This window comes from Pithys albifrons, chromosome 5, assembly GCF_047495875.1.
Source record: "Pithys albifrons albifrons isolate INPA30051 chromosome 5, PitAlb_v1, whole genome shotgun sequence".
NCBI classification, from domain to species: domain Eukaryota; kingdom Metazoa; phylum Chordata; class Aves; order Passeriformes; family Thamnophilidae; genus Pithys; species Pithys albifrons.
This window is the reverse complement of record NC_092462.1, coordinates 59,586,157-59,710,233: the sequence shown is the minus strand read 5'-3', so window position 1 is coordinate 59,710,233 and position 124,077 is coordinate 59,586,157. Positions and strand designations below refer to the sequence as shown.

The 124,077-nt window shown below is 38.3% G+C and overlaps 2 protein-coding genes across 13 annotated transcripts; one reads left to right on the top strand and one right to left on the bottom strand.

The window, feature by feature from the left end:
* Window positions 1–2,677: 2,677 nt before the first annotated feature.
* Window positions 2,678–29,760, top strand: NCAPG (non-SMC condensin I complex subunit G). Of its 2 annotated transcripts, none has more exons than XM_071555216.1 (21): window positions 2,678–2,821; window positions 3,346–3,555; window positions 4,417–4,645; window positions 4,920–5,065; window positions 5,974–6,058; window positions 9,033–9,225; window positions 11,543–11,692; window positions 14,048–14,188; window positions 15,068–15,191; window positions 15,600–15,689; window positions 15,843–16,022; window positions 16,482–16,592; window positions 18,620–18,739; window positions 20,269–20,505; window positions 21,199–21,380; window positions 24,056–24,230; window positions 24,659–24,820; window positions 25,664–25,835; window positions 27,693–27,779; window positions 28,210–28,288; window positions 29,081–29,760. In XM_071555216.1, exons 1-21 carry the CDS (start codon window positions 2,711–2,713, stop codon window positions 29,205–29,207), a joined length of 3,111 nt encoding a protein of 1,036 aa, XP_071411317.1. In that variant the 5' UTR covers window positions 2,678–2,710; the 3' UTR covers window positions 29,208–29,760. The 2 variants fall into 2 exon arrangements, with proteins under 2 accessions (XP_071411317.1, XP_071411318.1); XM_071555217.1 differs by lacking the exon at window positions 2,678–2,821 and adding an exon at window positions 3,041–3,129 and having other exon boundaries at window positions 29,081–29,759.
* A 2,666-nt stretch (window positions 29,761–32,426) lies between these two features.
* LCORL (ligand dependent nuclear receptor corepressor like) lies at window positions 32,427–116,448 on the bottom strand. Of its 11 annotated transcripts, none has more exons than XM_071556728.1 (8): window positions 116,256–116,448; window positions 87,952–88,017; window positions 81,535–81,614; window positions 81,211–81,340; window positions 71,954–72,208; window positions 63,199–63,289; window positions 49,056–53,932; window positions 32,427–32,746 (listed from the first exon to the last, which is right to left on the bottom strand). In XM_071556728.1, the coding sequence occupies exons 1-8, from the start codon at window positions 116,401–116,403 to the stop codon at window positions 32,703–32,705; spliced, it is 5,691 nt and encodes a 1,896-aa protein (XP_071412829.1). In that variant the 5' UTR covers window positions 116,404–116,448; the 3' UTR covers window positions 32,427–32,702. The 11 variants fall into 11 exon arrangements, with proteins under 11 accessions (XP_071412829.1, XP_071412836.1, XP_071412835.1 ...); XM_071556735.1 differs by lacking the exon at window positions 49,056–53,932 and adding an exon at window positions 33,169–33,308; XM_071556726.1 differs by lacking the exon at window positions 32,427–32,746 and adding an exon at window positions 33,163–33,308 and having other exon boundaries at window positions 49,060–53,932.
* Window positions 116,449–124,077: the final 7,629 nt, after the last annotated feature.

The following is a 124,077-nucleotide window of genomic DNA, read 5'->3' as shown; positions in this document are numbered from 1 at the left end:
TAATACTACAAGAATCACAAAGTTTTATCTGGTTTTGTCTTCCTGTTTCCATCTTTTTCTCCTCAAACAGAGTTCTACCAGAGAAAAAATCTAGATGAAGTTAATTGTCCAGTAAAACTACATTTTATAGAAAGACTGGTGCATACTGTATTTCCCTAGAAAATATAACCTTAAAAAACACACCAACTTATTGAGGATTTGCTGTTGATTACCGTGGTTTTGTAGAGTGATTACTTCTCGAAGATAAAATGAAAACTTTTAGAAAAACGTGTAAGATTCTATGTTACTATTGCAGTTGTGCACATAGAATCTCTTTCCCACACTCCAGGAGCAGAAGGGGTCTAGCCAGATCTGTATGTTTTAGAAGTCAATACAAAATACAAAAGATTCACCTTTAAAAGGGATGTATTTCTCTTAAACATACATAAATGTAGAGTAGTATCTTATGTCAGGAAAGAAACTTCTGCCACATTTTAAATTATTTTAAAATTTATATTTATCCATAAAATAGAATACATTGTCTCCTGCTGCTGCCCTGCATTCTTCACGTACACCTCTTATATACCATAATCCTTGACACCATTGTAAGAAGAAAATAATTCCATTATTGGGTACATAAAAATCTGCCTCTTGAAGAAAACACCGGAAACACTCAGATCTGAAACAATACTGACCCCTAGTGTTTTTCTATTTTATTTTTTTTCCTTGGAGAAAACCGACCCGCATTCAGGATGGGATCCTGCCTATTAGACCTGTCGTCATTTGATATTGTTACCTGTCCTTACTAAATAGCGTTCACTGATTGAGGTAATCAGACACCTTATTTTTTCAAGGCCAAGCACATATGCATGTCAAACACCTTAAGTTCATACTCTCCACAGCTTATTTCTGTTCACATTTTTGAATGCTGTCTGTATCTCTGTAATTACATATGCTCACAACGTTTTCCCTCAGCCACTCCCCCGTGTCCTTGTTTCTCATTAAAGTGTCATTAAATGCTCACTGTACATTCCGTGACCAGTAACACAGCCCTGGAGTCTCAGCTCAGTTATCTTTCTTGGTTTTAATGAGATACAGAATTTATTACTAGTCTCAAGATAAAGGACTTCTGGGGAAAAAATAAAATATGTTCACAACACATCCTTGAAAATGTTGAAAAAATTTCCTCTAGTAAGGACGTCAATCTGGAAGGACTCAAATAGGCATTCCAAGTCATAGAATCATAGAATCATTTGGGTTGGAAAAGACCTCTGAGATCACTGAGTCCAACCCTTGGTCCAACTCTAGTCCATTTACTAGATCACGGCACTCAATGCCACGTCCAATCTCAGTTTAAAAATCTCCAGGGATGGTGAATCCACCACCTCTCTGGGCAGCCCATTCCAATGCCTGATTACTCTCTCTGGAAAGAATTTTTTTCTGATATCCAACTTAAATTTCCCCTGGCAGAGCTTAAGCCCGTGCCTCCTTGTCCTATGGCTGAGTGCCTGGGAGAAGAGACCAGCCCCCACCTGGCTAGAACTTCCCTTCAGGTAGTTCTAGACAGTGATGAGGTCACCTCTGAGCCTCCTCTTCTCCAGGCTAAACAACCCCAGCTCCCTCAGCCTCTCCCCATAGGGCTTGTGCTCCAGTCCCTTCACCAGCCTTGTTGCTCTTCTCTGGACTCACTCCAGCACCTCAATACCCTTTCTGCACTGAGGGACCCAGAACTGAACACAGTACTCAAGGTGTGGCCTCACCAATGCAGAGTACAGGGGAAGGATCACTTTCCTGGTCCTGCTGGCCACGCTATTTTTGATACAGGCCACGATCCCATTGGCCTTCTTGGCCACCTGGGCACACTGTTGGCTCATGTTGAGCTTCCTGTCAATTAGTACTCCAAGGTCCCTTTCTGCCTGGCTGCTCTCCATCATCTATCTGTACTATCCATCTCCTCAGCCACCCTCAAAGTGGACACAAGCAGAAGGGTGTTTCAATGGGCTTTTGTGACTGTTTGATTACTTTTTCATGCCGACACAGGCTAAGGTTTCTGGGGTCGGTGCCGCATATGCTGCAGTGTCGGGCTCCTGACTACCAGATGTGAGTACACTAATTTTCAGAGATGCTCCGGTCAGAGAGGGCTTTGGCAGAGGGGCTGAGGGCAGAGCCACGGCTGGTCAGGCTTATTTTGCTGGGGCGAGTACAGGGAAGGGCAGCGAGGCTGGGGAAGGGTCTGGAGCACAAGTCAGTGAAAGAGCAGCTGAGGGTATTCAGCTCGAAGGAGGCTCAGGGTGGACCTTATTGCTCTCTACAACCCCGTGAAAGGAGGTGGTATCCAAATGGGGGGTAGGCTCTTCTCTCAGGTAACAGGAGACAAGAGGACAGTCTTAAGCTGCTTTGGACATGGGGCAGAACTTCTTCACAGGATGGGTGATTAGACATTGGAATGGACTGGCCAGGGAGGTGGTGCAGTCACTGTCCTTGGAGGTGTTTAAGGAGAGACTTCCGTGGCACTCCCTGCCATGGTTTAGCTGACAATGCTGATCTCTGGCCAGACCCCCCTCCTCACTGCCCCGCATCTATCCAAATATGGCGGCTCTGCCCCGGCTCCGCCCCCGCGGCCCCGCCCCCGGCGCACGCCCACGAGCTCTCGCGAGATCGGGCTCGGCTCGCGCGCGGAGTTTGAAGCGCCGGGGCCGTTGCGGGGGGCGGGAGGTGGAGGGGCCCGGCCATGGGCGCCAAGAGGAAACTGCTGCAGCTCCGGGACGCCTTTCAGCTCGCCCAGAAGCCTCAACAGAACCACGCCAAGCTCGTGGTGGCTCTGAAGAGCACCTATGCTCAGGTATGGCTTTCTCGGGGGGAGCTGGCGGCGCTCCGCGGGGGCGGGGCCTGCTCCGCTGCGCTCCCCTAAGGCGAGCGCTGAGGCCCCTGTGTCTGAGGAGAGCACCGCGACTTAAAAAAATCCCCGAACAGCAACAAAAAAACCAACCCCGCTGCTCAGCTGTTCATCACAGTTGCCTCCTGCGAAGGCGGCTGTGTCCGCAGCAGGTACAGATGGTGCTGCTGGAGGGTGTTCGCGTACGCGAGGTGTGTGTGTGACACAGGGCAGCCCTGAGAAGTGTCGATTGCCGTCCTGAAACCTGCCAGCAGGTAAATGTTAACTCCAGGGACGGTCCTGCTGTGCTGTTAAAGCAAAATACTCCGTGAGGAGTGCACGACAGAGGGTGTGCCCTGAGTGAAACCCTTTAAAAATTTAAATGGAAGCTGTCAATTATAAGCTCATTTATTTCATTTTTCTTTGATAACGGCTTTTGAAAGATGAACTGGGTGGTTATCTTTTCTTGTGTTTTGTTTTTTTTTCCTCAGTTGGATGATAAAGAAGACTTTCATGAAAAATTCATTCATTTCCTCAAGTATGCCATGATAATCTACAGGCGGGAGCCAGCAGTGGAACGAGTGATCGATTTTGCAGCTAAATTTGTTACTTCATTCTGTCAGAATGAGAAAGAAGATGATAGTGAGGAGGGAGAAGAAGATAATTTACTTTTGAATTATGTGTTTAAATTTCTGCTTGAGGTACAGTAATGCTAATTATTAAATCTTTAACATAACTAACTGAAACTTCCTGCAGTGGGGAAAACTTGCTGATGCTTGGATAATACAAACTAGAAATTAGAAAGTGAAGGCAAGGCAAAGGTAGTGCCTTATGAGTAAAACCATTCCCCACTTCCCCAACCCCCCAAAACGCACCCCACCCCACAAAATAACCCAACAACTGGGTTGCAAAAGTTAGGCTTTTGAGAAAATGTGAACTGTTCTCATGTCAGATGTGTCACTGCAGGCTTTACTATAGGTACATTTGTAAGCATGACACTGGAAGTTTGTGGAAATGAATCTGTACTTTTTGATGATAACAAAAATACTGAAATATTGAACTTCCATACAAGTGGTGAGACATATGTATTACTCCTTTCTGCTTATTGGTGGGAGTGTTACATGGAAAGAACAACAGTTCCTGTAGCATGAACACGCAAATAGAATTATATATTCTTAAACTAGTGTTTTACTATGGAAAGATTATTGATCAGGACGACATCACTGGTCATCGTTGCTAATGTCTTTCTTTTCTTCTAAGGTTTTGAGGCGGCAGAGCAGTAAATTGGCTCATGCCCTGAAGGCTGCAAGGAGTGCTGCTTCCTCTGAAGGCATTGCTGATTTGCTGAGGAGCCACCAATACAGGCCATGGGCCATAACTGTCTTCCAGTTCTATGGCTTTTTAGTCTTATTAAAAATAAATAGGAAAACCTTTTGAAACATAGAAGTGCAAATATCATTTACTCCATAAAATATTAGCTACTTACATGTGTGCATTAAGAGCTTTATGTTGAAAATGAGAAAAGTGTGATCATAACTATACATTTTTTTCCTTTTCCCAAGTCTCACAAGGCAAACAGCCACGCAGTTCGGTTTCGAACATGCCAGCTTGTTAACAAGATCTTGGGAAGCATGCCAGAGAATGCCCAGATTGATGATGACCTATTTGATAAAATTAATGATGCTATGCTGATTAGACTTAAAGATAAATTTTCTAATGTGAGAATTCAAGCTGTCTTGGCCCTGTCGAGGCTTCAAGATCCTAAGGATGAAAACTGTCCTGTTGTTAATAGTAAGTAGTAGTGATCTTTTTCTTCTGTCTAAGAACATTTGTTGATTTACATTACTTGAAAGCACTTTTAAGCTTTTTTTTTTAAAGCATTGAGTAAATAGATGAATGTTAGACGATATTCTTGTAATAATTAATAAACTGTGGCATTCTTTCCCAGAGGAGGTTTGCAAGAGCTGAGTTTGTGTGTGGTTTTTCTTGTTTTGTCAGTATTTTCTGTTTTTCTACAATGTTTCAAACTTTTATGAAAATATTATTATGACTATTTTATTTTTAGTTTACAACACTTTGCTTGAAAATGATTCAAACTCAGAGGTGAGACGGGCAGTGCTGTCGTGCATCGCTCCGTCCGCAAGGACTTTGCCAGTAATTGTGGGCCGCACTAAGGACGTCAAGGAAGCTGTCAGGAAGCTGGCATATGAGGTAAATTGGATCACTTAACATTCATTTCAAAGGCTGACTTAATAAATGATTTAAAGCTTTCTTCCTGTATTTCACTGGTTAAACAGAACAGTTTTTCATTTAGATTTTGAGGGGGAGCAATTTAATACCAGTTTTCTGCTTAAAACCCCTGAACTTGACTGCAGAACTTGCTTGACAGAAATTACTTTTGTGATAGGATTTATCTCTTGAGGATCAGATAGTAAAAGTATAAATTATGGACATAATCTGTTGGGTTTTATGTATGCATTTTGTGATGTTTGTGAAGCAAATTTCCTTCTTTGTTATTACATGATATATATTAAGTAAAGATGGGACCACACCAGTAGTAAAAAATTGTATATTTTTGGTATTCCGCTTTTGAGAAGTATCAACACTTACTTATGTTTACATGTAGAGTAAGGAAGGTGTGCTAACACATCTGTTTCTTTTGCAGGCATCTTAGGCAAGGTCTTGAAACAAAATATTCAGTTTTTTCATACAGAACCATCTTCTGCTCTTTGTTAACTTGGGTTAAGTTATGTTTTTTAACTGCATCTCTGTGTTATTAGGCTGTAAGAAAAGTCCATACTTCAGTAGTTTATTGCAGGTATTGCTCTTGATGCTTTAAAGAGAGAAGAATAATTTTCATATGCAGGTGTTGTATTCAAGCAGAGCTGATGAGCTTCTCAGCTGTGTTGACTTTCTTGCTTATTTTATTTTACATTTTCTTCTATGCACAAGGATCTGTTGTTAATGTACTGTACAGTGCCAATGGTACAGGTGTTACAGCCCTTATTGATTTAGGATTTCTGTGGGTAGATAAAACTGAGAGTATAAAACAACAGGTAGTTAATGGATTCAGTTGTTATCATTCGTATAAATGCATTTTTTTCTGAATTCTTTTTAAGGTTTTGGCAGAAAAAGTTCACATGAGAGCTCTGTCCATAGCACAGAGAGTAAAATTGTTGCAACAGGGACTTAATGACAGATCTGGTAAGAGATGATGTTTTTCACTATCTCAATACCAATGTTTGAGAGTGTATGGAGGCAATTTATGTGGAAGCTCTAATGGCAATACTAAGAGCTCAAAGGCAATAATGAGGGACCAGGAAATGTTTAAGCGTTGAAATCTGCTTGTTGCTTTGGTTTTCCAGTCCCCTTATAGTGGACAAACCAGAAAGGGATTTCTTCTACCTCACTTGAATTTTATTTTAATGAATCTCCGTTTGACCCTTGTGCATTTCATTATGAAGCAGCTTTATTATTTTTAATGTCTTCTGTATCACTGTATATAAAGAGCCATTCAGAATGTACCTGTAATTGTGTGTGGTGTCATTGCCATCAAAGGTGTCATACATCTGAGGGAGACCATTTTGGTTTGCCTACACAGAACATGTTGCAATAGCAGTAATTACATACATGAATTTCACAACAAAAGCTGCCAGTTTTACTAAATACTGATGTGTAATCCATACACTTTGTTTGGAAACTCTCTACTAAGCTCTGTTGAATTTTACTCTGAGAATTTTACTTGCTGAGTGATGTCCTGCTTGGGAATTGTGAGAATTATGATCTCTGTGGGTATTCACCTAGAAAATGAAACTAAAGTACTGTGTTCATTTGTAAATCAAGCTCTTCAAGGTGTGTCATGCATGCAGTGTTTTTATTGATCTACTTTTCTTTTTGACTAGTTGGAGATCATGTTAATGTGTTGTTGTCTGGAAGGGGAGAGAGAATCAGCTTAGTGCTTTCCTATCCTGTATAGACCTGCACTTAGAAAGAAGCCCTCAATCTGTATGAGTTAGCACTTTGCCACACCTACCCTAAACTTTTCTTTAATAGTCTTATGAGGTTTGTCAAGTTCTGTTTTTGAAGTCCAGCACTGAAAAACCCTTGTTCTGACTTGCTATTTCTTATCAATATATTAGTTTGCTGTTTGACTTAACCAGTTGCTGCTTGTCTGCTGGTTGCCAATCCCCCAGTATTGCTTGGTCTTTGCAGATCCTTCTTTTTCTTAGGGTGAATATGTTTCTGTTTTTTAGTAATCTTTCCAAACTGGGGAGGTGTTTCTGCAGGGCTGGAATCCCTACAGGGAGGAAGCTACCTTTCCTAATTTTTCCTGTGATCCTTCATTTGTCAGGAACAAGGGTTTGTTATATTTCCTTAAAGAGAAAATACAGCCTTTCTACATGGCCCGTTTTTCAGCAACATTGAGGTGTTCAACATGAAAAAGTACCTTCTTTTATGATCAAGGACAGATGCTTTCTCTGTTAGTGTCAATCTCTTCCTTAGGAGGATTCTGCCTCCCAGCTCTTGAGGACTTGCTCTTTTTGTTGGCACCTGGAATCACAGGGGAAGACATCTACCAGGATATGTAGGTTGACTGATGTGATGGATATCATGTGCTCTTTGCTGGGTAAAATGGGTTTATGTTTCAAACTGGCTATTCTGTATTACAAATATTGCAAATTCTATAGCCTTGAATATGTAGATCTTCACTGAATTTGCTCATCTGAGTAACTCTCCAGCTGAGAAGTGAGGAACGTGCTCATAGGAAGTTCCTACGTGGAAGTTTTCCATATTGACTTCAGAACAAGGGTTTTTAATGAAATAAGATCTAGAATATATACTCTAGATTCTGCTTAGTTTTGCTTTTCAGGATGCATTCAGCTGGCAATTCTCCCCTCTGGTTCTGCTAGTTTATGCGCTTTTCACCTTCTTGTAGAGGTTTCTCATTCTTAGGACCTTAATTTAGCTCTTTCAAGACCGTTTTGCCTTTTGAACTCCTGACTATATTGAAGTGCTGTATTTATTACCATCAGTTACATATAAGGGGAAAGATTAGTCTTGTCTCAGTGTGTATGGACTTTATTTGCCTTATATTGGGTATTGTTTTCTAAAAGATGCTTAGACCATATTTGTATTGCTCCCAAGTTCTATTTTCACTCCCACCAGGCTATTGGCCTTTTGACTTCCCTGCTTAAGTCTGTGAGTGCATTAGTGATGTGTGTATTCCAGATGCTCCATAAATACTTTTTGCCTTGATTAAATAGTACTGTATAGATCCAGGAACTACTTGTTCCTTGTGACAGTGGAGAGAGGCAGTTAAAGTATCACTACATAAATTCCATAATCCAGCTGCATAATTGAATTAGCACAAGAATTCTGTGTATCAATTCAATTTGTATCCTGCCTCTAAAAGTGGCCAATTCCTGAAACAGAGCAGGCAGATAACAACACTTACCCAGCATATTTGGGATTGGATCATCTCTCCTGCAAGGACAGGCTGAGGGAGCTGGTGCTGTTGAGCCTTGGAAGTGATGACTGAGAGCAATGTCCGTCAGTGTCTGAAGGGAGGGTGCCAAGGGAATGGAGCCAGGCTCTTTTCAGTGGTGCTGAGCAGTAGGAGAAGGGGCAGTGGGCAGAAACCAAAGCACAGGAGTTCCAGCTGAATATGAGGCAGAACTTTACTGTGTGGGTGACTGTGCACTGAACAGTTTACACAGAGAGGTTGGGGAGTTTCTCCCTGGAAATAATTCAAGTACTATCTGCATGCAATCCTGTGCACCCTGTATGAGCAGGGAGGTTGGACCAGATGACCCACTGGTGGTCCCTTCTAACCTTACCCATTTGACAGGTCTGATTCTGTGAATATTTCCTTGTTCTACAAGAATTTGTAGGTTTCCTGGGTTGTGGTGCTGCCGCCTTTAGAGATGTAAAAGTTTTTTTAATAGAGTTTTTTTTAGTTCCCTGTGAGGGGAAAAATGATATTGCCTCAAAAATGTGGTACACCACAGTTATTCTTGTTAATCTGTTGGCTTTTTTCTTTTTTAAGGTAAGGTTAACAGTAACTGTACAATTTCTTTGCAAAAAGACTTCTGTAGAAAATTCTTTTGTGAAATTATGTTGAAAACCTGGTATTTTTGGACCTTTGTGTTTTAAACCATTGTAATTCCTATATTATTAGATGTTGTTAAGGAGGTAATGAAGAAGAAGCTCCTTCAAGCCTGGTTACAATTCACTGAAGGGGATGTTTTAGAATTGCTTCATCGACTGGATGTAGAAAACTGCCCAGAAGTGGCCATCCCAGTACTAAATGCTATGTTTTCATTATCTCCACTTCAAGATGTTGTTCAGGAGTGTAAAAACCTTGACAGCAGGTATGCAGAGCATTTTTCATTTCCAGCAGATGGATATTTTACATAACAATATAAAGGGTTATATCTAAACAGGGAGTAATTAGTGCCTGTGATAAAAGACTGATACTGTGATGTCTCCCTGGTGTTTGTGTGCTTAAGTGTTTTAGATATACCTTTTTTGTTTTAAAAAAGTCCTATGGTCACTGGCTGAAAATGATTGTGCCCAGATAAACAAGAGGAAAAAAATGTATTTGACTTCTTGTTTCAAGAATACCCCAAAAATCACACTCTTAAATTCTAAAAGTAGGCAGTATATTAATCAGTTATACAAACTTTTATATGAGTAATAGCTTAAGATTCTAATTGGTTTTATTTTCTGTACCTCATACCATAAAGGCAGTGCTCTAGTTTGCACCCACAACTCTGATTTCCTCTTCCTTTAGTGTGGGATACCGAAAAGCTTCTTTTTTTTTCATTTCTTTCTCCCTCTCAGTAATGCTTCTGGTCTTTGTCACACATTTCCTACTCCTCTTTGATTCCCCTCCATGCTTTTTGCTGAGCTCAGAGGCAACACAGTCTGGGGCTGCTTCAGTTATCCAGGGACCGTTTGGAGAATCAGAGTGGAATTACTGAGCTTGTGTCAGTCACATTTTGGAGGTCATTTACTTAATTTAAGAGCTGGACAGAATTTGATGTCTTAGTCTTCTTTCCCTGTGTCAGTGTTTGGTAGCATTTGACTGAGTTTCCTAAATCTTGAAGAAGATAATGTGATGACCATTAAGATCCATAAAGCAAAAACGAAGAGGGGAAGAAAACTACAAATTGAAGTTGTAGGAAATTGCTAAGGGAGGCAAAAAGGTGTGAGAAGAAATGGCTTGAGTTAATTGAGGAAATGAGAGTCGAATGAACAGTGGTAGGGGTCTTGTGTCAGATGATAAAATTAAATGATAAATTGTCACTGATTATAAAATGAAAACAAAATCTTACTCTGTGTTTTGGAAGTAAATGCATAATATCATCATATGAAATCCTTGCATTCTTGTAGTAGCATGACAGATGTTTTGAACTCAGCAGGTACTGCGTGCATTGCCCTCCAAAGCTATAGATAAGGGCTTGTTTGGCTTTAAAAGGATCAATAATGGTGAAATAACTTTCTTACAGCCCCTGGAAATGTGCTAATATTTTAAGAGGTTCAAAAGAGAACTTTCATATAGTTATATGGACATCTCGGTCTGATTTCGATCCTGTACAAAATGAGCCTTCCATTCTGAAAAACTGGGCTGTCTGGGAATTTTTTTCAAGTAGTAGATCTGTTAGACTAAAGACAATTTGAGAAGTAAGTTAAATTATTAGCTCACAATGAGCTCATTATTTAATTTATGGAAACTATTAGGGTTGTTTTTGTATGAGGTTTCTGACTACAAGCCTGAGTGATGCAGTATCAGTATGATAAATGGTTAGATTTTTTTAAGAGTTCTGGGATTTCTGTTTGTTAAATTTACTTCTAGATAAAGACCTATCAGATTAACAAGAAGCCAGTATATGATCAGTTTTCATCTACGTGTTGCATGGGGTTTTTTTTGGCTGGTTTGTTTGTTTTGTATGTGAGGGAGCTAAAACAAAACAAAGATTGTTGATAGTTTGCATGTAAGATGCAATTCAAGGGAATGAAAAGCACCACTGCAGTGATACTGTCTTTTCTGTTTTGAGGTAGAATTAATGCAGAATTTAATGTTCTGCTTCTGAAGACAAAAACTGATTGCTCTGCTTGTCATGGGAAAGAGTAATGAGTCTAACAGGGAGTGGTGATGGAAGATGAGCTTATGGAGATGCTGAGAAGCAGCGGAGTTACTTTTTGCATTTGGCACACTACAATTGTTACTCAGATATTGTGTGAAGGTCTTGTTTTGGGAGTGGAGAAACAATTCAGAGACAGAAGCTGAGGAGTATTTTGATGTGGTAGTTACATTGCTGCAGATTAATTTAGTTTTCCAGACTTGTACAGTGATAACAATGTTTCCTGTAGTTAAAGTCCCTGGGTGGTTACTCTGGGAGGTCTGAAGGGTTGAGCAGAATCTTTCTACAAACTGAGAGACACAGCCTTGAGCTAAAACTCTGAGAAGAACGATGGAGTGAAAGGTTTAGGGAGCTCTGCATCCTTGAGAGAGGAAGTTTTTGGTCAATCTATGACTGTTTCTGTGGGGAATATCTTTGACAGGGTTTTATTTTCATCTTAGGAGGTGATCTTGATTTCTAATTTTCTAGTATTTCTGGGCATTTTTTGTCTTTGACCCTGTTTTATTTCTCTCTTTGTATTTGTTTGGTTATTTTTGTTTAGAAAACTGATTCCACTGGAAGACCTAACACCTGAGAATGTGTTACATTGGAGATGTCTTTGTGAATACGTAAAATCAAAAGGAGAAGAAGGTGAAGACCTACTAGAGCAGCTGTTGCCAGAACCAGCTATATATGCAGATTATTTGTTAAGGTATGTTGTATTTAAGAATAAATATCTTGCCACTAAAATAGATTTCATTTTTTTTAAGGAGAGAGTATTTCTTTTATTCAAACTGTTCACTACTTCAAAGTTGTGCATGATCAATGATTTAGTGATTTTAAGTTTTCTTCCCTTTTTTTAAAAAGACTTGAGAGCACTTAATTCTTTTAAATAAAACCTGTAAACAGTGATTTTATAGCCTAAAAACAATGTTTGGAATTGCCTTTCTCATGAATTATCAGCAACATGGACTGTTAGATCAATAGCATAGAAGTATTATTTAAGATAATAAAGTCATTATTGTGTAATATGCAGCTATTCTTTGTGTACCTGTTGTTATCAGGGTCACTGTGTGTTTGCTAAGAGTTTTCAGAAAGATTTTTAGAGCTTGCAGAAACAGATGCTTGTTTCAGTGTTATAATTTGTGTGAATAAAGTAAAATTTGGGTGCTGTCCCCAAGTGAATTAGTTTTGAAACTGAAACCTCCTTTTTTGCCTGCTCGGGCAGGCAGAGTTCTGAAAACCTTCTGTTTGAAAACAGTGACAGAGCTGCTAAATGAGCCAGTTACAGAACATTTATTTCCTTGGGCCATGCAGGAGGATGGAAATGAATGTTTTGTTAAGTCAATCTTTTTACCAAAGTAAAGAATGATAAATTTCTTTTTTTTTTTTTAATTTTTGTCTTGGTAGGATTGTTTAGTCTTAACAAATTTTGAATGGGATTTATGTATATAAACATGGAGAATGCTGAGAAGTCTTAACTGAGGTATTGTGCTTGTGAAACATAGAGTGAAGCTTCCTGAAATTATTATAAATCACATCTGCTGAGAAATAATTGTATTGATAGATGTTTCCAATTAAAAATACGCATATTTTCTCACTTCACTGGGTGTAGTTTACTAGCAGTACTTACAGAAATAATTGCTACTTTTCAGTGGGGAACATGTTAACATGTTTCATAAACATTTAATAAATGAAGCATCTGTGCTTCCTTAATTTTGAAATGTGTATCCAGTCTGGTGAATGTAAATTTATTCATTCATAATTAATTTACCAGACTGTAAAATATTTATTCTCCAAAAAATTTGTTCTTCAATTGAACATTTATTCTGTTTCCATCCAATCTCACTCAAAATGGCTTCAAGTTGCCTTCCTGTTCAGGGTGAAGCTGAGTGTGGTTAATTAGGTGTGCTAGAACTTGTTTGTGGTATCAGCTGATAAACCCTTCATTGTTGAGCTGTGCCCCCAGTTGTCTGAGGTAAGATTTGCAATTCTACAATCCTCTGGTGTGCAGTGTACAATTGTGCAGGGCACTGAGAGCAGCAGAAGCAGCAGAAAAATGCAAGTCACTGGTACTTAGGAAAATATGCAGGATTGCAAGCTGGGGTTGGTTATTTCACTGTGATCTGGTGTGGGTGACGTTACTGTTAAGGGATCAGAAACACATTTTCATTTCAGATGTCCTAACTTTGAAGAAATTTTAAAATTTGCTAAAATAACAAGCTGTTGCTGAAAAGTATCTGCAAAGCTGTGTAGAAAAAGCTTCTTTTTCACAGCTCTTATCAATTTGAATTATATTTTGTTACATTCTTTTGTTACAATACAGTATTGAATTTCATATATGTTTCACTCCAGATTTTCTGAATGTGCACAACTCTCATTGATAGATACATTTTTAATAAAAGAACAGTGATTCTAGAAAAATAAAGAAATGAAACAAACTGATTACACTTTCCATGCTGTTTGACTGAGCATATATGATAACAGGTTGCTCTTCTGGGGTGATGACAGACTTCATCATGTCCGCTTGCATGATTGTTTTGTATGTTGTCTTGCAGGCAATATAACACTTAGTAGCCTAATATGCAGAAAAATAATAAGAAAAATGGTACATCTATGCATTTATTCCTAAATGCTGCCTTTATTGAATCAGTTGGGTGGGAAGAGACCTCTGAGATCATCAAGTCCAACCCTTATGTGTTGGTACAGAACTGAAATCACACATACAAGTATAACTTGTCATTTTATTTCTTACTGTGTAATGTTCACAAAAGGAATGGGTTTTTTAATAAATTGCATTATTTTTAAACTGTAAATTATTTGGTATAAATAATTTTCTGAAAATATTAATCTAGGAAAAGAACATAAACCTTAATTTTTAAGGTTCATAAGTAATGTAACCACTTGTTTATTCAGGACAAGAAGATGGTAGGATTTTTTGATGGGGGGGAAGGGAGTGCCTTTAGGTACTTGGTTCTGATTTGTTTGAGGTGGTTTGGTTTGGTTTGTTTTTTTACTGTCCAACAGTGATTCTGAATGTAAGTATATCTGTTCTGTTTGGATTCAGTTATCTTCAAAATATACCAGTTCTTACTGAAGAACAAAAGGAAGACTTTAATAGTTTTGAAAACATGATGACAAAAGAATTTATAGGCCAGCAACTGATTCTTATCATCGGCTGCATGGACACCATGGAAGAGGGAGGAAGGTAAACTTAAATTGAATCTGTGCTATTAGTTCTAATGCTTGCTGGAAAAAAAGCAGTCTCTGTAATGGAATTGGTTCTAAAAGTGTGCCAAATACTGTCTGCTTACCTACAGAAAAGGAGGTTTTAATGCAGATTTAACATTGTTTGTGGAGAACAAATTCCGTTGTTCTCATAAGGTATTCTTGAGATTATGAAGTTGCAAGACTGTTTATTTGGAGCAGAGTATATACAGCATAAAAGGAGAAAAATGGGTTACTTTGCAGCACATGACTTGTAGCAAGTAGCCTGTTTGTTCCATCTGTTTTTAAGCCGTATTCTGCTAAGGCCTAAAAGGTCTTGGATGCCAACCTAAATTGGACTGTGTTAACTGAATCATTCCTATAATTTGAATGGCCTTTTGGTGTGAAGTAAGAAGACTGAATAAGTTTGGAAATTCATACTATCACAGGCATTTTGTGAAAAATTGTACTTATGATAATACAAACAGAGCAACAATTTCAAACTCTCAGTGGAATGTGTGTATGTGTGCCAGACTGGCAGGGTAGTTTAACTTGTAATTTTTTTTAGTTGTCAGCCAGATAATTTCTATGAAAGCATTCTACAGTATTGATTCTGTTTTCTTCTGGTGTGACTTTTCTTTGGGTAGTAGTGACACCTAATAAAAAAATCCAGCATTTTATAATCAAGAAAAATCAGGTAAAATTGGGAAAAGACAAACATTGCTAAGAAAGAAAATATATTTAGCAGTAGCTATGGAGAAGTTTCTCTCGTAATTGTATTATAAAGTTTTCATCACAGTAGCTCAAAGATGGTGAGATTAACTCTTAGGTGTTCCATTTTCTTGAATGAGCAAACATTGTGTTTTTTCCTCTAATGCAGACAGCACCTGTTAGTTATTTTACAAAAGATCCTCATTCTACCTGCAACTTCAGCAGCACTTACACCTCTGCTTGTTGAAAGATTACTCAGTATTGTTAAAGATGATGACAAAAGGATTCAAATGGTAAGTAAATCTAAAAGCTTATTTTCTAGGCTTTGCCTTCCCATGTATCTAGCAGCTTTTATGAAGCATTTTAACAGAAATAGCTGGATTTAAAGTATTTTTGTTACCAGTAATTGTTTTTAAAGGATGTGTTCAGATCTAGAGGAGAGAGAGAATACCAGGGACCTGTTGGAGTAGGAACAGCTGAACTTAATGGATAATGTGGTCTTTGCTTTCCCAGCTTAGTGGGAGAAAACACTGGACTTAGGGTCATACTGTCAAATTGAGGGTTTATTTGCAGGGAATTTGAGCTGTTGAGAGAAACTGCACAGATTTTTTCTATATAGTCTTTTAAGTTTGGAAAAGTTAGATGCTTATATGACATCTGAGCTGAAATTAATGGCACTAATACACTGTTTGTAACAACAGATTGCAGAAATTATTTCAGAGGTTCGGGAGCCAATTGTTGCAGTTGACCAGCCTGTTGATGCTGCTGAAATAAGAAAGAGGGAGCTTAAGGTAAGCTCATTAACAAGAACAATATTTCTTTAAGCTAGATGGGTACATCTAGAGTTTTATGTAGTGGGGTATTATTGGCCAGTCTCAGTGGTTTATTGTTGGCCAATACCATGAAGGGTATTATATTAATTTTCTTCTTACTTTGTTTTTTAGTTGGCTGAAATAAAAGTGAAACTTTTTGAAGCAAAACAAGCTTTGGAGGAATGCATTACTCTGCAGGATTTTAATAGAGCATCAGTATTAAAAGAGCAAATAACTGAGTTGGAACACACAAAAAACGAGCTGATTAAAGCAGCAGAGCAACCTGAAATTAAAGAAATGCGTGTGGAGAAGGTCTGTTCTCTTCTTGTATTTCTAAGTGCTGGTTATGATTTAACATTTATTCTTAGTTTTAAAAGAAAGTGTAGCTTGGCCTTGTCTCATCTACATTTTTAGAATTGAAAACAAACACACAGAGTATTAGTATTCTCCTTCAGGTATAGAAGCTGATTGTCTGCTCTAGCAAAAAATGAATTGCAGTTAAACTGTTTTTTTGTCCTTGAGTAGCTAAAGTATTCTAAAAGGGTCTTGTCCTTACTCCTTTTACTCTTAACAAGCTGAAAACATGAAAAGGAATCTGTGCTCATAATAGTTTGTAGACAGATGATGATTAATATTCTTCCACAACAAATGTGTAGTGAACAGGAAATGTTTATTTGGGCAGGGACAAATTATGATTAATGACCCCATTCTTGTTATTACACCTCCATTTTTACTGATAATGTTTTTCTCTTTTCCCTGATCCACTTGAAGAGTGATCCTGAAACACTGTTGAAGTGTCTGATGATGTGTTATGAGCTTCTGAAGGTCATGTCCCTTTCTAAAGGAATCGGTCCAACCATGAATGAAATCATTCAGTCTCTGGTATGTAGGAATAAGAAGTACTGTTCCCATTGTAATGAAAATGGATGCATCGGAGCTGGCCCTTGGATTCTGGCAGGATGGGTTGTGATTATTTCACTATCACTTTGTATCTGTAGTGCAGTGCTTGGTGCTTTTAAGCCCTCTGAGAACCCAGTCAGTGTCTTGGAGGTGAGTGCAGATAATGCTGTTCTGAGCATCTGTGCCAGAACTGGCTGTGGCAGAGAGGAACTAAACTACAGCAGGAATATGATAAATATTGGACTCTTGCGTGACAGTGCTGGACAGGTCTAAGTTGTACTGTGCCAAGTGGGGTGCTTAGATGCCTGCTTACTGCTCTTAATTATTTAGATTTTCTGTAAGCGAAAGTTATAAGAGCTCTAACAGAGAACTGTAATATTTTTGTTTGCTTTGGCTTTATTTTGTTTGTTTATAGTCATAAGCTTTTTATCTCAGAAAGACTGGAACTCATATAGACCTTTCTTTCAATCCATGTACAAGGAAAGATTCCCCCCTCACCCCACTCTGTTTTCTTAGCACTTTTGAAGAGCAAAATATTTTAATGGGAAAATAAGGCAGTGGCATTTTGGCCTCTTGTAGTTTACAAGATATACTTCCTAGTTTCCATTGTGCATACTATGGATTTTAAGATAAACATTCCTGAATATCCCAGGCTCTAAACTGTTACTGAGCATGCCAGCAAAAATGGAAAAAGGTGCCATTGTATGAATGGTGCACCCACATTGGAAAACTCTGCAATTTTGATCTATTTAGAAAATTTATAATTGAAGTTTATATTGGGAGTAGTCAAGAGAAAGGCAGCAAGGAAAAGTATGGAATGGCTTTTACTGCAGAATGTCTAAATAGGTTACCTCTTTGTAACCTGGAGAGGACTTAAGGCTGGGGCTTGAGAGAGGGTGGAAGTGATGAGACATTAGAGAAAGTGTGTAAGGATTGGTTGATCACCCCATAAACCTGTCCATTAGCAAGCTCAAAACAAATGAGTTGCTTCTTCACCTAATACATAATCTGTGCAATTCCTTGTCACGGTGTGTGCATGGTGAATACTTGGACAAATTTCAAGGAAGATTGAGCAAGTTCAAGAATAAATATTCTGAAATGATTAGGTACATAGGAACAGCATTTTAGTGCTGGTGTCTCTCAAGACAAGGGTTTTTAGGATTCTGTTTATATAATTTTTCACAGGAATTTGATCTTTTGATAAGGAGAAAATGGACTGGATGACCTTAGAATGGGAATTCTTAGAATTCAGCTTGCAAAGAAAATTCCTTAAATGTAGTGCAACCCCACCTGATTTGTTGCAGATGTATAGAAGTATTCTTAGAAATACTAATTAGTGTTGTGTATCCCAGAAAGCTTTTTTTTTGGTCTTTCTTTAATTTTCACATGTGTTGTTTATTCCATGTTTATTCCACTTTCCTGTGTCCAGGATCCTGTTTTTGTATTGATGTTCCTGCTGAATTTTTGTGTATGAAGTGATTCGGGATACTCACTTGTGTTTCTTTTTAAACTTGAACTCCTTAGTAAGTGCAAAAATACAAAAAGATGCCATTGTAGTGTTCACACTGTATTTAGCCTGGCTGTTCTATTGTGTGGATTTTTACATTTGTCTTCTCGAAACTATTCCAAGTACATCAAAGTGACATCTGTATTTGGTAACTTGAGTATTGTTTCTCTGTGTCAGTGCTAAATGAAGAAATGTGTAGGTTTGCTGTTGTGTGTTGGTATTTTATTTCAAGGAGTAATCCACTCCATTTTGTTTGAAAAGAAATATTTATTAAATACAACCACAAAAGAAAATAGCCATGTGATTTTTGCTATTATTTTTTGCTGATTTCAAACAGCATACTCAATCTGCTTCTGTTTATATCTAGATAGACAGAGTATTTGGTAGTTGCCCCTTTCCAAACCTGTGTCAAACCAGATTATTTTTAGGGTAAGCACATTTTAGTCAGTTTTATATTGTCAGTTTGTGTTTCAACTCTAAATTCTAATATGATTGTTTTCAGATACTTCCTGGCATAACTAATGTCCATCCAGCTGTGAGAGATATGGCAGTTCTGTGTTTGGGTTGCTGTACCCTTCAGAACAAAGAATTTGCCCAGCAACAGCTTCCATTGCTGTTACAGGTAAAATGTCTGATCAGAAATGGAATGATAGTCTGTGACTTAGTAAATAAAACTAGTCTTGTATCTGTATAGGCTGTTATACATAGTGATGCTGTTTGAGAACCAGCAATTCCTGATTTCCTGAACATCTGGAGAGTGTGGTTTCATGTACATTTTTTGGATGTCTAATGATATTCAAGCTTATATTTTATCTTGGTAGTACCATGCCTTTCCTTTGGAAGGTTGCCTGTTGTCTTGAAAGTTTCTAGGAATTCCTTATCTGTAAGGTCTCACTTTCTCTTCCAAATCTGGTTGAAATCAGTCATGTATTTATGTTACTTAATATAGGAAAGAGAAGCTACAGGATTCTGTAAGACTTCCTTGGGAAACCAAACTAACAGTGTGACTGTGAATGTTTTCACATTTCTGTTGCCTACTCACCTGTGATCTTGGGTGTCTGATGTAATTTCTGAATTACTAATTTTTTTATGGATTAAGAAGGAATTAAGTAGATGATAAAGCAATATTAAAACCAACAAGCAATGCCACAGCCAAACATCTGTGGATATGGAACATGTTGGATGCATCTCCCATCATCTCCCACATCTCCCACCCTTGTGGTAAATGTTCTGATACCAAGCTAATGATATCAAAGATAACACTTGTTAACTTTTTTGACTCTGGAGAGTTGTGTAGGTGGCCATTGTGCTTTATTAAGGGTGTGTTTATGTAGACACTTGAGAAATGACAGCAGATGTTGAGCTGAGATGCTCAGCTAAGACAAGATGGTAGAGCTGTCAGTCACTGTAGTAGGAGAACTTTGGATTCCTAAAAAGTTAGCATATAATATTGGTTTTAATTTACCTTTCAGTATGTCTTATTTAAAAAAAATTGTTTATGGAGGATTTCAGTTGTTTTAGTAACTTAGATTTTAGACTTAGGTAATTATTCCATAGATACTAGACCCCCCAGCCTTTGTTAGGCTGCTATCAGAAGCAGGGTGTTGGACTAAACAGATCTGGAATCTCAAGGCTGACCCACCCACAATGTATGGTTTTACTCAAATGCTAATTTGAACTATAATACATATAGTAATCTATGCAACTGTGACTTCTATTGCTATCTTGCTCCCTGTTGTCTTTTTAAATATTGCTGATTTTCATTAAGCTGTACTTTTTCTAAGCTATATTTCTATAGTACCTGACACTCTGGAACTACCACAGGCAAACAGACTTTGTGTTTGTCCAGTGTCTCTTTGCAAGTTGAACAATGAAATTACATCTCACACATACATGCTCACTCCAATGAGTGAAATTCAATTGATTTCATGTAATGCAAATTGCATAGATAACTTGATAAATTATTTCCCAAACTGTATTATAAATTCAGGTTTAAACTTGTATCACATCTTCCTAAAGACTGAAAGTTGTCTCAAGCATTATAAAAAGTTTCCCAAATTAATAATCTTAAAGCAAAACCAATCTTATGCTGAAGTTTAGCATTGGTGGTCTATTGGAAAATGATGTATGTGTTTTCCTCATTAAATGTAGGTTTTACAAATCGATAATATAAAAGTAAAGCTCAGTGCTTTAAAGGCAATCTTTGATCAACTAATGCTGTTTGGAATTGAGCCTTTTAAAACCAGAAGAGGTAATGACTCTCAAAGTGAAAGTGCACACATTGGAACTGAAAATGGTGAGGATGAAAGTAGAACAACAGAGGAGGAAGAGGAGACTGCCACAATTCACAGCCTTCTGAAGCTGCTTTCTGGTTTCTTAGACAGTGAGGTAAGGATTGCTGTAAAATTTGCCTTAGTTCTGTTTTAAAATTGTTTTTGTGGATGGCTTACCATCCGTATGTGAATATTATGTGATGTGTAATTAAAATTGGCGGTCCCGTGGTGTAAAGGAGAGCACTCCGGACTCTGAATCCCAAGGACCCGAGTTTGAGTCTCAGTGGTGACCATCCCCTGGCAGTTCAATGCCTCCCTGCCATCCCATCCCGTCAGATCTCGGATGCTCAGCAGGGTCAGCCCCGGTTAGTACCGGGTGCTGTGACAGTCCCAAGGACTTCACTGTCACTGTCCAAGCTCGCTCGGCTGTGGCAAATGGACCTCAGGACTTAAACGGTGGGGCCAGTTCTGCACACGCTGAGCCTCACCTAAAACATCCACTGCGCAGGCTGGAAGGGCACACCCACGTGGGGAGAGCCCTTCCCAAATCTGCGTTAGTGAACTCTGGCCATACACACGTAATTAAAATTAAAGGTCTGATGTTAAAATACTTGTCCTAGAAAATAACTACAAGATTGTCACTGATACAGACTAAAAATACTCTTGAGATGACTTTGAAATCTGTGCAGGTGCAAATATATGCATGTAAAGAATTGATCGGCAAGACAGGATGTAGACTGTTACTAGAAAGTATTAGTGAAAAACACTGTGGTTGGCGTGTTGTGTTTGTGATGAGTTCTGTCTCCAGATTTCAGAACTTAGGACAGAAGCCGCAGAAGGCATCGCCAAACTGATGTTCTCTGGGAGGCTGATCAGTGCCAAGTTCCTTTCCCGCCTTGTTTTGTTGTGGTATAATCCTGTGACTGAAGAGGATACTCGGCTTCGACACTGTCTGGGAGTTTTCTTCCCTTTGTTTGCTTATGCAAATAGGTAATGGCCTTTGTAATTTTTTATGTGACAATATACGTTGATCTGGGAGCTTTAGGAACCTTTTTGGTGTTGCACAAGTAGAAATTGCGCAAATACAAATTAGACCTAGAGGTCTAATTCAGCCTCCTATGCCTTTCTTTTGAGAGTACATAATCTCAACCTGTGACTATTCTGAAGACTTCTCGTTAATTCCCTTTTACCCCTGTGGCCTTCCACTTTTTTTTTCTTTCCTAAGCCTGTAATTGAAACTGTTCTCCAAGATACTGAATGAAATATTAATTTAAAAATATGTGCTTTACTTATTTATGCTGTTGAGCACTACAGGTAGGCTTTGAAGTGTCACTAAAAAGCATCTAGCAGGAATGCTTCAAAAGAAAATAATCATTGCCCGGCAGATATCAAAGCAGCCAGCTGGTAGGTTGTGGTTTGGGGTTTGTTTTGGTTTTGAACTAAAGAATTTAAATTCAGAGCAGATTCAAAATCTCCTGTTTATTTTGGTAGTGGACAAAGGAGGTAGAGGGTTTATGTAAGGGAATAGGACCTTAAACAGCAATTCTCACCTGCTGAATGAAAAAAGTGTTTAACCTGCTTTTCAGTTGCTCTTAGTGGTTTTAGTGAGTTAAACAAACTGAGTATGTATTTGCTTTTTATGGTTAAGTTTTAATTTAGGTGTATTATATGCTACCTTATCTATTTTTCAAACCAAATTGAATTAAATTTTTGTGGCCTGTACGTTGCCTCATTAAGAGTAGTAGTTCAAATGGGAGTTGTTTGGAGAGGCAAAAAACCCTAACAAGTGTATTGTGGCTGTTGTCAGGAAAAAAAAAAAGAAAAATACAGAATCTCTTCCAGAATGGGGTTTTCCCTACTTAAGTTCTTTTGAAAATAAGTGGCAGGAAAGCTAATTTCAAATGGTTCCAGTATTCTTGTATGAGGTAATGAATTTTAGCTTTAAACATTGATAATATTTTACTTGTGAATGTTGTCTTCTGATGCTGGGAATTTCTCTTCTTCAAATTTTTTTAATGACTATTCAAATGATTGCCCACCTGAATAATTCTGTGTATTTCCAAGTTATTTGCAAATGAGGCAACTTCTGGCACCTCATAGATCTTTGTCTTGAAAGAATAATATGTATATGTTTTAAGCAAAAATCAGAAAAATCAGTGGAGAAAAAAATTCTTAGTCTGGATTTCTGATTGGGAATCTCTTTAGTTAGGAAATCTCATTTATTTTCAGTTTCAAAACATTATCTGTGTCCTGGATCACAAATGGTCCATTTTAAGATGAATAATTTAGTGTTTTCAGTTACCAATACTGTTTCTTAAGAGATAATTATTAAATACCACATGTAACTGAAACTGTCTGCAAAGTTGCCATTCAGAAAAGGAGAACTGGGGTAATAAATAAGATTTGGCTGAGGTTCATATCTAATTTTTGTACTATCTCTTACTGAATTTTAAGTTTCCTTTTGTTTTCTGGGTGTTGCTCTGTTAACCTGTTAACCCTCTGATCACAGATATAATCAAGAGGCTTACTTTTTGAAATTAAATATTTGAATTCTGAGGAAAAAGTGTTGATGCTGACTTTTTAAAATAATGTCTTGTCAGGACAGTGGCATAGCAGGGACAAGATCTGTAACCACTGAACAGTTCTTCTTTATGGATTTTTTTCTAAAGAGTATTAAACTCTCTGGCAGCCTAAGAGGAGAAAATTCTGCCTGGTGCTTTTATGTTACTAGACTTTTTTTTTTTTACTTCACTTTTAATTTACAGGAAATAATCTGAATGATACTTCAGTTATTCTTGAGCCAATCTAAAGCCTTAAAGCTGCTGGTGAAAGGGAGAGTTCTTGCTTGTGTTGTTTTTTGTAGTGCTCTAAAGGTCTTCTGAATCAGCTGGTTTGGCTCAGTAATCCAGCAGCAAACAATCTGCTATTTTGAAACTATTTGCTTTTTTAGTTTTTTTCCTGTGGTTATTTTGGGTTCAAATAGGAATTTAATAGATACATATCAGAAACAGCAAAGGCTTCACTTCAACTAGTACCTTGTACTTTTCAACACCTTACCTTTTAAATTGTTTTGACAAATCTTGTGGAGCTACACTTTCAGACAACTTCCTGCAGAATCAAGTGCAACATGATTTTTAGGCTTGCTTGGGAGGAGTTACAAACTCTACTGAGAAAAACAGCATGAGTATTTCTTCCAAAAATTTTGTTAGCCACTGTATTTTTTTTTGCCAGACTTCATTGCTTTCTTACACAATGAAAGCTACCCCTAAAGAAAAATGCTAGCAGGAAGGAGGAATGAACAGAAGACAAGAATAACCTAAAAAAAAGATTTAGAGAAATGTATATGTGTACACGTATTCTCTGGTCTCTTAAGAGCAGATATGTCTGTATATATCAGTGAGGTTTTCAGCATTAAGGATGAATGTTCAGACTTTTCAGAGGAAGGAAGTGTTACCTAAAACTTGCTAGCAATACCATGTGCTAAAATTTTCATTTGGTCTGTGAAGCAGTTTTGATATCTTGATCTTTGCTGGCTGTTGCTGTTAAGGTTGGTGGCTCCCACTTGACTTTGACTGATGTATTGTAATGGGTTGGTGAACTTTCATCATGGAAGAGAAAACAGTTTTGTTTTGTTATGCCACTAATATTTGATTCCATTGAAACAGGTCTAACCAGGAATGCTTTGAAGAAGCTTATCTTCCAACTCTGCAAACACTGTTAAATGCTCCTGCAACGTCACCTTTGGCTGAAGTAGACCCCAGTAACGTTTCTGAACTGTTTGTGGACCTGATGAGACCAAGTGCACTGAAACTTCGGGCTAAAAAGTCTCAGGACTATCAGGTACAGGATGTTAAACTGTAGGAAATTAGTACTTGTGTCTAGAGATTAAGGAGTGACCGCCACCCCCTTGCTGAGTTCCACCTGTCTGGGTCTGAGATGCTCAGTGCCAGCAGCTGCATTAAATGAGCACCTGGTCAGGCAGTGAAATCTTTTAGCTTGACACTCGCCCTCCCACCTCACCCCCCCTGCAATCTCCCCACCCTCTTACAGTTAGAAAATGCTAACAGGGCCTTGCATCATGGATAATTGTCTGTACTGGGAAAAGTTTATAGAAATCATTTGGTGTAGTACTGAAAATGGCTGCATTTTAGGACAATGGTTACTCTGTAAATGAGTCAATTAACTGCTTAGATCAGAATGTTCTTACTGCTGTCTCTTGTAAATCATTCCCAACAAAACAGCTGATATCCAATCTCTTTCCTTTGCAGGAGTTTACAGTGCACGATAGTTTAGCCATGAAGATTTGCAATGAAATCCTGACGGACCCCACAGCACCAGAAGTCCGTATTTATGCAAAAGCTTTGAATTCACTGGAACTCAGTAATTCCTCCACAGAGAATCTTCTCATGTTGCTCGATGAGCTTCTAGAGGTAGTACATAAAAAAATGGTTCTTACTTTTTCATTCATTAGCAATCTAATATTCTGATACACTTAAGAATTAAGTGCCTTTTGTTTACTATGATGATGTGACTAGAATTTCTCTTCTAACCCATCTCTGAAAATGAATTTTTGAGTGATTTTACAAAATTCGCTGATAATCACATGATAACCATAGATAGACAGTATAAACAGGGTGGAACAGTGTGCCCAATTGGACACATTGCAGTACAGTAAGATCTTTTGATAACTGTGATGTAGTTAATTTTTTTAAGTTAAAATAAAATTCAGTATTAAGTCTTTTGCAGTTTGAATGGCTTACCTTTAGTTAATTATTAACAGCTGAAATTTTACACCTAAACTTATGATGTAATTGGAAGATCATTAGGCAGCATGAAAAGGGTGCTTGATCTAAGCTTGATTTAAGTGGGAAGGGATTGATTACAAGAGTTTTACTTTAGTGCTTTGATTAATATGGAAAAAAATAAAATTTGGGAGTGTGACAAATGAACACTATGGTATATAAAAGTGTTGAAAAGAATGCTGAATCCACTGTGGATATATCATGCAAAGGTAGCTAGACTCTAAGTCCAGTTGCTTTAATGTTTTTTATGTTTCCTTTAAAAAATCATTAAAAATTAAAAAATTAGGGATTTCAGTAGCTGGTGTTGATGGAGAAAGTGTTTATACTTTCAGCTTGACTGACCATTTTCATGTCACACATTTTATCCTATGTGCAGTAAATTTAACTAATCCTACTAGTAGGTAAATTTCATGGATAAAATGAATAGTTATAAAATTAAGTAGCATTTAACATTAAATATCTCTTCTCCAGAAAGTGAAAGATAAACTCTGTCAAAGAGCTATTGAGAAGATCAAGATGAGCTTGACCAAGGGCCAGAATGTGGGCAAAAACCGCTCTGGAAACACAGAGGAAACAGATCTCTCTGCAAGGACACAGGACACTGACATCACACTGCCTGAAAATACTGTTCACAATGAGGAAGGTAATTTAGGAGGGGTGTTCAGTAGCAGGTGTACAATTCAGTGAATTGTTCAGATGTTGCAAAAATGAGTTTTAGTTTTTCTTGACCGAATGAATACTTTTTGAAAAAAACAGGAAAAGGTAACATAGAGTCAATATGCACAACAATTTAAAATATTTTTAACTTACGTGTTTTCCATTTTGTGTTGCTTTTTGCCCAGATTCTGTCATATCACTCCGGTATGAATAGTGCTGTATTCTGCATCTTAAGCTCTGTTCTGCATCACCTTCTTTTTACCAAAACCAGAACTAAAATGTCCTGTATTGTTTTAAATGTTTGGCACATTCCTCTGCCTGCTAAATACTGATGCTGAGTAACTCATCCTTGGAATGTGACTCGCTAACTTGGAGGAAGAAAGAAGTGCTGGGTGGGTTCCTAGACTTTGCAGTTACCATGCCTGTGGTCCTGCAGGCTGAGTTACAGCAGGACAGAGGCGATACCTTCACTGCTGACACCAGTCTGTCCTTTTTCCAACTCATCTGTTGGAAACACAGTTGTTTCTATTGCTGTTTAAGAGTTTGAAGTAGAAGTAGCTGGAAGGCTTTGCATACACCTCAGCAGTGTACATTGTGCTGGGGGCTCAGAGTTGAATATTTTATTCAACAGAAAAGCAATTGGATGAAACTTACTAGGTTTACTTGCAGCAGCAAAGGAAAAGTATTGACATGGAGTTGTTTTAAGCAGATCATGTGCTATTTTAACATTTTGTTTAATTATTTATATTTTTAGTAAGTTATTTAAAGGCTTTAATCTCTTTTTTTTTCTGGAAGTGTCAATTAGTTTCATTTCTTCTGTCTTCTTTGTTTATGTCTTCAGATATTTCTTGGATGGGAAGTTGGAAGTATGCTTTTGAGCAAATAGTTGCAATGTTTTTGGCTAATATTAATATCTTTCGGTATGAATTTGTCATGAAGAAGGATTTTTTAGCACTTTTGAAAAGCAAGAGGAAAGCATTGTTCCCTTTTCTTCTCTGACCCTTCCCTCAATACATTTGGGATCATTAAAAATTAAGCAGCATTTACTGCTTCAGACTTGTGGGATTTCAGATTTTCAAAGGCTCTGGAACATAAGTCCTGGGAGGAGCAGCTCAGGGAGTTGGGCTGTTGAGTCTGGAGAAAAGGAGGGTCAGAGGGGACCTTACTAATCTCTACAGCTGCCTCAAAGGCGAGGTGGGGATTGGCCTCTTCTCCCACAAAACTAGCAACAGGACAAGGGGAAATGGCCTCAAGTAGTCCTGGGGAGGTTCAGGTTGGGTATTAGGAAAAATTTCTTCACTGGAAGTGATTAAGCATTGGAACAGGCTGCTCAGGGAAGTAGTGGAGTCACCATCCCTGGAAGTGTTCAAAAAACAAGTGGATGTGGCACTTTGTGATATGGCTTAGTTGACAAGGTGGTGTTCAGTCAAAGGTTGGACTTGATGATCTTGCAGGTCTTTTTCAACCCTAAGGCTGCAGTGATTCTGCCCAGTACGATCTTCTCTGTATTTGCAGAAGCTGAGGTTAAACTAACAGGTCTGTAGATCCTGGGTCCTCCCTTGTGCCTTTCTTGTCAGTTGGAATGACACTGGGTAGCTTCCAGTCAGCAGGGACCTCCCCAGACCCCCAGGACTTTCAGGAGAGGATTGAGAAGGGGTCTTGCTATAACATCCACAAGCTGAGTGACATTTAAGGCTTCCTGCCAGCCTTAATATCTAGTTTCTGCTTTAAAGAAAAAGTGGGGTTAGATTATGTGGCTTTTTTATGTAACAGCCAAAATTTAAAATACGGGTACTTAAAATAATTAATTTATGACTTTTGCATGTGCTATTCTGTTTAACAGAAAATAACAAAGATGCTCCTCACACTCCAGTTAATGAAGTTAAAGAAACTGCAAAATTAAAATCCACAAGAGACAAAACTGGCAAAGGTATGCTTGCTCCAGTATTAATTACTTTTAATAAAATAATTTCATACTAACTTTTTATGAATGTCTAGATATAAAAGCCATGTTATAATTTTTACAATTTATTTGTTAAAAGATTAAAGTAATCTGTTCTGTGGAAATTTTTGTGCTGTTAGCCTCACCTAAGTAACACCTGATAAAAAAAAAAAAAAAAAGACCAGCTACAGGATTTCCAGATAATGTGGCCACAGCCATTGGCAGTAACAAACAGGTGTTTCTGGGAGAAGTGGTAAATCGTGGGGGTTTGTTGGTGCTTTTGTTTTGTGACCACATTCTCTCTGTGCTGACTGCGTATTTCTGTGTTTCAATGCAATATCAGTCACTGAAGAAAGACACAAAACTAGTTTAAGAAAAGAAATGGGTTCATGATATGAAAAGACACTTTTGCTTGTAGGACAGCGGAAAGCGGCAGCAGAGGGGAGGTCTGTGAGCAGAAGAAAAACTGGCACAAGTGTAAAATCCGGTCACAAAAGGTAAATCCTTGTTCTCCACCATCAAATGTTTTGCTTTCCCAAACTTGTACCTTTGATATCCTGTGTTCCTAAAACACAGATAAATACTTAGGAAGAAAAAAATTTCTTTGAACTGGTACTTTTTAAACATTGGCAGGATTTGTCAAAGAGCCAGTAGCATTTTTTTAGCATACATTTGGTGTGTTGAGTCAACATATATTCTAGCTGACAAAAGGTAAATTTTTGGTTTACATTATTGCTTTTCTTCCAAGCACTTTTTCTGCTTTTTTTTCTGTTCTATGGAGGAGTAAATTGTTTTTAATTTAAATCCTTTTTCCCCCTCCACAGTCTGTTGGTTGTTTTCCAACATGTAGTTGATAAAAGAAATGACTTCTAGAAATGACTGAGAGTGAATATAGACAATAGATTTCTTCCCTCATGATCTTGTAGGATATAAGCATTAAAACATCATCTTTGTCATTTTTAGCTCTGCTCATTTTTTCTCAAGCAAGTAATCCATGGACTTCAGGGTGACAAGGATTAGTCCACTCCCTTTGCCTATTTGTATTTACTTTGATTTCACCTAATTTTTGGAAGTTATTCTTACTTTGTAACTGCTTTTCACTTGGTTATCTTTACTGACACTGCTCTATCACCTGGAAAACACTTAACATGTTATTCTCGAAAACAAAATAGATATAATTGGTAAAAAGTACTTTTGCTCTTTAAGACCATGTTTCAAGTTTGATAATATGAAAGCTCTTCAGTTTGCTTAGTATTTTTGGCTTTACTTTTAAATATTCTGCATTTCAGTAGTGATAAAGTCCCAGAATTGGTCCCACCGTCAAGTTCAAGGCCTCCAAGACGAGCGAAAACATTGGCACTTGAAAAAACCAGAATGAATCTTTCAAGACTTTTGAATGAGGAAGTGGAGAATTGAAGGCAAAAGGAGAGTGAGTGCCTTTGTCAGTGCTGGTAGTTAACATCAGACTTGAAAAATAAGATATGTTTTTTTTTCCTGTTAGTCATATTTAACTCCTTTTATAATTCTAGATTAGTTTTCTAAAAATAATGCTTTTAATTAATTTCCCAGTATGAAGTTCATCATTCATGTATTAAAAACATATTAAAATATTACCTGAACAAAACTTGGATTTTTTTCTTTTACTTTATAGAGAATGCTGCTTCTTATCTGCAGAGAAAGATTGCTGTTTGTGCAAAGTAGTCCATAGTTAAAGCTGTTTTAATATTTAACATTAGCAGAGGGTTTGACCTGTAGTGGTTGCTTGTGATGGCAGCAATTTTGAATGTACCTTCCCCTATGACACCCACTTTCTTCATTTTATTATAAGGTTTTATAGCAGTAAAACCTTGTCAGCAGACGCACATATTTACTGTTCATGTTAATGTAAAACTGAGTTGATCTCAGTTCTGCTTTCTGCAGTTATGTGTCCAGTCTTACTAAAAAATGTCAAAGTGGTAAAACTGAGTAACTTATTTTATGAACTGAACTCTGGAATTTTCCCACTGTTCTTGACCTTGTTATATAAAATCAGTGATGTGCTTTTAGAAAAGCATAAAAATATTTGTGGTACAAAATAAGATCTGGTAATGAAATGAATATTTAAGTACAGAAAAGAAAAAAATAAATATTCTAGAGTCTGTTCTGTCTTTTTTAAGACATCCAATTGTGATTTTGTTTTAGTTTCAAAGTTCGAAACCTTTTTCTAATGATGTATCTAGGAATGGTCATGAATTCTACAGGGCAATAGAAGATTAAACTGCATGTAGTAGTCACTGGTGGCTTAGCAGATTCACTCTGGAGACAGAAACATCAGTCAGTCATGTCTGTCTGTGTTCCATTATGGATAACTTTGGAGGCATTTGGAGAAATCTCATGTTGATTGCTTGGTGCACATCTCAAATGGTGCCAAATGCAGCTTTCTATGGAACTTGCATTTAAAATAGGTAAATATACTAGAAATGATCCTTATTAATTCTCAGAAATGACTTAGGGACACAAATGAAACAAGGGAATAGTAATGCTCCCAAAGTGTAATGCCCAAACTATTATGCTGTTTCCAAGCCTGCATATAGGAACAGACAGGATTGTGTTGCTTTTCCTCCTTTGCAGTTTTTGTTGGAAACTTGTCAAACTGCAAAATGCCATGACACACTTTTCTGCTGATTCTTACTCAGAAGCTTCTGTAGCTGTGATTATTTATATTCGTCATTTTAAAGAATTTTGAGGTCCTGAACTCCCTCTTCTCAAATCCTCGAATTGGTTTGTAGGGTGAGTGTGCATGTACATGCAAGCACTTGAGATCAGAGATTCTCTGTCCCCTTGAATGCTGCCTGAACACAGTTAAATGGGCAAAGTATACAGTTCAGTTTTTCTCAGCTGATTGTCAGTCAGAGCTTCCCTGGGGTTTTAAAAAGTGTGGGTTGTTCATTTTGTTTGTTTATTTGTTTGTTTTAATTTCAGTTACAAGTTCTCTCTCATCCTCCCTCTCCTGAGTGGTTTGCTCTTCAACCACTAATACACTTTCAACAACTGGTGCCTGAATGAACTGTAGGTGCTCTGCTCTGGATGTGGCTTCACTGGTGTGTGTTAATAGAAGACAAGACTTTGCCCAAATGGAGATGCCCTGGCTGGTGTGAGGCTGTAGTACTTGCCCTGTGGAGAGAGGCTGAGGGAGCTGGGCTTGTTCAGGCTGCAGGTTTGGGAAGATCCTCAGCTACTTGCAAGAGGTCTTCTGAAGAGATGGAATTGGGCTCTTTATTGCATATGATGGTGGGAGGCTAAAAAACAACACGTATAAATTGAAACTTGGACCAGAATATAAGGTGAAAAAGGCAGTGGAATAGGATTAACTGCTGGAACAGTTGCCTGGAGAGGCTGTGTAGGCTCTGTCCTTGTTTCAGATGTGACTGGGTGAAGTCCTCACAACTGTCTGCCTTTTAGCAGGATGTACAGCTGTGGATCTTCCTGATGCTCTTCTACGTCTGTACTACCCTGTGATCCCTTCAGGCTCGAAACCTGACCAGCAACTGGCACTAAATCCAGCCCCTCTGGGCAATGTGCTTGCCCAGCTCCATGTAAAGGGAAGGGCTTCCTGTGCAACAGAAGCCTTTGGCTGGTCACACTCTCAAGCTGAAGGGTGAGTGCTGCACCCAGAACGTTTTTTTTATAGTGGTGGTTTTTGTCTGACTTACAGCAGGGGCTGGTGAGCTTGGGTTGTGCAGCAACTGACTCCATCTGCCCAACTGAAACTCAGTGTGATTCAAAGAACAATAATTGTTAAAACAAAAGCAGGCTGCTGCATGGAACTGAGGGAGACATGTCCAAAACTGCAAAGTTCTGCTATTTACTGGGTCTTTGAAATGAGAAAATCCACATGGCATCTCCTCTTGTGGGCACATGAACAAGGTACCAGCTGCACTGGCTCCAGTGCTTATAAGACTGATGTCCCTCCCCACTCCTCACTGTTCCTTGTCCTTTGGTGGACTCCACTGAAGTCTAATTCTCCTTTCGGCTTTTTTGACACAGAATCCACATGCATTAAACAGTTGAGGTACACAGAAACCCTCTAGATGGTGCAGTGTGATGATGAATGTTTATTCTTGTAATCATGTTCTGCTCTGTGTGATTCTTCAGTGCCTCAATATCCTGTTAGGATCTTGGAAGACTTACCAGAATTTGTAACAACCTTTTTATTTCATTTGCTGGATTGCACCTGCAAACCAAGAAACCTTTGTAAAGAGGAATTGCATCTTCACCTTAAGGTGAATCCTTACAACCTTTGTTTCATAAAATACAATGTCTTCCAAGGAAATTTCCTTCTGGAAGATCAGTTCTTGGCAAGTAAAGGACAGACAACTTATTATGAAGTTGAATTAAGAAACCTCTACTCTAGCTATTGAATGTATGACTCCAGAAAAGAGAAATATATCATATGGTTTTATTCTAACACTTTTGTTATAGCTCTATTAATAATAAAGTTTTGATGAATGAAGTACATGAACCTTGCTAAAGATATCTAAGCATGGAATGTCTACAATGTAGTCAGCTACAACCATTTACTACTTCTTTGAGTAGAGTTTAAAATTTTGATTTTACATTGCATTTCCAAAGTACACAGAAAAAATGAAATAGGAAGAGCATTTACATCCATTTTAATTGGTGGCAGGCATGAATTCATAAAAACAAATGGGGAAGAAAGACCATTTAGCAGAAACCTCAAAAAGTGCAGATACAGATTTGTTGATTGACAATCCTTCACGAGATTCTCCAGCAGGCTTGGTCTTTCTTTTAGACATTACAGTCATTAAACACTGTCACACAGAAGTTCTCAGGATAAATGAAGATGAAAGCATACTGCAGAAACAAACCGGTGCTTCCATACATTTCAATCCATCGGTAAAGGAGATCTCCTCAGGTAATTTGCACTGCTTTGCTTCGAGGTAGTCGGTCTCCACCTGTTACAGATTTGTTTGAATTATTACCATAAACCTTTACATGGTGACCTATGCCACAACTTACATAATATATTAACTTTCGTGCACAAAAATAAAATTGGGAAATAATTAAATTTTAAGAACATAGAAAAATCACAATACTATTAAAGGGGAACATCCGATTCTGATGTAAATTTGTACTGCAAGAATTTCATAATGGTCAGATGTGAAACTTTGTATTTAAAAAAGAAAAAGTACATCAAACTGAATAATGCTAGTAGTATATAAAGCCAAATCACACAAGATCATTTCAAGATCAATGTAATAAATGCTTATTATTTAGCAGAAAAGAAAAATCAGGAACAATGTACAAAATAATAGTGCAAGAACAGCTGCAATCTATTTGTTCTCATCAGTTTTGAGATTTTGGTTAAAAACTTTACAGCTGGCGAGAGGTGCTGCTGAAAAACTCAGATTCCACTCAGTGGGCTGATTAAGGCACATCTTTATGGACTTCAAATGTTCATTTTCTGTGTTCATGTCTATTGAATTCTGCGGCTCCGAGACTTTCACTTGTAGCGTGCTGTGAGAAAAGAAGTGGGGGTAGAAGAGGGGGAAAAAATGAGAAAAAGTTTAGTACACTTTCCTCTTCCCCTGTGAACAAGCTGATAAGAGGCAAGATGAGGTGGTGGCAGATTGTGTATTCTGGTGGGGTTTTTTGTTGTTTTACTGCACTGTGTTCCAGAAACACTGAGGTTAGAACCTGACTGTGCTGTGCTCTGTGCTGTAAAGTAGATGGGGCTTGTGTTGGGATTGCTGAGGCCACGTCAGTTGGCAGAGCCCCTCCCAGCTCAGCCTCCTGCTCACACGGTTCTTTGCAGAGGTGCAGTAACTGTTCTGCAGGCTGAATCTGCTTAAATCATCTCCAGCTGGCACTGCAAAGGCACAGCCTGGGAAGCGTTTGGGGTTTGTTTTTTTGCTGACAGTGCTCATCTGGTTCAGCCATGAAAGACTAACACGTAGAAAGTATTTTGTTTCAAATCTAGGAAAACAAGTAATGTAAGAAGGCAAAGAAAGCCAGGCCTTTGCAGGGGTCACTCAGCAAACTGGGACAGATGCGTGGGTTGAATCATCAAATGGTTTGGGTTGGAAGGGACCTTTAAAGGCCATCTTATCCAACCCCCTGCAATGGGCAGGGATATCTTCAACTAGATCAGGATGCTCAGAGCCCTGTCCAACCTGGCCTTGAATATCCAAGGATGTGGCATCTACCACATCTCTGGGCAATCTGTTGCAGTGTTGCACCATCTTCATCATAAAGAATGTTATATAAAGCACACTCAGAAGACATTTTCAATCCTAATTTCAAACCCCTCCATCGCTACTTTTTTTTTTACACTATCTCCTGCAGTGATTTACCCCTTGTGTGCAATTCATTGTTTTTCACCATCCTTTTCAAAGATTTCAAGAATGATACAAAGTTGAAAATATTTCTAATTACTGAGATACTAAATATAATATTCTAAATACTCTAATTAGGGGTATGAGGTAATTACCATGCTAAAAACTACGTAAACACAGTTTCCTTTTAAAGGGGTGTTTAAGCAGATAAAATCTCTCTTAATGGCTTTTACTTGCTGCATTTCAGGAAACAGCTTCATCACAGGACTCTGCAAATTCTGAAGGATCGAATCTGCCGTCGTGTGGTGCTCACATGGGTGTGCAGAGTGGCTGAGGACAGTCAGTCAGTACAGGACTGTAACCTAAAACATACTGGCTTGCATTTCTCAAAGACCCTTGACTGATTAAAATTTTCCTATGTCATGGCAAGAGGGAAAGACGGTTTATGCACCAGCTAAAGTGACAATTCGCTGTTGTGTTTCACAGATGATCTGAAACACCATTTTAACTCCTTTTACACTTTAATGTGAGCTCTCTAGAGGGCTTGCGTGCCTTTCTGACATGGCAGTGAAACAGGCATTTCCCATTTACTAAACCTAGTTCTCAACCCTCTGTAACTGGTGTATGGCTCCTATTCCCACATTTACTTGTGTCATTTTCCAAACTCTGTCTTTTCTCATTTTTGTCTTGTACCCTTTTCCTCTGATCTTTTACCTCCTATAGAAAATGGAGTGCAAGCATAGTTGATGGAGAAGACTTCTGTCAGCAAGATTACTTTCTTGAACTTAGAACCTCTTCAGACTTGAATATGTGCCCTCAGAAACTCAAAATCCTTTCTTATGACCACGGGATTGAGTGTGTATGTGAGATGGTGTTAAGGTTGACATCCCAAGTTAGCAGCTTTGCTCACCCTTACTGATTTTGTGCTTTTCAGCCAGGTAGCAAAATATAAACTCCTAATACCTGGCCAATAGCTAATAGATAGGGCAGGAATGATGTTGTTTGGCTTTGGTTTTTGGGGGGGTTTGGGTGTTTTTTGTTGGTTTGGGGTTTTTTGTTTGATTAGTTTCTTGTGGTTTTTGTTATCTGAAAAGAACATAAATGCCTCCATAATCAAGAAATTGCAAACTGTGAAGTATTACACACCTGCAAAGTGCTTTAAAGAACAGTATTTCTACTGTCTTAAAGCAGTAGACAGATAAACCTTGTCAATGCTGCGAAAAGGCCAGGAAAAAACCCTAAAGGTTTGGGCTTCTCATATGATCTGGCATGTTATTTCTGTATATAAACCAGGAATTGTGCCAAGTTGGTATGGCCCATTCTCCAAACATCACTGCTGCTGGTAACCCAGCATATACCAGGATTTGGTGGAATTTGGACCACCATTCCTTCCCTTGAAAATGCTGAGTGCTGTAATAGTATTAAACAGCCATTTCTGACTAGACAGCTTTGTGAGGGACTGTCTTACTCATTATCTTTTAGGGTTTTTACAGGTTTCTGTACAAGGTGTAAAAGGCTGGACTGAATTTGGAAAAGTATGTGCTGGTAATTGCCATGCAGTGATTTATTTACCTTTCACAGAAGTAGTCTAGGAAACTCAAGACTTCCCTTTTGAAAAGAATGCATAAAAGCAGGAATAGGAAAGTGTTATTTTTTTCAGTTCCCCAGTATAGTATACAAAAAGCTTAAGTATTTTAGAAAATTTTACCTTGAGAAAAATAAAGTGGAAAATATGGTTAGCGATCTGCATTAAGGTATTTGTTAGCCAAGAGGAACCTAGTCTTTCATCTCACTTTTCATTCCTTTACATGTAGTAATTTATTTTCTAGTTGCTGATGTAACAAGGTAAGAAAATGGTGTATTTAAATAATATTTTTAAATCAGAGAATGTAATTAAAGGAATAAAGTTAACAGAAGCAGTTACATTTCTTGAGCCAAATCCACCAATAGATTCTACTCTAAGTTTTACTTTCCACTCTGCTTGAAAAAGCTTCACAGTGCATTAAGCATTCCTAGTAAAAGAGATGTTATACAGAGCAACCCTCCTCTCAGGAAGAACTGCAGGTTATAGCCTGATGCTACCAGAAGCCATGAAGCCTATTTCAGTAGAGCCTGGAATTCGGCTGTAGAGTATTCCTACTCTACATGTCCCTGGAGTTCTCTGTACAAACAGTTGCTCCAGTAAGAGGAAGGAGGTCTCTTTAACTTCCAGTAAAACAGGCATTTACTGACCCTACATAATGATCTCTAAAAATGTTAGAATTTCAAATCCTGAAGCCATCTGTTTACCATTCCAGCAATGATCATCTGTTTTGTTTTTATTTGCCTGGGACTGACTCAGTTAATTGGCTTCTGTGCATGTGATTTTTGGAAGTCAGCTACAGGTGCTTCTGTGATGTGGAACATAAACTCCAGCCATGGCATATCCAATAACTTTGTTTTCACTAGGGAATTTGAAGACAGGTCAACTGTGCTAAAAGCCCAGTCAAAAAGAAGACAACAGTCTCCATTTTTTCATAATTCTTTGTATGAAAAATTTTTGATGTTTCTTTAAAATGTTTTTTCCATCTTTAATTACACTACCCTCTACTAGCCCTTGTCTCTAGCTACTCTCAAAGTGCTAATACATACTTACTGCTTTATTTAAAAGATTGCACATGTATAATAATTGATCCTGATCATCCTTATCTTTTCTTAGAAAGGAAAGAGAAAAAAGAATATGTATGTGACTATACCTTTTGATCTGAAACAAGCAATCTGAAAAATGCAAGCTCTCCTCTGCCCTTGGCTCTCTTTGGATGCTGCTGCACACTGAACCAATGGGTCCAGAAAACTGTCAGGGAGGACTCCAGGTTTTTTGTGTGCTGCAACTCTCAGTTCCCACATCATCAGTACTGAAGTACCTCGAAATATACTATCTCTCAACAGCACTAAAGAAAGAGTTAATTGTCTGTGTTATTCTACCAAACCACAGCAGCCAGATCAGAGTGATGCCAGTGGACTCTGCAGTCCTGTGTGCTCTCCCTGGCTAACCAGACAGCCCTGTCTGTAGTTAAGTTTCCAGGATTCCCAGGGCCTAAAAGGATCATCTCTCCCCCCCAAAATGTCTTCCTATCATTAAAGCAACACAAATTAAATAGAAACATTTTTGAATTCAACCTTCTACTAAAGCAAGCAACAAGTGGCCTTCCCATGCTCTTTAAGTGCTAAAGAAAACCCTGGTCTTTTCTACACTTCTTGCTAAAAGTGCCTGAATGCAAATTTTTTTTATTTATTTATTTATTTTTTTTTTTGTTTTTCTCAAACCATCATGCTAATAGAAGTACTGATTTTTTATTGCAGGACAGCAGAGCAACACCAGAGAACCTGATAGACTTGCCAAGCACAAAATGAAAATAACTTTCTTTGAGTTGCATATTTTTTGTGCAGTTTGGAGCCACTTTCTTCAGGAAAATCAGGAATTGGACATGTGGTGTAAGAAAACGACAAAGCTTAAAAAGATCTGGCTAGCTCCAGGCCATACATTTGCTGAGTTAATCTGTGTCTGACGTGTCACGAGAAGTTGAAAAAAAGTAGGAAAAAGAAAAATAGGGAATAGGAAAAATGTCTCTTATTTGTTAGGTGATCCCTCGGCATTTCCCATCAGAGATTACCATCAATGCTGTCTCTCTGAATGCTGTAAAACAGCTGTCAAAGTATCATTTGTGCGGTTCTGTTTCTCTAAATCTTGTGCAACACTTAGACATAAAACGGTTTCCTTTGAGCCAGCTGAGAGCAAGGTCAGACTGGTTCTTATACCCTCCTGTCTGACAAAAATTCTGCAAATTGCCACCATCAGTGAGAGCATGGAAAGTGTAAAAGCACCTATGATACATAGCACTGATATGAGGCCTTTACAGGTTTTAAAAATAGTAAAACTTTAGCAGCATGAAAAGAATTTTCTCTGTACAAACTACTCATATATTTCCCCAAAAAAGGGAACAGTGGAATACATCAGGCTCAAATCTACAATGACTACAGTAGTCTCAGCATGATTTCCAACAGAGATTGATTTGACAACACAACATAGAGTGAAAAGAAAGTAAACCAAGTATGCTGAGTCTGATTGTCTAAAATTTAAGTTCATCTCTCCACAATGCCAAAATGCAACAAGAAGAAATCTACAATGAAAAATTTTAGTGTCTTATTTCCATTTAACAAATCGATTCTCATAAATGATATTTTTCAGCTGAGTGGAGGGAATCCCATTTGGGAATCTGAGACAGAAATGCCCTGGAAATCAATCAAAGCAAGCTGGGGAGATAAGGGCTGTTCAGGGCATCTTAAAAATCAGACACAGGAGCTGACCTTAACACAGCTGGAGTGCTAAGCCAAAGGAAACAGTACAGAGTACCAAGACAGGAGGTGAACTGAATGGAGACAAAAAGGGATGGAAGTCAGAGCCAGCCACAATCGCAGACTGAAATTTTGGTGGAAAGCTTATTTTGCATTTCAGACTAACTCAGAAGAGTCTTCTTGGTCTGAGGGGAAAAAAAAGGATGAGAAGAAAATAGGAATGAAATACAAAACATATGAGAAAGTGAGATAAAAGAGGCAAGTAGGAACTTGAGAGCACTTGTGGCACGTCAGTGAAAGAGGATTACTTACTGGGAGTTATGTCCTGAATCTAGATATTGAGATATCCACACACTGTTCAAGCTTCAACTTGCACAGAGACAAAACTATATAGCAGTACTAATTGCTAGTGCTTCATCTTCAAAGAACACAGCACAACAGTGAAACTACACAGCAGATGGTTGCATTTTCAGGTAAACCTTTGACAAGTGTAATGGATAGCAACAGGTTCAGAGTGCAGTTACAGAAATGACATGACCTTCTCCCCAAAACTAATCAGCCTCAGAAAATGTTCTCACTTCCTTACACATAACAGTTCATAGAAAACATAAAAGGTTTAAATTACAATTTCATTGCAGAAATCAGGAAATAAACTTTTTTAAAAGAGAAACTAATCAGATTTGTGCAGCCATGGAAGCACAGAGCTCCACGCAGACGGCTCCCCAAAACACAGGGCAGGTTGGAATACATGTTGGCAAGTTTCAGTACAGACAACATTCCTTCCCCCTTTTAAAGTTCTAGTTATTTAAAGCAGCCTAAGAAAGCTGTGTAGAACAGTGACCTTCTTGACAAGAATCACCATGTTTTGCAGTAATAGGGACAACTTAGCAGTACACTGAAGGCACAGAGTTCTTGAAGAACAAGAAAGAAAAATATTAATAACAACTGTCACTGAAGTGGGCATGGAGAAGTCCGAAAATTTTAGGGAATAATTTACTAGTAATGATAGTATATAATCTGTTAAAGAAAAAACAATCATATTATCTCAAATTGTTCATAGCACACTCTCTTAAAAGATCTTGGAAACAAAAAGCAGCTAAGAGTCTAACAGTTGTAAGGAAGCATCAATCACTGAGTGATAGACAGAATGAATTCTTAGCATCTACTGAAACAAAGTCTGCCTCTGATCATCAGTTCCACGAAAGAAAACTACCTAATTTCCAGTCATTACCAGAAGTTAGCAGCATGCAAATAAATAAATTAAAAACCCCCAAACACCTGTAGTGCAGATGAATACTGTTGTATTTGCATTAGAAACATACTAGAACCAAAAAAAGGGGTTTGCTATATTTATTCTACTTAATCATAACTAAAAATTGTTTTGAACAAGGCACGATAAGACAAAGGCTGGAGGTTCAGAACTACATATGCTGCTGGTTCAGGCTGTTCTCAGAGGAAGCAGAATGCCACCATCTCAGTGCTGTGATGAATGCAGCTATGGAAATCTTGTCATTTAAGCTCCAATCTTTAATTCATAATAGTTTTTTGACATTATAAATGAAATTATGTTATGGAAAGAGAGAGCATCTCAGAAACATGATGAGACAGTCCCTGTGTGGTTTATAACCCACCAGACTTCTGAATTAAGGAAGGTCAAACAGCAATTTGCAAATAAGTAATTTCCTTTTCTGAGATTTCTACTACTTAAATATAATTTAAAACCAGCTGTGAGTAGTAAACTGATAAATAGGAAATGTCAGCAATGAATACGATACACAAGAGAATTTCTTCAAACACATGTCTTTAGAACTTTAAACTAGAAAGACAGGTAGCAGCAACCACTATAATTTTAAGAATTGATAATTTACATTCTTAAATTTAAAAAATATTGTTACTGATTTTTTTGACATTTATGCTAAGTTCCCCAATAAAAACACTGAAATCTAATTTTAAGTACTTTTCCCCCCCTAACACTTACCCTCCATTCCAAATGGGAAACTTTACACATAGATAAGGGAGCACAATCAAAGTGAGAATAAGAACTTTTTTTAATTAAGAAAAATGTCATAAGGCATTCTTACAGATTCTAGACAAGAATTTTTTAGCTAGGCTTCCATTTCATGTACAGGGAAATAAACCATTGTTTGAACCAAGATTTCAACAGTTTGAAATAAGACAACTCTGAAGGCAGTAAAATATCAAATATAATCTCTGCATATTTGTGAAATCCACACCTTAGGTAACAGGAACCTGTGAAAGGTCCATCTGAAAACACTGACTTCTCTAAGCATCTTAATTTTCATGTATTGTATGTACTTTAATATGAAATGTGAAAGTCTAATTATTCTAATTCCTAGTAGGACTTCAATTTAGAAATATTCTACCCTGAGCTACAAAGTGAAACAAAGAATAAGAATACCTGCATAAGACCTGCTTGGAAAAACATGACTGTAGTCACACTACTCACTGATGGCTTGACAACTGACACAAAACATTGCAAACAGAGCAGAAATTCAGAGATTTATGCTTTTGAAAGGATTTTAAGTCCTAAGTTGATGTTAAGGCCATTTCTGCTGGTAGGCATGAAGGAAGAAAGGCAGGTGTAAAGTTGATCATTGAAGAAAGAGCTACAGCCAAGTTAAGATACCCACCCCACTCACAGAGAGAAGCACAGACTCTTGTATGGATGCTTATAAATAAAGACAGAGAGAAGCACGTGGCAGGAAGTGAAGGATGGAGAGCAGGGGAGCTGCCACAGCCACTGAAAGCAAAGTATGTGAGACTCTTGTCTACGTTTCTTTATGGTAAGGAACAAATAAAGCTGAATGCAGACATAAGACAGGTGAGTTTCTCCTGCTGAAAGAACAAATCAAACAGTAAAATCTGTCAGATTGACAAAAACAAACAAAAGAATACTGAAAAAAGCACCTTGTCTAGGTCTCCATAACTCAGAAAGTTTATCATAAAGGCTTACATTCTCTTGACACAGCAAGAGATACCCTTACAGGTACTCTAAAGAACTTTAAGAATAATCTAAGCAGCCTACCGATGTCTATATGCAAGAGTCCACATCAGAAAATGGTTATGAAAACCATTTTTCAGCTATGAAAAAATGCAAAGAAAAAAAATTGCTTGACCTGTTCTACAAGAACAGAATGCCATATGGGAATAGAAACAGTAGCTTGTCTAGAGTTATAAAGCATCCAGAGCTGCTGGCCCAAAAGCATGGAGCTAGGAAGACAAAATGTTTAAATATCCTGATCGTGGAAAAAAACATGTATCTTTACAGTGTAGGAAAAAAATTAAGTTACCTGGTCTTCAATAAGAAAAAATGGATTAAAAAGTAGGTATGGCTGCTTACAAAGGCTTTTCTACACCTGAGTTTGAAGAAATTTGTGACAAAGTCTCATTGACATCTCTCTCATGGTCTGATAAATCTCTTAGCAGGTGTAAGAGATAGTATGGACCAGCAGGAGTACACAGAAAAAACAAAACAGGAATAAAACTAGGCTGCACTCATTTTCTGCAGAGCATCCCTTGGCACTCACAAATTACAGCCTGGAATAAAAGGAAGGCTGATGTGTGATCTGAGTATCAATTCAAGGTTGGTACTAAGGCATCAAAGTATGAAGAGAGGATGCAGATGGATGTCGAACAAGCAGAGTGTAATGGTCTGACACCGTTTCAGACGTGGCTCTGAACAAACTAAATGAATAAAAGCAATGGTGTGGAATAAACAGCAGCTCAGCAGGGGCTGCAGTGCTGCACCAGTGCAGGTCAGGCACTTCTGCACCAGGGGCTGGGGCTGCTACTGAGGGTCACATGTGAAGCAGAAGTTAATGCTATACTGACATCCAAACAGGAGTGGGATAGCTGACATTGGAAGAGACAGCCAATGGCAATGGTGTAATTTTCAGTACAGGAGCTAAGCCAACATGAAGTGGCTTGACATCCTGTTTGGGCTCATCAGCCTTCATGAAAAGGTGTGCACACCTCCCATGCTTCTGTGAGACAGGAAAAAAGGTAGGAAACTGCAGGGACAACACAGATCATCTGACTTATTAGAATGAGCAATTAATAAAAAAAGTTCATGAAAAAACACACAACTGAGAATGAAAGATAAAGTGAGCATTTTGATGAGAAAACAAATCATTTAGCTGAAAGTTGGCAAAAATATTAACAGAGGAGATATGAAAACTGCAGCAATTCAACATGATACCTTATGCATTGAAATGAGAAGATGGAGAGAGATGTGTCTCAAGAACAGCAGTATTTTATCAAGGCACACTGCAGCCAGTCAAAAAATCGAGTCATAACCTGGTTAGGAGTAAAATCTGTGGAGTACATTTCAATTATTGCTCAGTTACACTAACTTTCAACTTTTATTTTACTAGCAGTGAAACAGTTAACATTTTCTTTTCGAGCTCTTTATAAAGCACTATTTAAAAAACTCTATGGATAACAAAGTAATTAAAAAATTCCAAATGATTTCTCAGCTGGGATCTCAATCTATTTGCAGTATTTCAAAGAAGTGATTTTCTCTTAAAATTGTACCTTAGAGAGGTTCACAGTTCATTGGTAGCTCATATCCCTTACAAATATATTCAGGTACAGGTCTATAAATCACATATTTGCATATAATTCTATTTGGTAAAACCCGTAACTTCAAACATTTGCTCTTCTGATTTATTTTGAAATATCTAATAAAATCTTTTAAATAACTACAAAGTAAACATTGTTAATGAGGATTCCACAAGCTTTCTTTGCTGGATGACACACGCAAGAACACCATCATATTTTATATTACATTGACAACACGAAGCACGACACGACCTCGATTCCCACCACGGGCGAATGCACCAAGCTGTGCTGTGTGTGTGGGGGGTGTGCACATGAATGCAAAATGCTGCTCTTAATATCTTGAGCTTTCCATAGAAAGCAATTTCCATTCGCATGCATCCATCTAATTAGTTGTTGATCACTGTAAAAATATCTGTCTTAATTAAAAACTGAAGGCTGTCAACACCTTTCAGAAACACTCATCCTTGGAAACACCCAAGATTCAAGGCCATTTTGGAGAGCCTTTCTCTTTCATGCTGACCACAGGAAACACCAGAGGAAACAAAAAAGGCTTATGATTAGAAAATGGTGTCCTTGAAATATGACAAAAATCTTACTTGTATTAAATTAATATCCAGTTACAAAATGAACACAAGGAAGAAGGAACATAAAAAATGAAATGTGATTTCTAGCAGCCACCAAATGTTAACCTACATTTGAAACAAAATTTCAGTTGAGTTAATAAGATTTAGCACCATTCTGTAAAGCACCTCAACAAATATTTAGGCTTTCTCCTAAAATACTTAAATAACAGAAACATTTCTGTTAGTCTCAAAGCTTATTTAAACCATACCCTTAAGTCACAATTGTGTAATTATAGCAAACTCAAAGGATGCTGCTAGCAAAATGATAAACAGTGAATAAGTATGTGGCATTATATTTGGCCAAGAAGATTATATTTGGAGAAGATTTCAAATCATCAAAGGTCAGACTAAAACTATCCTTTGTTGACTGAAAGAGGAATTAGAGAAGGAAAATCTATCCAAGAATTCTGCAAATGGCCCAGTCATTTAAATTTTCCCCCTCAATTCTGGACTCAGAATCTGCACTTTTTGAATGCAACTCACTGAAGATTCTAGTAACTTTACAAAGACTGGATGAAAGAAAAAACCCAGCACTAGCTTTAGTGTATAAACAATACAGGAATGCAAACTAAGGCACAGTACACAGGCCTTTATCAATTTAAAGCACCTTTCTTGAACAGGACTATTTTCCCAGAGCTCAACACCAAAATGTGGAATTGTCTCAGCATAATTAAGCTCCTCTGTGACTGCCAGGCTACATAAATACTTAATTTACAAGTTACATCTTCACAGGCTGTGACTGATCTCTATCTTTTCCTATCACACACCAACCGAAGCTCTGCTTTAAAGCTGTAAACTCCTAAAAGAAGAGAGGATTTTAAAAAGGATATGTACTTGTCAGACTTTCAGAAGTGCTGAGCAGGCCTTGGAAGATTGCGATTTTCTCTTCTAAGAGAAAGACGGAAGCAGATAGACAGAAGCTGGTCTACATTTATATAGTATTACCAGTTCCCTAAAGAAAGGTGAAAAATGTACCCATTTCCTCAGGACTGAGGACACATAGGAAAGCATGAGTATGAGTTTCTTGTTTTTTGAAGAGATAAAATTAAAAGAAGATAACAAAACAATATTGAATAAAGTGATAAAAAAAACCCCAACTTGGGTACAAACTACACAAAAAGTTAATGATCATGGGACTAAACTACAGACATTTCCTCGCAGGAAAAGGATATTAAAGATTTCAAAGTTGAATTATTTGAAAGAAATCCACTATTCAAAAAATCAAAAGTGAAAATCCTTAGCTCAGAACCCTCAAAAAAATATGAGGAGCAGCACACCCTAAGGCAATATGCAAATAACCACAGTTTAAAACAAAACAGCACCCAAAACTTACACACCGCACACGAGATCACATGACGTGAGAAAAAGAAAAGGGAAGAAAAGATTGTATGCAATTGCATTTGGCAAGTAGAATTCCAGAGTGTAAAACAAAATGGAGTATTAAACTGTGGTATTGGAGTTGCTGTTGTTGCATTTTGGGGAATGAGGCAGAGACTATTAAGGTCATTAAATGAGTCAGGATTTATTACACATATATAGTGAACTATATATCAAGTCTACCTTTCTGCTTTTGTACATATGCATTAAAAATGGCTCACTTATGAGAACAGTCATTCATTTCATACTCTTCCTACATCTCTATTAATGTTCTTATTTTGTTTAACGTCTGCCTGTGAAAAAGTAACTTGTCTGGCAACTACAGTTATGAAAATTTCTATCTGCTTACTCTGCATCACAGGCGAAACTTATTTTAGAGCCAAGTAACCCTCTGATGAAAAGCCTTTGTGAAAAGCGTTTTCTCAAGATTAACAGGTTTAATGACAGTATGTCTCTTTGCACTTTACCTAATAATTTAAATTTGTCCTTCATTGGGACTGTAGAACATGCTCCTTCATGAAAGAGAAAGCTGAACAGCCCTGCTAAAGACAATCATCTTTGTCACTAGATCATTGGTGTGAGACTCTTTCACAGTAGCAGGGAGGCAATTCCCATTTGTAGCATTATCACTACTGGATTGCACCACCATATGACAAATTAGCAACAATACTGGAATATTAAAGCCATACTAATACAGATGTGTAAAAAAGAGTTCACAAAATTTTCCTTCCCAATTTGAAGAAAATTTATGGTAACAGAAGTCAAGCTTAAGAAAAGTTTTGTCTGTACTATAAATATTGATGTTATTTTATATGCACAAGGAAGAGACCAGTCAGACTCACAAAGTTTCATAGTTAAGATTCTTAACTCTTGCAGTCAACTTTGAAATGACTAGAAAAATTAGCAAATTCTTATTTCAAGTATTGCACTAACTTGATTTCATTAAGAAAGCATTTAAAAACTGCATTCAAACATAATGAAAAAATAAAATGGAAAATTCACATTCTCTGCACCAACAAATCCAACAGATTTCTGTTCTAAAACTCCAGACTACTTGAAAAAAGCCAAAACATAAGGGAGAAAATGAAAAAGGTCATTTCAGATGAAGAAAAAAATCCTAACTTCAAGTGACTGGAATTGATTTTTAAAAGCTTTTCTGTGCAAACTCCCATCCTGATCTGAAGGGCAAGTGAACAGGTGGGTGATGTCAGCACAGCACACAGCACTGCTGTTGGACAGGGCCCACAGCCTTCTCTGCATCTGGGTTAAGTCCACACCCTCTGAAGCAGATTTTTAAACTATTCAGTACATTGTAAGATCCTAAAATGGAATATTTTAGTGTCCCAGTTTTATTGTTGTATAATAGTTTCTCTTGTTTTAGCTTGGCTTTCCTGAAGCCCTTAGGCCCAGTCCAAAGCACGTGAATGTGACCTTGAGCATTACAAGGAAACACAGTGAACCACTCTCATGAAAACATAAATGCTTTCCTAAAAACATCCTTATGTAATTTTCTTTGCCACCAGAGAATACTAGTGTTTCAGTGTTGCTAAAGAAATCAAAATGGCCAGAACAGATTTACAGTAAAAGGGAACTGCTCCTCAGCACATCAAACACGTTGTTGAAGCAACAGTTCAGAAGTCAAGTAGGAACAAACATCATCTGGACCAATATATTTACCAGCCACCTTATCTTGAACACAGCAGGCAATGTGAAAAAGTGATTAACTCTCTTCTGTTGCTACAAGGAGTACACGGTTCCTTGATACTACCTTGACCTCTAAGAACTCAATTACTTTATTCTCGCTCGCACATGACAATGAAAACTGAGGATACATAAAAATTTGGTAACAACGTTCTGCCTCTCTGCCACAATGCTGCACAATAAAATTAGCAACATCACAACCCCTCTCTTTCCAGAACATTCTGTAAGACCCCAAGATCAGTAAAACGTCAAGCAAAACTTCAAATATTGATCATAAATGTGTATATAACAACATTGCAAGCATGACAACAGAACAATGATATAGTTTATGGTAGCACATCAACAAAAATACAATCCAAAGAACATATGAACGAATAATGATGTTTTCATATGCATTAAACCTCCAGATGCAGGAATTATGTTTGAAGTCACATGCATGCATTGCTAGAAATCACATTCCTTCTTTTTGGGCAGTAGCTGTACTCTGGACTTAAAATGTTTGTATGATTTCCTTGGCTGGTGCGGAGAGTACACAATGTTGAATCAACATGCCAAAAGAGGACATCCTTTCTGTATCAGACAATCCCCTGATACTGCAACAGTACCCCTAAAAAAGATTTGGGGTTACAAGTGTGGAGATAATTCAAGAATTATCATTCTTTGTCTTCTAACATTTCCTTTATCAATGAACTATCATATCCTTTCTAAAGACAATGGTTGATATGAGAAACCATGAGCAAAAGGGAAAATAACAAAAACTGTAAATGAAATAATGTAAAATATCAAAATAGTTATCAGATTTCCTGAAGATCCGAAACTACAGGAGGAAAGTTATCAGGTAAATATAATTGTGTCCCAATTAAAACTAATATGAGACCAATCACAGTAACAGGTCTTACACTGCCATAGAAACAAAATGTTTACAAATAGATATAATTGGAATGCAACATTTTCTCAATGAGTTACAAGTATGAGAGAGCTCTTCATTTGCAAAACAGAAACAGATATATGCCACCCTTTCCTTTTCTAGTTCTGTTTTTTTACAGCAATGTTGTGTCAAGGTTTGAAATTCTGCAAAACAATTCATTTATGTTGAGCTTGGCCCCAAACCAATGAATTAAAATACAAACCAGTAGTCTAAAGATAAGAAATGCTGTTCTTCGGAAAAGCAAAGGTTACACCAAATGAGCTTAACATGAAGAACTCTGTATTACCACATGAAGTACAAAAGAAATAAAGCATACAAGAGCCATGATATTGTTTATGATACAACTTACATTAACTTTTCCATTTATTATCAGAGATCCTTTTCTACAATACAGAATATAAAGGGGAACCTAAGATTTACTCTGATATTTTGAATAGGGTTTTTTTGGGGGCAATATATCAGATTAGCTAATACAATATTGTTTCTACAAATGAAAACTTCTGCAGTAATTTAAATCACATTGCAGAAGTTTTAATTGGTGATTATTTCACGCCTTAGTTATTTTGTTGTGATGAGTTGGGACTTCTGTTTAAGGAGATCTCTTCACCTAACAGAAGAAATAAGAGTGCCCTCTTTCTGAGTAATACAATGGCCTTTCTGAGATCACGGTTATACTGAAATGTATAATAAATATTTACTTTAAAAATTGATTTAATTTCACACTAGCCTAAAAATATTCCAAGCCAAGGTATTCAGCATAGTAACAGTATATTGTACTTGTCAAGAATAATTTTGCATTTTAAACTGTACTGTAAGGATTCAATGTGCAAACCCCTTAGAGTCAGCAGATTTCATCTGGCATTAAATGCACACTAAAATGGATCTCTGAATGAATAATTCTCAAAGTACAAAGTACTATTTCTTACTGTATAATTATAAAATCATTACAGATTTATAACAGAAATCATTCAATGACAATTTAAAAAAACCCCACAGCTATATATGTTAACAACACTGAATTTATGCTTCATTTTATAATTTACCCTTTCTGACAATATGAGAAACTGCACAATGGAATGAAATTCTGTTTCTTTTGAAATCAATAGCTAGTTGTGACTGATTTCAGAATGTAAGAACTTGATTTCTTGTCTGTCTGAACTACATTAGTTAGCTTATTGGAGCTGAAAGAGTGGTATAAAATATTATATACATTTTAAAATTGCACTTTCTGCATTACTCTGTCATACAATGTTCACTTTCATGACTTCTCTGAAATTAAAATGAATGACATGCAGTTAAAAAAAAATCCAAAGTGCTTAGTTGTTTGACTTCTGCAATTCTTTAAGATTTCAATTTTAAGATGAAGGGGGGAACAGGAACTTACCTACTTGGTACTTTGGGTAATAAGGTGCCATTTGTCCACTACTGCATGATTGTCTCTTATGCCTTTTTCTTAAATTTGTATCAGTGGTCTCCCATTGTGGACTTTTTCTTTTGTTTATTCTGATAAGAACTTCAGAACTACCAGCAGGATTATCGTCCTGGTTTACAACACTACTGCAAAACTGGTCATCCAGCCTTTCAGTCATTTTAGAAGAATTAGGTCCTTTAGATGTTTCCATTTCATTCTCTTGTTTCTTTAACACATTTTTCTTAGTAGAATTGGACCTTAAAAGAGGATGCCTTTTTTCTTCCATATAGGCCTGAGTGCTTTTACTTTCTACAGCTTCAGGAGAATAAATGACATTATTTAACTTAAATGAATTGTGCTGCTCAATATGGTTGATTTTTCTCAGAAATATTCTACAGTCTTTAAAGGTTTTGGCTTTCCAAGTATTTTGAAACAGTTTATCTTGGCTTTGTTCTTTTCTAACATTTTGCTGGCAACAAATTGTTCCATTTGTCTCTGAATGTGACTTAAATATATTTGCTAAACCAGGATGTGGGTTGAAGTCAGAAGATCCCATCATCTGTTGAACAAATGCATCTCTGGCTTCATTTGCAGTTGGCAAGAGGTTATTCTGAGACTCTACCAAAGTCTGAGTGGGCTGGATTTCTACCATATTTTTTTCCTGGAGCTGGGGTGTTTCATCATTGGTTTCCCCACTTGTACTCTTAAACAATTGGCTTTGGCAAAATAACTGCAAATTTTTCTTTTTTGATTTCCAGCCTCCAGGAGCTGGATTATAGAGCTTTTTTGTTTGACCCCACTTATCACGCTGCAACTTCTTAAATTCATTTCTTTTTAATCTGGCTAATGTGAAATTACTTTTCATGCTTAAGACTGGAGACCTCACCATGTTATGTAATATTTGCAATTTCCCTGCTGGTTTTGAAGGGGAAGATAGTGCAAACTTTTTAAAGTGCTTTCTGAAAGGGCAAGTACTAAGATTAGCTTGTTTAGTTTCTGTCTTTATCTCTCTAGTACTAGCTACTTCTAAGGGATTGCGAGCATTTGCCTTTCTCACTAGAGAGAGAGACTGTGTTTCTGTAGTTTGCATAAACCAGGTGCAGAGTTCATTCATATCACACTTTTTCTGGAAAAGCATTTTTATGGGCGATGTTTCAAGTTCTACAAGGCAGGAGTCTAAAGGGTTTGACATTTCAGTATTACAGTCTTGTTCAATGGGATCCCTTTTTTCACATACACATTTATCAAACTCACTTCCCCCCACACGTAACCAGGTATTAGTTATCTGTTCAAATCTATTATTCAGTTCTTCCAACAAAGTGTCACTTGAAGTGGAAGTAAGCCACCACCTGAGAGAGGGATTCGATGAAAATATGGGATCTGATGATACTTCATTAATGGGCCCAAATTCACCATCCTTAAGATCCTTTTTAGCATTTCCTGAATTTCTCAGTTCTGAGGTATCTTTGGATGCTGTGCTTTGACTTGATTGCGCATGTTTTTCCTTTCGCTCTTTAGCTTTTTTCAAATGGAGTTTGTAAGATTTATGTAGTAAGGCACTTCTACACGTAAATGCACTAGAAGATGCTAACGAATGTAAAAAATGCAGTGAGGGTTTTCTGTCCCTAGCAGAATGTCTCGATGGAATGTCACGTTTTCTTGACACTGTTGTAGTAACACTGTGTGATCCTTCCTCTCTAGAATCCTTCTGCATGTTCTTTACTTGACCCATATTACTGCACAGTTGGTTTTTTCTCTCCTGTGCTATATTTTTTTCTAACACATTCTGCTGTTGTAAAGGAGGCAAACCATTGCTGATGCTCACTTTTCTTTCCTGAGGTGAAAGTCTACTAACAGTCACTAAAATGCCAGAAATTTTCACTTTTGCTGGCCTACCAGGCTTTCGAATGGTGGTTAATGGTTTCTTAATCTGCCGTATAATGTTGCTGCAAGGATGTGGTGATGCTGGGTTACTCTTGATAGGTCTGACATAGTCATAACCAGAGATCTCCTTTTCTGTAGAAGGGTTCTGTAGGGCTTTTACTATTTCAGACAAAGCATGTCCAGTTTCTGCATTGTGCCTCACTTTGCTGGGGTCATTGGCAAAATTAGAATCAATATGTTGTGTGGGCAGCATGCTGATTACATTTAGGTTACCTTCAGAAACATGTCTCTTAGTTCTTCTTGACCTTCCAAAAACAACTGTCACTGTAATGTTTTTGTTGCTGTTAGCTTCTTCCATTACTGCTGCATCAGACTTGATGCTTTTACCACCACTGCTAAGTTCAGGTCTAGGTTTTGTGCTTTCACTCATGTCAATTTTTGGTTTTGGAGGCCGTCCAATAGGTCTCTTAACCTGCTTAACTACTTGAGGACCTATTTTCTTTGGTCTACCAGGTTTTCTTTTTAAAACCGATTCACTGCTACTGCTTGGTTTCTCCACAACGTCATCATTTTTTTTCAAGTCATTTAAGTTAGTTTGACCAGCTGGACAAGAGCTTGTAATTGCTTCTGCATAAACACAACTTGGCCCCTCCTTGGTATCATTTTCACTGCAATCACAATCCTTCACACAGACTGCATGAGGAAGATCTCCTGTGGCCTGTTTGCCTAACAAAGTGTTTGCATGCCCTTGAAACAAACAAAGATCTGTGCTTTCTTTAGAAGATGCAGCTGCAGAAGTCAACGTGTATTTGACTCCTTCATGACTATTAACCTCTGAGACAAACATAAGCTTAATAGGACTAGTGTAGTTTAAGGGAGATGAGATCTCCCCAGCTTCAGATGTTGCATGCAAATCCTCACTATTGGAAGCTGAGCTAGATGAATTAAAGGTCAGAGATTTCAAAAGGCCATCATTAATTTCTTGATCTATAACCATTTCTTGTTTGTTTGTTGTGACACAAATTGCTTTGATTTCACTGCTGCTTGGCACATGTGAATGTGGAAGGAAGTTTTGTCCTGTGCATCCCATCTCACTCAGAGTGAAAGGTAAGCCACTTCTAGTAGCTGGGTTCATAACCTGTTCATAAGCATTATCTTTCAATTTTTGGCCTATTTTGTAACTATCCAACAATGAATTGTTAGCCTTTCTGGCTAGGTTTAATGTATCTTCCAAACGCTCCACAACAACTTGCAGATTTGTGTCTCTCATAATTTTGCTTATATTTATGTCACTGCATCTTTCAGCATGAACATCTTTATTTATTTTCATTTTTCCCAAATTTTCTAAAGACCTTTTTGCACTGGTTGACTTTCTAAACATGATATTGTTTGTTACATACACAGAGTACCATCCAGGAGGCACAATGTTACGTTTAGTTCTGCCCAAGATTTCATTACTCTCATCCTTTAGAGAAATCTGACCAGTCTCCTTTAAAGTTCCACCATCTCCTTGTGTATTTGGGAGTTTTGCCTGGCTGGCTGCAATAGAACTGTTTTCTGAAAGGACTAGAAAGCCAGAGCTGGTTTGAAAATTAGTAAGAGGTAGTTTGAAAGACTCTGTTTGGTGTACTGGAAAGCACATTGGTTTGGTTTGGCAGTTCACACATGGATTATTTTCAAGATGTTGCAAAGCCTCATCTTCTATCACAGTAAAACTATGTCTTTTATTTGGATGCATTTTATCAATTTTTTTTGTGTATTTCTTTGCATTTTTCTCAGAAATTGATCTTTTCCTTACAAGAGTTTCATCAAGGCTTGCAAGCTCCCTCTTGATTTGCAAAGACTGTCGTCGAATGACTGGTGAATCAGGAGAATTATATGTTGCAAATAAAGTTTCCTGACGCTTGCGAAATCTTGTCTGGATAATTTTATTTTCCATTTGTTTATCATGTTGGCGAAGTAATTCCATAAAGCTGTAATCACTTGCCTTGGCATTATGCAAAAGAGATGTTATGAAGTCTCCTAATTTGACATCGTTTTCTGGTGCTCTGTCACTGCTAGAAAGTTTTACAAGATTTGTTGCTATATCTGTAGTGTCTATTGATTTCAGCTTTTCATTAATGCGGTCCATTAAATCTTGAAAAATGGCAGAATGTTCACCTTGCTCAGACTTCTCAGAATTCATATAATCATCATTGCTTTCCTGGTCTGTTGAGATCCATGTTCCATCTGAACATTCAGTCTCTTTTCCTCTGCATGTTTTACCTCCATAGTGAAATTCTCCTTTGCTTCCTTCAGCTGGCAAGAGGGATGGAGGCTGGTTGATGGATATTTCAAGCTTGTTGTTGTCATCTAAAGTTGGAAAATCCATAACTGATCCTTCTGATGAGTCAAATTCTTTACTGTGTACAGGTGACAGTGGAGGTGGTGATGGGCTGCGAGATCTGTTTGAGTTTTTAATGCTGCTTAAGAGATCACAGTCTTTAGCTGAATATGTACAAGCTGCTGCTTTCACAGAATGTCTGTTATAATTTTGCAATTGGTCAGCACAATACTTAGGAGAACTACATGCTTTGTTCACCATTGTCTTAATACATCCAATTGCTACAGCTTGGCATGACAAAGAATGGAAATCTTTAATACAAACAGAGAGAGGTGGTAAACAAGGGTTTGGCCTTTGATTTTGTAAACAGCACCTTTTTGTCAGCACATGTCCATCGCAATTGCAAAATGAAACGTGAACATCCTCTTCAGTAAGGGAACTGGGAGTTTCAGAGTGGACCAAATGTGTTTGCTTGCAACTGCAAACAATAGGAACATTTTCATCTTGCATTAAGAATTTTAACATAGCCAAAGTCTGTTGCCAGTGATATGAACAAAAAGACTCCAAAACTTTGTTTAATGTTGATTTTCCTTTCTCCAAATTAGCTGTTTCCTCTGAATTTGCATCAGCTGTTGAGCTTGAACTGAAAATGAAAACAAATCAAAACAAAATATAAATTACAGTAAAACACCACATCTAATGTTTGTTATAATGGTTAAACTCAAGCCTAAAGCCCTGGAGTTTACGAAACAGTTCTGCTCTAATTGCACTCTTCGATCACACTTGCAAGTGTCACTAGCAGTGCTGTGCACCTTATCTTATCAGTGATAGCACTACCATTAAGACAAATAATCAGGAAGAAATGAGTGGCAAAAAGAACTTTCTGCTACCTATTTATATATATAATTTCAATAATGTTAACTTTCTGGTATTTCAAACTATCTAGCCATTATTGAAGGAACACCTCACCAAGAACCCGGCGAGCTTGGTATTACTCCCATTTCACTAACTGAGGCACAGAGAAGGTAAATGACTAAGGTCAAGGCTGTGGCAGAAGAATCAATCCACCTCTCCTGAATCCCACTCTTGGATATTTAAATATCCAAGTGTGTTGAGTGCTCTTCAGGACACACTGAAAGATATTTCTAAAGATATTTTTATTTTTATATTTATTTTTAAAGAATACCTAACAAGCTAACAGAAAATGGGGAAAACAGCCACCTGCTACTGTTACTTTTGAAGGTAAAAGTTTCCCCTCCAGTTTTCAAGTAAATTGCAGTGGTGCATCACAGGCTCTTCATTGCAATATATTACACACACACACACACACACACACACACACACACACACACACACACACACACTCCTTCATTCAACAGAAACAGAGATAATCACCACTGGAATAAAAAACTTCTGTGATAAAGGTTAATAATATCCTTTAAATCTCAAATAAAGGGTAGGCCTATGTCTAGATAAGACTTCTAAGCAGTTGTTCTCAAAGATATTAACTAAAAATAAAATTACTTATAAAATACTACCTTAACTATTTAATCAATTTCTTATAAATTATTAAAACTAATGTCACTACTTACCTAATCAATCATTTATATTGAAAAGATGAAAATTTTCCATGGCAGAAATTAATACAGGTATTTCTTCAATTAAATACAAAATCCTTATGCTGGATAGCAACTATCAACCGATAGTTACCACATAGTTCAAATGTTTTACTGAAACCAATTGCATGAGCAGAAAATGTTAGAAGAATTCTGTTTTAGAAAAGTATGTATTGTTTAAACATATCACCAAACTCTGAACATGACACTAACTTTTTTCCCTATTATCCCCTGTCACTTTTTTGCATTTAAGCCTATACTTTGAAGAAATTTCAGTTTGATTTGCTTTACAAATATATTGATCAGTGAACAAACATATTTAAAATTTAATGTGCTGTATTTATACAAAAGTTACCTATTCATTAATTAACACATCGCCCAAATTACTGTATCAATAATAACTTTTAGCTTCAAGTTTCTTACTGGAAGTTATTACATACAAATTTGTATTTTTATTGTCCGACACAGGTTTTAAAGTTTAGAGCTTAAAACCAGCCAACTCTCCATAATAATCTCTGTTGTTCCTTCTCCTGTAATACTCAGTATGAAGTGGTCTATAGTCAAAACCAAGCATCTAGATGATACTACCTCGTAAAAGCACAAGATAATTGTGACAGTATTAGTTGAAATTGCAATTATGTTTAAACTGAAATAATTGAGTCTTGAAACAAAAATCCTCTGTGCACCTGCCATCTAAAGTAAAACCAGCATTATTCAAGGGAATGTCATTGTCAGGACTGAACTGTTTTTGAAATACCAGTACTCTGAGAAGAGTCTGACTGTTACTCCAACAAACTCAGCAGTCACAAGGTGCTGAAATGTATCAATACTTGTGAAAACAAAGCTTATTCTAGTAATACAATAAAGGATAAAAGCTAACTGTCCTCCTCACCACCATGACTTCAATTAAACAATGCTCTGAAAAGCCAAATAGAAAAAAAAATAACGTATTATCAGGTCTTCATCTTCAATAATTTGTTTGTAAATCAGAGTAAATTTAAGTACTAATTTGCTAAAAGGATGGCTCTAGTACAGTCTTTTTTAGGCTGAATCTCTAAACAGATACCCTTCTGTCTGCCTAGACTTGCAAGGTATGTGTATGGTTTCACTGAAGAACTTTAATTGTAGAGGACCTGTATCCCTAACTGCTATTTAACGTCTGCCCAGTGGTGAAAGAAATTTGTGGAGCCCTACAATCTTCTCAAAGTCAGTAACCAAAATTCCCACAGGCCTCAAAACTGTTTTGAATTTGCTATGTGGAGATCATCTTGTTGTATAAAGTAATATCCTGGTTATCAGAGACATACCGGATATTCCTCCAAAAGAATTTTTTTCCTGGTTATCTACCCTTGTGTGACGTCCATAATTTGCTTTCCCTTAGCATCAGTTAGTTTCTAAAGCTGACAGACAACTTAACTTCACCTATTCTACTGCTGTAATACCACACTCCAAATGATCTTCCAAGTTTGTGAAAATACATCAAGCCCTTACTCGGTCACCATCTGGGAGCAGAGGTTACTACACAAATGAGTTCAAGCATTAAAGCAACACATTTTCCTTCAAGTGTCTTTCTGAAGAGATGTTAATATATTTAAACAAACTAATTTTTAGTAGCTTTTCAATAAAAATATGGGGAATTTTACTTCAGTTTCCTGTAATTCCTTCTTATAGCACTTTGTGTTGTCACACCGTACTTTAGACAATACTCAGGAACAAAGGCTTAAACAATAATTTCGTAGAAGGAAGAGCTATCACTTTCACAACTGCACACTTCCTCTGCAGCACTGCCTGACACACTCCCTCCAGATCACACACAAAAGGATGGCTGGAGAGAGTGGGCAGGACACAGAGGGGCTGTGGCCAGAGGATCGAGGGCACTGCTGCCCCAGCACCTTCTTGCAAGGCATCTCCGAAGACAAAGGCTAAGCAAGGAATGACACCATTTCCTTTCTGGAGGACAGGGACAGTCAGTAACACAGAGTGAGGACTGACTGGAGTCCAAAACCAGCACGAAGGCAGCAATGTGGCCAGGTTAACTACCCGCCTTTCAACGTATTAGCTGACGTATAAAAGAAGTAAAACTGCCTCCTCTACAAATAAACATGAGGAAAGAGCTCTAACAGAGCACTCCCAAAGAGGTCCTTCCCCAGCAGCCTGTCCTCTGTGGTCTCAGCCAGAGATAAGACAGATCAGTCTAGCAAGTTCTTTACAGATTGGGAACAGGAACAAAACTGGAACAGAACATACTTTCAAGTACTCATACAAACAGCATAAATTATTATGAAAATACATATCTGTCTTATAGAAATGTTTGTTTTCTGACTTTGCTAAGTAAATAAATTCCTCAAAAAAGCTCTATGTTATCTGTAATACATAATTTTTCGATGGAAACTAAAGGAGGTAACCGTTAAAAATTTTGTTCTCTGAATTTCTTCTCATTAATGAGCAATGAATCAATTCTGAGAAAAGAAACCATCCCTCCTTAAAGCTACTATTTCTGATTAAATTCTCATAGTAAGTTAGTCATTATGCTTAATTTGACCAGTTCTTGATCTTATGCCTCTGCTAATAAACTTGTGCCTCAGGAATAAGTCAAATAAGTCAGTGTACAGGTTTTTGTTTCTTTCTTTTTTTTACTGAATGAGCAAATCAATCACACATCAGTGTTGTAAATTTATGTGCAAAAGCATTGAAGTGCTTTACTACAAATTACAACGTAGAAACACGTTAACTAAACAATTAAATTCATACAATCAGATTTAGGAATATAACAACACAAAGAAGAAACAGAATTACAGTACATTTACAACACAAGACAAATACATGGAATTCATTAGAAAATATTGTAATAAATAATTCATGAATTATAGTGCAATTGATTTATGCATAAATATAACTAATTGCCTAAAAATCAGTTGTTAACAAAAATCTGTCAAAAAATCAAGGCAGCCACAGAGTTTTACTAAATTACTGCGACAATGGAAATACTGCAATTAAAAAACAAATACAAGTATTTGTACTGTAAACAACTAAAAAAATCAGTCTCACTAAAGTTAATATACAATTTAATATAAAATTGTCATTAGCTACCAGAAATGGTTTAAACAGCTTTACTGAGCAGTAGTTCTAAAAACAGAGGCACTGTTTTTTAATATAAAATACTTGAGAAACATTCAAATAAGTAGAAAGCATGTAGGGCTTGCTTTCGCCTTCATTTAAAATTCTGCTGAAACAGGAATTTTCAGAAATTGTCAATTACTAAGTAGTGACTGCTAACTGAATTTATAAAACAGTTCAAAATGTATAATTTAAATGACAATTAATGAAATACATAGGGGTTGGGGAAGGAGAATTTACACATTTCCCTGCCTTTCCATAGTTGTGTAATTAAAGGTTAGCCTAATAATTAGAAACAAATAATTCTGTTCCTTTAAACACTTACAGGTTGAGTATCATCTATAAACTATCAAAAAATATTTTAATTACTATTTCTGACCAAAAAATAAATACAAGTACTAAAATGTTGAAAATTAATTATAATATTACATACAAAACTACCGAGTACTGTTAAGTTAATAGTAAAATGATCCCTGATTTTATGAATCCTGTTAAATTTTTGGTCAGGTCATCTTTTAAATGATATAAAAAGAGCACTGTTACTTGCCTTCAATATAAAGTTCTGACCCAAATTTATAACATTGTCTGAGGAGTAGAAAACATCAGTACGGTACAAATATTAGGCAATGTATTGAAGCCCCAGGTTTTTGCAAATAAAATGGTATAAAGACAGGTGTTGAAACATTTAGGTCTTTTCAACTGCGTTTTTCAGTGGGGATATATTCACAAATTAATCCTTCCGGTCCTCACAAAATATGGCTTAATTCTTTTAAAATGAAAGATGACCCTGACATCTGCTCTTCCATGAAGTCCTGATCAGGTGCAGTCCTGCTAAAATCTTAGAATCATAGAATATGAGAGTTGGAAGGGACCCACCAGGATCAGAGTCCAACTCCCGGCCCTGTGCAGGACATCCCAAGAATCACACCATGTGCCTGAGAGATTCATTCTGTAAATGCAAGTAAACCTTAGCGACTGAAGGAGATTCAGTACAGATCTGAGAGACCAAAGAACTGAGACATTGGTTGTGCAGTTTCAAAGGATTATTCTGTTTTAAAATGGAAATTGTTAGTTTTTAGTAGCGTTAATGGTCTAGATTTTGCTATTAGTATTGCAGTATGCTCTCCACTGAATTCAATGGCAAGTTTATCTATAAATAAAATTACCTGATGTGGCCCATATGTATCTAATGTACCAATTCATTTATACAATTAACCCATACACATGCAAATTTAAGTAGGGAAAAAAATGTGCACGTGTACCACACATGTAAAAGTTGGAGATAAGTCTTTTTTTCTGCCAAATTAGATGCATACAGAAAAAATTACATGTTGAGAGGAAAAGGGCATTGATTTTCAGTAGTGAACGTATGAAGCAAGCCCCCATTTATATGTAGATGTATACTTTTGATATTATGTAAAAAAATGTAATGTAATAAAAAGTCCAATGTGAATACTTCGAAATTCATGTAAAAACTGCAATATGAAGGTAATTGGTCTCCCTTAAATTCTATTAAAAGTTTGTATTTAAAATGAACTGACTAAATTCTAACTACCAAATTTATAAAGAATTTATATTATTGAAAGTTCAAAACAGCTTCACTGTTTAATATTTGTATTTCTATCAAGACCCTGAACTGCAAATTTGGTTATTAGCAAAATGATAATGTAACTTGGTATTCATTTTGATAAACTGAAAATGTTTTGAAATGTCACAGCAGCAAATACATTACAGTTACAGTGAGGTTTTTCAATAGGAGTGTGACACAATCCTTAAATAAATTTTAAGTAGTCATAACATCAACTAACCAGCACGTTTAAACAAAAAAACAAACCCAAACCATTCTCAAGCTCATTCTGTGCACATTATGAACATGCTCTAAGTTGCATTCCAACTTTCTTTTTAAACCTTACAAGTTATCTTAATTGTCAAACTAAAAAGGAAAATTGTTAAAGTTTAAATTATTTTATGCTCTTAGTATTCCATCTTATTTCATACTTAATAATTCTATAACTACAGTAATTTCTCAGATTTCATAAGTGTACACTTTGTAAACACCAATTTCTTTCTAAACCAACAACAAAATCTTCTTAAAATGATAAAAAAATGCAGTTTATGCCTGCTAAACACACATTTTTAGTAATGAAATGTTTTTCTTACTTGTATTGGAAAGTTAAGTAACGACCTTTTTTCTTTCACAGAATGTACTATATCCTACTAATACTTCACAAATCCACTTCCTTGTAAGGAACTAGCTTTTTTTAAAAAAAATCCATTCCTTTGTATAATCTGAGTTACTTACAATTTATTGCAAGTATTCTGTGAACTATAAAAGTCTGCTAACCCCTGGTTCTGTATTTCCAAAAGATGGATAATTGAATGGGTAAAGTGGTTCTTCACCAAGTAAAAATTATGCTTCACATGACAAATACTTCTTTTCCCAAAACATCTTTATGCTATTGACTACTAAATAAAACCTGAATCTTTTCACCTATTTATACAAGGATTATATTAAATACACACTATCAGAATTAAGTGAGCAACTCTATAATTCTGTCCACAGTGAAAACCCTGAATAAAACTATTTTTCAAAAGGCATGTATGTGGTTTTTGAACTGTATAGTTTCACGTCTTCTGTCAGAGTGAGCATATGTATTTCTCACATAGTGTGTGTATACAGACATACATACACACACACACACACACAAAACAATTTGCTAACAATTATTCTACACAGGCTTGCTACTATTTTTGCAGCTGCCAGTCCCTGAATCTGTCATATTAAATAAGCCAGTATCTGGTAAGCGGAGTTTCTTCTTCGGTGGAGTCTTCAATGTTCCAGATCTTTCTTTTACTTTATATTCTAAAGTGCTGTGAGGTACCCCATAAATTCCTTGTGCTTTGGAAACACTCATTTTCCCACTCATTACCATTGCAATTGCTTCTTCCATTATTTCGTGATCGTATTGCCGATAGCGGCCACGTTTTTTTCTTGGTTGCTTATTATCTTTACGATCCAAACTATCTTCTGTATTTTCTGAGGTTCCATCTACTGTCCCATTCTTAGCATTAAGACACAAAGGAGAGAGGTCCCCATGCAGAAAGTAGGAGTCAACACTTGAGTGAGTTACAGGTCCAGAACATTCAATTTTGTTCTGTTTAGGGAGGATATTTTTCAGTTTTTGAAGAGCTGATCCTTCTAAGACTGAGGAGGTTTTAGAAACGTGGTACATAACATCCAGAAGACCAGCAGTATCAGACTGTGGTTTGGACACAGAACTTACTCTTAGCTGAGGAATTTTTAATTGTACAGTAGGACTTGAAGTTTCATATTGTAGATTTTCACTTTTTTCTTTAAATTGAGTGACCATTCTCTGTAGAGTTAACTGGTGGAGGTAACTGGAAGCTGTTGGGAATTTTAATTCTGAGGTTTCAAGTAGACTGAGTTTACTTTTTTCTGTGCGCTCTGCTTGAGCTCTTGCCCACAAGGCTACTTTTTGTAGGACTGCACAAGTTTCTTTACTGTCTTTAAATGAATAACTATCATTGAAATCTCGAGTTTTATTTTTAAAAGGTGCAGGCTTTCCTGCTGGTAAGGCTTCTAAGTGGAGAAGTAAAGTTTTTTGAGGTATGCCATAAAGTATGCCTGCTTTATTTATGTCCAGTGCTCCAGACTGAATGTCTTTCAAAGCTTTTGAGAGCAAACCATCTGCAAACTCAGCACTTCTTTCCACATAGTCCTCTCTGTTTCTGTGTAGTCTCCTGGATGGATGGAATGAAACGATGGTAAACTGATGTATGAGAGACTCTCACACAGCTATGGAAGGGAAGGGTCCACTCCTTTATTATACTCCTTGCTTCGGTAACATCACTGCTTCTGATACTTTTTAGCCTTTGAGATGTGGTAGTTTAATGATTATCCTAGCAAAATGTTAACAGTTCTGGTAGGACAGTGTGTCAAAAATCATACGGTGGCTTCTACAGCAGCCCTTCCAAGAACTTTATAGCCTAACCCAGTATTTGAAAATAGTCTCATGTGCTTGTTATATTCCCTTGTTCACATGCTTGCAGAGCAACACTGTTATAATTTTAATTATACAATTAACGTTCCAGTAAATACCCAAATCCTGAAGGAGTTTTTGTTAGTAGAAACGTGACGTTACCGCTAAACAAGTAATAAAAGAGTCAACCCCCTCATAGAAAATTTGCAGCAATAAGTACATAACTACACACAAACATCCCAGACTTACACAAAACTAGGCTTTCTACAACAGTAAGATAAAGTGCTGTAGTTAACAATCAAGTCCATGTTCGCAAAATAAGACACAGGTTTAAAAACTTCTAGTCACTACTTCCAACTCACTAATTACAAAGTCATATTCATTTGCAACTTCTTCGTATGAGCAAATTAATAAAATGCACTTTTACATCATTCAACAAATACTGCTACTGTAATCCTGTTTGCAATAAGTTATTCGGTAAGACGTACAGGTGACGAAAAGGGTCCTGCTATGGCTAGTGGATGGGAGGATGCCAAGATCATAAAATCCAACAAAACAATGCATTTCACTACTTTTGTGGTAGCTTTCAGCAGATGCAATAACATTTTCCATGCTGAATAAAGAAATTTAACCATTTGCCACCACACACCATAGTCAGAACCATGATGTAAGTTTAAGTATGATGATTAAGAGCTCTCTCTCACGCGCTTGCTCTCTCTCTTTTTAAGGAATATTATAGATAATAAGTCATTTAACTTGTTCATGTTAGTTGAAGAACATTTTACATCTAATTATTAACATGGTCATTTTTGTCCAAAATTGCAGTTTCCTAAATAAACTCTAAAAGAATTATTTGCATTTTCTTCTACTATTCTATTACTTTTTTAATGTGTTATGTAATCAATTTTCAGGTAATTTTTAGTAACATGAACTAAAGTTTGGTGATTGTTCTGATAACTTTTCTTTAAACAGAAAAAAAGGAAAAAGACAAATGAAACATATGATATATACATAGACACACACTTATGAGTGACAAAAATTCTTTTGAAAGCAAAATAGGAACCACATGTGTGTGCCAGTATATACAATTATGTTATGAACATAAAACCTGACCAGAGAAGAGAAACCCGGATTGTCTTTTAGATAAGCCAAAGAGAGTCCTAAACATTGCTTACCCAGACACTGAGTTTTCAGAACACAATGGATCATATTTGGGTTCTTCCAACCTTGCGCTTTTCTTTGTAGAGAGATCTAGCACTCCATCCCCTGCAAAGAACGAGCAGTGATGATAACAGTGGTTTAAGGATGATCTCATAGATTTTGTTAGCAAGTATTTTTTACCTATGGCACAATTTTCAAGCAGCTACTTTATCTCATAAAAATTTCTGACACCTTATTCCATTAGCAATGTCAGCCATCAGCAAGTGATTTCATATTCTTGATGTGTAACAAAACTTTTTTAAAATTAAGAAAAAGTAAAAAATAAACCCATTCAAAAATAGTAAAACCTAGAAGAATCTGCATTAAACAGAAATATGTCTGCTTTCCTAAAAATCACCTACACCATTGTTTACTTTCCAGGCAACCAAAACAATGCACTTGATATTACTATTATTATTCATATTTACATACTGATGCTGAAGTTAAAACTGGCCTAAATAAATCCTAGGCTTACAGGATAATTCAGGTTAATAAGGATCTCAGGAGGCCTCTAGACCAACCTGCTCAGAGCAGCGTCAGCTGTGAGACCAGACCAGGTAACTGGATCAGCAGGCAGCACTCCAGTAACTGGGAAGGAGCTTGAGCCCAGTACAGAGTTTTAAGACCTCTGCCACTAAAGGTTCTTACAGTTTATTCACAAATATTCCTTCTGCTGCCTTCATATAAATGCAATAATGAAATTAGTGAAATGGAAAGATCTAAATAAACTGGGGTAGAAGTCTGCTCTGTTAGTCACAGATAAATGCTAAATTCAAGATTTATAATTGGCTGTTAAAAGTCTAGGAAGTAGTGAAATAGGAAAATATACTTTTTAAAAATCAGTATTTAAAACCATCGAAAACTAAGAAAACTAAGTAGCAGTTGAAATACTCCTTTTAAAGTTTTTTCTTTAAAAAAAATTAATCACATTTAAATTATAGTTAATTCCCCTAAATATATTTAATTTCATACCTTTCTTCCTTGGTTCTTTGTTTCAAACTTGGGCTGTTTTGTATGCCTGAGCTCTGCAAATTCAATTTTGAGTTTCAACATATAGCTCAACATTTAACTCTACAATCACCCTTGTACTACCCCTTATTAAATTGTCAGTGTAATTTTCATGTTATTGCCTATAATTTCTAAAGTATCAATCAACTGTGTACCTTTACCCACAGTCTCAGATGCAGACACGAAGCACTGGCTGAAGAATCCAAATTCCAACAGTTGTGTAAGAAGTCAGGAAAATTGTTTGGGTACCTCTACTTTACACCAGTAACACAAAAAAATAGAGTTCTGTATAATAATAATACCCAGCTATTTGCTTTGGACTGCTTTCTGACTGTTCTTCTGCAACTATGTTGTACTATTTGAAGAAGGGTAGTGAAAGAAAAAGTAACACCACAAGTCAGCATTAGGGGTACGTATTTTTAAACATGTCATGTGTCAAAGATGCTCCTTTTCTCCTAAATACCTTCCTTTCAAAGCCTTCTTTAGCCCTAAGAAAGTTAAAGGAAGGACTAATGTTAATCAGCCTTTCTGATGCAGTGATATTACAGAAGTAAAAGCCAATTAAAAACACTACACAAATACTCTACAGGAACTATTTGGTCTACCCAGGAATACTCAAGCTCACAAAGTCCCCAGTCCTGTGCAAGACAGATTTCATATGTTGTGTTCTGTCAATCATGCAACGTACATGTCCCTTTCTTGTTTGTGAGCTCCCTTTCACAACAGTTTCTCTATCATCAATTGATATTCACAGGCAATATGAAAAACTTCAGAAGAGATCACTGGTGAAAGTCACTGGAAAAAATACTTCAAAGTTGACAACTCACCAAGTAATAATGAAGAGCTAATAATTTCTAGCCAATTTACAAAAAAATTAAAGCTAGCTAGATTTTTAGGGGAATAAAAAGCCTCATCTTGCAAGATGCCATAATGAACTCGAACCAAAATAATTTTCATTTCCATCCTTCAGAATAGGCTTTGACAACACTAAGCTAGCAATAAGTTGAAAAATTATTAAAAAGAGCACAGTACTGAAAGTGCAGGCTTCTGAAACAAAAAATTAGATGTATTTTGGGCCTCTAAAGGGTAAACATAATTGAAGTAATTTCATATTCAACACACTTGGTTCCTCCAACGCAGCAAATGCATTCATTAAGTACACAACACTTCCCTGAAGACAGTGCTCTACGGGAAGATGCTGCTCAGAAAAAAGAACCACACAAGAAACTTGATGTACATACAAAATACCACATGAAGTCACTGCTGCCCAGATTTTTATTCAGTGATTTCACTTGAATTAGAAGGAAAAATGCCAAAAAGCAAAAAAAACAAAACAAAAACTCTCACAAAACCCCACTTACAACTGGTAGAAAAGTGAGAGCATTTGCTATCAATCTTTAAGACGTAATGAAATCCTACCTAATGAAACAAATGTATATATATACAGGAGAAATGTTCATTTTGGTACAAAACTTGTTACTTGCAAGGGAGGAATAGTTTTCTCTAAACTGAGCCAGAACTTTCTATTATTTCTTATCAAATCACTCTTAACAGGTATTAAAGCAAGAATTCTGGACAGGAACTGAATGATATCAGGAACAGAAAAAACACTCTCTAAAGTGGTTTTAATAAAGTTACTTCCACTCTTTAGCTTGGCTACTAAGATGACAGTCTTCATAAACAATACTAAGTAACACTGTATAATATAGAACAATTCTTTGATGTTTTTCAGGACTGCTACTTATTTTGATCTTCAAAGAAATGGCTCAATCTGTGCCCTTTGCTTCTCAGCACCAGATCATCAGGTGCAGCAACACCAAGACATAACTGTGACTGAAGTTCATCTTCAAAATAATCAGCATCACAATCACTTGAAACCCCTCCAGACTAGTGATGCCAGAGAAACAGAGAGGGGAGGAGGAAGCAACAGAAACCATAAGAGGGAACCTCGAGTTCCTACAACTGATATTTCTGCACTGGTGTGGAAGAGCACAGCTGCCTGGCCACCACCTGCAGCTCCATCCTGTCCTGCTCTCCCAGTAGCTGCAATCATTGATTTAGGCACCTCAAAGATACATCCCTGCCTACTCTAGCTTTTGTTTCTGGCCTTGGTTCTATTAGCTGTGAACGTGTCTAAGGCCCTTTGTGAACCCAGTGACACTGTCCCTCTTCACAACCTCTTGCTCCAGCCGTTTCTGATGTTTACAAACTACTGTGCAAAAGCTGCCCCTCCTTATCTGTTTCTTCCTCTAGGAAGTTTCAGCCAGCCCTACTTAGTTCCAACACAGTGAGATTCAGTAAATAACCATGTCCCTTTGCCTTACGCACCCACAGGACAAGGGGTTTTGTAGCAACAAAACAACAGCCTTGCCTGCAATTCCTTTCCTGATGGTGTCTTGCCTTTTGCTGGCTATTTCCTGTGCTGCTGCACACAGAAACTCTTTTCAGGGAACTGCCACTAAGAACACCAAAGCCTTTTATTAATTCTTAACTACAGCTTTGACTAGCCCCTTTTTGCTGACTTGATGTGCTATTTTGTAACATGAAAGACTGCCAGATGAAAAGCATCTGGACATGTATAAGGTGTCCACAGCACAGTCTTGGCAGCATCTGTGAGGACAGGCCAGGGGCTGCCCTGGGCCAGGCGGAGATGGTCCTGGCTGGCTTCACCAGACCCATGCAGGGCACAGCTGAGCCCAGCATCCATATGGGCAGAACCTCTGGAAAAATCATATTTACGAAAGGGGGGAAAGTGCCAGATGGGCAGAGAAAACAGGAACAAAAAGAATGAGAAAACAGCAGAGGAAAGCCTAATGGCAGAGGGAAACCATTAGGTACAGACTGTGGACACCTCACACACACTCCCCTTGCACCAAAGGGACTTTGTGATCACAAGAGAACCTGGAGTGAAGATGAGCCAGGTAAAGGAGGGAGGAAAGGCAGTGTTGTAATATGTCTTTTTGTTTCTACTACCCGAATTAATAATTAAATAATTGTTTTAATAAACAACAATTTGAGTTGTTTTCCCCGGAGTCTGTTTTGCCCATGATGGCAAGTGATAAGCAATGACCATATTCTTAACTCAAGCTCTCCTTTCTGTTCTTTCCATTTTCCCCGTTTTACTGTGTGGGAAGCAAGCAAGCAACCATGTGACAAGGAATTTTGCTGTTAGTCACTTTGGTAGCTGAGGAATATACACCTACTTCCCTCAAAAATGTACCTTTTTAGGTTGACATTTTTGTGCAGAAGTATTAAACTGTTTTCTTGAACGTATTTACAGCTCACACAATTTATCTTTGGGACCACAGCATGTATATCTTCAAAAAGCACAGTACTTTCCCCAATACATAATAGTAAAAACAGGATCTTAAGAAAATAAAAGGTTATTTTCAGTAATGTTTAGAATTCTTTTTATACAGTGCCATATTTTGATGACTTATATTTATGATGGGTCAATGAAACAAGGGAATTATGAACATTTTCTTGCATTTTTTTGGCTATGTTTCTACACTATCATTGGCTCTAGAAGATCTAGAAGCAAGAATAAGCTTGTGCAGCTAAACTGACAGATTATACATTTGTACTGCTTCTACTTCTGACTCTTGTAAGCTGCTCTGCTTAGAAGCTGGAAAGAAGCCTCTACATCATCAAAGTTAGCAGCTGCTGGGAACATTACTGAAAGAGCTCAGCACCATGACTGTATGAGGAAATAAACTACTGCAGGATATTCCAAGACTGTTCCTCACTCACTGTTTTATTCTGCAAGGATGCTGCTTCTTCATGGGCTTAGTTTGGAGGACAAGCAATACTGCAGAAGTATGCAATTTGGGGTTTTGCTGCAGTCCATAGAAAACAAATTTTCTTTCATTATACCGAGTATTCTTTACCAAGGCCTGGATAGTCTTATGAGTTACACAGATCAGGAAAAAAGAGCAAGATACAGGGATTTCTGGAGACAGTTGCTGCTGATTGACAGGCAGTGAAATGATTGCCTGGTTAGTTACCAGCACGGTGCACAGGAATTAAAGCATCCTGCTAAATTACCACAATTCCGTATGCAGAGGAAAGCAGAGGACAATCTGGGACTCCAATACCAGTCAGGTGCCAGCTGGACACACCTGGATGCCAGTGCTTAAATATGCATATTCAGTACTAAATGCTTCAGCACCAGGGGAGCAAAGGGTTGACCTTGGCCAGTAGTTAGACCCCAACTAAGCTCCTATCTCAGTCCCCCTCCTCAGTGGAGGGAGAAATAAGATAAAGATCATCAAGATAAATATTGGGAGATCATTTGCAAATTACCATTACAGGAAAAACAGACTTCGGGAAAATTAATTTATAGCAAATTAAAATGGATTTGGATAATGAGAAAATGAAAGAAATTAGAGTGCTTCCCCACTCCACCTTCTCCCACACTCAACTTCACTCCCAATTCCTCCATCTCCCAAACCCCCAGGTGGTATAGGCAGGATTGGGAATGGGTATGATTCCTCTCTACAGCTCCTTCCTCCTCCTACTTTTCCCTTCCTCCATTATGGGTTCTCCAGAGGCCACAGGTCCTTCAGGAAATATTCAGCTGCTCTAAGTGCAATCTTCCACAGGCTGCAACATGAATGAGTACCTGCTCCATTAGCTGCAGCGGAACACCTGCTTCACTGTGGTCCTCTCCATGTGCTCCATGGCAACACCTACTCTGGTGACTGGAGCACCTCCCTTCCTCTTTCTTTCCCCTTGTTATTCACTGTGCTGTTTCTCACTCTTCTCCCTGTACAGCATTTTTGGACTTTCTTAAATCCTCTTTCACCATGAGCCTCCTTGATGTGCTCCACTGAGGCCTCTTGTGGGTCTGTTGCAGAGCTGGCTGTGCCTTGCACAGGGAAGCCCCAGCAGATACTTGTAAATGCCACCACCCCAGAGCCCTTCCCAGCTACTGAAACCTTGCCATGTAAGCCCAATACACAGGGGTACCAGGTCTGGAAGTGTCAGATCTGAGGGGTTTTTTTGTGTACTTCAGAGACAGCCTGTAGGTACTGGAGTAAAGTAAGAAGCGTTCTTTAATGGAGAACTTCAGTGCCCTTTTTTATCTTGCTGGGCTAGCACTTCATTTGGCTCTGCTCAGTGTAGAGCCAATGTCTTCTGGTGACCTGGAAAATGAAGTTTATGCCCTCCTCTCAAGGGCAAGAATCACTGCAATAGTAAAGAAACAAGACTGCCTGTTTTACTATTTAGATAATTAATTTCAAAGACAACTACTGTAAATACAAAGCAGCTGCCTAAACAGAAAATGAACCCAAGGTATTTATATGTAAGTCACTATCTGCTTAATAGGATTTAAATGAAAAGATTTCAACTTTGAGGATCCATCAAAGCAATGTACAAATTTGAACTTCCTACTCTCTTATTTGTCACTTCATTTGGAAATCCTAACAGGAATTACAAATAGCCGGCGGTAAAAAGAGTTGCCATGAGAGTTAAGAGACACTACTAAGAAGGGAATCATGGTATGGCTTTTATAAGTCTCTTGACTGAAGAAGTATACTTCATTAAGACACAGAATTATATATTTTTAAAATATATCCAATTAAAAAACCTTCATCCTTCATAATTCCCTACTGTAAGCACATGATACTTCATTATAAACAAACTTTCTTCAGGCAAATACAGAAGTGAGAGGCAGGTAGAATAATAATACACAGTCCCTGAAGAAGGCTAGTTGAAATTACTTTTTCATTAATCTTTACACATATAACACAATGCAAGTAAAAAGAAGCAGCTGACTTTTTTTATCTTGATCTTATTTGCTTGTGTTGCCATCACTACAGTGATAAACTAGAATAGCTCAAAATTGTCAAGTTCCACAGGAAACAGGGAGCACAACACAACTTTCCTGGTAGGCAGGATGTTCAAGCCACCTTTCTCCATCTACAGTCTTATCAGCAGCTCTAAATTTCACAGGAGGACCAGTACCTTTATCATCTCCAAAGGACTCCAGCAAACATGGCAGTCAAAGTTCTGAGAATCTACAGCATCCTACATAGTTTACTGTGTAACGTGTATTGCTGTGGGTGCTGAGCAACTATTTCAGCCTCAGCTGTTTCACTGAAGGTGCACATTTCTAACCTTGTTTAGCCTCACTGTAAGAAAAACTTCAATGATATTAAAAAAAGATTTAAATATGTCAATTTCCCTATACTTAAAGTTTTCCTTAAACAAACGATTAATGAATTTTCAAATAGCTGAGGGTGGCAGCACAACTTTATTCCTGTCCATGCCATGTTCACCCTCTGCTGTCCCTTTCATTCCTCAAAGATTATTTGGGCAACCACCATAAACCTGTCTTTGGAGACTTTGCTCCCTCATGGACATTTAAAACTAGTCATTTATAACCAGCTGTTGAAGTAAGCAACAGGCAATAGTGCTGATATTGGGAAAGTATTTTTATTGCCTTTGCAAAATAAATGTGCCTCAACATGGCCAATTATAAATCTCTAAAACTTGTAATTCATCCCATAGCAGATGTATGTCGAACCATAAAAGGTATTTTCTCAGGATTTAAAACCCTGGCATAAACTGGTTTCCACTGACCACACAGAATAAAAGCAGGAATTCCAATATTTCTTAATGCTTTTGCTGTTAACAGAAAGGATGCTTGAAATTTAACCTAAAGTAGGTATATTCAGCATGACAAATCCATGTCAGAGTTCCTTGCCCCCAAGGGATGTGTCATCTAATTAAAGACTGTATCATTAGGCACACACTTACCAGATCTGTTCACATTCTGACAATGTATATTAAAAAACCCAAAACACTTAGATCTGCCTTCTTTCAACTCTTTTAGTATGGTACGTGACAAACAGGTCAACTTCTCCCCTTGCTCTGCAGTATTACAGGATTAACACAGACCTTGTATCTGCAGCTGCTTCCGCCACTGCTTTCAGTTGCACATGACAGTCACAACCCTTCCTGAAAACTGCTGCTAATCCCAATCTAGTTCAAAGTCCAAAACACTCTTGTGATTACACTGTTATCAGCTTTGGATAGCAATATTCCTTGAGGCAAAGAAATTACTTCCTTTATGTAAATGATAGTGAGACAGACTTTATTTCTTTAGCTTTACACTCATTTAACAAAGCTGCACTGATCTATAATGATTACAGTATGAAGTATGGAAATTTCCTCCCAAATTAACCTCTTTCCATCATTCTAACCAGCCTGTGAGGGCTGATGCAGGCTGAGTGACATTTGCTCTCTGAAATCCCGGTATCTTTCTTTTCTCAGGCTTCTTAACAGAATCATTGTTACCTGTGACAGCCACAGGTGAACTGACAGAGTCAGTATTCCAAAGCTGTGAAATTCCAATACCACTGACTTAACACTGGCACTCAGAAATGAGAATATTTATCTGCTACCACACACTACGAAAAATGTTTCTAGAAAGAATGTGGGGCGGTTATCTAGTGTGTGGTTTTTTTAACACAGTTCTCTTACAACATTTTTTGCAAGTGTTTAAAGGAAAATGTATGAATTTTCTTTCTGTGGTAAGTTGATGCAATACCAATTCTCCTTCAATCTCTTTTTAAACACATAGGATAATTTTTTTCTCCTGTATACCAATTACTACTGTGGAGAGACAAAACATGTATTTGATATGGAGATTTATTTTTTAAGGGAGTAAGGTAATAAATGACAGCAAAACACAGATTAGCAGACATAGAAATTTACCTTGCTGAGTATTCTGTTCTTGAGTTCGATTCACAGTGAGGTCTAGAGGGCTATCCTGTTCTTCCTGAAGGGAGTTTTCCGTTTGGTTCATTTGGACACTTTTACACATCAGACTTGGTTCAAACGATGAACCATTTCTGTTCTCTTGAATTTTGCTACTTTTTGAAATGTACTCAATCGCAAACTGACGGATCATTTTTTTCATTAATTCCTGAGCAACTAGGGGAATGTTAGGATCACAGTTCTGAGGAAGATCTAGGAATAAAAAAAGCACAGGCAACAGATTAAGAATCAAGCTTAATTACTTTTCTTGTAATAAATACTTCCTATAAGCACATAAATGTGTATAATAAGTACATACGTAATGAACATAATTCAGATGTCTAATAAATTTTTTTTATGAGCTTTCCTAACTGGAGGTCACTTGGAAGAAGAACATGTTTAGCACAGATCAGTGATCTTTACAGTATTCCTTTATCATACCATGCAAGTAAGACCATGTGGGTTGAACTATTTATGGGAGTCAGACCATGCATTTATTGTTGGCAAGTAAGTTGAATTTTCATTTACAGGCCATTTTCAGTTTAGAAAATAGAGAATTTTGAATAAAAAGAGTGAAAGGTAAATGCACTGTGAATTAATACAGAAAGTTACTTTTAAAGAACAACCGTAACAAAAATAATGCATAGTAAAATGTGGTGCTGTAGATTAGCCCTTTTTACAACATAGAACACTTGGACTTTTGAGTAACTATCTTAAGTAGGGAAAAAAAAAGATATTTTTTTCACCTTCATATTAAATTATAATACCCGCTGTAGGTGGGTATTGTAAGGATTGAAATGTCAGAACTGTTACGATGCTTCTTAAAATGTCCTATACAATTTGAGGTAATATGAGCAATTAAATACAAAAATAAAGCTGTACATTTTTATTGTAAAATCATACAGGATTTTCAGGATATTTCCAAAGCACTACCAATGAAAACGCTTCTAAGAAAAGTTTTATTTTCTATTCTAAATTGGGCATACTCTTTTGTGTAGGTAACAGTCCCATGGAAAATAGTATTTCATTTTAGAAGGAACAACAAAACCATAACAGGATCAAATATGAGATACCTATGACTTTATTTTCATGTTATTTGTCAGCTAGAAAAAAAGTTAAAGCCTCTTATTAACAAACACAGCTGAAACCACATTTGTGAATCACCAAAAAGAATCCTAATAGAAGCACCAGAAAAAACAAAATAAGGATGTGTAACTTAGCATAAATAACCTGTGCTCCTGCACTGATAACCACAGTACTTCATTTCCCAAGACAAGCAAGATTGCCCATGCTCAGAGATCTCTGTTCTTCCTTGAAGTTGCAGTAGTATTACTCACTTCACTATCCCACTCTTCCTGCTTTCCTTCAACTCTACACACCCCCCAAATATCCTTTTCAATGTTTTAACCACTACCCATCCTTGAGTTCATAGGTAATGAGTGAAATAGTTTTCAACCAAGAAGGGACAAGGATTTAAAAGTGTGAATGTGATACAGAATTAGCTTTTAGGTCAGTCTTCACTGCCTGAAAGAAACACAAGATGACATGGTTCTGTAGGCACTGGGATGCCAAAGTGAGTCTGAAATAGGTAAAACAGATGATAAACCGAGTTCCGTATTCATGGAAGAGAAGAAACTGAAAGGCCTGGATAGGGGACATGTTTGCACACCAAGTGTGAATTTCCAAGTAGATAATCTGGAGGCTCACACAGCCTATTTGCTTATGCATTTTATGGTAATGAAGCTTTATCCATCTACCAGCATGAGATTGACTGCTGAGACTCATCAAAGAACACTGCTCAAGTTTAGGATGCATGTGTAGAAGGTCTTTTCCTAGTTTGTTTCAGGTTTATTCAAAATGTTCCATTTTGAGAACTCATTTTCACCTACAGAGCATTGCCAGGAATTACAAAACCGCATGAGATCTGCAGTCTAAGGCATATCAGAGGGCAGCTGACTGTTCAGGTCCTTCCTGTCAAGACCGGGTGTTGGCCTCTCAGTAGCATTTTATGGGATCATGGTGAAGCTCCAAGATTTCCAAAGAAAACATAAAAGCCTGGAATAAATTTCTCCTTTTTAATCATCATCCCTTCCATCACTTATTATAAAGCTGCAAGACAAAACCCACTCAGAACCTTCAACTTTCTACTATCTTTCTGTTCCAGTTTAGACTATTCACACTGGTAACAGCAAAGCATATATTGCTTTTAGACACTTGAAGAAGTCAGCTCTTCCATTAGGAGCAAAGTCATCTTTTGACCTAGTTGCAGTAACAAAGGATTTTTTTTTTGTTCTTATAACATGTTCTTTAGTATTAGTTTTATTTTTTTTCAAATAATTCCCACATGTCCCCTATGGATAAATAAATGCAGCAGAATTTCTCATATATTCAACTGCTACAGCTATTGGCAGTTTACAGATTTTAAGTAAATCTACCCTAAAAAGGTAATACAGAAGTTGGAGTGTGTGTATATCTCTGAGCATCTGATCTGAAAGATGTGCTCTAGGGGTGCATCTGAAGTGCTCTTGCTGCTAATGTGTATTCAGTCTACATACAGGGTTAGACTCAGTCTGAGATCAACTGCCATAAATGCAAATAGGTGTTGCTGTCACATTGACTGGTCTATAATGTAAATTATTAAATGGTAAATCATGTTGGAAGCACCTTAAGAGGTCTGTAGTAAAACTGCATGTTCAAAGCAGGGTCAACTATGAAGTCAAATCAGGTTTCTCTGATTTTACCCAGTTTAGGTCTGGAGTACTTCCACAGATGGAGACTGTACAACAGCCACTCTGGGTGGCATGTTCCACTCCTTCCCTGGCCTCATTCTTCCTTACATAAAAAGGAAGATTATTCTCATTTCAACTTGAGAATAATCTGTCATTATCCTGCTACCCACCACTGTAAAAGCTTTGACCCTGCCTAAGAATCAGAGAATACCCTGAGTTGGAAGGGACCCAAAAATGTCATTGAGTCCAATTCCTGGCCTGGCACAGGACACCCCAAGAGTCACACCATGTGCCCAAGTGTGTTTTCCATCTTGAACTCTCAGACTTGGTGCTGTGGCCACTTCCCTGGGGAGCCTGTTCCAGTGCCCAACCACCCTCCTGGGGGAGAACCTTTTTTTAAGATCCAAACTAAATCTCCCTAACACAACTTCAGCCCATTTCTTTGCATCCTGTCACTGGTCACCGCAGAAAATAAATCAGTGTCTGACCCTCCTCTTCCCGCCCTGAGGAAGTTGCAACTGCAATGAGGTCTCCCTTCAGTCTCCTCTTCTCCAGGCTGAACAGATCGAGTGCCCTCACCTGCTCCTCACATGGCTTTCCCTCAAGGCCCTTCAACATCTTCGTTGCCCTCCGTTGGACACTCCCTAATACCTGAATATTTTTCCTATATTGTGTTGCCCAAACCTGCACACAATATTCCAGGTGAGGCTGCCCCAGTGCAGAGCAGAGCAGAGCAGGACAATCCCCTCCCTCGCCCAGCTGGCGATGCTGTGCCTGATGCCCCCCAGGACATGGTTGGCCCTCCTGGCTGCCAGGGCACTGCTGACTCATATTCAGCTTGCCATTGACTAGGTCCCTTTCCATGGCACTGCTTTCCAGCATCTCATTCCCAGTCTGTATATACATTCAGTTGCTGGAAATCTGCTCTAGATCCGTTACCATTAATGCTGGTTTGCTTCCTGATGGAGAATGAAGCTGTGGATGCTTAACTCGTACTAGGAGAAAGAAGTAATTTAAAGTATTTTCAAGTTAGAAATAATATCCCACAGCTCTCCAAATGACATAGAACATAAGTGAGTGCTGTTAAGATTTCAAAGGAAAGAAGAAAGTTATACAGTTTCATAACTATACTCTTTCCACACAGCGTACATTCCTGGAAAAAAAAAGACTAAGGTAAAGGCAACTTTTATATGTTTTATTAATGTAGCACTCAAGTCATCAAAAGACACACTTGAAATGTGTTGCATAAAGTCTAATCACTTGCACTCAATGGCTGTAGGTCTGATTATTACAAAAGTATGCAATGAAAACAGACCTGGAGTATCCTTCTTACAAGGATAAGGTGCTGGGCCTGTTCAACCTCGAAAAGAGATGACTGAGAGGGGACCTCATCAATGTCTATCAGTATCTGAAGGGAGGGTGTCAAGACCATGGACCAGGCTCTTCTTGGTGGTGGCCAGCAATGGGACAAGAGGCAACAGCCAGAAACTGATGCACAGGAAGTTCCACCTGAACATGAGGAAGAACTTCTTTACTGTGTGGGTGACTGCAGTGAACAGATTGTGCAGAGGTTGTGGAGTCTCCCTCACTGGAGATATTGGAGTACCACCTGGATGCAATCCTGTGCCATGTGCTCTGGGATGACCCTGCTTGAGCAGGAAGGTTGGACCAGATAATCCACTGTTGTCCCTTCCAACAGTACCCATTCTGTGATTCACAATGACAAAGTTCTACTACACATGAGAAATTTGTAATTAGCCATAAAGTTTTTAAATGCAATGAAATGTATTGTGGGGCAAGAGAGGTATTAGATCTCTGAGCTTAGTAACACTACCAAATATTTCTTAATTATTATCAGCAGATGGCACCAGATATACTTTGTATGACCTGAATAGTTTTTATTCTAAGATGTTTCATTAGGAGTAATGATTATAGCTACGTAGAAAGTTTTAAATCTACATGCCTGCATCTATTTAAATTCCTATTTTTCACAGCTGATTTAAAACACAAGGCATCTATATGTAGTCCATGGATCTTTCACTCTAAAGATTTGGAGTAAAAAGTAGCTCTGATGTTCCTCTAGTTTCTCTCAGATCACTGTAACCTGATGTTATTAGAATGAAAGAAGGCTAAATGACACCCTTGTACAATATAATTTGGTATTTTCTGCTTGTGATTTTCAAGATTTTCAAGATTTAATTCAAAGCTCACATTTAGGATTAATACTTTCTGAGTTTATGTGCTGTACCAGTTTGTAAGTATTTGAATCCATACTCTTAATTATTCTGCACTTTCTGTGTGATTGTTAGATGGCAAAGTACAATATAATGACTGATTTGACTGACAGTTCAGAATTACCCATGTATTTGGCAGGATGATGAACAAGGAGTTAAAAGCTCCCAAAACAGTGTTCCATAGTGTTCTATTTCTTTAAAACTAGTATTTTTTAATTAAAAAGTCAAACTAATGATTTAATTTTTCTTCTGATACAGTACCAAAAGGCAGTGAAAATCAGTGGGGAATCACAATCCCTCTTGCACCTTACAAGGCTGTTGTGCGAGTAGCAGCACTAAGAACACCTGGTTGCTTATCAGTGTGTTCCCTGTATTCACTCCACCTTCCCTCTTTTCCAGAAAGGCCATGTTTTCTAGAAGAGCCCCACCTCAACAGCCACTAAACTGTACCAGCAATACTCAGCTTTACTCATAAAATTGTTTAGCTCATTGTCATTTCATTGGCAAGTTAAGACTAGAATACAGCAATTTATTCTGAGCCTTTTATCATGATTAGTTTAGTTAACTTGACTCATCAACAAATAGAAGAAATAAGGGGCAAATCCACTCCATTTTTCTGCTCTTGCAAATGTTTCACATTTTGCCTTCCTCTCCTCAGGCTGCAACTTCCACTATTCTGTATACAATTATATCTTTAAGAATTTTCTCAAACGTAGCTGAAAATGACCAAGTAATTCAGTGAAGACAGTAACACTGGCAGGCAGGTGGTCAACACAGAAAGTATGTTTTACTTTCTTATGGAAGCAGCTGAAACCCTGCTAAACATTCTTTCCTGATGAATAGCAAAGCTGCCATACCAGCTTACTGCACAAGCTATGTCAGAGCTCTCAGCAATTACACCAAACTTTCCAGATATTGAAAGGACAAAATAGATTTCCTAAAATTATTAATAAAAGGAACTGCGGGTATTGGATAAAGGAGTGCTTACATCTCAAAACCGCAACTCAGAAAGTAACACCTTTTTTGTAAGTCTGAGATTATGTGTACGAGATTACATTTCCATAGGCTTGCCAAATTACATATACTTGGCCCAAGAAGCATAACCAGCTTATGATAGCCATGCAATTGAGATGGAACTATGCAAAAAACACAGAATTCAAAGTTAAACTTGCGTATATAGTATGGTGTAACGAAGTCATATTTATGAAGGGAAACATTTCAGAACAGGAAACAGATATGGAGAAACTATTAATAAAGAACTTTTATAAAACTTACAGGGAAATTATTTTAGTATGGGAAATGTGGCACTGAAGATACTTGACAGAACAGCCCAGAGAATCTGGAAAGATTCAAGTAATTCCAAGCATTCTCCCTACAATTTTGTGCCACAATTCTTTAACTTCTACAAAAGCTCCTCATATTTCAGTCTTCTCTTGGTGGATCATCTCCTGAAGGTAGAACCTGAGTCACAACCATGAATGCATGTAAATGACCCTTTCTTTTTAATTTGTTTTTGTTTAAAGAGGTAACATTAATAGTGCATGGAAAGAAGAAAACACAATGTGGATTACTAGAAAACAAGAAAATGACTAGTCCATGAACAAAATGTCTGGTCACGTTCTTAAACAACCATGGTTCTGCTATGTAACAATGATCATGTCACATTCCATAATAATCATGGGGGGAAAAAAGGGTAATATGTATTTTTTAAAGCACACTGTTTTTTCCTTAACAAAAGAAAACAGTTGTATTTTAATGTTATGCAAGTGGCAAAGTCTACTCTGCTTACATGACCAAAACAGCAAAGAGAGCCTTTACACTTGGGAAGAAAGCATGTGAGTTTTACATACATTGTTTAATGGAGTGATCAGTGTTTGGGTACAAGAATCGTTTTGCCTTTGTTGAGGTGTCTGCTGAGCACAGGACTTTTCTGCAGACAACTGTCAAACTGGTCTTTAACACATAGTGAAGTCAGACTCCTAATAGAAAGACACTGTCACTACAGCATCTCAGGAGCTTACGCATCCTGGCAGTAATTTTATCATCTGTTGTCCCAGATTCTACAGACGAGTTGTCATCCAGCAATGTCTGAAGGCTGCATGCTGCAGACAATGATACAACATGGCTGCATGTTTCAAGATATTCTGAACTAGTTTCCTGATATGAAAAAACCACCAAAACAAAATCATAACATTTCCCCCAAACTAGTCTGCAAATTAAAAATCCAGCCATATACTAATTTGTTTGAAAATGAAAGGTTAATGAGACCAACAAAGGCAACTCTGAAGTTTGCTCACTAGCCTTGGAAATGGTTCATAGAGGCCTAAATAAAACCCTGACAGTTATAACAGTAAGAGAGTAGATCAGCTTGAGGAGTTTGCAATCCAAACAAGTGTCACTTCATTTTGGAGACAGCCAACCAAGAAGTCTGATTTTTTTTTACAACAAAAGCACATCTGGTTTAGTACCAGGTATATGATCTGTTCCTTAGCTAAACACTTACTGGAAATTTTTTGATTCCTTTTTTCCTAAGCTGATGGCTGAACTCAAAAACCTACAAAAGTTCAGAAAGCAGTTGTGGGATTTTCTCTAGTAAAACTCTTCGTCTTCCTCCTAAAATCCAAAAGTTACTTGAGTACTTCATAAATTGGTTTCACACGCCCTTTACAATTATTTTTGTTTTTCACTTCCTGTAATTTGAACAATTTAAAAGACTTTCTAAAACCTGGACTGAAGAAGTATTCTTAGAAAATTCCTACCCAAGAATACAGAAGTCTTTCAAAGAATCACAAAAACAATTGTAAAAGGCTGGTTTTGTTTTTCAGTAGACAAAACCTTTTTAATGTAGCATTACTGATCTGGCAGATCAAAACACCTAAGGAAGATGCTAAAAGCCAAACGTTCTTTGTGAAGAACTTCACTTAAGTCATTCACTCTGCCAAGGTGAGGTCATGCCAAGTTTCACTTCTCCCATGATAAAAGTTCCTCTCAAGGAGTATCAAAGACACCATTTTCAGCAGAAGCATAAAGCAAGCGAATGTTGGAAAACATCAAAACCAAGAAGAGATGTGAGAAACCAGGAATTTGAAGGAATTAAAATACCTGCCCAGGGAGATGCCATGCAACTGGGCCTGTGATGAAAATACAATAAGAATTTCAGAAGTAATGAGGTCCCAACTTCACTGGACATTTTATTTCAAATGTAAAATAGTTTGCTTCAAAGAAAGCCAAGGAACAAAGATGGACTCAAAATGCTGTTGCATTCCTTATAAAGTTCTTTAAAATGCAAAAAAGCAAAATGTAGACTCAATAGACACACAGTAAGTAAACCTCAGGTTCAATGGCATAATACTCTCTCCTGTTACAGCAAGATAAAAGGGAGAAAACTAAATTTGCCTTTTTCTTCCATCTATATGAGGGAAAAGAATGTGTCTGATGATTTCTTTGTTAGAAGCAAGAGAAGGCTGTCACCCTAGCAATACTCAGCTATTCTGACACCCAAGTACACCTACTAACCCCAAGAAACCCCTATGAAAATTGTAATTGCTGAGTCAAGTTTCATTCACATTTCTTCATTCACAGGAATCTAAGGAAGAAAAGGAGTATTTCTGCTAATGATGACAGTGAATAACCAAGTAACTTTCACGAATCGAGCTGACCTGTTGTCATTCATGTACTGCTAGAACTTGATGAGTGCCAAAGAACAAGAATAGTCAAAGAATTAGTGAGCTATTAAATGCTACATTTTGATTAGAAGTTTCAACCTCCAACTTAGATGTATTTGAAGAAGCAGCTTTGGTGCAAAAAGATCCCAAATTCCATTTTGCAATCTGCAAAAAACGTTATCTCATTTAAAACAGTTTTCCTGCTGAAAACCAGAAGTGAGAATTTAGAAAGTGCTTAAATGCTTCACATTCCAGAGAATGGCACCTGAAGTTGTCATGAGGACAAGGTAGCAGCTCATGGTAAAAAAACCCCAACAACAAAATTTAATGAACAGGGATTCAAGAGAACAACACTGAATGAAACAGGCCTAAGAGGAATGGCAAAGAGGAAGAGTAGTACCTCATTTGGTGATTCCAGTAAGCAAGATAAAAGATTAAGGAAAACCAAAGGAATAAAGAAGAGAAAGAGCAGAAACACCTACTTCAGTAGATAAATAAAAAAATACTTAATCAAAATCAACCCCAAATAATTTGATTATTCTAGATTTTTGCCGTATTTCTTAATATAAAAGACATGCCTTTGTTACCTTTCTTTCGAAAGAGTGCATTTAGATAGTTTTCTGCTTGGCATTCAATCTTATCAGTGTTGGACTGGCCCTGAGATGACAGTTCCTCTGTAGGCGTTGACTGTGAAGAACCGATAACTGATGCACGATCCTAGAGGAGATACGAAGGCCACAACATCTTTCAGAAGTCAGTCTGCTGGCAGTACCATATACAATTAAATTATTGAGCTATAGGATGAAATATTTTGATTTCAGTGGTTCTACCTTGAGTTAAAATGCAGAATTAATTTATCTGCAAAATACAGTTCTCTGGGGAATAATGCTTAATACAATGTTCATACTTACACTGGCTGTTTCTTTGTGTAAGTTACAAAAGGAACACTTCTCATCCATAGACCAGTCAGTCAGCTCTTCTGGCTCACAGTCTTAGAAGAAGAAAAGAAAGCTAGATGTTTTAAACAAGTAAAAATGGATTTTGAAAACAAAATATACAACCTACAATTCTCTTAAGTAAATTCTGTCAATAATCTGGTATGCATTTAGTGGTACAATGCATTCAGTAGCATTCAATTCCTCAGATATTTCCAAAGTCTTGTCTGAGTTGTACAGCTCAACTTACAAATAGCAGAGAGCACCTTTCTTAAGAGGAAAGGTAAACTCATGCAATTCAAATGATTACCTGTCAAAATTACTGGAGGCATCTGAATACTGTAAATAAAGTTCTGAACTGCAGACATCATTCTTTTAACTAAGTGTGCAAACTTATAGTAAACTGAGTGAGGAATTAGGATATGGACTCCTCACATTTGAGCAACATGAATTTCACTTACAAAATTTTAAGTGATTTGCTACCATCACTAATCCTAAACCCAAGCCCTATACTCACTTGCAGTACCTGATTTTGCTAGAAAAACTAACTTTATATATATAGTTTTATCAGAAAATGTCCTTTGGTCTGGAGGTAATGTAGGACTTAAATCTGTATTGCCTAAATCAGGTCCAGCCCTTCTCTGAATGGAGACATACCATCTACTTTCTTTAAACAAATTATGAAGCTTCATTTCAAAAATTAAGAAGTTTTCTGGAAGGTTTTTTTTTCTTTTTTTTCTTCCTAATCAGGAATTGCTTTAAAGATTTTTCCAAGCCAACTGTGCTAATACTGAAAATTAAGCTTCTAATTTCCTGTTTAAAATTAATACACATGGCAAGTTATTCGAGTTTGCTTTTGTGGCAACATTATTCTTATACCCATGAACAGTAACTTTTCAGGCATTTAGCACATTGATATATTTGCAGTTCACTTTGCAGCTTAACCAACTGGTTTCCTCTCATGAGATTCAGCTCCATCTTTTCTGCACCAGTCTCACTTGAACACCTGTTTCCTGAATGCAGGTGACCAAGATCTCAATGTGATGTCTTTTACATTTACACCAGACTTCCTTAAACTGTAGGCAGTACTTTTCCCACACCCTCCTAGTTATGCAGCAGTCCTTGTTACTGCTGCAGCGTCTTGGCAGGTGAACACAAACATGATTAACTACAACACCAAGGTCCTCTCCATCCTGTTCATTTCCAGTTCATACATTTACAATCTAAACAACTTTTTCGCCCTTCATTAGTAATTACCAAGTATGTTTCCTCCTTTTCTCTGTACCACTAAATTACAATCACAGTTCTGCTAGGCAGGTTCTTGAGATTAACTTCTCACACATGATGGTGGGCTGACCTTGGCTGGATGCCAGCCCCTAGCCCAGTGACACTCTCGCTCCCTCTTCTCAGCAGCGTAAGGGTGGGGCAGTAAGATGGTGGGGGAGAAAATAAGATGGAAAAACTTGTGGTCAAGATAAAGACAGGGAGGTCACTTACCAATTACTGTCACAGGCAAGTCAGATTGAAATTGAGGAAAATCCATTTCATTTATTGTCAATAACATATTTGCGTAACGAGAAAGGGAACACACTGAGCCACCTTATCACCCCTTCTTCCCAGGCTTCGGCTTCACTCCTTCGTTCCTGACTCTTCTATCTCCTCCCTCACCCCAAAGTGCGTGAGGAGGATGGGAAATGGGCTGTCCTCACTTCCTAATAGTTCTCTCTGCTGCTTGCTTCTCCTCATCTTTCCCTGGCTCCAGCTTGGGGTCCTTCCCACAGGCTACAGGCCTTCACAAACTGCTCCAGTGTTCTTCCCACAACTGCAGCTCTTCATGAACTGCTCTAGCATGTATCTTTTGCACAAGGCACAGTCCTTCAGGAAGAGACCACTCCACAGCCCCACAGCTCCTGCCAGAAAACCTGCTCCAGCATGGGCTCTCCATAGGCTGTAGCTTCCTTCAGGTCATCTCCACCTGCTCCAGTGTGGGATCCTCCACAGGCTGCAGTGTGGGTATCTGTTCCGACGTGGTCCTCCATGGGCTGCAGGTTCTACCTGCATCACCATGGTCCTCTCCAAGGGATGCAACAGAATCTCTGCTCCAGTGTCTGTGTTTCCCAAGGCATCACCTGGAACACCTTCTCTCCCCTCTTCCTTCTCTGACATTGATGTTCACAGGATTGTTTCCCACTGCCCACCCTCCCCCACCCTCCTCCCACAGCTGCCGGGATTTTACTTTTCTTAAAGATAAGAAACAAAATGAGTGTGGAAAGACTAGGTTCTTCAATTGAGTACAAACACAACCCAAACTATTTATGAACCTTGGGATTCTACAAATAACTCTAAGACAAGTTTATATCTTCTGCCTTGGAACCCTGAATTTCCACTGCTAAAAGGCAAACTAAAGAGCAATCCTTGGGTATAGACAAAAAAGCAAACCTTGAGAAGTATCAGCTCTACGTAAGACTAAACTTGTTCAAAGTAGTATAAATAAAGTAGGACATATTAAGTAGGCCAGTGAGCTGAGCAAAACTGACATCAGATAGCAGATATATACAAGATATATCAAACGCCAGACATTCAACAGTCTTTGGTCACCATCACACGAAACATACTGAGGATTAAGTTTTAAACTACAGATAGGGATCTCAGAAAGATCAGAAGCACAGAAGAAACTTGTAAGCAGAAAAAAGTTTCCTTGGCTGCATTCAATTTAGGATATGATGATCATCCTGCCCATTTTTTCTTGTTTGGGGCTGAATGATGAAAGATTTGCAGATAACCTATAATGCTTATCAGGCCATGAGAAAAAGTTAAGACTATGCAAAGAGCATTTTAATACTAAAGACAGCACAGATTATTACTCAAACCCAGTAATTTAGTACAAAGCTGTTAAACTTACTTCCGTTTCTTAAGAATAAAATGGTGAACTCTGACAAAAAAATTCTAACTTTTTTCACTTCTTAGGGCATTCAAATCTTTGTTTCCCCAAATCATTTTTCCCAAGGAATAATGATGAATTAAACAAATTCAGACATCTGTAATACTGAACAGATTTCATGTTTACCTCTTAAAATGTGAAACAGTTGTCTAGTAAATCTAAACACAAGATAGTCTAAAATATTCACCCCTTACTTTCCATTGTTTTCTGGTTATAATAATGTCCCAAGAATTTTCCCAGCTATTCGTGACAATTCTGAACAAATTACCCTCTTTCTTTTTATATAGCACTATTGCTTCCTAGTAAGTACATTGAAATATCTGAGGTGTTTAGCATGTTCCTTCTTATTTTTAATTTCATAAAATCTCAAATTCTATTAGATTTCTGCTTCTAATATAATAGTCCACTACTATAAATACTCCAGAACATAAGGAAAAACAAAACACACCCTCCTCAAACCTTTCATCCTGTATAAAGAGGGGTTTTTGCCTGGCAGATAAAGAATAATGAGAGCTGCTTTTCTCCCATAAGACTCTGCTCCTACTCAATTGTTAATACAACCTCAGCACATAATCCCCCAAAAAAGAAAGTACACACATACCAGCTGATTAGAAGAAAAGCATTCTAGAGTTATGCTAAATATCCACAAGTAGAATGTAAAGAATAACAATTTACATGTGAATCTACTTAGCTAAAAGTGGGTATAAGCAAAGGATTAGAAAGCCCGAAAGATTCAATGACATAAGAAACCTCAGTTCAGACCATGACCAAGGTCAGATACCAAGATATAGAACTTGACACCTTTGTAACCAGAAGCTGCACTATCAAAGCAGTCAGAAAAAAATCTGATGCTGAATAATGGTGACAAGGAGAACCATTTAAGCAAGCCCAAAGTAAATCCTACACACACAAGCATTTCAAGATATAAAAAAGGTATTTTCTTTGAAAAGCATAAAAACCTACTAAAACTGAAGTGTACTTTTTTCTATTTAAATTGTCATTACAATTTATTATTTGCTCAAGTAACTTTGAGAGACTACAATACAACAATTTAATCTATAGATCAAGTACTATTTCAAGACAGAACTAAGGAAATATATCAGTCATGCTACATTTTATGAACATTATTCATTATTTTTATGTCACAATAGATAAAGCCTAGAATGTAAGAGAAAGAAATGCTATTGTAGCCAAGCAGCATGTATTTCAGCTGATTCTCTCACACTTCTGGACAAGAAAGCCATCTAATTTCTTGAGGTACGTCTGAGGAAACATACTCCTGCTAATGAGCCACAACATTGCATGTTGACGGTATTAGTTTAGTGGTTACGATGAGGAAAATGAACACCTTAAACAATGCAGTGATTCACGAACATTGCTAAGTGTCTAAAACTTTGGGTTCTGATTCTACCAGCCTTTTTTTTAATCAAGGCAAATTATTTACTTTGTATCTCACGATTATTATCTGTAAACTGCAAAGTGGCACTTACAACAGTGGAAAGATTTGTACAAAGTTTACTTGAGAGTTCTATACGAATCTTTGCAAGAAAATTCAGACCTCAAATCAGAAATAGCATTGCACCCCATACTACCAATAAGGTTGACCTCTGCTGTGCCGTGTTTTGTACAAATAATTTCACACAGCATTACTGAAGTTACAGATGCTGTATCTATGAAAAAGAACCAAAGATGACCATCCCAACCTAACATGCCATCTGTCTCTTCTGCAGTAGCTCCGGAAGTAAAATCTATTTTACAGATGCATCAAAAACGGAAATAAGCTTTAGCTGCTGAAAAACTCTTGCACATTACTGACACACATTCTTAGAAATTGGAACTTGGAACTTTACATTTTAGATAAAATTAAATTTAACAACTTTAGTTTGCAGGATAAAGTCATGGGGGCATCAACAGATCTGCAAGCAATGGGAATATCAGATTTTAAACAGGTAAGAAATCTTCAACAGTGTGAGATAAATTAAAACTTTTCCCATAAGACAGTTCAAATATGTGCATGCACAAACTCCAAAGGAGCAACAGAACACTTTACTGTGTAGTGCATCAGGCTCTTAAACCACAGCACTTAGATTTCGGTCATTAGCTCAGTACTTTCCGCCTTCTTACAAAAAAGCAAAAAAAAAAGAAAAAATATCAGGGCAGTTTCTAAAGAGAATGTAAAACCTTTGAGGTAAAAAAAAAAACCAAAACTTTAATCACTAATCAGTGCAAAGCCCAAAATATATAACTAGAAAAAAAAAGATACTGTACACATAATGTTCTGTTCCCTTTTTAAATGTGCTGGTGCTGGTTTATCACAGCAGATAGGAATACCATTCAGGAAAACAAACTTTAGTCCAAATTTACACATTTCTTAAATGTTTTTATGTCTTACTAGCGGCATGTTAGCTTGAGACAGGAACAAAATACTCTGAAAACATCAGCAAGGTGGTATTTCAAGTTCTCCACTTGAAAATACTGTGTTATGCATGTGATGCAGGCCAAGGAACTTGCACATTATGAACAGGATAAAAACATAAAGCAATCGTTCCAAAACTGTTCTAAGCAAAGACATAGAGTGCATGCCACCCTGCCTCATGTACTAGCACTACATAAGTTATATGCTTTACAAATTACACTGTCAGACAATGAACTGAGATGAAACATTTTGAATGTATGATAATAGAAAAAACTTTTTTAAGCCATAAAATTAACTTGACTAAACACTTCTTTCAACACTTCAAAGCAATTTTTTGCTGCATAGTTCTCATCTTATCAGAGACAGATAAATAATTTTATACTTAACTAAGGACTGGGGTGTTATTGACAGCTAGTCCAAATGGACTTGGTTTTACTGGAATAAGGCTAAGTCTTATAAGGGTATTGGAAAAAGAGTATATATATGTATATATATATACATGTGTATATATATGTATGTGTGTGTATGTATATATAGATGTAAAACACACTCAAATATAGGTAACACTTTATATACATATAAAACAGATAAAAATATAAGCTTGATTTTTATATAATAAAAATGTAAAGAAAATATATATAAAGCTTAAACTTTTTTGACCACCACAAGACCACACTGGTACCCACTACCTTTCTTTTCTCAGTTAATGTCAACAGGAAGATGAGCAGTTTGCCTTCCCTTTCTAAAAAACGTTCAAAAACAATGTAGGAGAAACAATATTGCAGAAGAGCAAATCTTTCTCATGAGTGTCTTGCAGGAAAACTTTGCTGATCTGAAACTTCCCTCTATGGGAACAAAACCCAGGTATCATTTTGTTGAGTGTTTTGCTCATGCACAGTATTGACAAGAACATCATGAAATGAACACTGGAAAGAAAAGCATAGGATGATTTCCTTTATAGAATTAAATTTAAACTACATATCTAAAAGAAAAACCAGAAAGTTAAGGTCATTGCTCTAAAAACTGGCTCATTTACCTTCAAATAAACTGAGGTCTCTTCGTAGCCTTGGTCCATAAAGCCCTTCTAAAATACTTTCAAAACCTGGAGACAAAAGAAACATTTAAAACAGTCAATCAAAAGTTTCTTCAAGTAAAGCAAATTCAAGAGCACTGGCAAAAAGCATTCTCAAATTCTGAGATCAATCCCAAAAATTGTTACATTTATCACACAAATATTTACTTCTTCCACTATAGTACTACTCAACAGAATTAAAAGATAAAAATAAGACAAGGCAACTGCCATCTGCCCACAATCAGCCTATTAAGCCATGCCCCAACAACCTCATTAGACTTAAAATACCCACCACAGAATCTTAAAGGTGGGAGGATTAGCCTCATAGCTCTATGCAGTGAAGTCTCTCTCACACTGAGAATCAGAGTCACGTATGGAGAGGGGGGGAAAAAAGAAGAGAAAAAAAAGGGAAACCTTCAAAATCAGAAACTTCTGATTTATGATCTCCTGAAATTACACAATAGAGTAGGTTAATTTTTATACAAATATAAAAAATCAAGTTTCTTTTGCTTCTGATACCATGACAGTGCTCTCCAGTCCTCTGTATCCGTACAAAAACGTTTTAAAATTGAGGATTAGATAAATCCAATTATTTTCCAGATTTACCAGCTAGTCTGTTTAGGTATTTGGTAAAAATCACACTGCAATAAGGGAGAAGAGAAACAGAGCAAATCAAATGATTGGAAAAAACCAACGAATACCAATTAAGAACTAAAAAAGGAGATACATGATAACTGATGAAATATGGTGAGAATTTACATCATCAATATAACATCAGTTTTGTTCAACACAGAAACAGTTTCCAAGTGCCCTCCTTTCTCCTTCCAAATAATAAGCTTACTTGAAAATAAGAGGATAATTCAAAGCAGCATTTGAAGGTTCTCATTCCTTATACTAAAGGCCTGTCTGTATTATATATGTAGCTATTTTACAGAACTTTGAAGACTATTTTATCATCACACCACATTAAAGATACCAAAATCCTCAGAAAACATTTAGAATCACAAAATTTACTCATCACTTTTAAGACAACATAGGGTCCTGCTCTCCCACCAAAAGTTACATTTACTTTTTGGTTTACAGTGCATGTACACTAGTATAAGGAATAAATATGTACCACATCTTGAGTAGAAAAGGGAAACTATCTTAACACATTGGAGCTGTTCAGCTCGACAAGTCAGATTTTGTTAAAATTTGCATTATAAAATAATTTTAGTACATGGACTACATTTATGAAATTCAATTAATTATGATTATACTGGCTACAAAACTATTATTGGAGTTATAAATGTATTTATTTCTATTTTTCTCTTCTGCTTTTCTTTGTAATATATACAGTCCTATTAGAGAACAGAAATCAAATGACAAACCTGCTGTCCTCTCACAAATGTACATACACACATTTTTAGGCAGTAAAAAAAAACTAGAAAGCAAAAATCGAAGGCCCAAGCATACACTAAAATTTACCTTAAAGCATTATTCACTGACTCTTAGATTCAAGGTAATACGAATTCACATCATATTAGCATTGCACAAATTCCCCACTCTTCTGCCTTCAAAGGGTTATGGATAAAAAAATCAAGAGAGATGAAGTCCTAAGTTAAGATAGCAATTCTTCAAACACATCAGATTGGAAATATAAAACACACTATTGACCATTGCTATGACCATCAATGTTATTAACTACAAGCCACTTCAGGTCAGCAGCTAGTTAGTAAGTTATTGTCATCGGGCAAAGAAGAGAATGAAGCATCTTGTGGAGACAACTGTGATCCTTTAAAGAGCAAACACCAACTTCTATCTCTTGGTACTTTGTCAATCTAACAGGAAGCTTGTTTACTATCCCAGTCAGCATCCCAAACCTTGCCCTTTGGACACCCACCACCCTCCCCACCCTGTGGACGGTGCTACTTGTTTCTGCCTTTATTTTAGTCCTTATCTGCCTGCCCTGCTGGCTGCTCCTGTCTGTGCAAGTGCATGACCACAGAACACCCAGTTCTGCAAAACCGCAGGTTGTTAAGGAAGAACACAATTTCCAAACAGGTTTCCATACAGCTTGTATTACATATGGCACACTGTGGGATCATTGTGGGGTTTTTTATTTATTTGTTTGGTTTTTATTACCCTGAGCAAAGGACACACCAGCTCACTCCTCTGCTAATTCACCAAACTTAGTTCCATCCTACCTATCCAAAGTGCTGCTTCTCTTACAAGTCCTACAGAACTCCATGGAGCCACAACAGACTTACTCTGCATGATTATTTGCTTCCTCACCTTTGGATACTGGATGCCTTCTTATAAAAGAAAAATTACTTGTACAACCTAAGAACAAGAGAATCTTTTTCCAGACCTTATTCTAAAATTTTCCCAGAAACACTTGTATTACTTCCATGCTTCACAAAGTACTTCTGCTGCCTTTCAGCACGATTGACACAACTTTAATTTAGCCTAAACATGATGATACATCTTAGTTTCTAGTACAGCTACTGATGAATGTGTGCTGGCACTGTTTCATAAAATGTAACCACCTGAACACAGGGATTTCAATAAACATTTGTTTTCCTTCCTCAGTCAATATGCATATGGAAACAGTAGTAGCAGTTTTGGAACTCGCCAGAACCTGAAGAGCCTACAGAAACCAGTCAGAATTATACTTAGCTTTTACCTGTTATGAGTCACTAATTGAAAAAATCTGCTCTAAAGTAATTTTACAGAACTTTCTGTCTCTTGGTGGTTGATTGTCTCTCTGCTTCCAAACTGCCTTTCAAAAGTGTTGAGATCTGACACTATTTGGTTCCAAGCTGAAAAGCAACACTGTTGGCTCCATTAACTTGCAATACCCCAATCTGTCAAACTCTTTCTACCTCTAATAAGTTTCTTTTGTTATTTATTTGTCTTTTTCTATCTTCATGTAGAAAGAATATCACCTTTCTTCATTATATGACAACCCTTTAATATCCAAGACAGGTTCCTCCAACAGTCTTCATAAGCAGAAACTTGTGATACAGTCTCTTAACTCAGTTCTAAGTTTCCAGTTTACTTTTCTGAACAAAGCTGTGAACCGTTTCTTTCCCCCTATATTAATCCCCTCTGCTCAACCACCCCCTTGTACCACCTCTACTCTTTCCTCACCCAGGGACTCCCAGGATCAGGGAGGATGAAGCTGTGACCTCCAACAACAGGAAGGGGGCTCTCTTTTCCCATCAGTAGCTATTTGGGTGCCGAAGAGACCAACAGTCCGAGAACAAGCTCTGTCAGGTTTGGCATCTAGGCCTGATCCACGCGTCAACAGCCAAGGTAACTACAAGGAAGCAGTAGGTGACAGTAATTGCAGAATCCTGTGGAGCTTCTGCACAGCAGCTGGACTCGATGTCTTAAGAGTTCAGCTCTTTGCCAAACACGCCATGCTGCAAAGAAACTCTTACAGCTCATCTGGCCATTGCAGATGACTTGTTGTCCTTGTCACAGCAATACATCTTCAGCAGATCAGAGCTAACTACAGGAGAGCAGGGACAATGGTGAATGACAACACGTGTCAATATAATAAATAGCAGGGCCCAGGTGCTGATCCAAGGGTAACACTTTGTTAGGGCAAACATGTTCTGTGGATCGGTATCTCAGTAGGTGGCTGCAAGCAGGACTTCAGCTCTTAAGACATTAAGCTCCTCTAAGAAACAGAGTGCTTGAGAAAGACAAGATCCATTTGATTGTGCAAATCACTGCTAACAGGTTTGCTCATAGGGAGGTCTTCAAACTAGGTTTGCCAAAGAAGTGGAGGCTGCAGACTAGAAAGGAAGAGAATGGCAGAGACAGTAAATGCACAGGACAACACACAGTGAGGATCATACCCCCTGAACAAGAGGCATAGGGACACACCTTTAGCTGCTCTATAAGAGTGCATTCAGCACGTGAAGCAAACACAAGGGATTGTAAACCAGTGCCCATAATGATCCTACTGTGAGCACACAGTACAGTGAGACAGTTCACAACTGCTGTGGATGGACCACAGGCCTTGAAGACAGAAGTGAGAAAGTCAAGGACAGTGCTTAGACTTTATACAGAGAACTCAAACAAATGGAGCCTTAGTGCAGAATGGCCTACAGGGCAGTTGAAAATCCACAGGTCAGAATTCAACCAGGCAAACATCATGGTGAACATCTGTTACAGACTTTACAGACTGCCAGTCAAGGGTAAGTAGATTGAAAAAAAAAAAAGACAATCAACAAACCCATGAGAAGTAAAAAGTCTGCACAATCACTAGCCTTAGCTCTCATGAAAAATCAATCACCAAGACATATGCTGGAAATGTAACATGGTGGCACACAAGCAATGCAGGAGATTCATGGTGCTTGGAGGACAAACCCACCTGAGGGGTGGAAAAGGTCTATAGGGCAGGCACTCTGCTACTCATCATTAAGGAATCATTAATCAGTGATGTGACAATTAACAGTGGTCTTGGTCATAGGAACCGTGAGATGGAATTCAGGATCCCAAGGGAAGTGAGGAACCTGAGTAGCAGAATAATCTCCCTGGGCTTAGCAGTAACTAATTTACAGCCCTCTGCCAGTAGACAGGGAGTGCAGTGGATACTACAAGTAGGATGCTGTGCTGTCTTGCCTAAACCAGAGAAACCTTAAATGGGCCAAGGATCCATTGGCAAGGTTTTTACATAGTTATCCTACAAAATATTTTGTCAAGTTAAAGAAATTGCAAAGTGAAGAGCAATTACCACTACTGAGTAATTCAAAAACCAATACTTTGTGAATTAATTCCAGTATCTTAAGTGTCTCTACAAGTTTACTCAGATTTAAAACATGATTATTAAATGTACAGGAAGTCTTTAGGCTGCCTTCACAACTTTTAAATAAAATCTTCTTAAAGAGAAGTTACCTTTCAACTGCCTACAGAACTTTATGAATTAAATTTCCCCTAACGTTTTATCACTGTAAACTGCTTAGTGTCTGAAACATCTTAAACACCCATCTACATTAGAGAGCGTACGCTGCCACATACCGACAGTACAGCCTGTAAAATTCTTTGTCATGAATAAAACAGTAATAATTAAATGGATACATTTCATGGAAGCTTCCCAGACCATGCATCTTATACACACTTAAAGGTACTCAAGGAAGACACAAGGACTCTTCCTCACTGCATGGCCAGACAGAGCCATTCCTTATTCTACTCCTCAGCAGCAGCAGCAGCATGGAAAGTCTCTTCCATTCAGAAACTGGTATATAGCCCAGTGGTCCCTGCCTCCGTAGAAGCCATTGATATTCTACACTGCCCTGCGCATGGAAAAATCACAAGGTGCAGATTTAAGATTTTTACAAGGTTGGTCTAGGTTAATTTTGGACAGATACAGTAATTGAACAATTATAAAATACAAATTGAGGTCAGACAGGTTTAGCTATACATTAACTACTGTTTTTCCAAAAGCTGTATTTCCCTAATATTTCTGAGAGGAAATAGTTACTTCAGACTCAGAGTTGAATTCAACACCTTCTCAAACTGCCTGTTTCCACCTTCCCTCTCCACATCCTCTAGGTGATCACAACTGAGACCACAAGTATATTTTCAACAAATTTGAATGACTCAGACTACATGTTAGGAGAACAGCCAAAAAAGGAATAAATATCATGTAATAAATAGAAGCTGACATTTGAGTACTGCTTTCAAATGCACCATTTGGTGAATCTGAAGATAGGAGAGGTAATTATGATACAGCTGGGAAAGCGAATAGTTGTAATATGCACAGGTTGTAGTAAAAAGTTTTTGATATGTTTGGTACACTCTACCTCATACTAATTTCTTGATTCCCCTCCTCTTGTATATGGCCATAGTAATTCCAGCATTTGTATGTTCTTCTCAAATGGAAGTCCATTTCATAAAAGTAAATATATTTCCATTAACCTTTGAGTATTCATTCCTTCACAAGTAGTCTTTTCTTTCTCTTCCCATTTCCAGTTTTCTGTTTTCAGAAGTAATCCAATTCTCAGCCTTTTTTTTTAAAGCCAACTATATTTGAGACATTTTACTAAAATTTAATAATTTTTAGTTAATTTTTTTATTCAAAAAAAGAGCTTTTTATTTGTTCTTTTACTCAGTGCTAGAACACAGTAGTACTAAATGTCAAGGAGCGGCCTCACAAGACCGAGGCAAACTGCAATAATTACAGCTGTTGCAAGCAGCATATTGAATATGTGCTCAGGCACTTGTAACGGAGAACTGGGAATCCATGTAACTGGCTACCACGCTGTAATCATTCAGTTTAAATTAAGAAAAAAACCCAACCAACCAGGTGAAGGGAAATCCTATTAAAAACGCTGTACTTCAGACTGTCCTCACACCACTAACCTAAGCCACCTAGAAAAACCTTCCCTATGTACTTGCTCTCCTCTCCTCTGATCTGCTGCAGCTTTTTGCAGTTTAGGAAAACACCAGCAGATGAACTGATAAAAGTGTTAAATGAAAACACTTCTAAATGAATTCACTTTTGATTTGGTATTTTTCTAAGCCATAAAGACTGTTTTATTTGTACCTGTGGATGCATATCAGAAATGGCAGATGAATGCTCCTTACAGAGATAACAATTTCAGTGGAAGAGGCAGATGCTTAACAATACAGCTCACATGATTCATATTTACTGCTCTACTTTTCATTTTAATGCTGAAAGGTTACCTTTTAGATGAAATCCTATTGTTCCCTTTAACTTTGTTTTAGAGACTTGTTAAGGAACTCAAAGTCCTGAGCACACAGAAATTCAATTCTACTTCTCTTACCCCATTTTCCTCAGTCAGGCACAGTGTTAGCCCACTGCACAACACTGGGAAGGACAGGGCATGCATCTGTATTTCTGCTACAATGAAATGAGATTTTTAGCTTTAAGCACTACAGCCTCTGGAGACAACACATGAAAAAAGGATCTTGAGGCTCTCTAAAACACACCTTTGTTAACCCACCTAACAAAGTTAAAAAGCCTATGTTGAAATCTTCACAACTTCTGTGGGCCTAAAAAATTAACTTTGCCAGGAACTTTCATCACCCTACACTTTGTGGCTCACTATACCAAGAATCACATCTGAATTACGTTAGTTCAAGTTGTTTTACTAAAGGCCAAAACACTTATTTAGCTTCTAAAGTAAAATTAGGCCTCACCTCTACTCCTATTTAAGATGCTGTCAAGTAACAAGCATCAGCGAGAAAGATTTATGTATCCTCTTGTTTTTTGAGTTTATTCAATATTCTTAGCAGAGAAAGCAATGAAAAATTAAAGTAGAAAACCACTGCACCTTCTAAGCAGTGTAGAGTTTAGCCCATTAAGGCTGCTTTTAAATGAAAACTAATATGAAAGTAGGTTCAGAACTGCTGATTTCAATTCTTAAAAGGTTGTAAAATTTAACAAATGGTCTTTAAAATGTAATTAGGAAAATCCAAAGAGCAGGATTATATTTAATGAGACTGGGCACAGTACTGCCATGCAGCATTAAAATAAAACTACCTTGTTTTATTCTTTGGTGTGGTAATAGTTACTTTACTCAATTGTTAGACTGGATAACAACTAAGAGTTTCTATTTCTGCATTTTCCACTGAACACAGAAACACTTATCTAGTTAGCATGTAAATTCTGTTCCCATTCTGAAGTCATACAACCCATATTTTAAGGTGGTATTTCTTAATCTGTGAGGATGATTACATAAATTGTATGAGTTTCAGAAACTAAAATCACACTGGAAAGAAATTGGCCAAGTAAGGGTAGAAAGAGAGAGATCCTGCACACTGGTTTATGCCCTAACCAATGGGCTATAACCTCCTTAATTAGTAGCATCCTTTGCCCCGTACACTTTTATTCAAGTAGTGGTTGCTTCATGCCAAGGTACAACACAGACTCTGTAACTCACTGACTTAACTGACAATACCATGAGAAATAAAAATTTCCCTTCATATGTGAAAATATATAAGCTATTAAAAGCATTCAGCTTGGTTCTTTGTCACCAGAGCAATTACTTAGAAGATTTCCTCCTCTCGCCTTGGCCGTTTGCCCTCCTTCACTCATCTAAAAAGTGATCTCTTCTAAAAACAACATGTAATTCAAAGAAGAATGATATCTAAAGGACAAACTTCAGTTCCTCTTCTCCCCATTCTATACATTTGCATGACTGCATTATTTAGTTTGGCCCAGTACAAGAGTACTTCTGAAGGAAGTTTTGTGGTTTGCATTAATAAATCAGCTATCTTGGATGAAAACAATTATACCATAGACAGAATTCAGCTTTATTAGGTTCATCAAGTATCGGAACTACTTTTTATTTTCTTTTAACAAGTCCTCGAGGTGGACAAAGCACCAGTCACAGTTTCTCTGAAAGAAGAACTGCTTCTCTTCAAGTGCTTGGTAAAGTTATGGAGAAGATTATTCTGGAAGGTACTGTAAACATCTAAAAGACATTGCAGTCATGGGTGGCAGCCAGCACAGCTTCAGGAGAGGAAAGTCCTGCTTATCAAACCTGATTTCCTTTTCTGACAAGGTAACTCACCTAGTTGATCAAGGGAAGCCAGTTGATGTAATCTTTGTGGATTTCAGTAAAGGTTTAGTGTCTCTCACAAGATCCTTCAGGACAAAATGTCCAGCACACAGCTGGATAAACATGTGGTAAGGGAGCAATTGGCTCATGGGTCAAACACAGAGGGCAAGAATAAATGGGGTAACAACAGACTGGCCACCCGTCACTAGTGGGGTTCTGCAGAGCTCCATCTTCGTCCCTGTGCTCTTCATCATCTTCACGACTTGGACACAGGACTGTAAGGGATACTAAGCAAGTTTGCAAATGACACAAAACTGGGAGGAGCTGTTCAATCCCCTGCAGGCAGGGAGGCCCTGCAGGGAGACCTGGACAAATTACAGGACTTGGCAATCACCAACCATAACAAGTTCAACAAGGGAAAGTGCTGGATCTGCATCTGGGATGCGACAACTCTGGATGCACAGACAGACTGGGGAATGAGATGCTGGAAAGCAGTGCCGTGGAAAGGAACCTGGTCAATGGCAAGCTGAATATGAGTCAGCAGTGCCCCGGCAGCCAGGAGGGCCAACCTTGTCCTGGGGGCATCAGGCACAGCATTGCCAGCTGGTCGAGGGGGGAGATTGTCCCACTCTGCTCTGCACTGGGGCAGCCTCACCTGGAATATTGTATGCAGTTTTGGGCACCATAATGTAAGAAAGATATTCAGGTATTAGAGAGTGTTCAAAGGAGGGCAATGAAGATGGTGAAGGGCCTTGAGGGGAAGCCATATGAGGAGGGTCTGAGGGCACTTGGTCTATTCAGCCTGGAGAAGAGGACACTGAGTGTAGACCTCACTGCAGTTACAACTTCCTTGTGAGGGGAAGACAAGGGACAGGCACTGATCTCTTCTTTGTGGGGATCAGTGACAGGACCCAAGAGAATGGCCTGACGTTATGTTAGGGGAGGTTTAGGTTAGATATTAGGAAAAAGTTCTTCATCCACATTGTGGTTTGGCACTGGAACAGGCTCCCCAGGGAAATGGTCACAGCACCAAGCCAGAGTTCAAGGAGCATTTGACAATACTCTCAGCCACATGCTGGGATTCTTGGGGACAGTCCCAGGCAGGGCTAAGACTTGGACTCAATAAGCCTTGTGGGTCCCTTCTAACTGGTATATTTTAGTGCTTCAATATTTATTGATAACTATTACTTATCATTAATAAAGGAGCAAGAGTAGGGAACAGTATTTTATGTTACTTAAAAAGGCAAATGTCATCTCCCTGCCTTTCTTACAAATTATCCCTTTCACAGGAAAGGGACTTGCAGCTAGTGTTCAGTCACCTTTCAGTTTCTAATTATATTAACTTACAGCCCTCTAAAGTACATGCCTACATTTTACAGGTGCTTGCACTCTGTTCTCCACCATATCTGCTACTACAGTAGGCAACTGGTTTCCCTGAAAAATGGTTATCTGCTCTGAATTGCACTTTTTTGTCTCCAAATAAAGACATGGTCTCCCTTCCCCAAGTGACAGGAAAATAAAATTATTGCATCAGAAACTCAAAATCCTTAAGAATACCTGTGTTTATTATTCAGCCATAACCAAGTTCCTTTGATACATCAGACCACTCTCAATTGATTTAGAAAAGATTTTATGAGCATTCTGTAACATTAAATCAAAATTTTGAAAAGCATTAAGTACCTCAATTTTTGAATTACACCTAGTAACCTTTAACTCACCATTAGGATACAAGCAGCAACTCTCTTACAACTTGTTAGAGGAGAATATTCTGTAGCAAAGACAGTTATTTTAATATTTTACAAGAGTTGAGCAGTGTGTTTAGCACAGAAACTTAAGTGTTAACATCTCTGGCTGTTTATTCTGCCCCACATCCTTCCACATTAGCAGCTGTCCCCTCTGCCCCTCCACCCACAGACAGATTAATAATTTTTGTCTTGATTATATATTGACACAATTCTCAGTCACAGGGTTTTCATTGTTGATGGTGGTCTGTTTTGACTTGGTTCCATTATTTTTTTTAAAATCTACTCTTACAACAATCTGGAAAGGATTGACCATAGTATGAAAGAAATGAAGTACTGAGTCTTAAAAAACCCCCAAACAACAAAACCACAACAAAACACACAAAACGATAAGCAAACAAACACTCGATCACTTTCTTGCCATTTTTAGAAGAGGCAAGAAAAAAAAAAATTAACTATCTTGTAGACAGAACACTCAAGACACAAAGCATGGCAACAGAAGCAAAAATTAATATATATATATATATTTTTTTATATATATATTCAAAGATTTTCTTTTTCTGGTTTGTAATGTCACTACCAAATATCTATTCTTAAAACTATTTGATAAAATGTTGGCCAGATTCTCAGGTAAGAAGCAGCCAATTTTTCTTGCAGAAAAATTCTTGAGTCTTAATATAGGACAGATTTTGCATGAGGAGTAGGGAGGTGTCTTCTGTTGAATACGTTGTCTAGCTTGAATCCATTTCTTTCTTAAACATTAACTTAAAACACTCATTTTCTTTACCATACTGATTCAGTTTCCTAAGCAAACAGGAACCAACATACCAGAGATTCCAAAATGAAAGGGAGGAAATCCTCTATTTAGACTCCAATACAAATTCCAAACCATAGCTAAAAAAGATGCTTGTCCTTCTCTAAAAATCTTGACCCCAAGAACTAATGCAGTTGAGGATGATGCTGCTGCCAGTGAGACAGGGGGACCAAAACCTACATGAGATTACAGAACAACTTCACTTTTCACTTAGGATAAAAATCCTTAGTTTCAACACTCTATGCTGTGCTTTATAGTAGGGGTGAAGAGAGTGATGAAATACAGTTGCAAGAAACTAACAGGTATATCAGAACCGGCTATAGCAGTTACAAGTATTAAGCAGAATACCAAGAGGGAGACTGAGACTGCCTATACCTCAGAGGCAGAACAAACCAAGGAAATGTTGTGCCTCCCCCCAGTTGTTCACAATTTTAAAGAAAAGGGTGATAGCCAACGGGGAAAAAAAAAAGTTTTTGTAGGTTAAATAAAGACCATAATTGCCATCAACTCTGAATTCAGGTACTATAAATCACAGCAAGAAAAATGAGGTTTAATAAAAAAGGAAGCGTCTCAACACTCCCAAGCAATCATCTATGCCAATGAGAATGTGTCCTTGCAGACTGTAAACAGAAGAGCCCACATGACACCTATTGCTGTACCTTCCAGACACTGTCAAAATTAAAAGTAGATTTAATTTCTAATGTAATAGTAGCAAGATATTTTGAGAGACTTGTGTTACTTATAATTTAAAAGGCTTAAGGAAAACACTTCAGAAGCCACTATGCTGCTCTCTGGGTAGAATCATAGAATCGATTGGGTTGGAAAAGACCTCCAAGATCATCGAGTCCAACCCTTGGTCCAACTCTAGTTCATTTACTAGATCATGGCACCCAGCGCCACGTCCAATCTGTGTTTAAAAATCTCTAGGGATGGCGAATCCACCACCTCTCCGGGTAGCCCATTCCAATGCCTGATTACTCTCTGTAATCTCTCTGTAGTGGGAGAGAAAAATGTTTCCAAGTGACAGTCCTCAGAACTTCATTTCTATTCTTTCTATAAACTCCAACTTTGAACAGCGATCTAATCCCAGTTGCCACACAGGAACATTGAAATATGGAGTTGGTGGGAATATCAGTGTTCTTCAGGCTCTTAAAGCTTATTCTACTGCCTTTCTTTTTTCAGGACTCTACATCAGAGCTAGGCAGATACCAACTGTTATTCAGAACAGTCCCAGCAATAATGTGACCAGTTTGTATCCTTAGAGAAAAAAATTCAGGACGAGGAAGTGACCGCAAAAGACAATTACATCCAGCATGGAAAAATGCTCATGACTTCCTCCTTTTTTATCAATTTAAGCGTTTTACAACATGAGGAGAATAATGCCACAGAGAAACAACTGCCACTGCCAGAAGACCACATACCTGAAGCATGTTCTTGTTTCTTCATCATAATTTTAAGACGTACAAGAGGACTGAAAATTTTGCGTGTTTTACCTGAAAGTTTAGAATTGCTAGACAAAGGTTTTTTTCTTACATGAAGGCCTAGTCAGATGTCCACTAAATCATCATGAAAAAGTGAATTCCACAGAGAGTCTGTAACAATGAATAGGTCACAACATTGCTTTACTACTATGCAGTACCGGACACCTAACAAGCATCTGGGAGAAACTCTAGCAGTCAACTAACAAATAAATAGGTCTGGCACACATCCTGCGTTATTGGAATTGAAGGACAGGAAGCTTTCTGCAGAGAAAGGCTGTTAAATACAGTTATTAGAAAACACCAGTTCACTGACACCTCTCCCCAAAATAATAATAAAATAAAAATAATAATAATTTCAAAACATGTCTACCCTGATGGGCTTTTGAGACACAGAAGCTTAGGATGGTGTACTACACCCTGTTTCTACTGCAAGCTAATGAAGTTGCAAGGCTTCAGAGCATTCTCTGAAACTGATGCCTGACACCAAGTTTTACCAGTAAGAGGAATTTCCAAAGAGCATCAGGGTTTCATGGGAATTGACAGAAGGTTTTTCTTCAATTATGATTTCTGTGTCACTCAAGCCACCTGTCTATTCCAGACGAATGACTTTGAAATTATGAACTGGAGAAAAGTCATTCTTCTCTCCCCATAGGTCCAACTTCCTCATATTCAGAAACTATTTATTGGTTTCTATTATTTAAAAAAATTGGCTTGGCAAATGAGACAAAATTTAGAGTTAGTAACATGTTAACAAGAAATGGACTCTTATCTATGTAAAAACTTAAAGGAAAAATTAACTTCGCCTATTTCCTCTAAAAGATTTTCTGGTACTCAAGGTTAAGATTGCTAGTGCCTCAGATGCTTCACTTACTTTGCAAGAACTCTAAATTCAGCTAAACAGTGATTTCAAATTCGTTCTTAAACACACTCAGTGCATAAAAGAAAACATGACATTGTTCAAGGTACGTAGCCAGTGTATCTCAGTTTCCACACCACGAACAAACCACCTGGAACCCACATCATTTAAGTGAACATCTGCTGAATTTCATAATAAACTGAAAAGAATAGACCCAAGTTTCTAATTGTTTAACATTTGATTAAGAAGACTGAATTCCCACCTTTCCCACTGGAGACTGAAAAAGCAGAAATACAGAAACAAAGACTTGAAATACAAATTTTAGCTTCACATTAGGCACTTTCATCAGATGAAAGATGTCACATTTAAGAAAAGAACAGGAAAAAGTCTCTGGGTTTTGCTTTTAGCATTTGACACAACTCAAAGATGAAACAGGTTTGTTTGGGTGGAGTTGTTTTGTTTGGCTGGTGTGTCAGGGTTTTTTTTGGGGGGGGAGGTGTGATCTGTTTGCAGTTGAGTTCCCCCCCCCCCTTTTTTTTTCCTCTTTAATCAATTAACATCTGTCAGAAGTTTTGATAAAACTTCCTCAATCATTAAAGGTCCAATATAAAGCACAAAATGGTAAGATTCAAAGTGTGGGATTGGGATTATCATCTGCTGTGGAAAAAAACTCATGCAGTACTCAGCTGAAAGCACCGGATTTGAGAATTTACTGGGAGATTTTTGTAATGGTTTTGTAATGAAATTCTGATTAGGGTCTATAAAGCTCACACTACTATCAATCGTTAACCTGAGCTGGGGAGCACCACATAGGAAAACCAGATCCATTTTTTAAGTACATAGTGAAAAGATTCTGAATATTTGAATCATGTGGAGAACAGACAAGAGCTCTTATGCAAGGCAGATGGGTTTAAACAGTAGCTATCCTGTCTCAGAAACACTCGGTTCCTTCTGTATTCCAGCACTGTCTCTTCCTCAGCAGAAGCAAACATTCATTATTTCCAGACAGTGATTCTCACTTCCAAATTTGCTAGTCTGCTCTAAAAACACTGAAATACCTCTTCACTTTATACTGTGCAAAAATGAAAAAAGCCAGTGATCCTATTCTGCTCTTTAAAACAAACAATTCATCAGCACAAATTCTGTACTAAGTTTAAACAGCTAAAAGTGGGTTTGGGTTTGATTTTTTCCCCCCACATGAAGCATTAATTATAAGATAAAGAGAAAATATAGTCTTTTACCAGAGTTCACTATTCCATTCACATTTTAGTGAGTTTTTCTGACCCAAGACAGCCATACTCCACTGCTTCACACAAATCTCAAGCAAAGCAAAACAGGAAATTCAGTCCTTTGAGCTGATCTGTAAGTAGGGAACTTTTTCCTCTTAATGAAACAATTTAAAAAGACAACAGCAACCACTTAGAGAAGTCAAGTGAACTGCAAGGTCAAGAATACATGAAAAGGATTTCTTAAAAGAAAGGTATGATTACAGCCTCCATTTCCAGCAACAGGGAAACTTCTGCAGGAACCAGATAAATCTCAGTTCCAGCATTCTGGAAAACTTCATGTAAAGTTATTTATCTGGTAAACTTCTTTATCAGTCTCATAGGTCAAGATCACTCATATCTCACACAAAGAGCAAAACACCATTTATTACTTATCAGCAAGGTTGAGAAGGGAAGAGGAGAAAATGCCTGATTACCACTTGAGGTGTACAACTGATGAAGCTGCCAAACATCCAGTTTGCACCTATGCTGCACTGCCACACAAACAGGTCACTTAAGGGCAGGTGGAGAAGTTCAGCAACACACAGAGCAAAGGACAGTCAACAGCTCTTCAACTACGCCACCAAATCACTACCAAGTAACTACTCTTGTAGGCAACAGTAGAAGAGGCTGTTTTGCCTCTTCTGAGTTTGTCATGCTGGTGGTTGAATGGGGCAGAAAAGATAAAGCAATTTTTTGTTCCTACCAAGGAAATTAAGAAAAAAGGCCTCAAGGAAACAAGCAGTCACCCCATGGCCTTTCAGATGCTCTGTAATACTGGCTTCCTCTAAGTGATTTGATGCTTCAGAAGACAGATTCTGAAAAGATGTCGGGCTCTCTTCACACGATATGGAAAAGCCAGAAATTAATTAAAGCTACATCAAGTAGAAACCATCAAGCTATTACAATGTGTGACAACCTGACGAGCCACTAACTGAAGGAAAATGACCCAAAGCACACTTGGCACCAAGTGGAAAAAAAGGCACAAAAGCCATTTATTCAAGGACAAGTTGGATTTACACAAGGTTCTGGAGGGAAGGTTCTGGAACTTGGACAGGGGTGGAGTGTGTAACCAGGGTAACCACAGAACCAGTGGGACAGTGGTCATCAGGGGCAGAAAAACTGACCAATGGGGAAACAGGGTTCTGGGAAAAGGTGGAAAAACTGTGTGAGGAAGAAGACAATATGGAGGACTATAAGGGAAGAAATAGGAAGGGAACAACAGGAGGGGAAAACAGTAAGAGTAACAATAAACTTGCAAAAACTAAAAACTGTGCAATAAACCACAATAAACTAAACTTCTGTTGTAACAGTCTCTTCTAATGCAGGTTGTTTCACGTCTTCCAGTCGTCATGAGATGTGCGTTCTCCCACATCTCCTCCTTTTGTGATTTCTAAAGGAACAAAGACTTGGGAGACATCACACAAAATAAGAGGCTTGAAAGCATCCAACCAAACATGGGGAAATAAGAAGAAGGAAGAACAGTACAAACAGACTTGATAACAGAAACAATGAAAGGTGGGGGAGATTGACTTTTCAAAGGCCAAAAGGAGGGAAAATGGGAGATATCACTGCAGAGAACATGGAGGTACAACAGCTTCTGGTAGACATCTTAAATGGGGGAATAAATTGGGGTACAAAGTGGAGTACTAAACATTTTACACATTATAACACTAATCAGTTTAGAACAAAAATACATAAAAAATTACTTCAATTATAATCAGCCCAACATACACATCGAATATATTGGGAAAAACTATAGTGTATAAAGAAACATAATTATTCTGAAAAGCACGTCTGAGCTTAGATTGTTTATGGGGTTGTATAAAGGAGGCAAGAGTTTACTTAAAGAAGGGATTCAGAAATACTGCCAAATAATGCTCCAATGATAACTGTTACCTTTCCAATATTTTCCTTTTCTTGCAAACCTTGAACACTCATTATTATTAATAATGACATCAAAGCTTTAATCCTTCCGTTTTTCCTTTTCTCTTCTCACTTCTCCAATTCTCTCTGCTGCTCCTCTCCTCCACTTACATAAACCAATTTTATCTTACCCTACACAGACTTTCTTCTTCTACACAGACCTTCTACTGACTTAAGAATACTTTCTTCGTATGAACCTTTATGCAGGACTGGAAGTTATCACTGAGGCAATCTAAGGGAGTATTTCTGGGGAAATCACAGCATTCTTAGAGGGAGGGTGAATCTGAGGTAGGATAGCATGAGGTAGCATTCACTTCGATTGTACAATGTGTTCTTAAGGTAAAATAACTGCGGGGGATACATTCATAACACACTAACTGTCTCATTCACACTGGTGACCACCCCATCCAACCAACCATGCACGAACCCCTTGTACCACCAATTCATCGTTTTTCTTTTTTTCCTTTTATCTCATGGGTTAGACATTCCAGCCTCAGACCTGTAAAAACATATCTGAAAGACAATTAAAACACAGGCACATCTAAAACAAAATCCCAACAGAAAACATTTTAATCTAAAATAGGATTTTAACAGAAATCATTTCATTTTTCCTTTGTATTGAGTCACTGCAGTTAAGTGTGATTGGACCTGGGTCTCATTCTTCTACATCTTTTAGGGTTCCTTTGGTGCTGGTTGTCCTGCTGGGAAGCCATAAGGCAGGGCATGAACTCTTGTGCAATAGTCTTACCAACAGAAACTGTGACACTCTCTTGATCCAACCAGTGGCAAACTGGGATTCTGGAAGGACGGGTCTGAACCTGAGATCCAAAAGTCCCCTGGTTCACCCTCACCTGCAATGGTAACAGGTGGTGGTTGACAAACATTAGAATCAATGTGGGGTGCTTGTCTGGTGTTGGCACACAGGGGACCAGGACGCAGCATTATAGGGAGGCCCAGCCTATGGGCACTGCCATCTTGGCAAGCTCCCATTTCTGGAAGACTGAAGTGGGTGGGGCCTGCAGGGCTGTCCCGCCATGATGTTGTATGGCAAGAGGGTAGGCACCATTTTGTAGGATATCACAGTTGCAGCCATCTTGCTGTATGGACACCTGGCAACCATCTTGTGCAGCCGCTTGGCAGGAAAGGCAGCCATTTTGTGGTGGTGGAATGGAAGAAAGGCTATTGGGGCGGGAACAGCCATCCTGTGTTGGTGAGGGATCCTGCCCTTTCTCTTGTCCCAACGCTGATCACTCGCATTGACTGCAATCCCTGATATTGGTGCCTTTACGACTTCCAAATTAACCGCCAGGCCACTGCTGACTTTGCCGCCTGCTTGTCCCCAGCTGACAGGGGAAAACAGTAAGGGGGTAACAATAAACGTGTAAAAACTAAAAACTGTGCAATAAAATGTAATAAACTAAACTCCTATTGTAAAGTCTCCTCTAATGCAGGTTGTTTCATGTCTTCCAGTCATCATGCAATGTGCATTCTCCCACAACAAGCTGAAGGAAAGACCTTACCAATTCAGGTTTGGGCCAGTAAAACCCCCTCCTGAACCACTGGAGAAGTATCTTTAAAGTCATCACATTGAAATGTAGCAAGTAACACCACAGACTTCAATAATCTAAGTCACCACACAAGTTTGCTCAGAACACACACAAGTGTGTACCAGCTTTTTCTCCTGCAGTGTAACAGCAGAACACACTGCCTAATTAAACAAGAAATCGATGATCCCTTAACTTTCGGTTCACCCTTTGAAGGTTTGTGAGACAGAGTGCTTCCCAAAGGTGACAACAGTAATTTAGACATGACTGATTTACAGACAAATGCTTCCTTAAAAACTCTGGTATTTTAGGATTTACTAAACAGTTTCTCTCTAATGTGAATTCCCCAGTGAAACTTTCACATTTTGTTGAGAGGCCTCAGTTTAAGAAAACACGCTGTTCTGTGCAAGTGACACAATGAGGCATTTAGTATCCCGGACTCAAGAGATCTACCATTGCTTCTGAGGACAGTGCACAGGAGCTAATCTGGCGTCAGTGCAGAAGTGCAGTTTTTCACATCACCACTAAGCTCAGAACACTCTGGATACTTTGAACATTTCAAGGTAAGAACCAACATCGTAAGTTCTACTGTTCAATACTATTTCTCTTTGACAATGGTGCAGATGGAAAACAAAGGTACCTTCAACTATATCCTAACCCATCTGATGGTCTTGCTGAAGAAATGTTTTCTGAGAAGGCATAACATCTGGCATTCCAGAAGAGAAGGCCTGCATCAGTCTAGGGAGGTTTTGTTACTGCTGTTTAAAAAGCAGTAAGGGATTAAAACAAACTACAGTAAGGCACCTAAGGAAAAAGAGAAAGGCCAAAAATCAAGAGCCACCTCACATTTCTGAGCTCCACATTGGACAGTGTGAGGACCTGGTGACATGGAATAGGATGCTTTTGGACACCACTACAGCAGACTGGTATTAAGTGCCTATGGCACACATCTCAGAGTTATAACATATGTATTGTCATGGTTTAACCAATTTAAACATGAGTTTGCATCTCAAGACAAAACTGCGTCACACCTAAGGGGAATTTGCACAACTCATGTAAAATAGGTATGGAATTAACAAAAAGGGAGGAAGACAACAAGTAACGCTGAAGAAGATGGCCCAGCATGAAGAAGAAAATTTCCTTGAAGAGTAGCTTTTACCTTGCCAAATACATTTAACCAACAATTAAAAGAAGTGTACAAGTATTTCTGAAGTTCTGACTGATTGCATCAGCAGAAAATATGTTCTAGGCCTCAGAGATAAACACAAGACATTTCATTTCACATATAATGAAATGAACCTGCAGGAACACACCTGGAAACAAGTAAAGAAACCATAAGGAGATGCACAGTTGAAATTACTTTGACTCTCTAAACACCACAGGAAGATCTCTGACCTTAAAAGCCAGGTACCACAACACTGTGGAACACACAACAGGTGGCAAAATTCCAAAGGAAATAGGTAAGATCATAGAACAGTTTGAGTTGGAAGGGACCTTGAAGCTCACCTAGTTCCAGTCCTACCTGCCATGGGCAGGGACACCTTTCAAGATGGCAGAAGTGTGTTTATAAACCGTATTTCCCCAACAGCCATTGTACTGTAGAACTTTAAGTGGTTTTGGTTTTTTTTCAGTCAGTTAAATACTACTTATGAAAGTTGGAGGAAAAAGAGAAGGATAAAGATGGTCCAGGAAGAAAGAATAAGAAAACTGAAGGGGTATGTACCAGAATCACAGGTAAGTCCACAATCACTGCATTATTCAGCAGGTAGCATAGCAAACATTTGAAAGAGTTTGTCACATTTAGGAGTAAGGTCCTTCCACAGAACATTCTGAGGCAGCAGCACAACTGAAGTAGATTCTGTTTTTCTTCTCCTGCTCATCAGATGGCTAACACTGGAATGACCTGCATCTGAACTACAGGTCACAAAACAGTAGCCCTTTGATAATCCTCCCCCATTTTCAGATTAGGGGGCTTAATAGCTACACTTAGGTAAAGTCAGATCTTCACATTTAACTGGACCTTGCTGTTCTGGGAGCCAAACCAACAGCTGCAATTACAAGAAGGAGTCCTTTAAAACACTCTTTTATAATCTACATTATATATGGCAGCAGTATGAATTCACTGTTAATCAAAAGACTTCCAGCAGTTTTGCACTAGTAGTATTTTAACCTGGCATTACTAGATGGTATTGTGCCTTTAGAATGGAAAATAAAACTTTTAAATAAGATGCGCAAAGCTGTTTGATAAGTTATAAAAAGCAGTAGCATATTCAATCCTCGACTAATTAAACTGCCCTCCGATCTATAAATGTCTCACCAGACTAGAAATCTAGTTTATAAAGCAGTGGAATTATGATGGTGAGAACTATTATTCATATGTAAAACTAACTTGCTTTTAGTTAAGGTGATTTGAAGAAGCTGGGAACTGTGAAAGGAGGAAGATAAATATTTATAATCTGAAAATTAAAATTTTTAAAAGAAGTTAGTAGTATTTTAGAATAAAACACTCTAAACCCCCAAACTTTTTTCCCACTAACAGCACTTTGAACACAGAGTAGTCAACCCCCAGGTGCCACAAAAGCTGGTATGTCTCGTAATTGGATACCTACCAAAGTTACACAGAAACTGAAAGCGAGAAGCATCATTAAAGACATCACAAATTCAGTGAGCTTTCATTTACCAACTGACTTAAAAAACCAAACCAAAACAAAAACCCAAAAGAAATCACATCTAGTGACATTACCCAGTTCTCACTCCTGCAACACATCACATGCTTCTACAGAGATACAAGTGTGATGGATGTTGAGAATTAAAAGAGCAGTAGCTGAGACTCCAGAAGAATTTTGCAAAGACTAGGATGTTCTCAAGATACTGCACAGGAACCTGGTCTGTGCCAGAAGTGGAAACAAAAAAACCCCTGACACGTGGCTCTTTGATCAGCAGAGTGACATGCTGTGGACCACACACCATAAAAAGGCATTCAGCCTCCACTGCTCAAGGCATTTCTGCTGATTCAGAGTTCCTGCTCTTTGAAATACATCTTCTGTCCCCTTACAGGCTCAAACAGATCAGCCACCACCACTCATTTTCCCTTCCCTACTCTCTCTCCTCTTCTTCTTTAAGCCTTTAGTGAATGGAAGGATGATAGATTAGCACTAGAAAAGACATATCCCATAACAACTTTAAACCCCCCAAAAAGGTTGTGCTTGGTTTTGTTTTTGTTTGCTTTTACATTCTGTGGTTTTTTTCCCAACGTATAGTAGCTAAATTTGTAATGCCATTCTACTTTTCAGAAGTGTGAGAGCAGACATGTGAGTCACACCAATTCAGTTCTGTTCCAACCTCTATTAATGTTCCAACCTATCTTATCAAAGTTCCCACCAAGCACATTGAAAAGAGCAAGGTTCAAGAATAACATAAAAGACAGTGGTTCTAACCAGGACAAAGGATTTTAAGTTAGTGAAGTCTATAAAGCTCTGACCTCTACACTTTACGTAAACGCACTGAACTCTAAAGGTTAGAATAACAACTTTGTTTGAAGCCCTGATACTTGAGTCATATTCAATAAGGGATCCATTGTAACTATCTATTCAAAACACCCATATAACGCAGCTGAAAAATAAAGGCAAGGGTGGAAAAGGGGAAGAGGCACCACTTTTTCCCATTTTAGCTGTAGGCAGCACAGGCTATTTACGAGGAGCTGTAATACAGCCTCTCTCAACAGCATACACTGATATGAAAAATTGATCAGCACGACACATTCCTATTATTATTTCCCTTACACAGCAAGACAGTTCAGGAGACTCAACTAACAGAAAACAAACCCAGAGCAACAACAACAAAAAAACCCATAGTAGGCTCCCCAGATTAACTTGAAAGAGAAGGGCAGTTCACTGTTACACCCGACAAGTTCCACTACGAAAAGAGAACAAGAGGAAAGATCTTATTGCTATTGATAGTGTATTCTTTCTCTCATCAACAGTCTGGTTGGTCAGGACACTCTTCAGCCAATTTAGTTTCCAGTTCTCTTCAAACCCACAAAAAACTGTTGCTAAAAATCAGAAGCTTGGTTCTCTTCAGGAAAGCTACTTAATTTCACTCAGGACAAAAAGCAGGTATGTAGTAAACCTGATTAGAAAACTGATCCAAGTTAAACTAGATCTGACCTTTTCTTTTCTATTCTTCCTCTTGCCACATTACCCTTCCTACTTTCTGGTAGTGTTAAGCTAGATTAGTTTTACAGTCTAGTTTGTTGAACTGTTTAATAAATGAACATTCATACCAGTTGACATAAATCATGAAGGTAGGAACAGAGAATCAAGAGAAAACACAATAAAATTGTGTCTTGCATCAACCAAAAAAAAAATCCCCTGAAAGTTACCAACCTCAAGCATTAGAGTACACAGTTACTGAATGCCAAATCAAGGGAAAAACTGAGATGGAGCTGCAGTGACTTTATCTGCACTCCACGGTTTTGATTTACACAAGTTCCAGCTTAGGAAAGTCTCAGTGCCTGTAATGTAGAAAGACTATCAGAGTTTAAATTTCTCAGCTCACTATCAGCTATGTAAAAAGTAAACAGCTACTATATAAGAACATACAGTAAGAAAGTTCAAGCTATGCCTAAAAACACTGACAAAGTGTTCCTGGAACACTTGAAACTTGAACTGCTTCCACACAGCAGTATCTAGGCATAGGGAGCACCAAAAACAATCACAGGTTTTATCAACACTACTGAAGATACAACAATCTACTTGCAAGTCCTGCAACACATTTCTGTTCCAAGTGCAAAGAATTCAAACAAAGCACTGCTTGCATCCAGCACAATCCACGTAGCAGGTACCTGTGCAGCAGGTACAGTTTTGTCTTTCATAAAAGTTGTGCTCAATAAGTCCTTGCAATGGCAGGTTCACAAGGGATCAGTGAACTGGTACTGCATCTACTGCTGAATACACAGGACTTTCTCCCTCTGCCTTTTAAACTTAAGCCTCTGGGTGTCACTCATCTAACTTTTCTTGTACTGTTCACACATAAGAATTTCTCACAAGAATCAGTTATAACACAGCCCTTCAAAAGCACATGACAGCAGTAGGCAATTACTTCTTTTGGAGAGAAAAGTTGAAACGGACTGTGAGAGGACACAGAAAAGAAGCTACATATTTAAAACAAAGATAGTCCAACAAAAGCAAAATAAACCCCATGTGTTTTCTCTTATTTCAATCTAAAGACAGTTAATGTGATACATACACTGCAGCAGCTTCTACTGACCTACAGACACACACTGACCATTTTTTCCTCTTTTGTTAACCTGCTTAGTTCAGGGGAAATTGGAATTTTGCGTTTAAGGCTGTGTTCCATTCCTGGCAGCTGACAGCGCCACAGGCAGCTAAACCAATCCAATGGCTCCTTTCTGCTATTATCCATCCTGATTCTGTTGCACAGTCCCACCCTCATCTATGCTTGCAGCAGCATCCCATGGATTTTTTTTTCTGCAAACCTCCAACTCCAACAGCCAGGTGACCAGTTACTGAGTTTAAAAAGACCAGATGGGGGTCCAAGCAGTGCAAGCATCTGAGCAGTAGGAACATGCAGTCAGAATTGCAATTTCTCCATTGCGGTAACAGTTCCACGGGACTTTATGATGCAAAATAGCACTTCACTGCATTCTTAAAACTGTGGTTTCATAGTAAGTGTTTCAATGCTAATGTTGACTTGCACACCTGACTCTGTAACACTAGTTTGAGCTATTCCCTTACATGGTTCCATCTTCCCTCATGGCACCAAAACCTGCCAGTGAACCAGTGCTGTGATTCTGATTGAGAGTGAACTCCTTTTCTTCTTCCAACATTTGCAGTAATGCTGAGATTACTTCCTTGATCTGTTTCACACTGGAATCATTTTCAGGGTTCCCCATCACAGCTCAAAGCACTACAGATCCACAGAACACCTTACACCAGTACTACTGTCCATCATATGGATGCTGCACTATGGCCACAGCAGGCTTGTTCACTGTTTAAAGATGCTGGAGTGACAAGGAAGCAAAGGAGTTCAAAGCAGGTGTCATTTTGAAATAATTCCTGCACACAGTCTGTTTGTAGCTTGACCAGTAACAGAGCACTGAGCCACCATAATGATCATTAGCAGATACACATGAACATTATGGATGTCGCGTAAAAGAAATACCTCTCCGACTGCAACTATACAAAATCACCTACAACTGCAGCAGAATTTAAAAAAAAGTGACACTAGCCTTCTGTAAAGTACTGACAGCCACAGTGAAAGCGAGAACACTGTCGTGTACTGTCCAAATAAAGATATGAGGTACTTAATGCAGGAATGTTGCAAGAGTGAGGATACCACCACATGCAGTAGCTACAAATCTTTTGTTGGGGGGAAATGCCTCTTCTTGGAAAGCCCACTTGTGAGACAGCTTGTTAAAAAATAGTAAGCAGGGGCAGAAGTTCAAACACTTAATAATTTAAAGTCCATACCTATCAAAACAGAATTAGATGCATTAATGTATCCTAGTTTTGAAGGAAAAAAGTCTGAAAAACTGTAACAAGAGTAAAGAAGTATTTGTATGCTAGATTTCACAAGCATGCAAAAATGGATTTTCACTTTGATCAAATTTCAGTTTTCATAAGAAAGCAATACCAGGGCTATTTCCTGTCAAACGTGTGCCCTTGAGCTGCAGAAGAACAGTAAAACTTCTGCCCTTCCCCTCAAATAGCAATTTATTCTTTTTCAAAAAGTAGTTGCAATGATATTTTAATCTTTCACTGAAAATGAAAGTTTTACTCAGACACTTATATTTTCATGATACGCTGCAAGGTCCTAGCAAGATTTCAACATCTATGACTGGAGTTACCTGGCACTTTCCATTAAAGCCTTGCATTACTGCCCCAAGCTTCACCCATAGGATACTGGGATAACATAGTAAAAGCACAACCTTCTGCTTGAAGCTTTTCCTTGCACTCTAGCAACTACTTGGTCTATCCACTGTGTCTATTCATGAAAGTAATGGGAACTCAAGGTACTTGCCAACACTCTACCCGTAAAGTTCAAATTAAATTGGGCAGTGGGATCAATGACTTCTTGAAAAAAACTGCATAGATCCTTTTTCTGAAGGCTGACCACAAAGCTAGACTTACTGCTCCATACTGCCAAAGTCTCTCCATCCAATGGAATGGAATCAACCAATTCACATTACAAAGTTTTAATCAAAGAGCAAATTTTAACCACTACGATAGTCACCTCTACCAAATACCTTCCAATTTAAACCACCATAGAACTCAGTTACTGGCTAAGTCAGATACTTCAAATCTGAGCTTTCTGGCACTTTTCTATAAACACAGAATTCTAGATGTAGTCACAAAGACTGTACCTAGGGCATAACAGAGCAGTAAGCACTGCTACAAACAGCACCTGTTAGCTCGTACTATGCATGCTGTAAGAACACCAAGAGAATGGAGATCTCTAGGTGCCTTTTAAGAGCATCTAGTTTTAAAGTCTTATTGAGTCATGCAAGAATTAGGACAGTAAGCAAAAATCTAGGCATCTTAGGAATGTTAGTGCTCAACATAATGCACACAAGGACTGCCAGCTGAACAGACATTTTGTACTGAACACCTATTTTGAATTTCTGTTAATATATTCCATTCATTTAAAATGTGAAGCCTTTTGTAGCTTCAAGTATGTTTAGATACCAAATAAGCAAATTTTCAGTAATGTTAGTAAAATTTTATCACTGTTTTTCTTCTCAAATTCTTTAAATGCTTGAACATTTTGACATGAGACTCTAAATCATATCCTGCAGGTAACAAATTATCATATTAGGCTGGCAAAACCTAAGCTGTTAAATATATGCATTAGCTTTAGAGTTAGGTCTGCAACCAGGTTTTGACCAACAAAGAATTCAGCAATTGAACCCTTTGAGCAGAGGTCCCTAAACATCACTGGCTCTCCACTGATTGTAACTGATTTGTGGACTAAAGGGGAAAGAAAACCAAAACAAAAATCACAAAACCCCCCCAGCCCAAACCTGTTACGGGTGCTCTACCTCCATTATCCTGTCTACCTCCATTATCCTGACTACTCACTTTCTTGCCACTTTGTTGACACTTTGTGATAAGGGCTGCTCAACAGGCACGCCAAGTTACAGTTCTTAACTGAGATAGCTCTTGACTAACTCTTAAACCATAACCCATGTTATTCCTCCTTAGCAGTTGCTAATCATTTCAGGGCTCCTTTTTATTAACTGAATTTTACACCATGAACACACAGAAAGAAATCATTCCCTAAATGAATTTTACTCCAATGAAGAGAAAGCTGAATATGAAGCACCACTACAATGCAATCAGTGTAAAATTTAAGTAACTATGTGACAGTTTTGCACTTTGCAATTCTCAGTGAAAGGGTAAGTCAAAAATCAACTCTGAAGGAGTTCCCTAAACACGGCAGATCCGCCCAGCAGAGGACCCAAGGTGTGGTATTCCTTTGCAATCCTTCTCACTGAGGGCTGTGCTGTGCAACTGTGTTTCCTGAACAAATCCAACAGTATATAATTACCATCCAAATGTCCCTTCCGTCATCCACTGTCGCACAGACTTTTGGGATTTTAGTTTAAATTTATAAGTGAAATGTCATTAAATAACAGGTAACCACAGAAACTGCCACTGACATACTGGGAGAGGTGTCTGTCCATGAGATTTAACAGCTTATTGTAGCATCTATGCCAGCAAACTGGCTCTCCCTATATATTCCAATTAAATTGCATTCTTACTGTAAGAAGTGTTATCTACTGTAGTACTGTATGGAAATACGTAAACTCTGCTTGCCTATACAATATTATAACTTAAGAGTATTAAAAGACAGTGCAAGCATACACAGGTGTGATAACATACACACAGGTGTTGTAACAGGTGTGTACAAGTGTTATTCGGGCAACGCAGCAAGAAGCTTGTTTATATGTAGCAGCTATCAGGTTCCTGAAAAAACGTAAAAAACAAGCCCACGAACTCGAACAAAGATAACTGCCTGCAATTGTAAGTGTACCTGTCAGATATTCCCTTCTTTGATCCAAAGTGCTCGCAGCAGCACTGAATGAATCGCTGCTCACCCTCCCAGACATACTGGATATGCTTCCCTGCTCAGCCATCGGGGAGGATGGGCAATGACACTAACACGCTACTTGGAGATTAAGGATCCTATCTACTTCCCCAAGAAGGGAAAGGGCTGTTGAAACAATACAAATAAGCAGTTCCTGGCAGGAGTGTTCCCTCCCCCAAATAAAGAAACAGACAAACAAGCCCCAAGCGAGGCGGCAACGCACCGAGTGCCCGCGCTGGCAGGGGCGGGGCGGGGAGGGGAGGCTGCGCTGGCCCGGGCGGAGCGGGAGCAGCCCCAGCCCTAGCCCCGCTCCCGGGGCTCCTCCAGGCGGGAACGCCGCCGGTGCCCGCGCGCCCCCGCCCGCCGGACACGCGCGGGGCAGTCACGTGAGCCCGGGAAGCTACGGGCACGAGAGCCACCGGGGCAGCCCCGGGGGCGAGGGGGGGGGGGGGGGGGGGGAGCTGCTGTCGCCATGACAACTTCCAGGGGGAGGGAAAACTTCAAATCCCAACCGTCAGTGCAGGAGCGGCTCCCTCTTAAAGGCGCAGGCACACACTCCGGCAGACACAGAGGCGGGCTCCCTTCCCCCCTCCGCCCCCCAGGCACTGGCGATGGAGGAGGAGAGGAGGGGGGCAGCCACCGGCGCTCGCCGCGCCAGCGACGAGGAGCTGAGACAAAAGGAGCCGAGCCGAGGAAGGGTCTCGGTCGGCGGCGAAAGGAGGGACCCAGCGGCCCCAGCCGAAGCCGTAACACCCACCGTCCGCTGTCCGGAGGCGGTGTAGGTCCTTCGCTCTGCCCTACGGACCCTGTCTCCGCTCCCGCCCTCCAAGAAAGCCGCTGGAGCCGCTCCTCCATCCCCGCTGCCCCCTCCGCCCACCCGCCTAGACCCGAGCTCGGGGCGCCTCGCCCGCCCCCGCTGCCCGCCCGCTGCCGTGCCCCGCACAGCCCGCTCGCCCCGGCCCCCGCCCCGGCCCCGCCGCGCAGCCGGGACGCCGCCGCCCCTCTCTTACCCACACAGTGCATGAGCCGGTGCCGCCAGGAGTCGAGTTCTCGGCGGACTCCCCTGCGCTCCGCCGTGCAGCGGGGGCTCCGGCACTGGGAGGCGGCGGCAGGAGGAGCGGGAGCCGCGGCGGCCATTCCTTCTGTTCCCTTTTCCATCTGCCTCTGACCTCACGCCCGCTCATTTACATACGAGCGCGCGCTCCCCCGGCTGCTCTCCCTCCCCCCCACCCCCCTCTGCCTCGTCGCGCGCGCGCCCGCGCCCCCCCGGCCCCCCCGCTCAGCATCCGGCGCGGGGAGCGCGCGCGCCGCCTGGCGGGGGACCGAGGCGCGTCCCCGCGGCACCCCCGCCCCGGCGCTGCCCCCGGGCCGGGCCGGTCACCGCGCCCAGAGCCGACCCCCGCCGCCCGCCCGCCGCCGCCCGCTGACCATCGGAGCCCACGGCCTACAGTTCCCGCAGGGCAGCGCGCCACGCGCTCCGGCCCGGGCAGGGCAGGCGGCAGCAAAGCGCGCCGGGAGCTGTAGTTCGCGAGGGAGGGGAGCGGCGCCGCCCCCGAGGCTGCTCCCCAGGGAGAGCAGCGCGGGCGGCCCTGCCGGAGGCCCCGGCGCTGCAGGGCGGCTGTCGCCTCGCGCCGCAGCCGTGCTCAGAGCATCCCAGGAACCGGCGGAGGTCTCGCCTTCATCATCCCCTGGGCGCTGCCTGGAGCAGGGCTCGTTCCCGGCTGAGGTCCCCCCTGCCCCACACCTGCCCCCGGGACGCCTTCCAGCCTCGACCCCGCCGCCGCACAGCGCTGTGCCTTCCCAACCAGCTTCCCACAGTCACTCTGCGCGGAGATTTTCGAAGTGTTTTGAGCTGCTGCTCGGTTCACCAGTCTGTTTTCCACGGCTTTGCCCTCAACCCACTTTTCATGGGGGTGTTGATCATGTAGAGCCGAATAGGGAGGTTTGCTGGGGACTGGCGTCACACAGTGTGATCTCCCACCCTCCCTTTGGAAAAGACGAGCAGGGAAAGTGGAGCCAAGTCAGTTTAGTTCAGTATCTGGGAGCACGCCTGAGAAGGCTTACTATCAACCTACGAATGGCTTCAGAACCAAAGTCAGATTAAGGTAACTGCAAGAAAGTTAACACACAAACGTCAAATTGGATTACTTGAAGCATCTGACAACCCCTTGGACGGGCGGTTGTGCTCTGCACACAATCACCCTTCGGGTTGTACCTCCAGCACAACACAGACATCCCTCCACATCAGTCTAATGTGACAATTGCTACCCATGCCTTGCAAAAGAGCAATTAGCAGTCTTTAATTCCCCAGAGAGAAAAATCATGATCTTGCCGTTTTCTCAGATCCTGGTGCATCTTTGAGTGCCTCCTCCTCCCCCACGCTCCTCTGCTCATAAGTCTTTGTAAGCAGTGGTACTTCTGCAAGAAATTCCATTTTGTGTGCTGGTTGTGGTAGAAAATAGGATTTAATAAGGCCATAGAAAAGACAATGTTGGTCTTCGCCTTGCTCCCCCATATGGGTTGAGAGAACAATGCTGGAAAGAACCATGTCACCCAACATATACGCAATTTTTTTCTTGCTCTAGAGTATGAGCAGTGTTAGTAGGAATACTGTGTCAAAGCTGCAGAAGAGTTTCAACTCTGAATAGGAAGCCATTCCTCACTCATTCATCCCTCTCTGTGTCTGTGTATACTTTTAGAAGCAGAGTTATTTGGGAATGGAGCCCTTACCAGCTTTTAGTGGAGCTTTCAGGAGAATGGCAAGACTGAAAGTGTAGGTGAAAAGACAGCCTATTTCTTTATCTAGTTTTTCATCATGGCAACCAGCAATAAATAGCAAGTAGCAGATTACCAGTCTCCTGGCTGCCTCCTTCTTCACCTCACATCTGTTGTGAGTACCTTGGTTTTCTTACTTGCACTGGCCTTCCAAACAGCAACAAAAACGGTCAGCCTTGCCTCAAAGAAATGGGAAAACCCAAGGCTACTCTGGGAAGTCATTGTCAAAACCACACAAACTAAAATGTAACCTTATTTGGATAGAATGCATCAGTTTCAAACTAATAATACCATCCAATATTTTTTCCATAAGACTGGCTTAAAAAAAATCTGTCATTCATTGACTTCTACTACAAACCTTACGTCATGAATATTTCCTTCTGAACTTCATAAAGATGTTCTTTTCTCGTGGGTGAAGGACATATTCAGGGATTGCTTGTAGAGCACTGCCCTGAAGATCAGTTCTGCTTCCACTGTAATGAACAAAACTTTGGGAACAGATGGCAGATCACTTTTATTTTTTTTTGATAAAAAAATTTCATACAAATAAACTTTGTGACTTCTGTAAAACAGCTAATTGAGCTTAATGAATTCAACACAAAGGAATTTAAATGAATAGTGTTTAACTGAATGCCTGAGCTTACGTGACATGAATCAGTTTTTAGGGACACGAATGCCCTGAGTCTAAAGAGTTTTATTTTGAGATATCTATGATTAAATAAAGAATGGAGAAGAAATTACACTACCCTCTCTCATTTTGCTAATTTAACATACTTTTTGTTGCAATTTCAAGGTAACTCCTGTTTGAGAGACTTTTCCAGGCACGAAAGAAGAAAAGAAGTAACAAACCTAACAAAGCTGGTGGGCAAATTTCAGGGAGCAGGTGGAGGAAAGGGGAAAGAAAGCATTTCCCACTGAATTTTTATAGTTGCTGATTTTGAACTCCTAATCCTTCTGAAAATACTACCTGGAAATCAGATAGGCTGTAGAGGCTGGTGTTGAACCACTCCTCCCTTTGAGATGTTTTATTTTTTCAAGCATAGAACTAAACCAGGTAACACAAGGATCCTGCTTGGTGAAAACTTCAGCGATGTTACTTTTAGATTAATGGTATTGTTTTTAGATCCCCATGAAAATGACTTTCCAGAACATGAGGTTACTTCTTATGTGGATTTGTGCTTGATTTTATAGAAATGTTACCACGTTTCTGAACATGATTTGGATCAAAACTCCAAAGCTCATTGGGGGCAGAAGCTGGAACAGTGAGAGATAGTTTTGATATAGTTAATTTTAGCTGCCTGTCCTAGCTAATTTTTGTGGGATTAGAGCATCAGTTACTTAGAAATGATTCTGAAGGCAAAGTCCAGTACAATTTTGCTTGAAGCTATAGGAATTATTACTGCTGTTCTTCCTGTAAGTATCATCTCATATTAATTTGGGGGTAAAGAGAAATTAAAAGTCACAGATGCCTATAGTTTGATACCACAACCCCATCAAAATCTGACATTTTTAATTAATTTTTTGAACATGTTGGAGAGATTGAGCTATCTTTGTGAAACATTACAAAATTGTTCATCACCAAACCCTCTTTATAATTAATCCCCAAAGGTGAAATTCACTCCAGTACAGACAGCTTTGCGTGGCTCTTTGTCACATAAATACTGCTCTGTGGAAACTGGGGCCAAGGATAAAGTGTAATTAAAACAGTCTAACTTGAACAGTCAAAGCCCTGTAGCGAGTCTTCTGCAGATGCTATCTGGGAGTGAATATATCCTGAAGTAATGAGCTCCTTCTCTCACATAACTGCAATTTGTAAACCTTGAAATTGTCTGCATCTTGGTAAAACAATAAGGGTTAAATGATTAATTGTGGGATAACTTTATAAATGAGTAGAAAATGATTGATACTTGAAATGTATACTCCAACAGAAAATAGAAGGGTAAAATTAATGACACTGGAGATTTCACCATGAACACTAACATGATCATTTACATACAGAGTCTAACAAACTGACTTAAGGGTTATTCAGCAACTAATGCGAATATTAGATTGCAAATACAAACACAGATAGCAGATAACCTCTACTATTCCAAGTTTGATGTACAGCTCATTCTTTTTCCTTCATCAGTAGGGCAGTACAGCAAGAATGCCCTGAGCGGAGGGCCAGCCCATTATCTGTGACTTCCCTACCTGTGGTGGCAAGAAGCACAGCCCAAGTAAAAAGATTAACCCTAATCTAGTAGTTTAGACTTTGATTTTTGATGAAAACTTCAATCAGTGTGAAGATACACAAAAATGTTTAAAATCCAGATGTTGCTGACATCTGAGTCGAGGCCCTGTGAGCCTTGAAACTTAACCCCTAAACATTTCCTTGCCTTGTCATCATCTCTAAATGAAAATGAAGGGAAATGAAGGAAAATGAAAGCTGAAACTCAAATAGGAACAGTTGGAGAAGTTTCTCTTTCACACACAGGTGAAAGGATGACCTTTTTAACAGGGCAGATGAGTCAGGCAGCTTCAGGTCCTGCTCATTGGCTTTTGGATCACCAGGAAGAAGTAAGATTTGTGAGCATTCCTGGTTAGAATCTTTTATCCTCCTGTGCACATATAAAATTCAAGGTAGTTTACAAATGGTAATGTATGGAAAGACTTTAATTTCATGTCTAATATCTTACAGATAAAGAGAGAAATGGCACTTGTTTACATCTGATACCTCGGGGTATAATATTGTGAGTTGGAAGGGACCCACAAGGATCACTGAGTCCAGCTCCTGGCCCTGCCCAGGACAATCCAAAAATCACACCACATATGTAGAGTATTTAATTTAGTGTTCAGTGACTGCATATTTTAGCAGAGTATACAATTAAAAGTGCTGCTGTCTCCTAATTACAGGGGCTGCTTTTACAAATCTCATCAGCATTAGCTGATACTACTACCCTTCAACATAGGTGAGCAACTGTATCTTTGCACAGGTTAATAGTAAGCTAGCCAAGGTGAATTTCTAAGTATACAATAACAGGTTTTAGCCAGAACATCCTTTAATCTCTCTACCTAGAGAAAAGTACCAGGAAAGCCATGAAATGAAGCTATCCTCAGACGGAAAGGCAGCACTAAGCCAACCAAGCCAGTGCTGTGTCCCTGTTATTGACCTAATTCTAAGTACATGAAACATGATTATTGCAAGCAGATGACCATTTTTTAAAAACATCCTTGTCCTTTGTATAGGAAGGTGAAAAATAGGAGAATGATTCTTGTGTTCTAGCAGTAGTGCTTTTAAAACTGCAAGCATCTAAGTAGGTAAAAAAAAGTTTGTATCTGAGTGGATGAGTTCTTATCATATAATCTAATTAACTTAGCAAAAAGGAAGCAGGCTTTCAAGCACACCAATATTCTTCATGTCCTCTCTGCTTATATCAGTGAGATAGTTAAATAGAGATGTCAGTTCCATGCATCAAACTAGCCCTGTTTGTATCAAGCAAGCATTATAATAAAACTCTACAGTAAATGTTTATAAAATATATGCACTTGGTTTAACATGGGTAACTAAAACATTTTAGAATACACAGTGAAATTTTCGTAGGTTATTTTCAGGTCTTTGTTATCGCTACTGTTTGGAGACTGAGTCTGGTGATATTTGGGCCAAAGGGCCACGGTCTCATCACAAGCATGCTCTGCTGTGCAAGAGCCCACATGTACGAAGGCTGCATTACATTTAGATAAAACCTTAGAGCTAGAAAAACAATCACAACTTTCATGGTGAGCTGAGCACATTTGATCAGAGTAAAAACATGTTACTTAGCAGAATCACTCCTCAAAGCAGAGCTACATTTCAGTAGGGTAGAAAAAATTAGGCTTAAAAAACATAGGTTTGTAAGGTGAAATAAAATGTTACTATGTGACTATCTGAAAGACTCTGGGGTGTTATTAAAACAAGTAGAATATCAGCTTCTGTTTGGTACTAATTTAAAACATTTATTATTCTCAAAGTGTTCTTATGAGTCTGAGGTATCCTATGTTACAGTACTAACTTGGCAGAAAAAGGTGTGTAAGTGAAAGGAGTCAACTTGAATGCCAACAAAATAACAAATTACTTTCCTATAGATTAGACTGCTGTTTTAACACGTCGTTATTTGACTATTAAAATTAAATTTCAAGGGAAGGTAAAATCCGATATATACTCCTAAGTGATGTCTCTATAGCACTATCTATCAAATATGGCTGGTTTTTTCCTTCCATTTAAACTGTTATCCTATGTTCCACACAGCTGAGTAATGTCACTCACTCTCTCTAAAGTTTCCCATGTGGCCAAGTAATTTAAGTATGCCATCACCAGAGCAACTCGGCAGCTGAAAATATACTGCTATTAAACCCAGAGAGAATAGATCACTAATTGCAGCTTAATATTAAAGATAGACATGAAATACTGAGCCAGCCATCAGAGCATGCGCTGGTAATCCAAAAATATATTATTGAAAAGAAAAAGAACTGTTTACTGTCTTCATGAGTGACTTTTACAGTTACACTAGCTAAGGACTTGTTAAAGCTAAGTAAGACAAGGACTGTTACTTCTACTGCAGACTACAGCTTAATTATTATTTAAGATGAGGAGGAAGGTTTTTTTCCCCAAAAACCTACTCTTCTTTGTGTGTAATGTCACCCTGGCTGGGTTTTCCTTGCATGTGGCAAGATACAGCACATATGGAGCATCGCAGGATGTGATTCCTTCTCCCCAAAGGGTTGCAATCTAAATTGAGATGGAGAGTATTGCATAAGCAACACCCAGTTCCCAAGCTGGCTTCTCCAAGAGAGCCCAGGAAGCAGAGCATCTCCTCAGGAGAGGATGTGTGTGTGAATCTGTGAGGAGGAAGGTGTATGCCTGTAACCTGCTTTTGTTTTTACTGCACAAATTCATATTTTTGATTCCTTTGCACCTCTTTCCAGATGCTGTTTCCAGCATAGGCTGCGATTTTATAACCAACCTAACCAACATCCACCATGGGGGGTAGGAAATAAGACTGAATGGCTCATTGGTCACTTGGGTAAAGCAGTTTATTCCCTGTAACATCACTCACAGAATTATTGCATCTCGAAGTAGAACATTTCATGGTTTGATTTAGAACAACTACTTTTATTACACCTCTAAGCTTAATCTTATCAATTTTATGACTAATCTTTCTTTTAGCTGAATTACATGTGGTTTAGGTTACATTCTGAATTGCCCCTCAGATTCCCTTCCCTTTTCCTACTAATTCCATATCTTCCATTTTCAAACTAAACATCTTTAATTGAGCAAAAGTAGAAGAAGGAGAAAAGAAGGAACACTGTGGATGAAATTCACCCCTCTTTTAGCAAAATAGAGAGCAGCATGATTTCTCAGATATAATTGGGGAAAAGGACCTGGTTATTATTGAAATGCAGCTCTTTTACTGGCTATATCAGTGTTGCTCAGTGTAGTTTGCTGTGGCTTTATGTTGCTTCATATAACAGCATTCTTGAAATGTTTGCGGTTTTGGCTGCTGGTTCTCAGTAGGTATCTTTTCACATGATTTTAATCAATCTCCTGCAAAAGTCATGAAAATAACACATCTATTTTGCAAAAGCAGTTAATTCAACATAACGAAGACATTCTTGTATTGTCTTTCCATACTTAGATTTTAAAATTAAACACATGGAATGATTTTTTTCATGTTATTTCTCAATTAGTTTTTTTAAAAACTTTATTTTATTATTTTCTTACACTGTCTGGCATTTTCAAATTAATTTTTAAGACAATTTTTGTATTAGTTCAATTCAATCAAATTAACAAAACAATTATAGATTCATATTAAGCATTCCTTTTTAGGACTACAACCCTCAGCTAATAAAAAAGTGAAGTCACACTAGGCTGAATATGACAGACTGAACAGTTCCTTATTGTATTCATGCTGAGGAAGGGAGGCTGCAGAGATGATCTACTGCAGATCGTTATGAGAAAATGCATAACATTGCTTTGCCATAATTTGATCATCCTTGGAAAAGCTTTTTTCATTCCAAGTATTCATGGGTTCAGATGCAAAC

What these genes read in the sequence shown, in the direction of transcription:
- NCAPG (XM_071555216.1), top strand. Translation starts at nt 2,711, where the DNA reads ATGGGCGCCAAGAGGAAACTGCTGCAGCTCCGGGACGCCTTTCAGCTC. An exon ending in GGGACTTAATGACAGATCTG is followed by an intron (nt 6,059 to 9,032) that starts GTAAGAGATGAT and finishes CTATATTATTAG; the next exon opens with ATGTTGTTAAGGAGGTAATG. An exon ending in AAGAGACAAAACTGGCAAAG is followed by an intron (nt 27,780 to 28,209) that starts GTATGCTTGCTC and finishes TTTTGCTTGTAG; the next exon opens with GACAGCGGAAAGCGGCAGCA.
- LCORL (XM_071556726.1), bottom strand. Translation starts at nt 116,403, where the DNA reads ATGGAAAAGGGAACAGAAGGAATGGCCGCCGCGGCTCCCGCTCCTCCT. An exon ending in TGCACTCTTTCGAAAGAAAG is followed by an intron (nt 72,209 to 81,210) that starts GTAACAAAGGCA and finishes TTTTATTCCTAG; the next exon opens with ATCTTCCTCAGAACTGTGAT. An exon ending in CTTATTACCCAAAGTACCAA is followed by an intron (nt 33,309 to 49,059) that starts GTAGGTAAGTTC and finishes CTTTTCTCACAG; the next exon opens with CACGCTACAAGTGAAAGTCT.